Source organism: Strix uralensis, chromosome 7 (genome assembly GCF_047716275.1).
Source record: "Strix uralensis isolate ZFMK-TIS-50842 chromosome 7, bStrUra1, whole genome shotgun sequence".
NCBI lineage: Eukaryota > Metazoa > Chordata > Aves > Strigiformes > Strigidae > Strix > Strix uralensis.
This window is the reverse complement of record NC_133978.1, coordinates 9,721,788-9,865,966: the sequence shown is the minus strand read 5'-3', so window position 1 is coordinate 9,865,966 and position 144,179 is coordinate 9,721,788. Positions and strand designations below refer to the sequence as shown.

At 40.2% G+C, this 144,179-nt stretch overlaps 2 protein-coding genes across 12 annotated transcripts; one reads left to right on the top strand and one right to left on the bottom strand.

Annotated features, from left to right (window-relative positions):
- Nucleotides 1–25,266: 25,266 nt before the first annotated feature.
- PHYHIPL (phytanoyl-CoA 2-hydroxylase interacting protein like) lies at nucleotides 25,267–84,266 on the top strand. Of its 2 annotated transcripts, none has more exons than XM_074874398.1 (5): nucleotides 25,267–25,409; nucleotides 72,466–72,662; nucleotides 78,228–78,402; nucleotides 79,378–79,495; nucleotides 83,011–84,266. In XM_074874398.1, the coding sequence occupies exons 2-5, from the start codon at nucleotides 72,498–72,500 to the stop codon at nucleotides 83,543–83,545; spliced, it is 993 nt and encodes a 330-aa protein (XP_074730499.1). In that variant the 5' UTR covers nucleotides 25,267–25,409; nucleotides 72,466–72,497; the 3' UTR covers nucleotides 83,546–84,266. The 2 variants fall into 2 exon arrangements, with proteins under 2 accessions (XP_074730499.1, XP_074730498.1); XM_074874397.1 differs by lacking the exon at nucleotides 25,267–25,409 and adding an exon at nucleotides 47,390–47,670.
- On the bottom strand, nucleotides 84,062–141,497 carry FAM13C (family with sequence similarity 13 member C). 10 transcript variants are annotated; one of them, XM_074874394.1, is made up of 17 exons: nucleotides 141,361–141,497; nucleotides 140,522–140,560; nucleotides 135,582–135,638; nucleotides 133,651–133,849; nucleotides 125,944–126,065; nucleotides 117,569–117,632; nucleotides 110,102–110,252; nucleotides 109,664–109,729; nucleotides 104,185–104,395; nucleotides 103,091–103,229; nucleotides 101,490–101,571; nucleotides 98,916–99,127; nucleotides 93,237–93,320; nucleotides 89,914–90,009; nucleotides 88,470–88,669; nucleotides 86,838–86,939; nucleotides 84,062–86,040 (listed from the first exon to the last, which is right to left on the bottom strand). In XM_074874394.1, the coding sequence occupies exons 4-17, from the start codon at nucleotides 133,723–133,725 to the stop codon at nucleotides 85,917–85,919; spliced, it is 1,728 nt and encodes a 575-aa protein (XP_074730495.1). In that variant the 5' UTR covers nucleotides 133,726–133,849; nucleotides 135,582–135,638; nucleotides 140,522–140,560; nucleotides 141,361–141,497; the 3' UTR covers nucleotides 84,062–85,916. The 10 variants fall into 10 exon arrangements, with proteins under 10 accessions (XP_074730495.1, XP_074730496.1, XP_074730487.1 ...); XM_074874395.1 differs by lacking the exon at nucleotides 135,582–135,638; XM_074874386.1 differs by lacking the exon at nucleotides 141,361–141,497 and having other exon boundaries at nucleotides 140,522–140,643.
- Between the last annotated feature and the right edge of the window lie 2,682 nt (nucleotides 141,498–144,179).

The following is a 144,179-nucleotide window of genomic DNA, read 5'->3' as shown; positions in this document are numbered from 1 at the left end:
TGTCTCACGGACTTCTGCATCTCCTGCCTCCTATCTGAGGTGCAGCAGTACTCATTTTCTCTGAGGGCTGAGAGCTTCTGTCTCTCAGGCACACATACAAGAGGTAGCACAGTGAAGCTGAGTGACTTGCCCTGAGCAACACAGCTTATGACTCTCTCTGGTGACTGGACAAACCTCCTTTCCTTCTGCAGTGCTGCTGAGGAAAAGGACTTGTTATCCTCTTTATAACTTAACGTAGATATAGCTGCACAAGAACTAGTATGAATGTAAATCGGAGAACATTTACCTGCAGAGAGTTAAAATCTGCTCATCCCTTTCATTCATCTAAGCCTACATATAAATGTGTTTATTGAAGATAAATTAGCTATCATAGCTAATTTATTCTGCATACTTCTTATTAGCTATGTTAATTCCCTTAACTCACCCCACCACATTTCTCCTCTTTGCCTCAATTCTGTTTTGATCCTCTCAGCACTGTTTAGAATAAGTTTTACATCATGACTGCTGTGTTAAATTACTTTCCAGAAGCAGCCCTAAGCTTACTCTTGCTTCTGTACCATTTCTCTCTTACAGCATGGAAGCTGTTTTGTCTTTATTTTATGGGCCCTCCTGCAAACATAGTGGTTTTTGGTTTCGCCTTATTGCGTCGTATAATTTCTGGAAGCAGATGTATTTGCTTGCTTGTCACCTACTTGTATACAATAAAACTGCCCCTTGATTAAAGCTGACACTGAAGCACTGACCCCAGCCCCGTGTCTAGAGGGACTGTGCAGTCCTTTCTAGGATGCAGAATGAAGACCTGTGTCTTGCTGAATATTTATAAGGGAGGATGCCATTTCAAGTATAATAGAAGGCTATGTAATACAATGTTGAAGTTATTTAGTAAGAAGTACTGTGACAACACCCCACACCATGCAGCGCACTTAGGGAAATAGCATTCCTTTTCCTGCTTTGGAAGTTGTACACTGATTTTGCAAATGCATTTGTTGTTCAGCTTTTGAATTAATGCCTTGTGCAAGCAGATTTTCCCAGCAGATTTCTGAGGAACTATATGCTGCTCATTCATGTTTTGGTGCTCCTGCATCTCAGCTGTGGGATGCCACCCCAGGTTGTGTCCATGCATCGTTTACAGCATGACTCTGCACCTGGGAGCTCTGTCTGCCTTCCATGGGACTGAAAACTCCATTTTGACTGTGAGGCTGTTCCTTGCTTCCCATTTCTAAGGGAGCTTGCTAAAGACTTGCAGTATAGGGTTGTTGGCAAAGTGCTATTCTGTCAAAATCTAGTTGCTGTAACCAGTGAGAGCTAAACTGTGGCTCTCCCGGCAGATGACAGACTGCTGGGGAAGAGGTCACCCTGGCAACGCCGCTAGCAGGTACCTGCTGAGGATGGCTGATGAGAGCCCATCAGGGAGCTCTTGCAGAGTAGCAATGGGTTTTTGCAAAAGCAACTGTGGCTTTTGCTCTCTCAAGCTATTTCCAGCAGCTCAGTGAGAAACCCAGAGAGGCAAAGGAAATCCTGCTTTCCTTAAGACTGTCAGACCCTCAGGGACTAGGAAAGGAAAGGAAAGTTAGTGATAACTATTGCTTTTCTGGAGCGTGTTGTTTCTGTGATGACCTGTCACTTTACTCCTTCCAAAAAAGCTGTGGCATAATCAAAATGCCATGAAAAATATTTTAGTTCACAGGTATTATAAATTTTCTGCAGATTTAGCTGGAAACCAAAATCATCCTCCAGTGGGAAGAGGGTGTCAGAGCATAATGGGAGTCTGAGTCTCAGCTGGGACACAGCTGCCTGGAGATGCAGCAAGCCAGTACCTCATGATAGTTTGGTGAGTGACCACATGAAGCACTCAGCCAGTGCCACCACAGCAGCATGAGCGAGTCTCCTGGGCTTTCTGTTCAATACCTGGACAGTCTGAGCTTTTTGGTTTTGTTTTTCTGATTTTTTTTATAGCCACGTGGGTGTTTGTCTCACATTTTTGCAAGTAGCGCATGAGGTTTCTGATGCCCTCTGCATGGGAAAAAAGGATTATTTCGTAACCATGAACCATACAACACACTGTTTTCTAATCAGGTAAATTTTATCCTTTTGGTCAAAGTTTGACCCTTCTGTAGTGCAAAGCTGTTAACCATGATCATTCCCTCAAGGACATTAGACAGTCTTTCAGCCAAGATGATCTTTGAGCTATTTCTCTAGAAATAAACTAACGCAGACTCTCAGCATCAGAGTGGGGCATCTGCATAGCTGCTATTTCAAAAACACCTTCAGCTTCAGAGGAGAGACCACAGATGGCCCAGTGGGACACTTCAAGGAAAATCCACGCTCTGGAGCAGAGCCCTTCTCCTCCTTCAGATCTTCTTTGCCGAGAATCTGCCACTCCTTCAAGTCTGCTCTTACAATAAGTCTGCAATTACAAAAAGCTGGTTGGGGTGTCGATTCATATTGGCAAAATATTCTCATTGGAAAAAAAAAAAAAAAATCCAAGAAAACAAGTAAAAACCAGTCAGTCCTGTGCCTGCCAGGTGCCTGTCCCATCTGCTGCCTGAGTGAGCAGGTCAGGTGAGGAGAAGACAGGACTGGAGGTAAATTTTCACAGTGTCACCCATGCTTAGCTGGCAGATGCAGGTGGGCATCTCTTGACATTTGCCTGTTCTGAAAATGTCCCTCTGAGATCTAAAATCTCTTACTGTGTTTAATTTACAAAACTCTCTGTTAATATTACCCCCAAATGCTTCTAATGGAATTACTTAAGCTTCAGTTTCTCAGGTTGTTACCTGCCTGTAGAAGTGCAGCTTGAGAGATAATTTTCCAACACTTGAGACAAAACATACTGGCTTGATTCTAATACGTATTTCCAAGCAAAATGAGTGGAACTAACAGCTCTGATCTATCTAGTCCTTCATTTATACACCCTCAAACATGAACTTGGAAACAGATTATGAATGACAAGCGCCATATTTTAATGAGTTTGCAAGGTAGAACTAAGGAATGTTTGGGTAAACTGAAAGTTATTGCATGCATAAAAAGCATGAGCAGATGAATCCAACAGATTTTTTTTTAGTAAGATCAAAACTAATACATGCCAGAGGCTTTCTGACTTCACTGAGGAAATACATTTTCATCAAGTAGTGATTTGCCACATCTCTTCTTAAAAGGCTAAGCTTTTACTCTAATTTTAATCAGAGCTGCAGCAGCAAAATATTTGCCACATTGATGTTTGGAAAGGGTGTTGTCCAGTAGTTAAACACTACACAGGAACATAGTATTGATGATACCCTTATAATTATTCCTCAGAAAGTTTACAATAGCATAGCTTTCAGTAGTTGAATATTTATATAGGCAAGGGTACGCACAGACCCCAGCAGAATAAGTCTCTTCTGTCATGATAAAAAAGAAAATAAATCCATGATGTGCTTTGATTCATGGGCAGAATGGGAAAGTCCCAAGGCAGGCACAAAGCACTGCAACAATTTAAATTGAGAGCATTGCTTGGCAGGCTCCAGTTTTCACAAACACCACGAGCTAGTGAGCTAGAGCAATTAGTAGCTATACGAGGATGTCCTCATCTTTAATGACTCTCTGATAACTGCTGCTTCCCCACAAGACCTCATTAAAACCTTGCAGATTTGGAGCTAGGAAGAGATTGGCTTTTTGGATTGGAGTCTTTATGAGTGCTTGCCAGATAACCGGCTGGTCACACCCCACTAAAACAAGTTGTCTTCCCAGACAGAGTTAACAAAATGGAGCAGGGGGGTACCACCAATGCAGTGCAGAGAACTGCTGAAAGGGAACATAAGAGGACAGAAGAACAGGGATGTTTGGGGGCAAGGCATTTACCTAAACACTGTCAAGAGATGTGCAAAAAACATTTTCTTTCCCTTGTGGATGCAGTAAAAGTTTCTTTGTCTTACTAGCACAGCTTTGTTTTACTCTAGTGTAATAGGAGGCCTTTGCAGAAAGTACTTTCCTGCTGTCCATCAGGAACTAGCCCATGAGCAGGAATTTGTTCCTGTTCCTTGCAATCAGTGCTGGCTTGCTATGGCTGCAGCTTATGAAAGGAAATCAGCCTCTTTTGGTCATGGTAATTCTTCAGACAGCATGAGGGCTGGATGAGGTGGGGATTCAAGACACCCTGCCTAAAGTTCGTCATGTCAGTTGAAAATGTCCAGTTCAATTTGAAAAACCATGGGTGAAAAATTTCTGCAACAGCCAAAAGTAATAACAGGCCTTGAAAATAACCCATGTAGCTTGTTGTTTCAGGGAGTGACTGTAGGCCATTGAGGAGAGTGATATTTCAACTAGTCACTGACTTCAGAAAGGAAATATGCTCTGAGTAGTGCCAATTACAGCACAGAAATTTCATCTCAGGTTTTGATCAAAGCATGTATTAAAAGAAAGAAATAATACAGTATTTCAGCTTATGTCTTCTCTCTGGCTTTGGTTTGGGAAAACTGGGGGTTTAAAAATTGGATTAGATGTATGTCTGCTCCAGCACATGTATTTTGCTAAACGCTATTTCTCAGGCTTTCTGCTTTGTTACTTTGGCACGAGTGCTTCACATTTTTATTCTACCTTTCTGTTCTGAATTGTGGTTTCCTAGCTAAAATGCAGACAGCACAGCAGGGTGAAAAATACACGAGAACCTCTTTGCTGAAGCCTTCTGTGACATACATGAGTAGAAAACTTGATTTACTTGACCAGGCATGTGGTTGGTTGTCGATGTCCCTTCCTCATGATTCCTGGTGTAGGGCAAAGTGCTGATACAGTTTTTTCTGCCCCGATGTCTAGGATACTTCCTATGGTATTCCCATGGCTTCTTTATTCGCCAGTGTACTCTGTTTACCCACATTTTAAGTAATACCATTTTAATTCTTGCTTGCTTCCTTTGACAGTGTTTGCTTCAAACCTTCTCTTGCAGGCAGCATCATAAATCTTGCATAAGGTGCCTATACCTTTCTTGTCATGGCTTTCAATGAGTTCAGCAAGTTTGCAGTCACAGTCACTGGTCTTCTTGTGTTCACTCACTGCTTTTTCTGCTTCATTGCAGATGCTGGTTCCTATTCATTGTTAGCTACAACAAAATTTCTTTATTATCTGTCTGCCATAGTGTTTTTATTATGGGTGTTCCGCTCTTTCTTCATCTTTTTTTTCCATTTTATGCTGTCAATTTAACCACTGGTGATGATACCATGGCTCAGCTTGATGACATTCATCCTTGTCTGAAAGCCTGATGGGAGCTCTCTGATTATATCAGATGTTTTGAAATAATTTCCCAGTTGATGCAGTCTCAGGGAAAAACAAGCAATGCACGGCATGATTTTCATGTGCCCCTACCACCTGTGTCACCTGAAAAGGGGATCATTTTCAGGGCATGTTTTTTGCTCTTACGCACAAAGCTGCTTTCAAACACAAAAGCACCCCCAATGCTTCACTATACTCAGCAGGCAGCAGTGTATCGAAGCACACACCAATTTTTGCTAAATATCCTTCTTCTGTCATGTTCGGCGTGTTCCTGAGCTATTGGGCTAGCGTGCGTTTGCAGAAAAGCTGGACTTTTGACAATAATTAACTAGTCATTTTAGGCTGGCAATTGACAGTGTAAAGAAGCTGCAGGTGAAATACCTCTTAAATGCAAAACTGCTTTTTCCAGGCTGTGAGATGGTTTCCATTCTCCCATGTTGACCTTGGGAGTGCATGCAGGCTGTTCTGGCCTCTCGCTGAAGCAGGGGAGAAGCTGGTGCTCAAAGCAGAGTTAGGGAGCTGTGCGGTACCACACCGTTACGTGCTGATCAAAGTACCACACGTCAGCGGTGAGGCCCTGGCAACTGCCAGCACAGAATCAGGAAAAGTATCAGGAAGCTGTCAATTTTAATGATCGGCTGGGATTGCCAAGGCTACTGTTTTTAATAGGACTGTTTTATTTGTCAGGGCCTTGGCACTTAGGAAGGGAATACAAGATTTACCTAACCCTCTTCAACCTCATGTTTATCGGGTCTCTTCATACACTTAGTGTCACTTGACACTGAGAATGAAAGAAGGCAATTACTGGTAAAAATTACATAGCTAATAGATAGTAAATCATGTCTCCTGATCTCACCTTTGCACACTGATCTGAGTCTCCTTCTCCTCTTCATGTTAGCTCTTCTCTGCTGTCACTGTTTTCTTTGTTGAGCCTCCAGATTAACCTTCTTGAAAACTCAGTTTTCTTGTGTTGTAAGTAAAGCTGTAGCATCATATTTATATAATCTGTCAGTTGAAACAAGGAATAAAAATAGAAATAGTCACACAATGTATTAGTCATTCATAAAACAGACTATGCAGCTTTGCACCTAGGGACAGTACAGTAAGAGAAAAATTCCCTGGACTGTGGAGGGTTCTGGCTTAGCAGTTTTCCAGTTGCCCTTCCCTTGTGAAAAAAATCCCTGAGCACAGGCGGGTGGGAGAGCTGCAGAAGCACAGTGGGCTGCCGCGCTGCCAGGGAGGGCTGTGTGGGGGTTGCGGCAGCTACCCCCCCGGCTTCAGCCTGTGCAGTGAATTTTTTCTCTACCCCAACTACATAAATAACCAGGAGACCCAATTCTACCTGCTACGATTGACACACATGTGGATTTCCTCCAGAAAAACTGTTAAATTCTACTGTAATTTAATATGACTTTCAAACTATTGTAAGCAGCTTATTCTTTTTTTCTGTGACAGTGCTTCTAAATCATATGGATTTTACAGATAGGATTTTAAGCCATAAAGAATGGAGCAATCTGTACTAGGGTAACTGGAACCATTTAATTTGTCAAGTTTATCAAAAGCCTTTGGTCTGCACAGAATTCACATAATATTTAGGGAAAATTAGGAACGTGGAAGGGGATGGATCTGAATTTGTTTTCTGATGATGCATGTGTCTGTTAACGGGAATATTATAGAAACCTTTGCTTGTATTAAATTGGCAAATGAGAACAGAATAGTTCTGATTCAAATGCATTACTGCTGCAAAGCCCATCAGAAGATATTGGTGGGAGACCTTTTGTGGGTCATAAATAAAATGGGAGAACATGACACACAATTTCGTAAGTCCCTCTCTGAAATGTGGTGAAAAAACACCAGGGTTTATGGGAGAAGGTCAGTTTGAGCCTTAAGCTCATACGTTCGAGTTCTTAGGCACCCAAAGTAGAGCATTATTAAAGTTTTTAATCACAAAGCCAAATTTTCTATTTCAAAATTTCTTGCTCTTTATACACAATAGCTGCATTTTGAGCCTAATTTCTAAGGAGGGAGTCAGCTGCTGGGCCAAAAATCAGTGTTCACACAGAAGCTGATGATCGTGTCCTAATTACATCAGTGATGGCTAGAAAGACGATCAGTCCCAACCACTGTTGTCAATGGTGGCTGATTCCCAAGGTTGCTTTATCAGAGCTAAAGAACAGGACAAATATGACATGTGTGTGCATGTGTACACACACTCAGAAAAGCGTCAAAGGAATCTCAAAGATCTCTAAGATTTTTCTAGATGGCCAAAAAGCCAATATTCCTTGGCAATGTGAAAATACTGGTTTGGCTAAAAGCATATCCTACTTTAGGAGAAAACAAAGTAAGACATTAGAAATACAGAATGTAAAAAGTGGGGGAATATCAAACAACATACATTAAAAGTTTTGAAATGCAAGAGAGGAGCAGAAAAGATCAAGAATATCACCATCATTTTGCAAGGACGGGGGATCTGCTTAGTGACATTTCCAAAAAACAGAAAAATTCTCATTTTGTAGAGAAAGGCAAGAAAAATCTTATGCAAAAAATGCCTGACAGAGAGAACTGAAGAATGAGTGTAATTAATGTGGTCAGACAAACCCAATTTCAGCCTCTGAGGTAAATTTACTTTTTGACTGAGATGTATTTTTTTATCACTTAGTATTGTAACATGGAACATGTAAAGTGCACTTCAGTGAATGATGAACAGGCTAAATGGTAGGCGCAGTTTCTCAATAATCTGAGAGTAAGCATTAAAAATGGGATAACACCGTGATTGGTAGAATATTAATTAACAGGATGAGCAGGGTATCACAGATATCTGAGCCACTTACCAAACTGATTAACTGATTCATTGGAAGAATACATCTGTAGGAACAAGGATTACCAGCTACATGCATGGAAAGGGGCGCTGTGCCTAGTGCTGAATATGACAGGCAATTAAGATAGTATTCCATGTGCAAGTCCCAATATGTATTCAGCACTGGAAAAAAAATCCAGAGATGGCTAAAGGAGGCATAATAAATAGCAAAAATTGGGTGATACTGTTTTGTGTACCTTTGGCAAATTGGTATTGCGGAAGATGATCTGATCGTGGTTAAAAAAAAAAAGGAGAAAAGAAAAAAAAAAAAAAGCAGCAGCTAGGAAACAGCAGAGTGTGGTAAGAATTCCCAAACTGATTTGAGGACTAGAGATAATGCCTTCCATGGAGAGGGTTAAGGAGCTCAATTTATTTAGTTTATCAGGAAGAAGCTTGAGAGGCAACTTGATTAGAGCATATAAATACTTTAACGGGTTCTATGGGCTCTTGAATCTGGTGGAGAAAAGCATGAGGAGGATCACTGGCTGGAAGCTGAAGCCAGATGAGTGCATAATGGTAAGACACGAATATTTAATAGTATCAGTGATTTACAGTTGGAACAAGGCATCAAAATGATATTCTGCTGAAGTAGCCAGTTCCTTACTGACTGCCTTTCAGCATAACTTGCTTTAGTCTCACAAGAAGTCACTGGATTCCGTTCTAGAGCCTTTAGTAAGCAGGTCTGGCTACATGATCTGCTTGTTACCCTTCTGGCCCTCTGTTTATATCTTTCTAGAATAGATACACTTGTATATTGAGTTGGAACATTAGAAACATCACTATTTGGGTATAATGATGAACTCTAGCACATTCTGTTGCTGTATAAAAAGTTGAACTGGCTGAAACATTATTTTATTTTCTGGAAAAAGTTCTAAAGTTAGAAAAATTTCTGAGGCTTCCTTTAAATATGCTTTTGATAAATTCCTGCTCCCTTTCCTCAAAGCTCTGGTAAAAATGGGGTGCCTTTTGACAATGTATACTTAGATTTTTTTTAAAAAAGTATTTTCAGAGCAGACACCGGAGGGAATTTTGACTGATGCGCTAGAGAATCTCAGATAGCTCCTGATGCACGTGTGCCGTATAGCAAAAGATATTTGTAGTATATCAGTTCTCACATTTCAATTTTGGGATTTGTGTCTTCTGAAAGACCCTGCATTTTCAACCCCAAAGCCAGGTTACCAAAGCCATGCATGCTTTTGCAGAGCAGCTGCACTGAATTAGCAATACTGTAGGTTTTCCAGTGTTTCAGTCCTAACCACATTAAACCATCCATTGCACTGAGACTATTTTTGTAGCTCCAGAACTCTTCACTGACTACTGCAGAAACTGGCAAGGCAGGCAATAATTCATGATAATTGTGATAAATTTCTGTGTCAATGTTTTAAAATAAGTGGTCTCAAATAGTGTGCTACATCTTACATAAACCACACATGGTGCATGCAGATTGGGAGCTACACCTTGCTGCAGGCTTGGAGCTCTCTACTGTTGCTTGCTGTCCTTTCCCTTCCCTTGCCTTTGCCTAGCTCTCAGAAACATTACAGCACTGCAGTGTGTAGGCTTCACATCACAGTAAATGCTAACTTATGCTACATACGCTGTGAAAAGAGAATGCCTGCCACTATGAACACACTGAAAAATTATTCATCTGAACCAGCAATACAGAGTTAAAATGCTCCATATCATTGTCCTGAGTTAGTTTACTGCAAAATGCATTTGCCAAAGCACATGTGTGAATGTGGGGAGAGTCAGTCCCCAAGCTAAAGTTGATCCAAAAATGAATTTTGTTTTTGTTCAGAAAAAGGTGAACTCCATTTTTCTGAACCAGACATATATTAATTTGCCAGCCATTCATCTCACCCAAATTTGAAGCCAAAATCTGCCCCCAGACGTGAACGCGCAAACACTGTTCCTGGATAAATCAGTGTCAGAGATGCATGTGCTTAAAGGATCTTTTCCGAATGGGCTTGGGGTATGCTCCTAAAACTTGTTAGTCTTTCATTGCAAGGCTCACTTTGATAGATGTAGGTTAGCCTGTTTGTGGAGCACAGTACTGAATTTGCTAAGACCGATTGGGATATTTAAATAAACAAGAATGAGTGTACAACTTTATGGAGTTTGAACATTATGCAGAATCTTCCTGCTAATAAAATTAAGGGATAATAGTTAGCTTGTGCCCAAAAATATATGTTAAAGCAATTATAGGACAGCAAAGTAAATGTTTACAGAGGTTGCAGGAAAAATCTGGCAGTAATATCTTGCTCTGTAGAACAGAAATTCATGGCCAAACTGTAGCAAAGTGATCTATTTAATCTGATTTATGAGTACTTTTCTTCTTTAAAAAAGCAATAAGACAAACTCTATGAATATGATTAGAATCAAAATGAATGCTAAAAGGGCAAATATTTATATAGGCTTTATTTCAGAATTTTAGCTGTGATGAGGCCAAAATTCAAGAGCCAGAAATCTCTGATTGTATGTAGAACAATAGCTTTAAACAAAATAATCTGATCAATTTACTGTATAAAAACCCACAGATTATATCAGTGCCAGAATTTTATGCTTGAAGAGACAGCATGCTTTCAGAGTGCTAAATAGTGGGGGGAGTTTTTCAAAAACATCTTAACAGGGAAAATGAGGACACAGAACTGTCCCTTTGCAGGCAGAGGAAGGAACTCAGCAGTACTTAAGAGGAATTTACCACAGCTGAACTCTAGAAACAGAGCAGCTATAGCTGTGTTTGTGAGTGCAGAAAATGGCTGCCTGTGTGCATTAGGCACCTCTCGCATGCAATCAAGTCTTTAGATGAAAGATTCTGAGGATGAGGTAGAGTTCTTCAGTTCTTCCCATGCACAGTCTTTCTTTTTCTTGGAACACAACCATAGAGGGAGATGGCATGCTATGCAGACATGTAGCTGAGGTGCAACCGAAGAAGTACGAATACTCAAAATAAGAAAGCAGGGAAAACAGTGTTGTCAGCAAAGTAGCTAAACATTGGTTTGAACCTGACTGAACCTACAAAGCTTTCTGAATACACCCCATGACTTATGCTGAGTGGTGATTATTCTCCTTTTGATCTCCCTTAGGTTTTTATTGCTAAAATGAACAAAACACATCTTGGTAGAGCTAAATTTTCGGGTTAGGATGGTTAGAGGCTGTCAGTTCTGGGAGTTCCCCCAGCGCATAAGCCAAAGCTCCTGTCTTGGCGAAGGCGCAAGAGGAGATGTTGGGCTCTTTCACCTTCAAGTGCTGCCCTGACAGCCCTCACAGCTGTCCCCTGTCTCCCCAGCTGCAAAGTAGCTGCTCTGGCTGAGCTTCCGCAGCTTTAAACACATTTCTGATACGTGTTTGTTTAAGCTTCTCTTTAAACACTGCAGCAGTTATTTCCTGGGTAATTTCTCAAGGGCTTTGCTATCCTTACAGTTAGAAACATTTGTATTTTTTGTTTGTAAAGTGGGGGAAGAGGTTGAAAGTGAGTAAAGTGGCTAAAGGTACCTTCTGACATAATTTTCCTCTTAGTGTATTTGCCGCTTGTTTGATATGAGAACACAGAGTATTGTTGCAGGATTTGAGGACCATTTCTCAACAATCTCAGGTCAGCAAAAAAGGCAGTTTCAGAGCATAAATAAAGCCTGTCCTTGGCTCAGGTTTCCTGTCCTGTGTCTGAACAATTACAAATCAAAATTCACATGCTCCTGATGCACAGACATGTAATAAGCCACAAATAGCAACATGCAGGAGTTTTGTTACTGTCTGGGGAAAAAAAAAATGCCACAGTGCCCTCAGTGGTTTTGGATTTTTTTCTTAGTTCATGATAAAGGCCTCGTACATTAAAACTGACTGAGATACCTTTTCATCCACAGTTTTCTTCTTGTAGACTATGGCAGCATTTTCAGACTGAGCAGTGATTTCTTGCCAGAAAAGCAGCCAAAGGTAGACTTAAGCCTTCATGGCTTGTCTGTTCCTATTTTCCACCAGTTGCTTGAGACTGAAATAAAAATACTGACCACCCAACTTGAATATTTCTAGTACTAGTGTGCCTTTAAAAAATAACACTAGGAGCACTTTATGTAAACCACAGAGTTTAGTAAGTGCTTTTTCTTTTTTTTTTTCCCAACCACAATGCATAAAACATTTTGACCTCATGATATTCTCTACCAGCCTTTGGCTTCATCATTCAAATTATCTCATATTATGTTGAGGGGAAAAAAAAAAAAGAGGTCATAAACAGACATTTTAAGCACAGGGCTCAAAAGGCTGGGAGTGCCCTACAGGTAACTTCAGCTCTAAATCATTTCTTTGGGTCTGCTCAAGCTCAGCAGGCTGTGCAGCTTCTTTGGTAGTTTATGCACAGTGTGGTGCCCCAGGATGTACTGTTGCATGCAGTTCTTCTATAAACCATGTGCAGGGAGAGGTGCTTCAGAAAAGTCTCATGGTTAGCTGGGTTTCAGTGTACCTTTGAGTGGACAGATGGATTATATAGCACCAAGGACGTCATTGCCTGCCAGGCGATGCGGATTTGCGCCCTGCCCCCCCCCCCCCCTTTTCCCTTCCTGAGTGCCTCCAGGAGCTGCAGAGCATCGGGGCTGACATCTGCCACGCACATGCTTCTTCCCCCAAGCAGTGAGGTGTGTGCACAAGAAAGTGTGGAGGGTTTATATGTAAAATATCCTGCCAAGTAAAATCTAGATGGTGAAGTTGCTAAGGTGCTCTCTGAGAAGCCAATGCAAGTGCTGGGGGCAGAGCTGGCAGTGTGTGTGCAGGGAGGGCCCGGTGCAAGGCTCTTCACCTGCAGGAGTGGTGTGCCTGCGTCCTGTGAGCTCTCCTGTCCCACCACAGAAAAGCATTTCCAGGCAGAGGGTCCCACCACAGAAAAGCATTTCCAGGCAGAGGCGCTGGCTGTTGATGTGGCATGATAGAGAAGCTTGCATGTATTGGTAGCTGAATAGTCCTGTTAACACTGCAGAGCGTGTTAAATATCTTTCAAACCCTTCATGATAAGAGATGCCATTTAAATGTAGTAGAGTGGTGTGGAAAACTGCTTATCTGTGCTTACTGTAGAGGTCTAATTCTTCTCTGTTAGTGAGGTCTATGACTCCAGTAGGAGCAGGGCAAGACACTTCATTTTTGAGGACAGTATTTCTTTGTGATGTGTAGTGCTTGTGGAATAACACTGCTTTGACCTGCTCTTCTTGTGAAAAAGAATAATTGTATGTTTTACCTTTATTCATTTGCTCCGAAAATACTTTTGCTTGACCTTAGCGAGGCACAATAATTGAAACCTCACAAGTACTTCTGCCTTTGTACTAATTTTTGCCCTGGACATAGTCTTGGACATGGGTGATTCCTTTCAGACTCGCACATCGTGACTGTCCTTACGCAGCAGCTGGGATTTTTCATCTACCAGCTTTTCTTTCCCCTTTCTTAGCTATGGGCTTTGTGTATCCTTTTGTCTCTATCCTGTCACAACAACAACACAGAGCTGAGGTCAGACTTTACATCTGAATGCTTTCCTCAAACAACTGGGTACTGTTTTCCCTCCCCATTCCATGAATTGGTACAATAAACTTTATCAAGCACTATGTAACGATTTCCTTCTAAATAGCAAAATGTTTTTTCTGGCTCTTGTTTGTGTTACTCCTGGTGACTCAAAGGTCTGTAAAGTCGCTTCCCCTGCCAGGCTCGCTCTTGGTGGGACGCTTTAGCAGCCTGCGGTTTGGATGCATGTGAACAGACATGTGCTGTTTTCCAGAGGCAAGCACCCATTTGTTAGCGTGAGCTGCTCACGCTTTCCTCTCCATGGGAGCTCTTCCCCATTGAACTTTTGAACCACTGAAGCAAATCGAATCGTGTAGCTCTACAAAATGGAAACCGGCATTTGGGCTGTGTGGAGGAAGTGTTTCAGCTTCAGCACAGTTGCCCAGGGAAGCGAAGCCAACAGAGAAACACATTGTTCCGGATGACTAAAGAATAAGGGCCTGTTAAACTAGTTTCTTCTCTCAAGTTTGTAGTATCTTCCTTGTGTTGTCTCTTAGGCGAGAGTTGAGTATGTAAGATGATACATTTTTGCAAGATTTTTCCTGTTTGACTGTGATTGCTGAAATGTGTGCAGTACCTGCTAATACAGTTTCTAGGATTGGTGAGAGTGGGAAGCAGTGCCAGAAATAATAGCTCTAAGTTTATAGAGGCCATACGTACTTTCAGTCTTGTGACAAAGGAAGGTACTGGTTCTTACAAATGGGACTCCTCTAGACCCCTTCAGTTCGCGGGCTCCCTACACACCACCTTCCCCAAGGCACAGCATGTGTGCTGCCTGTGAGCCAGCGAGCTCCTCTACATGCATCAGGCTATATGTGGGGGCACGGCCAGTAGCTGCAAAGAGGAGAGGGGGATCTTGGAGCAAAGGGTCTGTCAGGCAGGGCATCCATGGGCTCCCAGGGTAGCTCCTCTCCTCCCCTAGCAGTCCAAGCTGCGGGTGCAGCTGAGCAGAGGAGGACAGGAGCAGTGGCAGTGCACTCAGCTGCCGACACGGCAAGTCCGACAGCCGTGCTGGGCAGAGGTGGTGAGGGGGGATTCATATGAGCACACTTTAGTCCTGACAGGTGAAGTTCAGTGAAAAATGGAAGCAGAAAAAAAAAAGGTTTCTCTTTAAACCTGCAAATAATAATTGAAGAAATTGATTGACCTGTTATTGTTGAAACAACTTCTTAAAAATATTGCCATGAAACTAGCTGCCCTTTAGTGTATGTTTCAGACCTATCACTTACCTAAAATGAATTTAGAATGACCACACCTGCCCTCAGGAATGCTGCATAACTGGAGTGAAGGTTCAAAAAGAAATCCTAACCGGAGGCATTTCCACAGCCAAGCTGAACTGTGTATTGGAGTAAAGAATACTTCTTAGCTGATCTTTGGTGGATTTCTTTTCTAGTAACATTAGCTCAAATCTTGTTGTATTTCAAGTCTGACTTCCTCAGTACAGTGTTCTCAAGCTTGAGAAGACAGCACTGAGTCAAGTGGGCTCATCTGAAATGCCTTCATCTTTCACGCAAAGATGCTTACAAGCTTACACAACAGCAGTGAGTCATTCACATAGGATCATGTTTTTTATTCACATAGCAGAAGTAAAATTGGTGTTCTCTGTCCCTAACTCCAGCATTGCTAATATGCAGGACACATATAATGGATGTGCTTTATGCCCTGGAAAAAACAAATTATTAGCGGGCAATGACACCTCCATAGTGGACAAGCAGACTGTCATTCATAAGTATGACCTTATGTTTTGTATTCCTTTTCCTTCTTTTCAAGTGAAAATAAATCTGAATAATATTTCTGCACTTCAACTGGGAATATGAAAGGTCAAAGGTGCTAAAAGACCCTCTCATACATTAGAGGCACTACAGCTATAGGTTTGCTCTTTATCCTTAATACTGTGTAGATTAATGCTGTCAAGGATGGCATATGATTTATACAAGCTTTAACAAGTGAACATTGGTCCGCCTTTCTGACTGAGGACATGATCCTGCAAGTCCCTTTTGTACTTGCGACTAAGAATGCACTAATCTCATGGAACATAGCTGTAATGCATCACTGAATAGAGGTATTGGGGCTGGGTCAAACCTGTGAAATTAAGAAAAGTTGATTTTAAGTAATATCAACAGCTTTCACTGCAATGGGGATTCGTATCTTTTGTATTTGGCTTTATAAATTTCAGGTATCTAGCCAAGGTCAGCCATGTAGGTGGAGCTGGTCATTGGAGAGGATCCCAAGATGAGGATGGGGTAAAGCGAGGTGCCTGTCCGATTGCATTAACTGTAGAGGCAGCCTAGATAGTTGTTAGGTTAAATCTCTAATGCATACCTGTCTATACATAGCCTGTGAGGTGAATCACACCTAACTCCTGACTCTAGTGATCAGCTCATGTCAGATGTATAATCAGACCACATTGTTAAAAAAAACCAAAAACCAAAAAAAAACGAAACCAGAAAAAAAAAGGCATATTAAGCAAAGGATATGGCAGCACTGTATGTGGCCTTTGTTTTTTAACCAGTTCTTTGTTGGTTTCAACTAATTATCAACACCACAAGATAAATTAACTTTTAATTTTAAATTCTTTTTAAATATCTAGAAATAGCACAACACATTTAAGTCCAGTAAGCAGCAATGTTATAAAACCCTTGAAAGCAAAGACGTTCAGATTTAATGATTTTTGCAGGGCACTAACTTATTTCAATTGTGTTCAAGTAGAGATCTCTACATACTGCAAACTTGAAGATAACATAAAATAATTGTGTCCTATACCAATATAGTTGCTTAATCATGTTACTGGTATTACTCTGTTTTTGTACTGAATGACATTTGGGTCTACTGATCCACTGTGCATTATAGCAGATTGACTGCAGACAAAACAGAAAATACGTATGCTAAAACTTGATACACAAATCAATAAATCATGTGTCCCTTTAAATATAATGAAAGTAAAGGCTCATATTGATCTACATCAACTCTGATTAGAGTTGCATGGTATTCTCTTTTGAAAAAAAAAAAAAAAGCAGAATAGCTGCTGCCGAGTGAATTGTAGGTATCAGGTATTACATAGCTAGCTCCCATTGCAGCCAGGCAGAGGAGCCAAAACAAGTAGGGAGCCATAGAACTTTACCAGCTTCTATAAAATGGTGTCAGTTTGAAAGCTGGGGTTTTACAGTGTATTTTCTACAGCTCAAGTAATCGTTGCACTTTTCACTGGTAAGAAAAAGAAAAAGAAAACATAGAAGGGAATCCCATCTCTGAGCTGAAGAAATATTGGCATACTTTGCAGTTTATTTTTACGCTTATTGTACGCTAAGTGTGTTGTACGCTAAGTACACAATAACAGGGCCTATGCTGCCAACATGTTCTGAGAGAAGTAAAACTCCAAGATAACATCTATCTTCACTTTTCAGTGACACTCAATTTTTAAAATAAAGTATCTAAATGCTTTGCACACTTATATGCTCTACTTTGCTGCAATGTGCTGTGCTTTTTGCCTGTGGATGCCAGCTGTACCTGCCCTCTGCAGCCTTCCATCAGCCTTCCCCGTGCAGGAGAGCCAGTGTAGGTGAGGCAGCCTCCTCCAGCTCAAAAGCTTGTCAGGTGCCAGGATATCCAGAAAGGCAGAAAGTCCAAAATCCTCTTTGGCTTCCATCGCAGCTTGTTAATTCATACTTCAATTTTATTTGTGACTTTGGCTGGAACATGATATATATCCAGATTGTTTCGTAACACTTTATCATCAAAACATGCTGTTGGCACAGTGTTATTTTACCCTTGACTGTAGGCTTCTGTTCAGTTGTCTTCCCAGGGTTTATGCAAGGTGGTGTTTTCTGAAGCGATGTTACAAAGAGGACTGTGGAATTAGAGGGAAGCCAGTTGTCAGACTTGTAGGGCATGTAACATACCGCCCTGTGTGAGAAGGGTCTCTGGAGCTGGGGATGCAGGGCAAAGTGCAAGCCCTCTCTGTGGGCTCAGAGTGCATGCATCCTAGGGAAATTCTGCAGTTTGCTGTATCCCAAAGAGTCTGCAAATGCCTACATGCATTTTTCTCCTCAAAATGGCTATCTCATACTTAAGGCAAGGATAAGGACCACTTTCAAAGCCTGGTGAGAAAAATGGCGAAGACAGTGGCTGAGCAGCATTTGTCTCCCTCTTCAGTTGCTCCTTCCTGTAAAGTAACAAACCTTAGGTATGGAAGTGAGTGCTGCTCTGTACTTCATAAATATGCTGAGGTATCAAGGTACAGCACTACATGCAGGACCATAACATAGATTCCAGGGGTGTCCCATCAACTATCTCACTATTGCCTGTTCTTGTGATTACCAGCATTCCTCAAAAATGGAAGACCGTGCCTCTTCCCCCTGACCAAACTTCTCCAAATTCCTTTTAAGACTTTATGCAAAGAACATGGAACAAGTATGTAAGATGAGACTTGGGTAGAAATCAGGTGAATAGCAAAGCAGATCTGGCTACAAGTTCAGAAACCCCCACACCCTTTCCTTTGGAAGAAAAAAGCTACCAGAACCAAGCATCTCTCTTGAGCATATTACCTGACCCTGAAGAAGATTTCAGTGCTGCTTTCCTCTAGCATTGGATAAAGTAAGTTGCTACAGTAGCTACATTAGCCTCTTCCTAATTCACCTGTGTGTTTTTCCTCAGGACTTTATCTCACGCCTTCTCCTGCTGTAAATTTAGAGAGACAAACAAATTACTACCACATGGAGTACCCTCACTGCTAGGGCTGTGCCAAGGGCCTCAGACTCTCTTAGCCCTGGTCTGTCAGATAAATTCTCTCTGCGTTAATCATTCGGCTGTACCATAGCTCAGCACAAAGTAAGTTCTGCTTTGGGTTATATGTGGTGCCACCGGTGCACCTTGCTCTTGTTGATTCCAGTGGAAGCTCTAATTTCATGTTACATGTTCCCAAAGGATATCAGGTCATCCTTTACACACAAGCTTTTCACAACTTAAATCTGTACATTCTTCAAAACAGGAGCAAAGGCTCATTTCCATGCCATGCCCCAACAAAACTGCTTTCCTGACATGGTGCAGGACTACTGATAAGCGTTTGTAAGTATGGAAACATACATTAGTATATGTTATTGGGTTATCTGGAGCTTGAAAAGGAGGAACATACATGGAAGTGGGACACCAGTGGCTAATGCTCCTGACTGACATTTACACAGAAAAACACTTTGGGATTTACTTTAAGAATGGAGTGTGTGGGTAGGTCTCTCCTCTGTCCCTGAGAGTAGGTGAGGAATGATGTACTGTTCATTCACCACATCTTCAGATTTTTCTCATAATCCTCTAAGAAATGTGGGCAAATCAATTAATAAAAGTTGCACTTTGGAAATAGTACTTCTTCTTTCCCTTAGCGAAGGGAATTTTGTGTCCCATACCTCCAAACGTACTAGAAAATCCATGCTTTTTTAATGTTGTCCATTCTTTGTGTTTATTATTGAATTATTTTTTACACTGATTAAGAAGTACTGACTACCCACAAAAGATTAAGAATCCCTATGGATCACTTATCCAAGCTCAAATCTTGTATACAATTAAAATCCTCCTGCAATTTTAGCTACACTTTGAAATTCAAATGGGTTAAAAGAAAAGCTCCTTAAGGAGATTTCAACTAGTTAGATATTTTATTGTATGTAAATTGTGCATACGTGCTTACAGACAGATATGCATAATGTGATAGTGTAGTTTGCTTTATTAGAGTCATAGGTGGATTTAGAAAAGTCCCCAGTTGCAAACTAGCGGAAAGTTACACGGGACCTCTCCCTCTGCTGCAGATAAGATCTGTATTTTGGCCTTGTTCTTGAAAAATCATAGGTACTTGGCATTAGTTGAAACTCATGTACAGAGGCTATGTTTCATGTCTAATAGCCTTCAGAGCAGCACGTTGGAATTAAGAGGTGGAATGCTACTGAAATTCAATAGGAACTGGGCAGCTAGCTCTTTCAGACCCCTTGGAAAATCCCTGTCCAAACGTGGAGGAATAAGACAGATGCAAAACAGATTAAAAACTTACTTGGAACAACTTTTATGAACATCTGAACGTGAAGTATGTTTAAGGCCCTTCCTGTCCCAACTCTCTCCTCTTGTTTAACACTAAATGCATCCTCAGCTCTGTGGAGCAAGATGCTGTGCTTTAAAAGCCATCACATTTTAATGTATAGAACAGTGTGTTTTTCTGGCCCAGGATTGAAACTAACTTCTCTTGGGCTTTGAGGCAGTGTTAGTTTTCAAGAAAAGGTCTATATTTTAATGTAGACAGCAGACAGGAAATGCCAGCTGTCTGAACCTGTTCAACAGTATAAAACTTCAGAATAAAACCCAAGACAGAATGGTTACTGGCCAGAGAGTAGAAAAGGTAATTAAAGGTGTTTAATAGGTGCATTTATCAAATAGTTCTGTGGTTTATCACATAGTTCTACAGTTTATCACAGGAATATCACTTCCAGGCATTCCTGTCTGTATGTAAAATATGCATGCTAGCCCTGGCTTTCTTCTGCTCAAATATAATGTTTCATGGGAACAGCAAAATCTGTGGAAGTCAGAGATCAAAACTGAATGTTACTTCCAAAATACGAATGATACACAGAATGCTGTCATGGAAACCTTTCTTACAGAGCCTTTAGCATAACCGGCAATCATCCCACACTATGCTGCAGAAGTATTCATCTGTCACCATACCCAACTATGTAGTCTGTAAATTGTAGTCACAATAAAAATACAGATTTTCATGGCATGATACTGCTTTTCGTGGACAAATGTTGCAGTCTGCTTTTTGTGCCTGAATGTATGTCTATACATCGCAAAGCTATGTGGGATCAGATGGACTTTGTTTCCTTAAGAAAAGTGGAATTTCCTCTTTCCTCTGAAACCCATGTTAATATCAAAAGTTACCATGGTTTCATGAACACTTTTTAGCTTGCTTCTGACTTGGGGTACAACTCCTACTTGATCACGTCCCATGAAAATTAACTTTGCATTGATACTCACAGTTTATCCTTCACAAAATCCTTGTGGTTATTAGTTACATTTCCTGAAGTCATTTATCTTTTTACAGACCATAGAGACACTGTACCAAATTTCTAAACAATAAGACAAGCAAAACTTTCTTGTCTTTATCAAGTGCAAAGTATAGGCAGATTAACTCATCGCAAAGATATAACAAGACAGTGATATTTAGAGTGAGTGTGAGAGGCAGAAGTAGCAGTTTTTATATTTATATGAAAGATGAGATGAAGTTTTGCAATTACATAACAAAGGGTTTTTACTGTGTCAGATTAATTTCCAAGCCACATGCCTCAGAGAAAATCCAAATTCTTGAATGAGAGACCACAAAGCTATTCAGATAGATAAGCTATGCAAATGCAGGTAACAGCTTCCTTTGGACTTGATATATTTAAGTGAAGTATGTTCAGGCACGTGCCACGGTATGGTTTAGTTGCATCTCCAATTTTCGGGTGGAATAGAAAGGCTGAATCAGGAAGGCTGAATCAAGGCATTTAGAATTTATTACAGGGATGAAAGAGGGAAATCATTGATCTTTTTTTGATTTGGGTTTAGATTGTTCCCAGTAGCTGATTCCTACAATATTTAAGTGACATTTTTTCTATGCCTTTCAGTGCAGGTGGTTCAGTGCCTAAAGGGCATCGATGAATATTTAAACAAATCTGCACTAACCAGAATGTATGTTAAAAGCAAATCCAAAAAAATCTCAAAATTTGCACATGAGCCTTAGTTATAAACGTGATAAAAGAAAAATAGAAAGATGTATGCTCCTCTGTGCCCGTATAGGCACTGCAGTTAATTTCTGTTCCCCTTATAGGAATTCTATCTTCTGAAACTGTTGCAGGAAATGCTACAAGTCATTCTAACCTAAAACCTTATTAAGATTCTCCACTATTGAGGGTCTGCCTCTAAATAAAAAGCTGAGAGAATGTCAAATATCTCCTTTCTCATGCTGCATGTTTACAATCAAGTGTTAGAAATTAAATCATATAAATTATACCATTTGGTGTAGGACCTTCCCTCAGTCCTACTGCACAGTAAATAAAATTACAATAAAATAATCATATGGGCTACACAAAAACGACGATCATATAAGATCCTACCACAAATAAGGACCTGCCAGAAATTAGTTCTCTGTGAGTTGGGCTCCACAGAATAAAGATCTAAGAGTAGCAGATAATGGGCTTGGGGAATCTCACAGAAGTTAATGGTGCTTGTAGTGCTGTGTGGTATCAACTTTGCTTTGTGGCCTCATAAAAAATTGTCACAATGCCACAGAAGGGACAGGGAGGGAGATGGCATCTGTGCGTTGTGGGGTAGTGGGGAACACAACAGTCTCCTTTTCACTTTGGTTTTTGGTCTGACATAGCATTTGTAACTCTGCCTCTTCCCCTGTCTACCAGATCTGTTTTTCAGGTGAGTGAATACTAAGTTTTATGCCAATGATGCCACGGTATAAGTTTCCCTTGTGTTTCTATACAAATTGGACTAAGTTAATCTTGAGAAAAAGAAAACTTAATTCACTTTTAGGCTGAATAGACATATCTGCTGTGTTCTTACTCCATGCTGTTCTGCTTACTCCCCAGCAAAAACCATTTTTGATTACTCAGCTTGAAAGATTTCTCTATACTGGCTGACCACTGACCCCAATTTTCAACTTCTGTTTTAGTTATGTTGTGATAGTTGCAACGAAATGAGATTTGAAAAAAAAATTGGAGTAAGTTGTATGAGTTTTCCCTGACAGATTTTGGGAGGCTTTCCTCATCATATCAGAGAGAATACTTATCTTACCTGACTTAAAGCTGTACATGGGTTGTATTGGGAAAGAAAGTCTCTTTCTCAGATCTTTGTTCCCCTAAAAAAGAGTTCCCAAATAAGAGTTTCTGACTTTCTATTCAATATTTAAATTGCTCAGAAGCTTCAGTAATTTTTGGAAGAAGTCTTCTGCCTTCTGCTTTCATTTCCTCCCTTTTAATAGGAAACTCTTTGTTCCTGCATCTGAAAGTGAAGAAAAGTACACTTCATTAAGCCTGCAATTGTTTAGAACTCAGAAGTGTAGATTGATTAGCAAATACTCTACAATAGCTCTTATAATGGAAAGCTTTAAATAAATGGGTTTTAAACTATTCTTACAGTTTCTAGTGCTTTTTATACAGTCTAAACATGCTGTGTACACTATTCTTTGACTCTGCTGTGTTCCTGGAGAGGAATGAATCAGAATATTCTGAATGCCTTATGTAACGTATTTAGAGAACTTTTTTGTTTGTATCTTTGTTTGAATTTCTTGGACGGAATTAATTAATGGCAAAGCATAAAGGCCAACTTTGAAATCCTAGCTGACTTATACACTAGAGCTCAATTTGTATTCTACATCAAGGAAATGTTTGGATTTGAAAGAAGGACACCATTATCAAAAAGATTTCTGTAGATGGCTCTGTTCTTCAGAGCACCATCTCTTTGCCAACAGAAGTGTGGTTTTAACATTTGGGTAATTCAAAAGGAAATTGATTTTTTGATCGGAGTACATATTTAATTCCTTATTAAACATTAAATGCAGAACAGGAAATAGTAAGTGATTTGGGATAGGAAAAGAATTATAAAGGTTCAATTTGTTTAAAACAATGTTAATTTCAGAGGAAGGGTAGATAGAATAAAGTCTGTAGCTTGTGCTTTTATGGTCCTGTAGAAATCTGATGGTGTAACAGCTTTTAGGAACGAGAAATATTCTTTTTCTTTTCATATCCATATCTGCATTGCAATTTTGTAACTATATTCCTTTGTACAGTGGTACACTACTGCAGTAACATGTAAGGATTAGTTTCTCAGTGGGTATAAATTTGTCTAGCTTCATTGAAGACAGTGGAATAAAGACAATTTACATCAGTTTCCAAAGAGTTTGATCAGCAGATCACTGCAGCAATGGGGAAGTCAGCAGGAGAATCCTGCCTTTTGTCTTTGCGGAAACGGGGTTATTCATGAAATGCCATGTTGTGTTTTACAGGCAACTAAAGCACTATCTTACAGAATGTCAGCATGTGTCCTTCACCCCTCTGCCTGCTCCATTGTGGGACAGGCAAAGGAGAGCAGATGGACGTGCTGCTGGCACACCTGCTCTTTCCTAGATTTCAGGTTCTACGTTCAGAAAGGGCTGTCCTTGGAGGCGAAGCAACTCTGCCTAAGTGATAACAGAGGAAGTGGAAAAAACTGTCTTTTGAGGTTATAACGCATATACCAGCTTCTGTTAAAGCTACTGGGATTTCCCCAGAATATGCTGTAGGAGCAACATTAGCTCTTGGTCTGTACATGGCAGGGCCTAAGGGAAGTTTGGCATCCGGAAGACTCGACCAGTACCTGTGTTACAGCTGTAGGAGGCAGAATGCTCAGCTAGGGACGCCAGAGGGTTTCAAGTCTGTGCATTAAGTTCAGGAAGTACAGGGGAATTTTTTCCAGTCTAGAGATCTCAAAGCTTGGATAGGGCCAACCTTGCTGATTTTTTTCCTGTTCTCTTTCTTGTGTTCTCAGGCCTTGAAGTTTGAGCGGTCACTCAAATCTGTGCAAAGTCAGCGTAACACTCTGGTAGCTCATATATAGTGCCTAGCAGTAGGGTATTAAGACTTCTAGGTAGATGAAAGATCTTGTCTTTATGTTTTCCAGCATTATCCTTCCTGTCAAAGAGAGATTAGACAGGAGAGAGCAGAGTGTTGATAACATCTTTTATGCTTTTGAATATTTGTAGGGTAGAGAGAGGATTGGAGAGATGGTCTTTTTTGGTTTTAAAATGATTTTCTTCTCACACTAGTAACTCTCTTTTTTTCTTCTCAAACATTATGTACCTTCTGCCTCATTTATTTATCTCCATGGCACCTTGGCGTGGTTCTGAAAAATGTTAAACACTGTCCAGTCTGTATCTTTAGAAAGACTGGAGCGTTAAAGACAATTTCGTAGCATCAAACTCTGAGAATATTTATTGCAGTCCCATCATATTCCTTTGTCCTATTTCTTTGATAGCGGCAAACTTCCATATTCCTACAAGAGACAGGGAAATGGGATACAGACAGTAGCTGGTGTACAGAAAGTAGCCCAGCTTCTCTGGCCTGTTTGACAGTGGGTGATCATGGATTTCCTCCAGAGCTGTCGAGAGCGCTGTGGACAAGCCTGTGTTTATACTCCTGCAGTACAATGTGAGCAGTGGCACAGAAAGGCTGCTGGGCTCCTGCCAAAGGGCCGCACAAAGGCAGCCAGATCGTCTCCCTGCAATGCAAATACGATGACAGTGGCAGCAGGGGAAGCCTGGTTGTGCAGCCACCTCCTCCTCTCCCCTGCTCACCCTCCCCAGTTCTGGTACCAGGAGGATATAGTACTGAGAAGGGAGGTCACCAGGAGCACTGACTGCAAAGCAATTTGGGGAGGCAAGCTGCCTTCAGAGCTCAGAGCTCACACCTGCCTTGACTTTGGGATGGGACTAGTAGCATCCCAGGTCCCTTACTGACCCTTCGCTTAAGGTGGTTTTGGTGTTTGGCTAGTGGCCAGAGTGGGCAGGACCATTCCCTGCATGAGGCCCCAACATAACTTTCAACAAACCCTCTCTTCTCTCTGCCTGAATGAGGGGACTGGCTGGAGCTGGAGGAGGAGCACCAGGAGGGCAGTGCGGAGCCCTCTGCGAGGGGAAGGGCCCCCGGAGAAGTGGCCATCTCCAGCGTGAGTGAGGGCGGCTCCTCGAGCAAGGACCCCAGCCAGTCACCCAGTGCACGAGGTACGACAGTCCTGGGGCAGAGGGAGACTGGAAAGAGGGAGGAAAGGGAACTGGAAAAGAACTGAGCAACTAGCAGACACAAGTGACAGAGAGCAGAGAAACAAGGATGGAGGGGCTTGGAAGAACATGACTCACTGCCTGCAGATAAGATATAATAAGATTCAATGAGAAGCTCAGATATGTGGAAAGTAGAGAATAGTGATGCTGTGGGGAGCAGAAGAAGAATTTATTGTAGAATTAATGGCTTGATGCAATCCTGAGTATGCAATGACTGAGGGATTTAAGTAGGAATACACATTATACAGGCAAATCTGATGTGCATTTTTCTTTAAATTTTTACTCTGCTTACATTAAGCATTTCTGTCTGGTTCCCACATGTCTCCAGTGTTTAACAACATAAAATTGTATTCTTCTACATCGTTGATCTTCTCCTAAGCCATGAAGTTGGAAAACAGCCTAAAAACAGCTTTCAAAACCAAAAGATTCCCTTCCTGAAAACAGCAAGTAAGGGATTCACTGCATCTCAGTCCATCAGGTTTCCCATCTGTTCAAAAGGTTATGGCTGCTTCCATGAAATGAATACATTGTTTATTTATTTATTTTTGGAGGAGGGGAGTACATGTACGTGATTCAGGAAGAAGATGTAAGAGATGGTGTCCTCTTCTGAAGAGATGGTTAGACCTGTTCTTTAGCATGTGACAAAGCTCAAATATGATTTGTTCTCTTGGATGTGAATGCCTTTGGATCCCAGATGCTGAAGGATAAAGGGTTTTTTATTTGTTGCTTGTTTTCTGAGTGGAGTTTTATTTATTTATATATGTGCAGAATGATCTATTCTACTGGGTGGGATGTCAGACTATTTATTTTGGCACCTAGTTTAAGAAATAGGTGCTTTTACTGTGCAGCTGAAGTGTTTTTGCTTCAAGTCCCCTTAGGATTTTAAAACCCACTGGAGTAGGGGTTCACTGCAAAATGAAGAGTGAATAGTACTTGGCTTTATAAATTTCTCAACACTTCCCACACTATGTCAAATTCGTGCATATAACCTTCCATTTTCATGAATCTCACATGAGTCAGCATGCTTCGATTTACTGATTTTTATTTTTTTCATTTAAATTCTTATTGGAAAGCTATTTATGTAGGGTATTAAGTTCCAGCTGTCCTTATACAAGATTGTTTACTGCTTGATTAAGAAAATTTGTCCAAAATAACACTGTATATGTCATGATAGAGTACCTTCTATATAAAATGTTATTTTACAGTATTGACGTTTTTCCTAAGACTTATTTGGTACTTGGAAGGCACGCTGGAGACAGCTGGCCAGTACAGCCATGGCTTAAGCCTTATCCTGTCACTATCAAACACACAAAGCATACAACACCATATACAAGATAGGATCTCTGTCCGTGGACTGGCTACAAGCCAGACTTAACTCACTAGATAGTATCTGCTCAGAAAGAGAAATCAGAGCTGGAAACAGCAGATACAGTGATGCATCTCAGCCATCTCTGAGCAATGTGTGAGTGTATGCATTCAGACTGATGGGGCTCTCCCATGTCCTTGGGACACTGGAAACACCCTGGGAGAGAACAAGTAGTAGATTCATCCCTCAACTTGTTTGCTGTCCAGCCAGACTGGTGATGGTTGCATGAGGCTCTTCTTTCACCTCTTCAGTAAATACAAATGAGGCAGCTTACAATACAGCCTTGGTCTCCAGCTGGAAGAGAAGTGGTGACTTTGCTCCTTGGGAAGGGGCTCCCCACCCCTCTGTCCTTCCTGGGGCTGGCCCGTCCCCTTGAGCTGTTCACTCCTCTCAGGCAGTGAGCTGACCCTATGCTGGCAGTAAAAAAGTAGACCTGCCTCTGCCATAGTCTTTCTTGGCTGCCTGTTGCTAAAACCAGTCTGCTGGTATCTCACTTTCTGGAGCAACATTTCAGGAACTTCATTTTCATTCAGAAGGTGCAATTTTGTGTTTTGGTTTTTGATGTGAGGGAATGTTGCAGTTTTGTATCTCTCTACAGATATAAATTTCAAGCTTTTAGGCTTAAGGGATAGGGTGGAGAAAGGATCTTCCTTTTTATGCTTACAACAATAACTGTGAATCCAAATAGCTACATTAATGAGACTTATTGAAAGATTTTATTAGGGAATGTGCAAGTCATTAACTTTTCAGTAAGAAAGTGTAAATGGCCCTTCTTATATTTGCATGTGAAACTATAAAACTTAATTTCCTATGCATATAAGAGCATTTTTGTCCATCATAGTAGCCGAAGCACTTTAATAAGTCATTTTAGTTTGAAATAGCGCTGTCATTTAGTACTGTCGTTTTTTCCTCCACCACCTTACATTCCCAAATTCTTTCATAAAATACAGCATATGATTTTGTGAACGTAAAAATAACAACATGGGTGAAATTTTGTGGGCAGAATCCATGTTTTGGAAGCTGGTTTGGAGAGTGGATAAGCACCATTACTACTGAATGGAAAACTTTATTCACCTGAGTAGCCAACTAGTTTTACTAGTAGCTTTTAGGACATTTTGTTGCATTTGTTTAAGAATTTCTCAGTGTTGGAAAGCATGCTTACTCTGTGGTTCATGTACATACTAGTAGCCAGATACTAGTGGACAATGTAGAAAGAAATTAAAATGAGAAATTGATTAACCTAGGGTATTTTCATAAGTCTTGAAAATAAATAACAATTTATAGCACCTTATTAAATTTAGTGTGTTCATTTTCAATGAAATGGACTAAAAGGTCAAGCCAGTGTTATAGCATGTATTTTTAGCTTGCTTCAGTTCTGTGTTTTTTGCTATTTGCATCTGTAAATCAGCCTATTGAAGCTTCACAGACAAAATTTCTTGAAAATCTCAGTGGTTTTGGCTGTTCAAAATGGTGACGTTTCAGTTGTTGATGTCATGTTAAATTTTGATGATAGAGAACTTTCTTCTAAGGGAATATATATGGCATAAGTAGAGAGCGCATTGGCCTCTAGAAATTATTCAAAATTAGTAGTTGTGTAGGGATGATATGCGGAAGAGTAGCAGTGGTAGACTGAGGCACAGAAAGAAGGCCCTTTGAAGAAAGTGGAGAAAGAAGGGTAGACACACTCGTCACAGAGAGAAATGTTACGGCAAAATGAAAACAGAACATGACTTGAAGACCTAACATTAGACAGGTTTTTTTCCTAACAGAAGAATGTAGTGAATCTTTGTGTAAAGGTTGTAAGAGATCCACAGAAGGAAACCTCATGGCAAGAAACAGTTGTAGAAACATACTCCACTGAGGTCTAGTGTCGTTTTTATCTACAATATTGCGTTTGTTGTTTAACTCCAGTAGTTATGAAATGTATCAAATTCATGTGAAACAGAAACTATTTTCTTGGTCCTAAACCAATAATTCTAACATCCTTTTCTAACAGAAAAAAAAAATGTTTGGAAATAACTTAAGTGCTTCTCTTTTATGGATGCACGTATGCAACACATAGAAACCAAGTCTCATAGTAACAAAAATTGTCATGTGCACTTGACAACGGCAGGCCTGTGTGTTTTTCCTTAAGGTTTGAGTTAGATGAGAAAAAGTGCCATGTGGAGCATTACACCGTTTTTCCCTAGTTAATTCAATGTGTGAATTATTTCACTATTATTTCATTGTTTCCTTACACACTAGATTTCAAGAAAGCAATTTTATGTATACAGTATTTAAGCACCCATGAAGGCCTGCTGATATTTGCTGGGATTACACATAAAATCCTGCTGCGGATGCAGAGAATACTCAGCTTCTTCCTCCAAAAGGCTAGTCATATCTTCACATATGATGAAATATTTATTGAGTACAATGTTAACAGCTACCATATTGCTGTACTCCCACATTGACGCAAATGTTGGCAAAAGCTACTGTGCCAGCTGCCCACTTACACACTCTAGTGGCACCTTTGCTATTCGGCAAATCCACAAATTACCATTCTCATCCAATTAATGCTCAAACACTGGTGGTTTTTTTCTGCCTCCCATATTTAGCAGATTTCTGTTAGAAAATAAAAGATGAAGATGGATATACAGGAGCCTGTCAAACCAGACCAAAACCAGCAAAGTTAAGATTTCTTCAATGCCAGAAAATACCCTGGAGTGGTCTGTGGGAATATAATGAAAGAGAACCAAGGATTAATGCAGAGATTGAGGAGATTAAACCTTAATTAAAATGAGCACTTGTATGCAGTACATATGGCAGACAACTATTCTTACAGCTGTAATGGAGCAGATGTCTTCCCGCAGTTACACAGGTCCTACCTCCCATCCTACCCAAGGAGTGGGTTTCTGCAGTGGCTGCTGGAGGACACATTGTTTAGGTCACTATAGAAACATGCAACTACAGAAGACTCCTCATGGCACGGTGCTTCTCTGTAACAAGATGAGGTGACTTCCATAATCAGCATTTGTATCTAAACTGCACACATGTTTTTTGCACTCCTGCTCATAGGCTGTGCTGTTCCAGCCCATGATGGTATGTTTGCATCAAGCCAAAGCATGGGAGCTGCATTGCCTACTTGAGCACACAGAAGTGGACGTGACAATAATTTCTGATAACTTTTCACCATTAGAAGTATTTATCTCAGACCTAAGATAGTGTCTGCCTGCTGACCTCCAAAATATGCTGAAGGGCATATTCAAGACTTGAACGTTTGTCCCTTTTTACTTCTAAGTATGTTTACCCAATTTTCTAATGGAGTTACATTTCTCATGTTTAAAAAAGAAAAAATTCAACTTAATTTGGTGCATGTCATTTCTATGGTTGTATAATAATTTTTCTCTGTCCATGAAGCTTTATTTTGATCAGGAGAGATTTTATACTCTATAGACTTGTGATGAACAAGAGGCATGTAACAGTCATACTCTGTTGTAACAGATACATCAAAATGTGAGGTGAAAAACCCACAACTTTTGATGTACGACCTTTCAGAACTCAATGGCCACTTCAGTGTTTTGAAATAGAAATACAGAATACCAAAATATATCTAAATGACATGTCAACATCTTTCGAAAATACCAGCAGTACCATTCTTGTCTGGAGTTTGTGTACTAAGTCAAGAGGAGTTCTTCTGGAGTGTCACTGTTTGAATGCTTCCAAAACTCCTGATGTTATAATCCATTGCCATCCAATATTTTATTATTCTCAGTAGGACTTTTATCGGAGAGATGAAACATGAGTACGCCATAATTAATCCTTTCAGCAGTTCTAGTTGTGTACTCACAGCTGCATGGAACTATTTACTCTTCAGTAGAAACCTGAAGGGTCTCTACATTGCAATGGTGTTTACCAGTATTCCCTTCTGACCTAGTCCATGTTTTGGTGTAATGTTATTTTTAGGAATATGTTTGATAGTTTAGAAGCAAAGTCTAGAAAGAGACATCCACACATACATCTCTTAAAGCAGCAGGGCTTCTGCAGCTCAGACACTCTGATAACTTCATTCTTTTGCTTTATTCAGGGATTGCTGCACATAAAGCATTCCTCCAGATTGTTGCCAAATTATTTGTTTATCATTTCAGGGTATAGAATGTTTAAATTACTTGAGATAGTGTCATAATGGGTATAAACTAATTATGCTAAGCAGTGTTGAAATACGGTGCCTTCAAGTTCCAGGTGTCATTTTAGAATGTCTCCCTGTGAAAATCCTTCTGTGTTATTACGCCGAGGCTAATTGGGCTGGATCCTTCTGTTTCAGCCCGTGTGTCAAAGCCAGTGAACTTCCTTCTTGCTATCACTCTGGGAAGAAAGAACATAATCTCTGTTTTAGGGGACTTTGTAAGAGGTATTTTATCCTTACACTTTTCTTTACACTCTATTCCTTACTTGACAAATATATAGCTGTTGTATAAATTAAAAAACATTTATATTGCATATGCTGTGTTATTAGGTGAATTAATTAAAAAGGCAACTTGACAAAAGAGGGCTGAGAGGGGGAGAAGGAAAACCATGACTTTAGTGGAGAAGAAAAAGCAAAAAGTTTGCAGAAGCAGAAAAAACCTGTTATTTCAGAATTCTAATAAGCAGTATTAGCGACTTTTAAAATAATAATGTCTGCTGGAGCACGTACAGAGGAGCACTAAGAAAGCTCAGCTATCTGGTAACTGCCAAATGATACTGCTCTGCAGCCACTGCCTCCAACACAAATAGCTCAGCTACATTTAAGTACCCTTACTGGAGGCGATCAATCACATATGGAACAGAGCAGTTATAAATAAGGTCTGCCGTTCATATACATTCAGTTATTTTTGCAACTAAGCTATATTTTTGTCCAAAAGAAATATTTGGACAACTGAATGTCTCCCTCCTAGAAGGAGTGGAGAAAAAAAGACTGCAAATTGTCAGCATAGGTCAAGAAATAATTGAAATTCAGAATTCAGTGCCTGGATGCATTTCATCTTCAGAACCAAAGCGTTGCCACCCTGTGCAACCTTTCGAAAGACATTGAGGCCTTAGGCTTAAGTACCTAACGTCACGGTGAATGAAAAGATCCAGACAGCCAACTCGCTGCTTATGATGGAAAACAACACAGCAAGTGGAATGAGGAGTAGCACTGTAAGAATATTGTAAAAATTGCAGAGATAGTTTAAAGAAAATCATTAATAGAAAAGATATCCTTGAGCAGAAAGTTAGCTTCTTGAAATTCCCCATATCTCTGTGTTTCTCAGTGTGACAATAGCAAAATGCTCTAAAAACTTTTTTTTTTTTTTTTTTGCTATAGACATCTGCCCCACAAAGAACACTTGTTTTAGAAATTTCAGTCAAGCATGTATCTGCACACTGTGGGTTACCAGCTCTCCAGAGCTGTCTCAAGGAGTCCGTCTAAAGTATGATGCACTCGGTTGCATATAGAGCACCAGTGAGACACACAAAGAGATTCACTTGCTGGGCATAGGACAGCAAAGCAGCAGACTCCCAGCGCTGGTGTGTGAGACAGTAGCACTGAGCAACAGAGACAGAGAGCTCAGTAGGGTTAACGTCATCAGCTGCTCTCGTAACAGGTCTACTCGCATTTGGTAATTCAGTAATAAACATGGGAAAGTCTCATTTTCTTAATTGACTGAATCTAGACAGGTGATCAATACATCATTATTGGTTTTCCCCCATGAAACAAGAACATGCATTTTATCTTCCCCTGGTTTTGGGTTTTTTTGTCTCCTTGCTTTCCCTCTTTTTGGACGTTCTCTCTACCTTGCATTTCAGAGCTATTCTGCAGGGCTTAAGAGAAGACAGGTGCAAGTACTGTGTTTGGATTTGTTTTGCCTGTGGTATTTCATTGTAAATGGAGTCACTGTTTCCTCGAGTTTGGCCTTGATCTTGCTGCCAAGGAAATGCACATCAATCCCTATTTTGCATTTTAAGGAAAAAATGCAAACAGAAAAAAAAAAGGACAAGTTTTTGCTAAAATATGCATGTGTAGGCTCTTTTCCATTTGAGAGGCTGATAAAGTCCAGCAAGAAAAACATTTTAATGTTAACTAGTTTCAGAATTACAGCTTCTTGAATAGGAAAAAAAAAAAAAAACCACAAAAACAAAACAGATATGAGCCCTTCTGTTTATAACTAGTGTAGCAGCCCAGCAAAGGTGAATTTCATTAGTTTCTTCTCTCTTTCAGAATCCAGTCTTTACCAATGCATTATTCCAAGTCCTTCACTGAATAATTTGCATATTGATTTCAATTTCTGTGAGTCTTATCACCAACAAATTCATTCATTAGAATGTATATGAAGGACAAATACAGAAGGAACTGAACACCATTGAACTCAATTAATAAAAAAGTTTGAGCAAATGCTGGTGGATTTTTTCCCAGTATTTTCTCAGCTCTCTTAAGAACCAATTCAAATCTCATCTAAAAGCAGTGAAAAGCCTCCATCACTTACTGATTTTTGTAAATCTGTGAGCCGTCTATCCTCATGCTCAGAAGTAAAGACAGGACAGACCATCTCCTGATTTTGACCTTTTTTCTGTAGGTATGAAACTTGTTGAGATATTCTCACATTACTGTAAACAGCCTCCACCCATGAACATTGTTAATCTCTCCGGTATGTTCAGGTTTGCATGTGTTGGCTTTTTTTCATTTTATCTGAGCACAATGTTCTTAAAGCTTGCGGTATGACACGTGATATGGCAAAGGAAGATAAAGAAAGGAACAGAGCAGACAGTAAGAAATATTAATGAAACGGACAAAAGAGCCTCTCCACATTTTCCATCCATTCTGCTACTCTTGCTGCTTTTCCCTTCTCTATTTCTGTTCTTTTACATTCTCCTCTCTCTGCCATCAAGATTTTAAACATTTTAAGTCATTTCCTCTCTCTACTACAATCATGACTTATGAGGAATGAGCAATAATGAATGAATGCACTCTTCCTTAGGAGCAACAAGCAATACACTTACAGCAGGAGCTACTGACACAGCACACAAGGAGACTGAGCAGAGTAGCACAGCACAGTTTCATAAATCAGCATGCAAAAAATGTCAGACAGCGTGTGTCACCATGTGGTAGCTGGTTAGGAAGAACAACGTGGTTTTCTCCAGTCTGAACCTACCCCAGGAACAACCCATTTGCAATCTCTAGGCTCCATATTTTCGAGCTTTTTGTTCAGTTTTGTTTTGCTTTTACTCAGGATTGAAACTTACTTGCTTAGTTACCTCCCATTTGATTTGCTGAATATCTGGTTAGCTAAATACCAGGTAATGGATGATCACACAGGATTCTGTGGTGAGATGCAACTCTTCTTTAAGTTTCTTGTGTATATTTAAAAGAGGGTGAATTTTATTTCTGTTGGCTTTTTATTAGCTTTGGATATTCAGAAAAGACTTTCAAGATGGCAACACCTGTGTTGAGCTCTAGATCCCCTGCCATTTTTCTGTTCAAATTCTGCTCTTCACATGTTTTCTTTCTCAGTCCTTACATAAGGAGATTACATAAGAGAAGACTGTAATCTCCAAAATCATTTACCATATTAAACAGCAACCACCATCAATGGATTTTTACCAGCTGCCTGGAGCAGAAAGGAGACACGTGTCTGTACATTTGGAAACCGGTTGTTTACAGTATTCATCCATGCTTGCTGCCAATCGTGGGCAGATGTTGTCAACAGTCATTATGCAGCTCTGAAAATAGAATCAAACTTGACCTGGGCAGGTCCTCAAACAATTGATAAACTGCCTTTGAATGATGGCAGTCTGTGGAGTCCGTTCTCTTCACCAGCCTCCTCCCACTCAGGGATCCTGCAGACCCAGAGCTAGGGTGGCGTGGAGAGGGGGTGCTCAGTTGCGGTGTACGTACCAGGTACTCAGTCATGATGTACATGTCAAGCTGAAGACTCCTCATCCCTAAGAGTTATGGTTTCTCTCTGTGTCCCTGATCTGTCCTCGTGGAGGGGAGCGTGACCAGCATGTGCCTGCTGATCCCTGCAGCAGTGCTGTGTCATCTCTGGAAATGGCAAGTTATATTTGCCCCTTGTTGTTCTTCCTTCTTCTCTTTTCCCCCAGCAACCACTGGTAAGCAAAGAGAGTGAGCAGGAGAAAGCACTTTGGGGAGGAGAAGGGCAAAGAGGTATTGAGAGCACCTCCCTCTGCTGTGTGTGTGCTTCTTTGGCTGTCCCAGCCACTGCGCTGTGCCCTGGGAAGGGAAGAAACCGCTTCAGAGTGAGGAGGGGGCTCCTCTGCCTCCATCTTGCCCACTTTCCCAAACCGTGTGAACTCAGCATCAAGAGCTGGCGTCGTGGCTGACAGCACTCCTGAAATTGCTGTGTTGTGTGGAAGGGGACAACCTGCCATGGTCTCATATTCATACTTTTTCCCAAATCTGGCTTCCTCTGCTTAGCTCCCATGAGAGGATAAAGAGTACAGAGAGCGGTTTCCTCTCCCCTTCCCTCCCCCGCCCTCACACAAGTCTTGAGAGGAACACTGCCTTCTCCTTTTCTTTGAGAAGTGCTGGCAAGCACAGGCTGTTACAGTCCACTGCATACAGTGCCTTGGCATCAGAAGCGGTCAGCTGCTCCCGTGCTCCTGATTGCTTGCTGGCGTGTGGCAGAGGGCATGAGAGAAAGAAAAGTAATGCTATACTTCTGAAATGCTGTGTGCCCGCAGCTCCAGCCCAGCCTCCCAGTGTTTGTCTGCTCTTTAGTTAGCAGGTAGAACCTTACAAGTGACTCGCATTTAGTTGCTCCCCTGTGCAAACCCCTCTGATCTCCAGCAGGCCTGGAAGACACGATTTAAGGCTGTAAGAAATGTGTTGCTTAGCCTTTTTGGAAGTGCACAGCTAGCATCTATGTGGTAACGTTATCTTTGAAATACGAGAGTGCTTTGTAAAGGCTACCAATGCTGCTAAACGTAATGACAGGAAAAAATAATTTTTAAGATACATTTCTGCCAGAACAATATTCTGTTTGTCAGAAATAGCCAACAGTCCTCCCACAATGGAAGAGGGCTGGATATCTCTTTGCTATTTGCTTCTCCTCCTTTACAGTCTCTAGAAGGGTGCATGCAGAGGGGCTTTCTATCTGTTCGTCTACTTTCCCAAAACAAGGAGGACACCACAGCAATAATCTTTTGGTGACAAAAATGTTGGACTGAATCAAAGTTTGCTATGAGCTATATAGCAGAACGTACTGTTATGCTTTATCTGTCATCTCTTTATTTAACAGCAGTTGCAGCAACAGAAATGTTTCTGACTACAGTTTTTGTTTTTATGCTTTTCCAAGCATTCTCCTTCTCCCTTTTGGTTGTTCTTGAAGTTGTGACATGAGATCAGGGAAGCTTAAGAGCTTAAGTGACTTCTTAGCGTACCATCATTTCAAGATGAATAAGAGTTCATGAAGACAGCCTGCGGGAAGGGAACTGATGTACTATTTGAATGGCCTGACTTTATAATTCATACAAAACTCTCTCGGCAGGAGTGTGCCCAGTGCTGAAAACTTTGCCTTAGGGTTCAGATGGATCAAGCAGTAATAAGACTCCATGGCTAGTTGAGGGGGAGGAATAGGAGAAAACAATTTAAAAGCAATGAAAGAAGATACTCATGATTATTGTTGTAGCAAAGCTTTTGCTCCCACAGCCTGTGGAACCACCACATAATAGGTTGGAGAACTGACCCTGCTCTCAGCTGCCTGCCTTGCAGCTGCATGCAGGATTGTAAACTCAGTTTGGGAATAACTGGCTGAAGGAGAGGCAGCTGGCTCCTCTGCTCAGCTATGGTTTTAGGTGAGCAATTTTTCTGTTGAGGTCAACAAGAGTTTGACAGTACAAGGAATTCAGACCATCATCCCTAGAGAGGGTGAAGAAATCCAAAATGAGAAAATAGGGATAAGACCATACGTTCTCTCTGAAACTGGTTGCATGATCTATTTCAATCTGAATATATCTGTCGATAAAGTGGTTCTCCCAACAAGATATGGGAAGGAGGTTTTACTCCAAGATGAATTCACAGTTTGCATAAATCTTGCATAATATTTCCATTTAGACGGTGCTGTCAGGCAGTCATTTTAATGCGTGCTGAAAACCCCAAACCACCTGTAGTCTAATCCCACTGCTTGCTTCTGTTTCTGTATTGACACTCCTGGCACCCCCCAGGTGCCTTCTGCAACCAAACAGCCGCACATTGGGAGTGAGCATCTTTGCCCAAACTGTCTGCTATTTAATAATGCTTGCTGATAACAACTGTCCTCATAACTTCTAGATGGCATGGTTTCAAATGCTGAAGCACTGTGCACCAAAATAAAACCAAGACCCAGATAGCTTGGTTTTCACCACATTAGACGTCGTATTCACTGCATATATTTTTTTTAGATCATTTTTTGAAAGTTTTAATTAAGAAGGTAGTTTTGAACCACCTGGTGAGAGGAGTGGGGGGACCAACCTTTGCCTTTACAACTGGGCTTCGCAATGTGTGTCTCATTTATCAGTAAGCATCTCTTCTCCCTCCTAAGCATAAGAATCAGCCCTGAAAACATCTTGGAGCACCTTCTCGTGTTTTCTCCATGAATTATTTGCTGTCACGTTTTTATCGGACATCACTGTTCCCGTGCTAGAAGCAGGAAGGTTTGCTTGCAATTCAGGTAGAGGCCAGTTGTGCATTTTTGGTGTTTGTGATGGCCCTGGTATTAACTTCTGAGGGCATAAGACTTAGTGGTCAGGCTATAGATAGCCTGTGGGTCTGACAGCTGCTAATCTCATTAACCCTCTGATTTAGCTTTATTTATACTTCATTTGTTTCTGCTAGTTTACAGTGATATATTACTCAACTTCAAGAAAGAACAAAACCACAGGGTAGATGATTTAAAAAGTGGTCATGAAGCATTTTTGCTCAGGCCTCAAACTCTCTGCAGAGAATGGAGGATTTGGATATAATTTAATGCCAGTGGCACTGATCTGTATTGCACTATTAAGCGAATGTGAATAGTCCTTGATCTGTGCTAAAGAATTTAAATTTTCCGTCTCTCCTTAGGCTCACTCTGTGCCATATCTGCTTTTTATGAATAAGTTTGCTTGAATAAATTTTATGAATGTAAACACCAACGCATTAATAAGTTTCTAGAGTTTTTACTATAAATGAACATTTGTCTCTGCTCCAAAAATACACACAGGTTTCAGTACTGTCTTAATACCAGGGCTAATACATTCCTGGCAGGAGCTCTTTAGTGGTACACAGAAATTAAGGGGGGGTTGTGTTCAGTTTTTGTATGACATTGGCTAGATTGCTGTAGATGTGTGTACAATTAGGCTGGTGCAATCTCTAAATTAATTTGATGGAGCTACAGCTATAAAATATGTTTAAAAGGGACTGTTCCAAAAATTTAAAGAAATAAACTGTAGCAGTCTAGCTATTGCCCACACAAAACAGTAGGACTAGGTGACTAGCATTTAGTACGAAACTCTGTATAGCTCCACCTTACACCGTTACTTTTGTTGCTCTGCTGGATCTGCTATTGTAAAACTTTTCTGTCACTTATATGCACAAATTCATATTTCCACCATAAAGACAGCTTTGTTGTCTAGTGGCAGCTACTGTAAATAGTTATGCTAAGGACAAGACACCAGAAAATGTAGTTTCACTAAATGAAAACAAACGCTTCAACACAGAAAGCAGTTTTTACTTTTTTGCTATTCTCTACCTCATTTCCCCTCCCTGCCCCAGAATGACCAAGTGGATGTCATGTGGTCAAACCTTAAAAAGTACTGTCAGTGGCTAAATTGGATTTATGCAGAGATATATTAATCAGAACCTGGCATTGAAACAGAGGGGAGTAGATGAGGTTAGGCTAAAAATGGAGAAAAGTAACAGAGAGAATTGAGAAGAAGAAAAATACTGGTATTTCAAGGAAAAAAAATAGAGAAATAACTTAGTAAATTTGGTAAAAAAAAGCTCATGTAAGATATCAGGTAAGCAGTTAGAATGGAAGAAAAAGAGAAAATTAGAGAAAAAAGAATTTACAGATGATGGGCTTTTGATGTGAGTTCATCAGGTCACAGATAAGCAGTGATCAGACAAGTCTGCAAACAGACCCGAGCTCCACCACACTGTCAGACCTCTGTCATTCGGCAACAGCTGTGCTGGGATAAATGACTACTTGTTCTGCTTTGCAGCCAGCACTGTCCCTGTGAGCATGTGTACATTAAGCCCCGTGAACTTTGGACAAGGAGGTGAAGGGCTAGTGTTAGCCAAGGAGAGAGAGTTTTGCCATATTTGTTTGCTGTTCTCGTTTCTCATTCCAGAATATACTGCAGATTATCAGAGATGGCTGTTGCAAACACATATAAGAATATTTTAGGGGGCATTCACAGAGACTAGATTTAGCCTCAGGATGCTCTTCTCCCCCAGCTTCCTGCAGAATGAAGAGAAAAAATTTCCTCTGGGGCAACTCAGAGCACCTACAATGAGCTCCCATTGAGACACTCTGATGAGGATTTTACCACTCCCCACTGGCTGTGGAAAGATCCTAAGGCAAATAAGCTCCTTAGGCTAAGGGGGATTTTGCAACTATCCTCTTGCACAGTCTGGTTTAAGAACCAGGAGCAGTGAATCAGTCACTACAGATTTTGGAACCAGTTCTATGATTTCCAAGGCTCATAGAATGCCACAATTCCTCCAGTGACTTTAAGTCCTGTGGAGCACTGTGTATGTAGAGGAACCAGAAATCTGTAAGGATTGCTATAATATCAATAAATAACATACTGCAGGGCTGCCGTATATTCAGAACACAAGTAATGGTGATAGGACATCATCCAGAGCAGAACATGGTTTAATTGAAATACTTGTGGATGTTACTAACAAAACAGTACTATAAACTAACGGTCACTTTATTGTCTCTTTGTATACTTTCTCTATCTAATCTGCCTGTATATGAGAGCTAAGTGGGCATACATTCCTAACAGAGCAAAACCATGTAAAACATAGATCTTAATTGGTGTTTCTAATGTATTTCCTTGTGAAATTCTAATTGTGGATCATAGATCTGAAAGACAATGTAAGATCTTGTAGTAAGTGATTATGAGTTGAGTGAAATTTAAGACTAGTCTCACTACACATCCAGGCTCTGAGCCAAGGAGAGGGAATGTCTGGGTGTTCCTCCTCTCATTCATTTAACATAATTTTCCTTCTGTTTCCTTAGCAGTTAATTAGCTGTGTTCATGGTAGCAGTGGGGGATAAGATAATGGTGTCTTTCCTGTCTTGTCATGTCACCTCAGTCATAGCAGATCTTGATGGTACAAAAGCTGACAGGCAGCAGCATTAATCTAGAACGACTGTCTGTGTTTATACAAAAAGCTTAAAGCTCTATAAGAAAACTAGATCAGTAGATGACATCGAGGAACTAGTCACTTAGACTTTATTAACTTCATATATTACTGAACTGTACCTCCTTCTGGGCTGTCTTTGAAGCGTTTTGACATCATCCAATGGAAGGATGTAGTCTTATGAGAAAAATCTAATTCACAGGATCGGTTGACAGAGTTTAAGAAAAGCCTTTGTGGAAAGGGGAAGGGCAGTAGGAAAGGCTTGAGAAGACACTGTAATGGAAAGCCAGCAGAAATGTGTCTTGTTCCAATGAAAATGGGAAACACTGAAGAGAGAATGGGTCACTGTGGGCTACTTAAGCAAGTGAAAGTAAAATATGAACTGCGCTGGAAACAGAAAACTGGAGGGTCACCAAAACAGGCTTTTATATTCCAAGTTTAGTGCACATGAGAAAAACAGGGACAGCGTGAGGATACACTGAAACTGTTGCCAAGAGGTTGAAGATAATACGAAGAGACTGTGTTACAAGTCCTGAAGGCACAATAACGCAAAATGACTTGACCAAGAAAATATTAATTGTAATTAATTTGTAATGAGATGAATTTTGAGACCAGTTCTTATTCCCACTAAAGCTAATTGGACTTTTACCATGAAGTTTATTGGGAAGGGGATTAAACTTTGAATAATGGCTTGGTTAAGAAATCATTGATGTAATTGTGAACTGCTGGGAAAAAGCAACTAAGAAACACATAACGAAATATCATCACTTGAACAAATGCATCTGAGGTGTCCCTTTGGGTATTTATAGAACTGATGGAACAACTAGTTGCTAAAAAAGCCCACAGAGAGTTGAGGAAGTATCAGGAGATTAATAAAGTGTCAGCATGTTACAAGTCTTTAAGAATTGAATTAAGAGTAACTATGGAAACTATTGTCTTGTGGGCATGGCTCCAAATTGAAATAAATACTATAAATATTAAAGCAGAAGGGGAAAATGTATTCATATGGAGGTGAACAGTGTAATGAGATCTAGATATGACACAGGTGTACTACAGTAAACTAAACCAGACAAATTAGAATGTTTATCCCTCCACTTCTTTTTGAGGTGAAGCCAGAAGATTAGTAGAGTACAGAATAGCATCAAGACTTTACAAAGGCATTTGACACTCTGCCACATAATATCTTAAGGGAATTACTGAAACAAGTCAGCTTGGGCTAAAATTCACTTAAAGGTATCACAGGCTGGCCACTGAACTGTAGACAGAAAGAAAATCTGAGTAGCAGTCAGCATTGTCAGGGATAAGCGGATGGTAGTATCCTTTAAAGATCAAGATACAGTTCACTATCTGGAGCATAAAGCACTAATTAATTGTGAAAATTATTACTAAAGTAGGAAGAATGATTAACAGCAGAGGAGAGAGGAAATACAGAAGGTCCTAGTTGTTCTTTAGGGATGCTATGGATCTAATAAAGTGAGGCTCAACTTAAAAGCAAATTAATAAATGATAATGCTAAGCATTAACAGTACTTTGTGCCCATCAGGCAACGAGTAAATTTTATGAAGCTACAAATACATTATTTTTGTCTGTGAAAGAATTTGTCTGTCTTAAATGCTTATTCAGGCTTTATAAAGCTGATCAGAAAACTGGAATTCAGAAAGCAGCAGCATAAGTAGCATTAATAAAAAGATAATTTGCTTGATATCTTTCTGTTTATCTGAGAGGAACATTTCCTTTTAATTGTTTACGTTGCTCAGAGTAGGTTGGGAGTTGCGCACCCAGATGATGCAGTTGGAAGGCTCCATACTCTGAAGTGTTCATCAGTGAGGACAGTGTGGTGGTGGGGGCGGTGGTAAGGAATGAAGGCTTAAATACCAGGGTATTTCCTTGATTGTGCTGGGTCAGACCAAAGACCTACCTAGACCAGTATATTAGTCTCTTTAGCAGTGGATGTAAATGGATGTTTACAGAAGATGAAGAGCAGGACAGGCACATATAACACTCTTCAGTAACTCTTCTCCAGACTCTAATAATTTTCAGCTTAGGGGCTCTGAATCACTTGTGGGTTTAGTAACTAAAGGATTTCTTTTCCATTAACTTTTCCAGGCTCTCCCTGAACCAATGAAAACTTTTGGCATTGACACTGACCTTTGGCCTTACAACTCAAACACAAATTGCACTAAGTACCACCTCCTTCTGTTTATTTTGAAGCTAGTTGCTATTAACTTCAATTGACACCCTCTAATTGTTGTACTGGGAGACTTGGCAAACTGTCAGACTTTGGCTTGCCTTGTTTGTGCTACTTGTGCTTTAGTGAATCTCTGTCACATATCCCCTTGGTTGCCTTTTTCCAGACTGATTGTCTTTTTATCCGAGTAGTAGACTAGCTTTTCCCCATACAGAAGCCATTTTCACATCATACTGTACAAAAAACTACAGATTCATGAGTAGGTCCCCTGGCACCAGAAGTCACAAGATTACCTCAGAATTGTATCTTTGACGTTTTAAAGTATGCTTTATGGCCTTGCAAGAAAAGCCTGAATGCATGAACTGAATGCAATTGCTGAAATGAAGTCTTCATAACCGGGAAGGGAGAGACATTTTGAGATGTATGAACTACTGCATGCATCTCACTGGAGAGTTCCCAGAAATAGCAAGGGCTTCCCAGCATTGTGAGCAACATCAAAGCAGAAGACAGCAGACAGACGCCTTTCCCAGACAGCTGCAGCCTCACTGCTGGACTTAGTGTCAGGGTGCCTGGCTGCCATTGTTACCTCTGCAGAGAGCGGGAGAAAGAGGGAGGGAGACTCACTCCAGAGCTAAGACTAAACACTGCTGCTCTGCAGATTTTCCCAGAGAAAAAAGGGGGACATGTGCCACCATCCTCCTCATTTGAACATTTGAGGAGGCTCTTGCTTTGCTATCTGAGAACAAAACAAAGAGGTACCCAGTGAGATACTGTGCCTAGTGCTGTAAATTGTCATACATCAATGTCTGTCTCCGTGTAGAAAAGGAAGCTGCGTCGCACTGCACATTAACTGTACATAGTCACGGCTTTCACTTAGGGTCTCAAATCTTTTTTTGTTTGTTTGTTTTTCTGCCAGCAGTGTGTGGATTTTATTTCAGTCCTATGGTATTTCAAGAGTATCTTGCACACAATCCTTTGCAAGTATGTGGCTTTGCATGCTTGAAACACTTGACATGTCCACTAAAGACAAAGAATGACTGCGAAATTGCAAAGCATTTTTTTCCATGAAATTTCAGGAGTTAGTTGCTAAGCTTAGTCAATGCTTCTTTTAGGACTGACCCAAATGCTAGATACTGGTTTTGACCCTTCTGTCCTTTAATATTTTGCTTTTCTCCTCAAAAGTGACATATTAATAGAAAAAAAAAAAAAAAAAAAAAAAAGGCTTTATTTCCTCCTTGTTTTTCTTTCCTGAAAAATGTCTGTAGCCTTTCTGCCTTCTGCTTGCACAGTCCACTGAGCAATAACACAAGTCTTTTTCATTCCCAAGTGGGAAGGAAGAGCTGGAACTCTGAGTCTTATTGAAGTCTGAGAAAGGAGGTTTCTTTTATAACTTGCAAATAGAAACCTGCTACTGTGAAATACAAAAGTGTTTTCGAATAGGAAGAATGGGCTTGCCTCACAGCTTAGTGCTGTACTCTGCTCTGCAGAGCAGTTTTCCCAAAATGGAGTGTGACATAGGTGGGACAGAACTTTGTAATGGGGTGTGGGTTGGTTGGTGGGGAGGAGAGGAGCACACAGCCCCTTTTCTTCTTGCTCTTATGGCTAGAATGAGGTTGTGGCTTTTAGGAAAGAAGCCACGCACCTCTCTGGATGGCTGCCAGCCTCTCTGCCTGTCTGCCATAGAGTGGTCTCCCTGCAGCAAGATCTTGGTGACCTACCTGAGGGGCTGTGAATGCCAGGCTAAGGCACGAGAGCCAAGATTGTTGAACCTAGACAGTCCAGAGGTGTGTGCCACAGCTCGTGTTACCTGTGTTGTGCTAGAAAATGCTGCTTCTCTTTCCTTAGGTGAGGTTGCAGTAATGACACATTTGTGTTGAACTACAGAAATTGGTACTACCCTATTTATCTAAATGTTGAAAGTGTGAAAGGTTGCTGTTGTGGCAAATTCTTCGCAAGCTTTTGCAGTTCTAAACATTTGACACTCTCTTGTCTCTAATGTTATGCTGCCATTGGCAGACTTCCCGTTACATAATGTTGACCCATATTTGTGATATGTGACATTTTTTGCTAAACACTGTCAGGGATAATCCATCACAGAACAAACTTTCAGATTGTACACTGAGATTCTGTCATCCTTTAGCACAAACGTAGCTTGTGCCTCAGACAACACTATTCCTTGTTAAGACAAGCAGAGTACAGTTCTTGCAGGTAAGAAAAACACCGAGAGAGTATTGTGTGCTTTGAGACTGAAATACCTAGGACTAAATTCAGTGCCAAGTGATTGCACGGAATCACATCTGGGAGTAATCTGAGCTTTAAAAACTGTTGAGCCCTAGCCCAGGTGATGGGAGTAGCGATTGGCAGAAGGAAGCATGAAGTCTGAAGTGTGACTCTGCAAAATGCTGTCTCAGGCAGGTCCGGCTTGTTTCATGCTTTAGAAGAGCTGATCTGTGGAAAAGGTTTCTCTACTCTTCCACTGAAGTCTGCCAGTATTTGTAGCCTTGACCAGCCTTTTCTTTAAAAAAAAATTGTAATAGTGTGGGGAGATGGATAGATATAACTCAGCAAGGAGTTATTGCTATAAGGCAGCTGAGAAATGGGAGGCCTTGGAGGAATGGGAACATCCCCAAAGCTGTCTGCTTTCAAAGAGCTATGCAAAATCCATCCGTTCTTAAAAACCTGGTTTCAGTTGCATAGAATAAAAAGTAGAGGAGAGGAAGGTGTAGAAAATAGAGGCAGAGACAATAAAATGGGAATCCTCTCAGTATTCAAGAACAGGGTCTGCTTCAAATGGACTTTATATAATGTTGTAGCAAAGAAGTAACAAGATTGTGTGAGCTGCTGAAGCGTCTGCCACACTGTGGAACAGAATGAATGTGGAACATAAGGCTGAGAGACTAAATACACCGTCTTCAGAGAAAGAAATTTTCCAGCCTCATGTAGGAGATGACTGTGTGCTAAGAGCAGTTGCAATATTGAGGAGAAAGATTTTGCTTCAGTGCGAGGAATGAATGCTTGTCAGAGCCAAAATTAAAACCTGATGAATGCAGTCTCACCCACTTTCATTTCTTTCCTCTCAGATTCTCCATTTGTCCTCATTCTGTCTGTGCATTCATTCATATATTCCTCTCCCTTCCCACCTCCCCACTGACTCACATTCTCCCTCCCTGTTTGTTATCGCTTCTTTTCATTTTCTCTTCCTTTAGGTTTCCTTCCCACTCATTCCATTTCTCCTCTGCCTGACCCCTCTGCACACATTTTCCTTCATGGTGAAAAAACATCAGAGACAAAGAGGAGAAAAAAATAGAAGGCGAACAAGGAAGGGAGGGGGCAAAGAGTAGACAGTGCAGGAAGGGTGCTCAGTGTTGCACTTTCTCCCCATGCTGCACTACAGATTTCTGAAGGTGTCATAGGAGTCATGTCATAGGAGTCAGGGCTCCTCAAACTTGTTCCTTTCTCCCAGGCAGCAGCACTTGGCAGTGGCATTGCGAAAGGTAACGCCAGAACTCATTTCCTCATATTAGTGTCCCTAGAAACCATCACAAAGAATAGAATAATTCCAAAGTCCAGTGGACAGCCACCTCTGAGTGACAAACATCTGGCTGCGCGTGGAGCTTGCTACTGCACTGGATCAGTGGAGACCGGGAGCAGTCTGGGTGGTCTTGGGGCTCCAAAATGGGAAATGGGAGCTTTAGGGACTCTTCGGACTGGCTGGCATGCAGTGCTGACCAAGAAACATTGCGGCCTCAAGCTTGTTGGGGGCCTGTGTGCAATGAACTTGTGTTTCTCAGAGCAGACGGTGCTGGTCTCTCAAAATCAATGGCCAAATGATGCCACTTTTGGTTTAGTGAAACAACATCGAGGTGCCAGGAATGGTTATTGTAATGTGTGGTAGGAAATGGACTGAAACCACTTTATCTGGAGACTGGTGATCCCATCCCAGCATGCTGAGTTTGATCCCAAAGTTCGTCTATAACCTGGAGAAAGCGCTGTGCTGTCGTAGTCCCTGAGGCTGCTCCTTTGTCCAGCCTGCAGCCCTGGAGCTGCTGAGGGAGCTGGGCTGTCTCAGCCACGGAAGGTGCAGTGCTGCACAAGTTTTAATTTACTCTCCTGTTACTCTTTACTTAAATTTTCCGGCCTTTTCCGGCCCCATTCTTGTTCCTGAAACTGTCGAGATGGAATTGTTTCTCCATGATTAAAAAAAAAAAAAAAAAAATGCTTTCACAAAGGCTCTGTAGAAATAGCACCGGTACACTGCGGGTTGTTTCTCCTTTCCACAAAAAGCTCAGGAGGGAAATGTGCAGGGCAGGCAGCCAGGAACGGCTCATTCCTGTGCCCTGTCCTGCCATCTATAACCTTCTGCCAGCTTTTATCAATTTAACAAGGGCTAATATTTCTTTCTTCAAATTCTTGCATAATTGAAGGATCAAAGCGAGTGCGCGCAGCCCTTGCAGTTCGGTGTGATTTATGTACAGCGGTTGTGGCGGTGTGTGCTCAGGGCAGGGAAAAGCGCTGACCGCCGCGGGTTGGGGTTTGGGGGGTCGATGCGACTCCCCTCGTGCCATGGAGCAACCTCCACACAAAGCGTCCTCGGGCGGGACAGGGGCGGGCGGCGGCGCCCGAAGCCGGCCAGGTGAAGCCCCGGCCGGCTGGTTGCCGGGACGGTACCGGCGCGGCAGGGCCGGGCCGCGGGGAGGCGGCAGGGCCGGGCCGGGCCGCCGCGCGCCCTCCGGGGCGCCTCCCGCCGGCCGCTACTAATGGTCGCCGCGCGCGCGAAGGCGGCCGGTGCGTGCCCGGGGCGGGTGCGGGCTGTGCGGGGCAGCGCGGCCGCGGCCGGGGCGGGTCCGGCAGGGCCGGGCGGGGGCCGCGGGCGGCGGGCGGGGGCTCGGCTCCTCGCCGCCGCCGTTACGTAAGGAGGTGGAGGGGTGGGGGAGGGGAGCGGTTTGGCGCGGCGGCCCCTTTAAACGCGGAGCCTGGGGCGCGAAGGGCGCGCGCCTCGCTGCTGCCTCCTCCCCGCCTGACTGCAGCGACAAATCCGCTCCCCGCCCGCCTCCGCCCGGCCCGGCCCGGCCCAGCCCAGCCCAGCCCAGCCGGGCGGCGCCGGGAAGCGCTGCCGCTCCGCTCTGCACCGCCCGCCGCGGAGCCGGCCAGCCCCAGCCCCAGCCCCCGGCGGCACGACAGCAGGGAGCGGCGAGGGGCGCGATGGAGGCTCCGCGCCTGGCGCACACCATGAGCAGCCCCACTAGCCCCTGCGAGGAGGTGATCAAGAACCTGAGCCTGGAGGCGATTCAGCTCTGCGATAGGGACGGTGAGTCCGGGCTCCGCACGGCTAATCCCTGCCGACGCAAGATGCTGCCGCTGCCCCTATGGATGCTAATGCAAATTAATCCCCGCGGCGTGTGGTCCTTTGTTATCCCCCATGTATTTGTAGGTGCAAGTGTTCCCCACCCCTCCCGCCGCCGCCGCCACCCTCCTGCCATCGAGAACAAAAGGAAAGAGAGAAGGTTGCACCTTGCTGGAGGGAAGGGAGGGAAACCCGCCGCTCCCTGAGCCATCCCTGCCGTTGCAGTGCGTTTGCCCCTGGGCGAGCCTGCTGCACAGCCCTGCCCCTGCCAGGGATGGACGCTGGGCTGTCTGCTGGGAGAGGCAACCGGGAGAGCTGGAGCGGGCGCTGCGGGGTCCGGATGGAGGGACGGGGTAGTGGCCCTGGTGGGTTTTTTGTTACCCGCGGTCTCCAAACTCCTTTGTATTGTAGGGCAGTTCTTGCGCTTAAAAATACCCGGACGAACCTGCAGGCTGGCGTGGGCTAACGGCGAAACTTGTTGCCGGTCGCTTGTGCGAGCGATAAGGCGGGGAGTGGAGCGGCCCTGGGGCTCGCAAGATGGGGCGCGGGAGGCGGCGGGGCCCCGCGGTTCAGCACCGCGGACAGCACCGCGCCGGCGGCGGGGCCGGGCCGGGCGGGCGGGCGGGCGCAGAGCCCGGGGAGAGCCCGCAGTGCCCCGAGACAGCGGCAGCCCTTCCCCCGGCAGGCACTGCTAGACCTCGGACAGATGAAGTTTGGGTTGAGAGTTGCAGGTGCGGATGGATGTTAGGGATGATCTGGGTCGAAGCAGCCAGATAACTGTAAGGCGGTGGTGAGGGACAGCCAAAACAAATCTACGTGCGTGAAACAACACCGAAAGCTGGCTGTGGTAGAAGAGCGTAATATCGCTTGTGCACAACCATGAGTGACAAAACTGAACAGGGAAACGGACAGTCAAACAATACAAACGTATTCTCTTGTAGAGTGGCATATAATTTGTGTTCATATACCACATTATTCTCATTTTCTCATCTGACACTGTATTATCAAAAATATATCAAAAACAATATCAAAAAACTTCTATTTTTTTGATGCAAAATGTACTTTAGGTGTGGAATATATGTTACCTGGTAAATATACCGAGGAATGGAGATACTGTGTCAGTGAATGGTACAGCTGAATTAAACTATTTCCTTCTTGTGAGTGTATTTTTGGAGCATAACTGTTATAGGCGATGGTTATAGAAAGAGTCAGTCCAGCTTTGTCAGTGATTTTTTTTTTGCAAATTAGTTGTGATTGTGATGAAATACTTCACTTTTTGACCTAGGCAGACTTAATATTTTAAATGCTGGATTTTTATAAGCTCTTATTTAGACTTAATATTTTAAATGCTGGATTTTTATAAGCTCTTATTTTTCTTGAAATATTCAAGAAATTGACGAGGCATTGAAAAGTCTTTTCAGTAATTATTTTTATGGCTGCATTGGAAACTCTTTGAATTTTTTTGATGTTTGGATTAAGATTTAATATGCACTTACATCCACTCATGCCTAACTCACTGTCTAGAGAAACCCAACTATGTTTATAGTAGTGGAGGCTAGACCATTCTTTTTTAAAACACTTTCACGTGTATTTTTTTTATTAAATCTAGAGATAAAATAGATAAATTTTGCAGTGCTTCATATTTGTCTACCCCAAGTAATTGTAGTGAAGTATTTCGTGTTAATCTATTTGGTTTTTCTATTTGGTTCAACATACTGTGGTTAAGGATTGCTTGATTTCTATGGAATAGTGTCGTACAAACAAACAAATGGAAAAATTAAGTATTTTTAATTTTAATTCCCTTTTGAATAAGCTTCACTGGAAAACAACAACTTCCCTGTAGATCTGGCTTTACAAACTAATCTTCATCAAGTAAGCCCCTATCATACAGGATCATTGCTTCCTACAATAAATGGTTGGATTTCTGAAGGAGACACCTATATTGGACATGTAAGATATGTAACTCGGTGCCTAATTTGGCACAAGACTGCACTTGAGCATACATCGGTATTTCCTACAGGTGGCACTTATGCATCAAAAAGCTTGGTTTAATGTGAACATAAAAACAAGCAGCAAAGGTTAAGGCATTAATCTTTCTAGGTAAGCGTTCAAATGTATATGCAACATGTTTAGATCCCTAATTGTGTACATGGCTTTAGTTAGTGCATTTATATTTTAAATACTTACAATTTATTTTAGGGTATCTTTGATGTAAAAGATGTAGTTCTTAAGGTGATGTGTTGGCATCACTGAGGTTAATCATAGTTTTGTGATATCAATATGTTACCCGTAGTGAATTAAAAATATGCTAGATTTTCGTATTTTGAAAATGTCCTTGACGCCTAAGCTGTAGTAACTGTAAAGGCAACCAGTGAAATGATAGCAGTACATATCCAACTATGACAAATTCTGCAGCACAGTTAGTTTGGAATTGCAGGCAATACTGCAGTATAAGCATAAGCAATAATGGAATATTTATACAGATAACAAAATATTTCTCTTGTTTTCTAAGACAAGGAAATCAATATTGAAACATTTTGTATTCAGAAAACTGGGTTATGCCTCCTATGGAGGTATATGCAGGAGCAGAAATCCAGTGAACAATTAATAATATCACAACAATTCATATCTTTTTAGATTTTTTTCCTGTTTCTTTCAGTGTTTTTTTGCAAGCACTGTCATCTTTCTTAATGAATCAAGACCATTTTCAACACTTACAAATGTCAAATAGAACAAATATATGCATTTTGGAGATTTTTTTTTTTTTTAAATCAAAACACCCGGTAATATTTGGTTTAAAGTGAATGCAACACTGTAAAGCCAATTATCATCTCGTATTTTCAGCATTCTCTGTTATTTATAAAGGCAACTTGCATTATTTTTTCTTATTATTTTAGGTGGGTCTACTAGCACAGCTTAGTATTAGTGTATTGCACAGTCTAACGTAGTTTGAACTCTGCTGAACTCACTTTGTGTATAGGAAAAAGGGTATCATTTGTTACTTTCCTTTGCTGTATTTGAACATTGCAGCCATATTTCTGTAAACTTAGCCCAGGAAAGACTGTTTAATCTGTGCTAAAAATTCTGGTGACCTTTTTATAAAATTTATATTAGCCCTACCTAGGGATTAAAACTTTAATAGGTGGATGTCCTTTGTGTCATGAGCAGGCCAATTCCATGAAAATATATCTTAACTACAGAAGATCATAAGCCTTTGAAAAAACTGTGCTTCCCACAGACTTGGTAGAACAGTCTTAGATTTTAGGAGCTGAATTTCCTGAAGCTCCCCATTGTGGTTGTGCAGCGCTCCCCCTACAGATACTGCACTTTGGCTGCTGGGGTCCTGCCAGAGTGAGAGCAGGGACGCTGTCACCTGCTTTCCCTGCTCTTACAGTTGGCACAGACATCTGGGAAGTGGAAGATACCTATCAAAACGCAGAAAGAAGAAAAGCAGAGCAGCAAACCTTCAACGAGGACATTGGAACTTGGGAGTCACAGACTGTGGAGAGGGGCAAAAAAACCTGTCCCAGAAGGCGCGAATAGAGGCTGAGGCTGTGGCTGGTCAAGGGTGGAGGAACAGGAGAGACTCAGAAGCTAGGGATGTTTGTGAAGATTAGATTAAATGGGAGGCAGAAGTGGACAAAATGACCCTGAATGGGAACAGGAGAAGAAGATGAAGGAGCATGGGAGGTAAACCCAAGTTCAGGCAGGGTGTCCAGGGAAGTAAAACTGGGAAAAAAAGATGAGGGGGCGTTCACCCAGATTAGATGAATGGGATAAATGGAGATGGAATGAGAATTGGGAACCTGTGAAGAGTAAACCTGGAAACCTGTCTGCAAAGAAGAGACAGAAAGTACAAGAATGTGGAGGGGGGAACTGATCAATTTAGACCACAGAGGTTAGGAGTAAAGGAATGGAATTAGGACATGCTGATCAAACCAACTGGGACTGAAAGGACAGCCTTAGGAATGCAGAACAGGACTTTCAAAGAGTGAGTGCGGAGTAGAAGGAGGTGTGGGACAAGTACAAGTTCAAGGAACAGGGAAGAAGTGGCCATGTTTTGGTGTGACAGCCGGCAAAAGGTCAGTGTGTATCAGCACATGCCATCTTCCAAAGCCACTCATGACCCCAGGATACCAAATTCTCCTTGTTCATTTGTCAGCAAAGAATGATACCATGGTATCAGGGCTGCAGGGGTACTGAGAGTCAACAGCTGCAGCTGACTTCAGTGAGAGTAGGACTTTGAAAATACAAAGCACAGTGCTAAATGCTTTGAGAAAACAGATGTTAACCACCTTAAATAGGCACTGAAAGCTAGCGACCATCTTTTAAGGTCTCTGTGCCTCAGTCTTCCATGTGTAAAATGGAAGCAGCATGATTGCCTCCCCTCACAGAGATGTTTTCAAAATAAACTAATGAATGTTTGTTAAGCAGCCAGGCACTGTAGTAGCCTGGAAAACCCATGAGATGCATGAAAAAAAACCCATGATGAAATTCATAATTTTGTCTTCAGAGCAGAATATGAATAATGTGTAGCAAATAAGTCCTGGGACTACACACTGAACAATAGCAAATAGCTGTTACAAGAAAAATAGTTCATTATGGACGCACTATTCATTATGGATGCTGAATGAGTCAGAATTTATGTGGAAAAAATAGTATGTAATCATGCAGTTAAAGACTATATCATAATCTGAACAAAAAAAGGGGCCAATTTAAGGTTATTCAAGTACGCTTCATTCTGATATTTTCTAACTATTGATAGCTTGAACTGTACAATCTCACTGAAGTGCTTTTAAAGTTTTTTTCTGTGTTCGCTTCATATATTTGATGTATTTGGGTATCAGGATCAGAACTGGAACGGCTGCCTTTGCCAGTTTCAGTTGCATAAATCAATTTCATCACCTTCCAAACACTTGACACCATCAAAATTGTTTAGTCTAACAAGCTTGTATAAAAGCATTACATCATACAAGCTAAGATGTCATTTCTGTCTTGTGTAAACAACTCGCATCTTTGGCTTTCCATGTAATTTGAGCATGCCTCGTGTTTTCTGACTTATTTCAAAAGTTTATTATTCTGCTGGACTTATTGGAGCATTCTGAAAGATACTTGTAAATGGGAGTTTTCACAGCCATATCGTACACATTTGCCTTTCAAACAGAAGGGATAACGTGGCGTCATCCAGTCTCTGGATGCGTTCTTCAAATCCCTTTTTTGGCATTAGAGAGCAGTATTGCTGCTATTTCTGAAATGTTATCCTGTAAGTCTCAGAGATGGGGAAAAATTGAATTTCTAGGTAGACTCCCACACAGAGGACAACGTGAGAGATCCAAATTTCATACTAATTCTTAGTGTCCTGAATGGTTGGACTTGCATAGTTGTTTGGGGTTTTTTTAACTATGAGAGTTCTCAGCACAGGAATAAACAATTCATATTTTTGTTTCCAGCATAATAGAGAGGTGCTTTTAACTGTGATATTTTGATAGCACACAAAATTCAGAGGCATGTTCGTTGTTTTTATACCTCTCCCAAACTGCAGGTTTGGAGATTTAAATTCACTCTCTTCAAAACGCAAACTATCACTTTTCTAGGGTTTGAATGGTGGAATGGCCAACTAAGAAATGTATTTCTTCCACAGAATTTCCTCTAACCTGGCTGAACTTAATTTTTTTTTTTTTTCTGTGGCAGGCAATAATACTGCTTTAGGTAGGAGCTAAAATCTAGTACATAGCTTCAAAAGCTCTCTTGTTGCAAAGAAAAGTACTTAATATGGTTTTAGATTTACATTCTTCCCAGAGACTAAGATTTTCGCATGTAGTATTCCTTACTGTTAGGACACAGAAAAATACTAAATGGAGCTGAGCAGCTATTTTGAAATCTTCATAAATGATCTTTAGAAAAGAAGAAAACCAATGATTTGCTTATGTCTTTCACTTCAGCTCACCATTGCGAGTACTTTATCCTGTCTTGTTTCATATCATAAGCAATGATGCCACTAATAACGGTGAGGCTTTGCTAGAAACTGACTGCAACATCCCTGTGTCAAGAAATGTACTCATCCCCATTCTTCCTTTATATTCTCTCATTTTTAGAGTTATGTTCCTCCCTGCTTATCTCCTTTTAGAGTTTTATGTCACTCAAATCTGTGTAGTTGATTATTAACTATTTTGACTGGCAGTGACCAAGTTATATATTATTAGCTATTTAAATCTTGCCTGGTATTCTATTTGTGCCCCTATTGATTCAATTATTCTTCACTGAAACTTTTCTAGATCCTTTCTAAAGCAGCTGAAATGCTTGATGGGTAATTATGCCAGATTCACATACGGAGGCACTGTTCTCTCCCAGTGCTATATGCTGATATTGCTAGGTTGAAATTCAAATGTGCAATGTGGGGTTTGTAGTTAATTTCTACTTATTGTTATAATCAAGGTTTTTTTAAACAGTACTGTCTCCCTTCTTCTTTGTGTTTGCTTCAGATTATAGTTCCCAGACACATTCTTTTGTTTACCCTGTAACAGAATCCATTTTATCATTTTCTACCTATGTTTCTAAGCTATCTTGTGCTTGCAGCTCCTTCTGTTTTAATGTCTGCAATATAGAAGTGTGATCTCTCTTTACACATCATTCATAAAGATGCTTATTTAGCCTGGAACTAGTCACAGGATCTGTGGTAGCCCAGTAAACACCTGAACTCCTTAGCTGTTTTGCCATGTATCAGTCTCATCCCTGCCAGCCAGTGTTCAGCCCTGCAGATCAGTAGTTCTTAATAAGTACAATGACAGAAGGAATCATTTAGGGAAGAGGAATTCTACTCCCTCCAGTATCTGAGAAGCCAGAATGCCAAGCCAACCCCTACTTAAAATTTCATATATCTTCTGCAAATCTCAAAACCTGTTTTTCTTGAGTAAGAGTTAAGCCATTAGTATCCTCTTCATCTGTTTCATCTTCCATCTTAAACTAGATGTAGCAATTTTCTTCTCAGCCTACTAATCTGATGGCTCTGCCGCCTCTGGTAAACTCTGTTCTGAACTCGCTTCTCTGAATTACCTATTTACCCTGGAGTTATGCCTGTATAACCTAGATCAGAGTCTGCCCTACAGGCCACTTCAGCTTTTACATCAGCTTTTCAGTGAGGTCCCTTCTCCCAGAGCCATAGGTTCTAGAACAAGCAGAATATCGCTTTTGTCACGTAAGGTGAAGGGAGGAGCGACTATATCGCCTTCTTATTCAGAGCTTTGTAGTACTTAATCATTCATTTTTTGAATGGGTTCCAGTCAGGCAGTGTTGTGTTCAGTTGTCTCCAAATGCTTGCTGAAGCTTGTCTTCCTGACCTTGGGTTTTCATTCTGGGTCTTCTCTGCCTCATTAACTTTCCATTTTTTTCCTCCAAAATCTAGAAGGATCCTTTACCCATTCCTTGTAATTTCCTCCAACTTTTATTATTCATGGTCTCTATATAGCAGGTTTGGAGGCCCCAGCTTTCCTGAATAAGGTAGTTTTCAGTTCCCTTTGTGCTGCTGAAGTAGTGCCAGCATCTTTAACCACAATTGAGGAGGTAATCTTTAAAAGTCCTTGCAGTCTGGGTTTGTTTTTCTTAGCCCACTTGGTACAGTAGGTATGTGTGCCATGTTGCCAGCACACATGGCCTTTTGTGCTTTGTGTGACCTGGAAGGCTATATTTAATTTAGGCTGAACACAGCCCAGAATCATCCACTCTGTCTTATTTTCTCTTTTGATAAAAGTTTTAAGCATTTTACTTGCAGCCTGCTTTCTTCAAAAACTTATGAACGTGCCTGAAAAAATAGTACTGACATTGCCCATATGTGATACATGTATAAAATATATCACTGCTATAGAAAAGTATGAATAAATACAGTGTTTATGATGTTGGAACTAAAGAAGGCTCTGCTCCAGGATCACTTCCTGTGGTTTCCACACTAGGTTCTGTTATACAGTGGGACATCCTTTATTTGACCTTGAAAATGTTTCCTTCAGCACAGAAGGTTTGGTTAGAACTCACTGTAGTGTTTGTAGCTGGATCAATTTTCACAGTGGTGTTTGTAGTTGAATCATTAATCAATTTTATTTTATTGTTTTCACAGAGTGTTCTTGTTTTATTTATGCTTGAATGAATAAGCTGTTTTGCATGGATGTTTTCAAAAACAATGATTAGCTATACTGTTTTTATAACCTAACAGCAGTTTCTCTGAGCCTTGACAGTTCTAGCTGCCGCCAAGACAGGGAAACCTTAAAACTAGTTTGGTGTTACTCTTTCATTCCTGCAGAACGACGAAAAGTATTATCAGAGTTGCACTCTTTCTTAGTTCCAAGTATGGAGTGGCATCTGGAGTTTATTTCTCCAATACTGTTAAGTCAGACACAGCTGGCACCTCTAGGAGAAGCATAGTTTGAGGCATTCCTGTGTTAAGCTTTGTATATCAGTGCACTCTCGTTAGGAGAATTCTGCAGTTTGCAATTGTCAGAAGCATCCCATAAATTTATTCCCTGAGTTATTCCACTGGCTTCAGACTTTGTGTAAAAACAAATCTGTGTTTGTAACGTGGCACGATTAAGATCTTACAGCTGCTGGTTTTTCCTAACTTTTGTTGTGTGTATTCTATCTTATTTCATACAGATAGGCATCTAATTTGGAATTTCTCTAAGTTGCAGTTTGTCTGTACTTCCTCTATCTTTAGTTTGGGGCTAGAAATAACATTTTTAAAAGATTCTGGGTTTTTTTGCAGTTCACTTCTATGTGTACTCATAGTTGAAGACATATGGACTTCAAACTCAGCAGGATAAAAAGATGTTAAAAGGCTCTTTCAATCTTGGCCAGCCATAAGTACTAGTATACCAGTATCAGTGGAGTGATTCATGCTGTGTCATTGGTCCTTTTAATCCAACTTATGTAAAGGGAAATTATACATGAGTTTATATAAACTAAGGGATAAAATTAAGAACAGAGTGTGCAGCAGATTGTATTTTAATGCTACTAAGGTGCATCTGATGACATAAAGTAAATATTATGCACTTACACTTTTATGAGGGAATTTATGCTGGTAATTTAATATAAATGCTCAGTAGTAAACATGTGGCTTTCAGAGCACTAATGTTTCTGATGAATTTCTAGCCTTTACACTTTCAATGTAATTTCAAGGCATATCTCTAATCACAGGAATTTAAAATCCCCAAGCCTATCTGCTCACTGAATCCATTACATCACAGAAAAGTTCTGTCCCTCTTGTGTGGAACATACTGGAATTTTAGCCCATGTTACCTGTGCCCTGACACAGCTACCACTTTACCCTTTGTAAAAGGACAGGTTTGAGCAGTAAGACTTCACACACCGTTTACTGGGATTGCCTCACCTCTGCCTATGTGCAGAGGTGACTTTCTCTTCGCCCCTAGATGGAGACACCTGAAACTCCAGGTACATTTCTTTGTTTCCTCCGGCTGTGAACTGCTTTGTACCATGCTTTGGAACCTTGACCCGTTGAATATGTTGCTTCTGTACCTCACTTTGTCACTTTGTTTAGGGAGCATGGAATTCTTAAATCATGTTTGATTGACAGGGATCTGAGTATAGGAGCCTTGCTAGAGTATGAAGAGTTTCATTTCCAGTTTTGTTACACATTAGGTAGCCAGGTGCCCCAGCATGACCTGTGTAGTAGAAACATGTCTGGTGCTTTCTCATAACTGTACAAGTGCAGGGAAGAGAGAATCAGGTCCTGTATGTGAAAAATTAAATACTGATTCTTTTCCTTCTAGTTTTGTATATTCTGTAATGCTCAGCTGGTTTCTGGGTTGTTTCCTTGGGCAAACCATCAGCAAGCCACTGAGGCTGTCAGCCCTAATGCAAGTGTGCGGTGCTTGATGATGGAAGCCATACAGTGAAACTAAATTCTTCAGTATATTTTAGTATACTTGTTATATTTAGCTCATATAGTAGGGAGTGTAAGTTGGAAAGCATTACTTGAGATGCTCTAAGTCCAAAAGATGAAAAACGAATCTAAGTATGAATTCTTTTAAAGTAACATACCCAAGGGGACTTGGTTGGCTTAGTGAATTTGTAGTAGGTTGTGCAGCTATTCCTCTATAGGTTAATAATTCAATTTTGTCTTACCATGACCATGATTGATCACTTGTTACAATCCAATGACTGTTTTGATAGCCTGAATGATAAGAGTACAGAAGACTTTTTGTGTCTTATTTCTGCATGCTTGCCTACCTTAATGAAACTGGCAGCAACCTAAGTTATCTGTGAGCTCTCTACTCTGGTCAGAGTTCATAAGTTAGTAACAGTCAACCAGTGGCAGACCTACATCCAAAGACCTTGACAATGCTTGATTGCCCTAGGAAACCAGCTAGAAATGAAACAAAACAGAACAACTGCAGCTCCTGCCAAAAAAGGCTCTCAAAACCCCTATATCCTTTATTTGTCAGGGCCTGACAAATAGAAAGTCTGAAACCTTCAAAAAATTAAATTAAGAAAAATAGTATGTTACAGAGTAGAATTTCCTGAACTATTGTGAATATGTAATACATTTCAAATCACAGTTAAAAAGCACAAACTGGTGTAAACCAGAGCCAAATCCTACTTCTTTCAAGAGATCTGTGTGAAAAGCACACAGCAGTTACCAGTGTGCTGAAGTAAAGAAACGCTCATTCATGCTGCAGACTGCCAGGGTGTCCAGTGGGTTACAAAAGCCCACTCATGCTGAGCACCCTACTTTCTCAAGAAAAATGCTTATTAAAATTGTGTTCCCCAGCCTTGAGATCTCTCTGCTGCCCTTCAAGTGATGAGTTTTGCCTTTCTCTCTGGGCTTCCCTTTGTTTGAAAGAAAAGTGGGTCTCAAATGAAAATCCTTGTGCCATCAAGGCAGTTGCAGTTTTCAGACAAGCTGGCAGGTCAAATTAAAGCCCGTGTGAATACAAGGCTGCCTTTCCTTACTGGATTTAAACTCACATGACTTAACTTGGAGCAGAGAATGCATTTGTGGTTTTGACTGAGACACAGCTGCAATAAATGGCACAAGTCGTTGCCAGCCAAGTAAGAATGAGGTAAACAAGTATGAGCGTGAGGTTCATAGTAATAAACTAAAATGAAAGTGTTTGTTTGTCTCTCACTTTTGTTTAGTGACATGTGAAAGCACAAATCATGAAAGGCCACTCATTTCTCTAATACACACTTAATATTAAAAGCAGTAGAAGATTAAGGCCAGTGCTTTGCCCTCAGTTACACTGTGTTAGATGAAGAGCATTGGAGCAATTAGGCCAGCGACCCAGAGCAGTGTAACTTGGATTAGAATCCAGCCCCAAGCAACTTGTCCAGGGTCATACAGTCAGTGCCTTCATCTACAAGATCTCTTTTCTTTCATTGTTAGTCTTGGAGACATAGGCAGTTCCACAGTCTCAGATGCAGCTGTACTTGTTTATTCATCAGAAGAGAAAAACCTCGTGCCATAAGAAGCTCCAGATCCCTTCCTGCTCCAAAATCTGCCCCTTTAATAATCAACAGGGTGGCAGTCTGCTGAAAAGTGTCACTCCCCGTTTTCCAGCAAAATGGAACGGAGATAGCATCCTTTTGAAACTACACCGCAAAATGGGTCTGAGTGTAGTCTGAAGTATGGTCAGAATTACATAAGGATGCATAGATAACTGACAGTGTGGGCTTCTGCTAAATGAATATAGTACATGTGATAAATTGATCTGCTTTCACAGTAGTGTTTCTGATGTAGTTACTTGCTTTCAAAATCTGGAATTCCATGTAATGGAAGGTATGCATTATACACAAATTCTAGTACATGCAAGTGGCTGTAAAGTTCATTTTAATTTTTAAATTATATTTAAATTAAGCTAGAAGATGGTTTAGAGCTTTTTACAACCCTTATTACCTTCTTTCCCTTTCAGCAGCTGAGAAATGCTCATTTTAATTAAAATTTGGTTTTAAAATGCATCTTGCAGTCAACACATGCTGAGAAGAGCCAGTTACCGCCCATGCACTGTACACTTGCTGTGCTGAACAAAATGGGAGCATTACTTTAATTAGTAGTAAATACTGTGGTGGCTTAGTGTTTGCGGTCTACTATAATGTCCCATTTGATTTCAAGAAGGTAGAATTGCCCTAGCCTAGCTCTGACGGTCGGAGGCATGAAAGCCAGTGGTGTGCCAGAAGGAGTTGTAGTGCAGCTGTAGCTATTTTTGCCACACTCTGATTCTCATTCCATAGAAGGTTGCAGAGAAGCTTATTTAACTTCAACATGACAAGGTACAGTAAAAAATAAAACCACATCTTTAGTATAAGCAGTCTAAGAGAGCTTTAGTGTACAGTGTATCTGTATAAATCTTTTTGCATATATAAGTCGCTCAGCAGATAGGATGAGGAGCAAGATGCTGATGTTTGGTGTGGTGGTGTTTGCACTCAGTCTCAGCTTGTCTGGCCAATTCAATTTACTTGTTTTTGATAGTCGTGAGTCATAAAAGGAGATCCCACCACTTCTCCTCAGCTCTCTACCACAAAGATTTGGTCACTCCTTAGAGCATGGTAGGATCAGTAGATCTGCGTCTCTTAGATAGGGGGAAAAGCAGGCATCATGGCTTGTCAGTTTAATCTTCTGGGCTAGGTTTTTTTTTTAGTGTCATACATTTTTCCCGGTCCTTAGTGAAGAAACATGTACCTACACGATTATTCACAACCTTCCAGTTGCATATTTTTATCTGATAATGAAATTCCTCCTTTTTCGTAGTTTCCCCATATATTTTTTAACACAGTGAAGATTAAATTTTGTGTGCACATGTGCGTGTTTAGCTTAGCATTTTACTGAGTTAACACCTGTCAACTTATGTGTTATAAGAATGTGAAAAGGAAAGAGGAAAAATTGGGTAATAGTGGCCCAGCCTTGTGGATCAAGTACTTTATAGAAGCATAGAGGCATCCAGTTTTCATAAATTTTTTTTTTAAAAAAATATCAGTAAGAAGTAAGGGAAACTATAAAAAGGTGTAATTGTATCAACAGGAACTTGCATCTATTTCCATTTTAGTACTCAGTCTGTTAGAAAATCTAGGGTTTTAGCTGCAATTGACATTCTGAAAATGTGGTTTAGTTTTGAATGTGTAAAGTACAAATACAGAATACTTCCAAGACATCAGGATACCCAATAAGAATTTAATCTTAGTGAAGGAATAAGATCAGCTTTGCCATATTTGCCATTGATCAGATTTTCAGCCAGATTTTGTCTTATGCTTTGAATTTGTGAAACTCATGTGTGCCTCCACAATTCGCTTTCAACTATAATTATGAATTGTTAGATATTTGCAGTCAAATTTTCAGAAGCTCTCAAGTAATTCAGCTTATATTCCATTGATTTCAGTGAGACTTTTCTAAATCATTTAGGTTCTTCTGAAGATGTTACCAAATGTTACTTAAATTTTTACTTCAAGTAAGGATGGGTCAAAAATCAAAGGAAGAACTGCCACTGAATTGGAACAGTTGGCTGATAACAACAGAGGACAACTCACAGTGATATATCTGAATTTTCTTTATGGTAATAACAAAAGAGGAAACAATTATTTTGAGAAGTTAGTTTAATGATGCAATTGAATGCATTATTCTTAATTAAAAATAATTAAATTACTGTTATTAAATAATTTAGCTATAATTGCAGTTAGCAAGATACAAATTCATCCACATTCAAGCTTAAATGGTCCTGAGATGCCTGGTCCTATTAGTGCTTTCAGGAAAAATATTGCAGGGATAAGTGAAAAACTCACATATTTGTCACAGAAATTCAGGTAAATTATTCTTGAAAAGTTTATCCATTTTAAAGTATCAGTCCAGAGGATATTTCTGAGTCAGTGAGATGAAGATTCCTTTGCTATGGGAGTTCAGAAATTTCCTGCAGCATAATAGTTACTTTTTTTCCCCATGTTCTTTTTCTTGTTTCTCTCTGGTGGGAATCTTGCAAATTATCAGAGGCTGTTGTTACATCATGAGAACTGATGAATGTAGTTTAGGAAATAATTACAAATGGTAACTTCAGCTAGCTCTTAACTTCTGTGACCTCCCTCTCTAGTCTCTGAAAAGAATTAGAGTCCTCCAGGGCAAAGTTAAATGTGAGCGCTAACTGTAGGTGCTCAGATTATCCAATTTAGGAAACTGCCTTTCTTCACTGAAAGTGAGCCCAAGGAGACTCACCGCCCAAGGCTGATGTTGGTCTTTGTTAGTATTTTCTTCTTTCGGTAGTGGTTTCCACAGTAGTACATCATAACAGTATTGCACGTGAACATAGTTGCAAGTCATATGTATAAAATCTTTTGAACAGTAGCCTTTACTTTTGAATTAGAGGATGCATTTTTTGGATAAAATTTATTCCGGGTGTAATTACACAGACCTCTGTGGTCTTATCGCAGGAGTGAATGTTGTTCCTGATTTTTCCTTATTACTGTATCTAGTGACAATTTTTAAGAAGCAATGAAATGTTTGGGGTTTATTAGCTTTAACTTTGAAGGAGTACATGTGGCCCAACAAATCCACTCTTTTGTATCTAAGCCAAAATTTATATTCCACAGAAATGTTATGATGGGACTATATGATTTCTGCTACTAATTATAGTAACCTCTGTTCAGATACACTTGATTTCCTGTTGAAACTAATGTGTCTACTGAAAGAATTCTTGAGCTGTAAACCAGAGCCCTGCAGTTCTGATGACATAATCACATTCCAAAATATACCAGTGTAACACATTTTTTGTTACCGCTAGCTGTCCGGTTTGACACACTTGCATTGTGTATTCCCATTGGTGTTAGTGGAAAGCATACATACGCATTTGAGGAAACTAAGCCCCTGAAGTCCCGTCTGCGCAAGATCTCAAAATACATGATAGTCAAGCGCTTTGGCTAAGGGCAAACGAGCATCTCAGTTGAGTTAGTATTCAAGCAAATGGCAAAACTTCAAGACTCTGCTGAATGCTTTTCTTTCATTATGCACTGTCCTCCTTCAGTTGTTGTACTACACCTCCTGTCAGGTAGCAGCTGAGTCTCTGAGCCGTCTTTGTGAAACGAGAGGCTGCCTGCAGAACAAGGTTTCAGCCCTGTAGTTGACAGCAGGCAGTGAGAAACGAGGCTTGGGAGCGAGCGGGGCGCTGCTCGGTGGGAACTAAGAGCCGGCACGTTTGTTGCTGTCAGTGGCAGGATTGAGATATTGGGCTGCTCCTGATTTGAATCATGGAACCACTGCAGAGTACATTTGTTCTCCATGTGAGACAGAGGAAGAATTGAGTCCTTTGTAAGAGGCTGAGAGAAACTCTTTAAGACAGAAACTAGACAATCCGGAGATTGCTCGGTGCTTTATGTAGGCACAGTTTTGGGGAACCCTCAGAGAACCCTCTCTGCTCAAGAAGGTGCTGTACTAAAGGCACAGTTGTGCTCACAGAATCTAGTTGTGTTCTCTTTGTTTTGCAATGTGGAGTATTATTGCTGAAGTCAACAGTGTAGATTAGTAGGAAACAGCTAAGTTAAGCCTTGAATTAAAAGCAAGTAACAAGAGAATCTGAATGTACGTGAACATTTAAAAAACACTCAGTAAATACAGATATACTTATTATGGTAATAAACAAGCAATGCTTTATTTTCAAAACTATTTTTTTTAAATTTGGACAGAGTACACATTATCTTACTAGAAAATGCGCAACAGTAGTATCAGACATGGGAGGAAATGAGAAGGTTTAGAGGGGTTTATCCCTCTAACAGGATTTATAGAGCCAGGCATTCTCTCTTTATCTAATGTAGGAATTGGTTTTACAAGGATACTTATTTAGAAAATATTCTTAAATATGCTTATATAAAAATCTGTATTGGGAGTTAGTTTATCAGGATTATGGGGGAGATAAGAGAGTCATTTAAGAGTCTGACACTATTCACTCAATTTTTGTACATGAAAAGAAGCACAAATAAAGCATAAATGCTACTTACGTGGTTATGGATAGCAACTTGAACTTGGAAATAGAATAGTTGTGCTGGAGAAGTGCCTCTTACATGGCCTAACAAATAACAGCCTTGATTTGATAATTCTGTAAATGTTGTTGTATTTGTATTTCCTCTGTGCGATTTCATTGTCTGTCTTGAACAAGGTGTTGCAGTGGACATTGAAATTCTTGATATTCAGGTTAATTATTTGCTTGGTAGGGACATAGTGTACTGGTCCTGTAAAACAATTTTATATAGCTAACAGTTGGACAGGGTCCATTCATTCCAGAGCTCAGGAGAAAAAATACGATATTGTATTTTTACTTAGTTAAATTTTAAATATGCAGCTAATACATAATTTCCTGGCACTTTCCTGTCACTTTGGATGGTTGCACAGAAAGAAGAATTGTTGAGGAAATAAAATACCTCCACAGTAAGTTGGAGAATTCAGTCTGAATTATAGCACTCAAATATTGTCAGTCTGTATCAGTTTTCTAGAATTACAAACTTAGTATTTTACCTTTATAGAGCTGATATATAACCAATCAGCTGAATTACCAAGACAAGGAAACGTGGGAATTTTTCTGTTTCAGAAGGTGTAAAGATGTTTCTCTGTTCATTTTATGGGAGTTACTGTTTCTAAATGAGTTGTTTTCACTTGCTGGTATCTAGTAAGAGGGTTTCTTATGTCATGGTACCTAGGTGCTCTTTATGAAGTTGATCTCCTCACCAAACATTTTTACTTCAAAAGGTCATAGCCAATGTCTCTCATTGTATTGGAATTGTTAACTTGAGAAAAATGTTTCCTGTTTTCCCCAATGGATATATTTTAAGATCTGAAGAAAGTGACATTTTAAAAAAACGTGATTTGTATTATAAGATTTTTTTTTTTTTTTTTGGATTTTGGTATGTTTATTACATGTGCTATTGGTATCTGTGTATAATGTAAACCTGATCTTTTGGGGTCTCAAAAATTGCTTCACGTTCTAGTTTATTCCTCTGTGCCTCATCCTCATCTACATACCTCTTCATTTTCAGATCTCTTCCCAGAATGTATTAAGGATCCAGCGTTCGCTTTTAATTTTGTGCTGTGTGGGTACAGTCTCACCTGGATTATTTTCTGGCTCACAAACCTTAGTCATATTTCCCTTATCAAATTCCTAGGTTTTCATGGAGCTGACACTTCACAGAAGTAACTGCGGGGTTAATATCTTGTGTGTCTTTCTAAGGACAGTACAGTGTAGCACTTAGTGCAGGATGTTCTGCATGACAGCAGCCCAGATAAACCCCAAACTACGTGAACTAGATGAGTGAAATTGCATCAGTGCAGGAGAATATTGCGATGACATAGAAGTGACCTGATGACCGTTCCGCTGGCTTTCCTCCCAGTTGCTGGTTGTGGGGTATCACTGGGGCTTCCTTGTACTTTTGGCATTCCTGGTTAGTTCAGTAGCTTCTGGGTGTCTTACCTGCCATAAAAAATTGCAGCAACCTAGAGGCTGCTCTGAGTTGCTTTAGTGCAGACAGCCACAGTTTGGATGAATGGAACAATTACCGCTGAACCTAGGCTTTTTTTGTAGCAAACTTTCTATCCTGGGCCACAGGTCAGCGTTAGAGGTGGAGGTTCTTCAGGAGCTTGGCATGTTACATAGGCTTAGTTTTCTGTATTGTCTGTATAGTCCCCCTAAAATATGTGTTTTGTGTCACCTCATTTTCCATCATCTTTTTTTTTCCCCATCACAAAACCATTTTTCATCATATAAATGTCAAAAGATCTCATTTTTTGAAAGTGTCTTGAACTGTTTTCTTCTTTCTTGCTGCTAGAGCTAAATTCAGAGAACATCCAGTCTTCAGAGAGAATTTGAGTAGGACCTGTTATTTACTTTGCTGTTTGTTTTTTAATTGAGCCTTAAATGAGTGCCTTGACTTTAAGAAGTAGTGACATTCCGTATTTTCAGTTAAATTCTTTGTGCATTATTGGATTCCATGATTTTTAACACTGTGTTTATTTGAAATCTCTAAATATATGCATGTCTTCTGGAAAATTAAACTGAGGGTTTGAACAGATGTTTTTTGCAAATAATTGTGAAATCAAAGTTTAAGAAACTGCAGTCCTCAAGTACTTAGCTGTCACCACCTCCACTGAGAATGTGGTAGCTAGACTAGTGAGCTCTTAGGATATTTCAGTGTAATTTACAGCTGGAAAAGACAGGGTTGTAACTGGAAATAGCCATCACTAACAAGCATTCTGCTGTTTGTTCTGTGTTGTGTTTTGTTTTAAACCTAGGCCATAATAAATGCAGAGAGTTTCATCCTCAGATAAAGAAACTTGTTAATAGCAACCATTTCAGATGCAAGGACAAGCATGAGATTTACAAAATACTAATTGACAGCCCAAAATTCCTTAATGTTTTTATGAAGCCTTTGGGAACATGTTTTCAAAGATCCATGGCAATGGTGTTGGCGGCTTAGGAGAAACATAATAGTTTTTTTCTGAATGTCTGCTCCAGAAGCATCAGAAGTCCATGTTTCCCACAACATGACTCTAAAGACGCTGAAGATTTATCCCTGAGTACAAAGAAACTTAGAACCAGATGATTTGTCTTTGTCTGTACAACTGGAGATTTTCCAGTGTGATGCCAAAAGAGGCAAATCTGTTTATACGTGTTGAGGGGGGTTCTTAATGGGTTTAAATGAAAATGTAAGTTGCACTTCATTAAGCTGATGTAATTTGCATCTTGAGGGACAGAAGGACAAAGATTTAGCAGGAAACACAGTTGACAAGACATTTTAAAGTAATGCAAGGAAAAGCCATTTTATTCCTGTCAGTTGTTCTCCTGGCATGGTTGGGCTCTGATATAAAGTGCATTTATGTCACTTCAGGGATGTGTAGCTTTCCACCACTACGTAGGACAGCTCTGAATTGGTTGAGTGATGGTTCAAACAGACCCCCCCTTTATTCCAAATTCTGTTTAGATATTTAAATGTTTTCCACATATAAAATGAATAAATATTTTTTGTCCAGATATCAAACAAATACGTGAATTGGTTGGATCCCCTGAAGGGGAAATAGCAATCTGAAAGGCCATCTTATATTACTTTGATGGTCATTCCCCCTCGTATCCAAGTCAAAATTGCAGATAAATAATAATATTTTACAGCTACATTTCGTCATCCATGATTACTGAAGGGATACTTTAATGGCTTCAGCAGAGAAAAAGATTTCACCCAGCCTTGCCTTCTTTTAATTTCTCCACATTTAATGGACATCATTGCAGTTGAATGAATATTTCACGAATTCAGTTCACACTGAGTACAAGCAATCACACTCATTACGGCTGTAATATTTGTAGTTTTTTTCCCTGTTGATGGATAGCTGTTATGTCATTGTGTTCAGTCATTTGCAGGTTCTGTTTTCTGTGAATTTGTTTCTTGACTGCTGGATAATTTTTTATGCTTGCATAGTGCAGCAAGCTACATAGTTAATGCTGTGAAAGGTGGCATATTAGTGTTACGGATGGAGTTACAGGAAGGGGGGTGTGATTTGATTGCTGAATACAAACTGCATGAGTTCTGAATACTTTGGAGTTCTGCTGCAGTGTGTCTGGTATACAACCTTTGAGCATGAGCCCACCTTTTAATGTTGCCAAATGATGAATTGCATTCAAACGATGGGAAATACAGATCTATGTATGGGGATTCTATATCTTCATTACATGTATATCATACTGCTTCAGTTAATTTTTTTCCATTGTTAATGCTTAATAGCAGGAATGTATTTGCCAAGATAATACCAGAGTCAAATCTTCTATAAGCAAGGTCACAGGAACCCAGAAATATATTATTTTATTGGTCTAGTTTTATAACACTCGCTTCTGTGAGCTGGAAGTATGTTTAGAGGGTGGGTTACAAATTAGCCCTTTCATGATTTCTTTTGTGGATAACATAAATAGTTGGTCTGTGAAATGAAAAATCAGTAGGCACATACTCCCTTGCCCTGCTATGAAGTTCTGCATTTTTAGAACTAAAAAAAAAAAAAGATCAAGTATCGTAAACTTACAAAAATTCAGTGATTGTGAATGCTTAGTAACTACCAGTCAAAGGTTGTGCTAAGGTTCTTTTCCACCATCCTTCCACTGCTGCAGATCTGATGGTTCAGCTTGTTTTGAGTGATGAGGCAAATTTAAAAAAAAAAATCCTTTTCCAAATCTTTTCAGTGTGATCTTATCAATTTCCAAGTCTTAACATTTGTCTCCAGTAGTGACAGATGAAAGCCATGAATGTTCAATGGGGATTTTCTGCCTTTTTTTTCCCATTCAGAGATAATTTATGTAAGTAGAAGATATAATGAGAGTACTAAATTAAGTGTGTCTGTGTATATAAATAAAATTGTTTTGTTACCAATTTTGCCAACATTTTGGCTCAGCTGCAGCAGTGAGTATCATAACTGCTTTAAAATTGATTAGACAATTTAACTTGAAATTTAACTCCCGATATGGCAGAGAGAGATAAGCCTGTGAATAAGAGCATAAAGCATTAATCTTGCAGTTCTCCAGCTGATCTCAGTAAAGCTGGCATATTGTATTTATTCCTTGGCTTTGGAGAAATTTAAAGTCTTATGCTTCCAATGTGACCTATGCACACACGAGTGGTCTTGGACTTCTTATTATACAGGTCAAGAATCCCTGGGCCCTTTTGTGTGTCCTAAATGTGACCTGGTTTTTGTTAAAACAGAGGTGTTTCAGCAGCACACAGGGATGACACGCCTAGTTTCTTTGGCAGAGGAGACGAGGTTTGTTTGACTACTAGCTCTTCGATAAGTTTCTGCTCAAAAGAGACCTGAAAGCAGTGTTACTATCCAGTCCCACAGTGGCTTCCAGTGTTGAAGCAACACGAATGTGCAAAATGAAGTAGCCATTTTGATGGGACGCTGATCTGTTTTCATTTGATAGGAAGTTGGTGAGAGCAACATTTCCTATGACACTTTCATTTTCAATTTTTGTCTGTGTTGTGATACTTCATCAAAGAAAGATCAGTTTAGCCTCAGTGAAGTGGCAAAGCGACTAACATGAAAGCAGCCAATTCTAAGGCCTTCTCCACGTATTTTCACATCCATAACAGTAGTAACTTTCTTTCGGGTGGAGTTTTGGTGTGCTTTAGGGCAACTATGTGCTGGTTTTGAGTAAGTTCAGCTGCTATTTGTGCTTTTAGTAGACATCATATTTCCTCTTGATTTACTCTTTAAATTGACCCTGGTATAAAGAAGTGGCTTGACGTGGACACGCTTTCCAGTATGAAAACCAATTCAAAATGTTCACCAAAGCAGAAGTGAAAAAAAGGCAAATGTGTTACCTTTTTAGTCAGTTATATCTGTCCGTTTTTGATCTCCATGACACCTGTATTTCACTTACCACACACCTGAAGTTGCCAGTTTTATCTAAGCAGCCTTTTGTAGCAGCCCGTATTTCTAAGTGCTTTGGTTGCCAATATTACAGACCCCCACTTTAACAGCAGATAGTAGTAGTTTCTTAAACACCTGACTTCCAAGTTTAGCTCAGTTACCCTTCCGCAGTTGAAAATTCTGTTCATTCTTACTACTTTGTTTTATAATTATATAACTATATTTTATAGTAATTGTAATAATTTTATAATATTGATAAACTCTAATGGAAACATTCCACATTATGTAGTTGTTATAAGGAATGTACATACATTACCAGGCTGGACAGGATATTCTTACTCTGCTTCTGTGCTATCCTGTCACCTTCATGTCTTTCTAGTTAATTACAGTGCAGTGATGTCAAGCACTGTATCTCACGTTATTATCTCCTATTCCAGTACATCTCAGGACAGAATGCTGTTCCTAACATTGAAAAGCACTAGTTTTTGCAGGGGACAGATTCTGAGTTAAATCTTACGCTTTAGAAGAGAACGCTTCTTCAGAATTTCTTGGTGGTCTGGGTGCTAGGGTGTGTACTGTGTGGGCAGAGCTGGCCACCTGCATGTTTGGTTCCTAGGATCAGTCAAATCTAAGAGAGCAAGAGCATGCTTTTTGTGCTCTGTCCTTCTTTTTCCTTGTTCCCATGCAACGGTACACTGATTGCTATTCAAAAGTCACCATTTATCAATACTCACTGAATCATCGTCATCCTTGTCAATACTATGTATCATTATCAGGTTCCTATTACTGCCTGTCAACTCAATGGATTTTGACATTCAGGGCTACACAAATATGTATCAAAATATAAGTATGCATTACAAATATCACCAATACTTCATATTCTAAATAGAAAATAAACTGGAGTATTGCTTGCTGGTGATGATTGTGAGATATTTTACTTTCTTATTTCATATTCTGTTCGTATTCTGTTTCTATTTCAAAATCTGTAAAATGATTTTTTTTCCACTTCCAAAGAGCTTTAAAGATTTCAGCTTTAAGATTTTGGACTTTGTTCTGTCACAAAAAGAGGATAGCTTAGCACTTAGTAATACAAGTAGTTTCTTTTTCTCAGACATATTAAAATGTTGCAAAAAATTACCTGGAGATTTTCTGCTAGACATTTACTTAAACTATTTGTTCACTTCTTAAGCAAAGAAATTAAGAGGATCAGGAGTGCAGACATCTAATGATGTATGCCAGACATTAATTCTAAGAATTGTACAGAAAACAATACCCATTTACAGAAGCACTTTTGCTCTTTGACTGTCATCGGTGTGCTCCAAAATCTTTCTTCGTCTCTGTTACCTTTTGTCATTATTGCACATGTGTCCTGAAGATTAAACTACCCTGACTGTTTGTAACACGGCTAAGGCCCATAGGTGTGGAGTACGGAAGCTCACTTTTGAAGCAAAGAAGTTACAGGTTAACATATTGTGGATATATATGGCTTGGATTTCCTGACTGCATGTGTGTTCAGGTCTTTATTCAGTTATTTGGTGTGCTGGGATCCGAGTCTGTCCAGCTCTCCAGCAAGTCTCAGAACCTCAGCAGCATCACTCCATCTTCTGCTTAAACACAGAGTCTCGCTCCTGGAAGAGCGATCATATGTAGCCTTTTCAGTGTACCTGGTAGAGCTGTCAGTCATTTGTCAAATACAGAACGCTTACAAAAGAGAGCAATGCCATTTTCTCCCTGCTGACTTTCTGAAATCTCATGTTGGGAAAAGCACTTAACCGTGTGTTTCATACGAACAGAAAGCTTTCAGTAATGACTGGTATTTCTGCAGCCAGTGCAGCTGTTGAAAATGTCATTGTGGATGGCACAAATAGGGTGGGATTTTGAGCAAGACCATGCACCATCTGACTTTGATATTTAATTGAAAAAGGAAAAAAAAAAAAAGCAATAGGATGTTTGAAGAATAGACAACCTGTTGGATGTAAATGCATGAAATGGAACAAAAATAGAAAAGTGTTATTATTGGTTATTGAAATCATCGGTAAAATTACTTTATTCAGAATACTAGCTGGAAATCTGTGGATTTCACAGACTCTGTTACTGAATTTCAGATGTCCATGAAAAGAATTTAGAACGAGGCCAACCTTAATATTCTTGCATTGAGATGCTGCTAGTGCCGATACAATTCTTTGACAATGTATTCTTAGAGGTTGAAATGTCCCTAATGTTTTCCGAGTCAAATTTTTGTTACTATTACTGACTAGACTCACCTTCTCTGCCCAGCTTTTTATCAGTTATGATGGAAGTATGAAGACTTTTTCTATGATTAGATGTGACTAAAAATAATTCTGACAATGTGTTGCCTCACATCTCTACATGGGCTTCCTATTTTCCTCATCTGGACAGAATTTGGGCACTTTCTTCTCTTTCTTACACAGATAACAGACTTGTTTTTCTCCTTTGTTTCTTTCCAACCTCTGATTTTTATTTCTTTATGCTCTGTTTCTTTACTCCTTCTCTTGCATCATCATCTCCTCTATTCTTTCCTTTCTACCCACTCATTTTTCTCTTCTTTCTGCCTTTTTTTATTGCTTGTTCTTTTGACTTGTGTCTTGTGTAGTGCAAGATCTCCTAAAGTTTCTGAATTTCAGTGTTCATGGAATGCTCTACTACAAGGTTGCCTTGGGAACTAAGGGAAGACCTCACTTTAGAACCTGTGATGCTTTTTGGGGTCGATGGTCAATTGTTCATCTACCATATGCACTTAGAGAAATTAGAAAAAACTTCCCAAGAAAACTGCAGGGTCTCAACTGGGCAAACAGAACAGAGAGTAGAGACCAGAAAACTAAATTGGTGTTGCGCCCTTTTACCGTGTCTCAACAAAGTGATCACTGTTAATTGTTTCATTGTGAAGGAGACAGTATTTTATATATGTGTATACATACCGCATGTATAAACCTTGAAGAGTTTGTTTTTACTTTGTGTTTGAAAAATAGGATTAATTTATTATAAATTTAGGATTAATGTGATTTCTATTTGTATTTATTTCACTGATAGGTATGGACAGGGCCATTATGTTAACTTTGGACGTTGCTGGCATCTTAACTAAACATTGTAGTGCCAGATGATGCTCTGATGATGATCTGATGTTTCTTATTCACAAACAGCTGTGATACTGGACAGTCTGTGCAGTCTCCTTACATGTTATTAGTGCTTATTCACATGAGGAATTTCATCCCTTTCCAATATTTCCCATCAGTAACATTGAGACTTGCATATTTGTACCTCATAGTGACTTTGTGAAAGGCTTTTCGGAGATGTGATTGTATTGAAGCACAGAAAACAGATATCTAATAGGTCTTTAACTGAATGAATCATGCTTATTTTTTATGCAGGGAATAAATCACAAGATAGTGGGATAGCAGAGATGGAGGAACTTCCAGTCCCACATAACATCAAAATAAGTAACATCACATGTGATTCCTTCAAGATTTCTTGGGACATGGATTCCAAATCCAAGGACCGCATTACTCATTACTTCATCGATCTCAACAAGAAAGAAAACAAGAATTCCAACAAATTTAAACACAAGGTAATTTTAATTTAAAAATCAAGGTGGAAATACTTTACATAGATGAATCTCAGTGTTTAATTAACCTTTTGAAGCCAGACCATGGGAAACAGGTGTTGGACATCCAGCAAGGGTGGGTTTTGATTAATCTGATTGACTTTATTTTTTCATTCAGCATACCTTCTCCATCTCTAGCCTATGTGCGTGTACACACAAATACGTTTGTTTTATAGAGAACTGAACGTTACCTTTTCTATTTCATTTGAAAACAGTTTTGGAACCTGTACAATGTATTGCAAGACAGACATTTTTATTCCTGACTAGTTCTTAATCATTATTTAAACAATTTATGTATTCTGTGCCTGTCCTTGTTCAGTGACAGACTCATGAGAGCAACACATGTCATTTCAACAGAAGAGTCACAAATTCTAATGCACTTCCAGGAAGGCTTCCAGCAATTTTAGTTTGCAGCATTCAGCACTGTGACCTGAATATTCATCTGGCCTCTTTCCTCAAGCCACTGATGCAGGGACATATCGAATGCAATGCAGAATCTGTACTTATCAAATCCAGCAAAATTTGCTTTGACCTCAGAATAGTTGAAATACTGAGATGTCTAGAGAAACGTGGAATGAGACGGAAGATTAAACAACACAATCATCTGCAAATTTAAAAACAATGTTGGCAGTATCTCTAAAAGATACAGTTAGCCAAGGCACAAATAACCATCCGGACAAATACAAGAGCTCTAGTTCTATCAGGACCTAAATTACTGTTGGTTTATAAGCTAGTGGGATAACCAGGAAATATTTCCACCAGTTTCTCTGAGTCTTTTTATCGTGAGAGTATTTTTTTCTGTGACTTTGTTAATAGCAGGTGTATAATTTTCACGTTTACTTATTTGACTTTTTTAATGTGGTTGGAAGTAACATATGCATTAAGTGTAATAAAAACCCACTTACTACTGCTTGAAATTGAGAATTTTACGTGTTTGGCCAAGACGATGTAGTTGCTAGGAACCAGTGTGCAAAGCACTACCGAATTTAATGTTATAATAGGCATTTATATGACCCATTTCTAATAGTAATAACAAATAAAGTATGGTATATTTGTTTTTTCTTAATGTTATTACTTTTGGACTGACAGTCTTTGAATTTGAATTCCCATTTTATATTGCAGAAATAAATATACCTTCTCATATAAATGCTTACTGGGATGGATTCTTTTACATTTCTTTCATTAATCTACATGGTTTTTTATTCATGTGCAAACTGGTATAAAGTTGTAAAATTTGTTTTTGTAAAAGGTAGAGCCACCCTAGCAGATCAAACATTATATACAGTTCAAAATCTATATCACAGTGATGAGACTAGTGTTAAAACAGAAAGGAAAAAAAAAAAAGAGGATATTGGTAGTGTAATAAAGATAAGCCACTAGATTTATTTTGTTTTTCTCAGCAATTCCCTATCTTTTTACTGTGATGAAGTGTTTAGTCAAAGGAGAGAGGTAATTGGTTTTGTAAGAAGAGGAGACTAAAGTCTATCAATTAAAATGATTAATAAGTTGGGTGTCTTGTCAGAATTAACTTAAAATTTCTTGTTACTAATCGTGGTAGTGACTTGGTAAAGCTTTTTTTGTATTTTTGGGGTTTTTCCCCCTGGCCAGAATGATGGAAATGCAGACAGCAGACATGGTGGGCAAGAGAACTGCACAGACTGAACAACTATCTGTGCCAGAGCACATATGTGTTTGCTTTCATGCATCTTCAGTACTAAGTCATTTTTAACACACTTTCTAGAATGAGCTTTTGTTGAGAAACTAAACATTGCTCAGATTCAAAATTTGTCCTAACCCTAGTATGGTTAGAGACAAGCATCCTTCCTCCCTATCACATTAGATATATGGGTTTCACAGCTGAAGCTCAGTGGCAGAGCTGCTGGGGAGGGAGCCGATACCCTGGCAGCTCTAGCACCAGGCACTGAATCCTCCCAGAATCTGGCTGATTTCCTCAGTCAGCCCCCACCCATCCATTGCCTTCATAACAAAGCTGTTGTATAAAGGTGAAGGATATCACAGCCCCTTCTCCTAGCAAAGCTTTTAGGGAAAAGAAAAAAAAAAAAAAAAGGAGTGAGCCCTACCACTTAGTTATATAAAAGAGCATTGGGACTTACTTTCAGGAGTCATCCAGCAGTCAGGCTGTGGAAGAAGATGGGCATCCTCAGGGGAGAAAAATCATCCTTACTTAGCTTACGGCTAGGGCAAATCACTGTGGGCAGGTGCCTGTCTCTCTCACAGGTGCTAAACCCAGATGACCAGCTTAAACTCTTTTCTAACTTGTAGAGAGTTAGTGTATATGTCTCAGTTTGCTCCCATGGCTGTGAGCAAGGGACTTGGGATGTAGACTTAACCTGCTAGGTAGATGCTGTACCTCATGAAAGGGGCTGTTTGTTTCCTTGTGTACCCAGGAGAGCATACCTGAATGATTCATCCTTTCAACACTTTTTCTGTTGGCAAATATATAAAATATATTTAGGGTGCATATAGTTTGCTTATTTATTGTCATCATATCTGTGAAGTAGGAGGCTTGTATTGGTGGTAGTATGTAAAGACTAGAATTCTAATAAGACTTTGTCTTGTTCTCAATGCAATTTGCATACCTCCCCTCTTTTTTAAGATATGGAAGTATGATTATTCCCATGTAATAACAAGGCTCAGATATTTAGCAAAACTAGGACTAGAACCTGGGTGTGCTGAGTTCCCACGATGTGTCCTACGAGCAGACCTGGCAAAGGGAAGGAAGATGAAAATTGAAAGCTGCTGCTTTGGCAATGAAAAGGGACTGCAAAGCAGACATCGTTTCCCAAAAAGGAGAGAGGTAGTGTGACTTCTATACCTTGCTGCTTAGTTATTTGGTGCTTCCAGGTTGTTCTTGGAAATTATTGGCGTCTAGATACATTTAGAGTTGTCTGGTGGGTGCTGGTGGTGGAGCAGCCATCTGCTCCTCCAGCATCCTGGCTGTCCTTGAGCTGGCATATAACCTCCTTTGCACTTCTTTGGGGGCTCGGCCAGGAATGAGAGCTAAAGCAGAAAAGAGATGAAAGGAAGAAATGGAGAATCCCCAGAGAAATTTCAACATGGAGATTTGAACCTTGGTCAGTATAGCAACCTCAAAAAAAAAAAAAAAAAAAAAAAGAAAAAAAGAGTGTTTGCTTAGATTACAGTCATAAAAAGCATCATATCTGCCCCTCTTCCCCAGCTGTGCAAGAGATAAAACCCTCTATTTAATGTGGTTTTAGGTAGTCTGCCCCTGTTTTGGTACAGTTAGAACAGTTTCCTGCTATACAGCTGGAAGGTAAGGCTTTGACACATGGGGACAATGAGGCTTTTAATGTTACATGAAAACTGACAAAATTAATGGGGGCAAAAACCACCACTGGGTTGTGGGCACAGAGACCTGACCCAGGTGGAGGCAGTTTTTACTACAGCCGAAGAAAAGATGACAGGAAGACTAATGATTGTAACGGTAGCAGCTGCTGACTGCATTAGCAGTAGCAGATCCAGTCCAGTGGGATGCCTTTGCAATATAGTTCCAGGGTGGTAGCTTTAAATGTCATTTCGGGTTTCTTTTTTTTTTTCCTTGTAATTTTTCTCTATCTTTTTGTCTCGGTTTCAGCTGGGATAGAGTTAATTTTCTTCCTAGTAGCTGGTACAGTGCTGTGGTTTGGATTTAGTGTGAGAATAATGGTGATAACACACCGATGTTTTAGTTGTTGCTAAGCAGCGTTTATCCTAAGTTAAGGACTTTTCAGTTTCCCATGTTCTGCCAGTGAGCAGGTGCACAAGAAGCTGGGAGGGAGCGTGGCCAGGACAGCTGACCCCAACTAGCCAAAGGGATATGCCATTCCACAGAACGTCACGCTCAGCAAAGGAACCGGGGGGAGTTGGCTGGGAGGGGCAGGTCGCTGCCCAGGCAGGTCAGCGGGTGGTGAGCAGTTGATTGTGCATCACTTGTCTCTTCTTGGGTTTTATTTCTCTCTCATTTTTTTTATGTTCCTTTTCATTATCATTATTGTTATTAATATATTTTATTATTGTTGTTTTTTATTTTAGTTATTAAACCATTTTTATCTCAACCCACGAGTTTTACTTTTTTTTTTATCCTGCCCATCCCCCTGGGAGGGGGGAAGAGTGAGCAGGCAGCTGCATGGTGCTTAGCTGCTGGCTGAGGTTATTTACTTTTATTTATTTCAGAGTGCACAACTGAATCTTTTACAGAGAAAGTTTTCTCCCAACTGTTATTTGATTTAAATGAGAATTAGTAAAGAAGAAATCATGACAACAAAATCTTATCCTTGATTATCAGTCAATCACATTTCAGTTTTGTAATATCACAAGCTGCTAATTTCACAGTTTCTTAATAGAGAAACTGAAGAATATTTTTTTGCTGACAGAGAAGCAATAAAAGAAACATATTTTTCCATAATGGAGGACAAGCAAAACAAAAAGAATCTTTCAGGTCTTGCTTACAGATCATGAACAGAAAATGTCTCTTTTCTATTTCTTTTTTCCTTAAGGGGCTACTGTGCTAGTATTTATAGGTGGATGACTACGGACTGGTATTTCTAGGTGGACAGCTATGGATGTTATCTAAAATGCCCACTTTTCACATGACAGCCATTTTACTCTTCTGTGATTACTGATAAATATTCAAGAGTAAATATCTCTCTCACTCTATCACAGCTCCTGGGGTACACCGTGCAGAGAATCATTCAACTCCACTGTGAGTCCTTTCACCCACTGTTCTAGCATAAACTGTTCAGTTCTTCAAGTTTTTCTTCCCCTTGGTGGTCTGTGCTGCAGTCTTTGGTACTGTAGAAATTAGGTATTTCAACAACAAGAAGCTGCTATTCTTCTTTGTTTCACTATGATGGGTTACACTGGAAGAGCAAACCGGAGTATCTGAAATGGTGGCAGGGTAGGAAGCAAGACAGGCACAAACATCTAGATGTGTGTTTGGCTTGTTGTGGATCTTCCTGTACGTAAGGGTATTTTGATACATGTAAAATACACAAAGTTACTCTGCAACACATTTAATTTTCTCTGTTGAAGTTTGCTGGGGAAGATACCAACAGCAATGTATGTGAACTGATTGATGGCAGAAGGAACTCTGTTGAGTTACACTGACTGAAAGAAAACAATGGTAACGAGAGCACAAGAAGCTCTTAAATTAAGATAACCTTGTGCTCAGTGGTGTGTCTTTCTCTGTTTGCATACTAAAGCACAAATGGCCCTAGTCTGAATTATGTGTTTGGGCTACTTAAAATATTATCAGTCTATAGTCACTTGTGACCAATAATAAACTCATGCATGAAAGTTATCACGGTAGCTCTTAGAGCAGACCTTACACCATTGTCCTCGGCCATCCTGTTAACTTTGCTGCACCAACGGACTGTGAGCAGTAACTAAGGTTTACACAGAAGAGCCAGGGTTGGGGATTACATTATAAAAAAAACGAAGGAAGGGATGGTGGATTGGTCTGGCTGCATTGCTGACTTGTGTGGTGTTTTGTCTTTTTGTTTCCACTAGGACGTACCCACTAAACTGGTGGCCAAAGCTGTTCCTTTGCCTATGACAGTCCGTGGGCACTGGTTCTTGAGCCCAAGAACAGAATACACGGTAGCAGTGCAGACCGCATCGAAGCAGGTTGATGGCGATTATGTTGTTTCTGAGTGGAGTGAAATCATCGAGTTTTGCACGGCAGGTAATACCACTGTGGAAACATGCACCACAGGGCGCGTGCAATTAATGCCAGCTTCGCTGCCTGACGGGGTTAGCCACCTACCAGTGCTAGCTGGGCAGTGCCAGTCACACCTGGAAACTGGAATTCCACCTTTAGGCTTTGTATGTGCTCAGGTTTGGCACGTTAATGAGAGGCAGCTGGACTGCCCCTTTATTCAGCAATATTTAGCTGCCCTGGAGGGCTGTGCCTGGCACCACTGCTTGTCCCAGGCTAGGAAAGGAGACTGGAGAGCCCCAGTGGAGCAGGGCCACTTGTGTGCCTGTTGTTGCCTACTAGCACCTGTGGAGAAAAGCCAGAGTGGCAGCTCCCTAACAGACAGCTTGCTTAAGACATTCTGCTGCTCTCCCTTCTCTGCGTGCTGCAAAGCCTAAGCACCACCAGCACCCTGTCTCAAGGGTCAGTTGACTTGTAAGTCTCTTCCTTTGGATGTTCATCACCCAGTGCCAGTGTGCTTGCCTGTGTGAAAGCTGAGTGCTGAAGCGAGCTCTCTATGAATCCCATGTTGGTTGAGACGCCCTTTAGGCTGAGCCCTAAGCAAGCTTTTTTTAGTTGCGTGACTTGAACCGGGTTATGTTGTAGCAAACAACATGAAATGACATATGCCAGAGAGGGCAGTTCTGAGCTCCTCTGCAGTCCCAAACACAAGCAAACCAGATCTAACACAGGAAAACCTGGGCTGAAAGTTGCTGTGGACTTGCAGATTATTCATGGGGAAAGGAGTGGGGGGCATCAAACATGCACGTTCCTGCCATTCGTCACTTGCCACTGTTGGAAACTGGTGCTGGGCTATATGGTTTCTGGACAGCTGCTGCATGATGTGAGGCATGTTACTGTGAGGCCCTGTTCCCAATTTTAAGTCTGCATGTCTGGGTAGATTTTGGAGAGTACTGTGGGTTTTCCTGCCCCCCATACTAGCAGAATGTCTTTTCTTTCCAGATTATTCAAAAGTTCACCTAACACAGCTATTGGAAAAAGCTGAAGTGATTGCAGGCCGTATGCTTAAACTGTCTGTTTTTTATCGGAATCAGCACAAAGAATACTTTGATTATAGCAGGTAAGAAAGTAAACATATGCAAAATTGTTTGGCAAATTAAGGGAGTAATGAAAATAAATAAATGGAGGCAGCTGTGCTAAAGCTAGAGCAGAATGTCTGGATAGTTTTTTGCCAGTTCAGAAGGGAAAAAAAAATATATAACTCATTTCTTCCACCTTGCTTAACTCAGCGCTTCCATTAGGTAATACAAGTTTGCATTTTGAAGCAGAAACTGAAGTACTGACAGGGTCTCCAGCCTGATTACACAGTGTCTGTTATCATAACGGAGTGTTTAGTAGCCAGATACTTCTATTGTACTAAGAAATTCAGAGTGAGATGTCTAATAGTAAGAGTGCACAACTGCGTGCATAGGCATTTGCCTGCATACAAGGCAGATACATATAAGTATTTGCTCTCCAAGTACAACCACCACATTTCTGTGCCCAAATGTAGTAACTGGGGCTCTGCAATCTGATTGTTAATTTACAGATCATGTGGGGAGGGAGAGGGGATGATGTTTAGACAATTTGACAACACTGTGCTTCAGCTGGAATGAATAAACGGGATAGCTGGAGGTAGGTTCCTTATTCCTGTGGGAGACCCAGTGTGCCTTCACGCACACAACCAGAAGCGTCATTACAATAGAAAAGAAGACTTTTCAGTAGAAGGAGTGAAAGCTCACGTACTGACTGGGCAGGAGCAGCCACCACGCAGAGGTAACCTTCCATCGTTAGAAGAGCACGGATGAGAGGTAAGCGGAGCGTCGACATCAGCTTCAGCACGGCCAGAAGGGTGGCAGCATTGACTGCGCTGCTTTAATGTGCAGTGAGAGGTGCACAGGGCTGCTGCTGCACCACGTAATTCCAGATTTATGTGGGTGTCACACTAGTACCTGTCTAGAACTGAAAGCTTTTTAAAACTGGTGAAGAAAAAAAAAATACTCAAGAGAGTTGAACTCCAGTGAACAGACTCCACCACCCTTGGTTCCCACTTTGTAGTCATGAATATCTGCTTGATTTCAGGAGTGGTTTGTATATTCCAGAGTATGGGGTTTGCTCTTTCTCCTCTGTGTTTTGGAAGAATTATTTTATTGCACATAGTGACAAAGCTGCAAACCTCAATGGAGGTAGAGAATGAATTGCAGTTGTTGAGGCTCTTTGAGGACCTCGTAAATCTCTGCAGCCATCCCAGACTAGATACCACAGAAGGGAGATGCCTGTGGTGGTTCTGATTCTCATCGAGCTTGGTTTTGAGCTATGTAATCATAGTGCACCTGCCTTTGTGTTTATAGAGCTTTGAAAAGTGCTGCTGAGGTGCATTTTATAGCTGTGGTTTTGGCCTTGTTCTGCCAAATGTGACTCTAATGGATTGCACTGTATCCTTTCCCCTCCCTCCTGTTACATTCTTCCTTGGTGTGATACAAATGGAGATAAGTTTGTTTTCCCTTCTGTTAGTGAGTTAGAGACAAAAATCTGGGTTTTACCAGGTCAGTATGAAGCTACACTACCTGTAACCGTCTGCTGGTTACCTTTTCTGATCAGAAATGTACTAATATGGTCACAAGGGCTAGTCCTTCCACTATACACCCTTCAGAATGTTATGCTAAAAACCCTAACCACATGCTTCCTTTTAGGAAGAATTCCTTATCATACCATGCCTGCCAATGGCCTCAGCGGTGTCATAACTAGTAAACAAGCTTGGAAAAGCATATAGAGTAGCTCTAGTAGCGTTGGCAAACAAGCAACTGGCACGGTGCTAAGGCAGCAACCCCTAAATGTAGGGTTTGAAGTGGGAGCTTGTAAGTGGTGTTCATGTCACCGCTGCTTACCTTGGCTGGGAGGGCCATGAAGCAGCTCGGATCCCCGGGAAGAGTTGACCTATAATTAGCCTAATTGGCCACTGGATGTCACTATCTTGCCACAGAAATGGGACTGCAAGAAGCCTGGCTTTTCAGGTTGCAGAGACGGTGGTTATTCAAGCTGATTTTATTTCTCCCTAGTAATCGCTTCAGTCAAAAAATACCAATTGTACACCCCTCCCATCAATGCCTTGTGACATAGGGCTTGAGCCAATAACTATGTAGTATTTGAATGGCCCAGAAAAGTTTTGAAATTTATCTTGGAGTCAAGTTAAGATATGCTGCTGAGGAGATTATAAATAATGAAAAAAACCCCCACAGTTGGAGACATTAGTAGGTTTATTTAGAGCTGTTTTGTATGCATAAACTGAAGTTGTTTGCTTTGACTGCTACCTCCTGCTTTAATCAAGTAGAACCTTCTCCCACATAGCACCATTTTACCTGGAGCTGTTAAAAGCAGAGAGAGAACAGTCTGTCTTGGCTAGTTTCCCCTTCCCTCAAAAAAAAAAAAAAAAAAAAAAAAAAAAAAGAGCGGAAAGAAGAAAAAAAAAGAATAAAAGCTAAAGAAAGAGGGGGAGGTAAGACTGTCCAGCCCCATAGCCTCATGCGTTTTTAATCTGTCAGTGTGTCTACAGACATTGTCTAAGGGTGCCTAGTAAATCTGGTGTTTTGCAGGACTTAAAAAAGGCAATGTTTCCTTTTCTAGTATCCCATGGTTGCAGGCGCAGAGAGCACCAGAGCAGTCACTACAGCACTTCCAGAGAGGTGTGGGGCACAAGTGCTGGGGACCATCCTGCTATACATAAAATCTCAGGTGCTAAGGAGGATTAGATGGGGTGTTTTCAGCTGTTCTCCTAAATTTCGCAGCCTAATGCTGCTGAGGGCAATTTGGGATTTAGGGTTTTAAAAATTCACTTGTTACATTGAATGTTTCTTTTCACTGGAACCAAATTGAGCTCAGCTTGCAAGAAAATAAAAAAGTTAGTCTCGTACATTTTTTTCCCCCTAGGACTAGTGACTGCAGAAGCTGGATACCAACCAAAGTGGAAACTAACTGAGTTGCCCAGCTCAGCTCTGATTGAAGTCAGCAGTAGACAAATTAGACCTGAAATTATCATTTGGGGGGAAAAGAACTATGGCAGACAGTACATTCCTTCCTCTAGGCTCTCTGAAAAATATCATTCAGAAATAACTTTCACTGGCAGTTTTCTACATGAAATATATCCTGCCTATGCTAACAATAGGCATTAACAAACAGTATATTCAGCATATTGAGACTGACTTGCAATTTTCAACGTGTGATTAAACTAAAATGTGTTTATTGTTAGAATGGTAGTGGAAGGCTGAACAAATCAGCTAATTAAAGATATTGGTGGTTTGGGGGCTTTTTTGTTTGTGCTATTCTTTGCCTGCATATAATACCCACACAGCTCGCAGCTGACAGAGAAGCCAGACTGGAAAAGCAGATTTTCCCCTTGAGCAGGAGTTATTCTAGCTCTTTCTGAGTCTGGCATCAATGGTTTTCTTGGTCTTGCAATCGTGATGCTGACCACAGTTTTCAGTTTAACAGTTTTCCTTTGTGTCCCTTCAGTACTGTTACCAAACAGCATGACATCCTAACTTTCCACTTTTTCTTTAACGTGTTACAAAATAAACAATACCAGTCATTCATTTGTAGAGAGCATCATGGGAATGCTATGCAGCCCTCTGTTAAGGATAACAGTGGCAGCCATGGCTCTCCGATCAGTGGGAAGCTGGAAGGCATCTTCTTTAGCTGCAACACTGAGTTTAACACTGGGAAGCCACCCCAAGATTCACCGTATGGAAGATACAGGTTTGAGATTGCAGCTGAAAAACTCTTCAACCCAAACACTAACTTGTACTTTGGAGACTTCTACTGCATGTACACAGCCTACCACTACGTCATTCTCGTTATCGCCCCTGTTGGATCACCGGGAGACGAATTCTGTAAGCAGCGCCTTCCTCAGCTAAATATAAAAGATAATAAATTTCTGACCTGCGATGAAGAAGACGGTGTCATGGTTTACCATCACGCCCAGGATGTTATTTTGGAAGTAATTTACACTGATCCTGTGGATCTCTCCCTCGGCACAGTTGCGGAAATTACTGGTCACCAACTAATGAGCTTGTCTACTGCAAATGCAAAGAAAGATCCCAGCTGCAAGACCTGCAATATCAGTGTTGGACGTTAAAACTTCCCTCGTTACTTAGGAGCCTTCAAACCTCTGTTGCCCATTTCCATAGTCAGACGTTTTTGTCAGAAGCATGCACATGCCGCTGTCACCAAAAGCAAACACGAGTCTTCAAAATCTCCAATAGCGTTTTTAGTATTTCTTCTCTCCCTCTTTCCCTTCTGTCCCCTCGATGCTTTAAATGATTAGAAGTCCTGGATTTCTTTCTGGCAACCATTTATACCTAGATGCTGCAAAAATTGTTTTCTGTTTCTTGCCAAACATAACAAAATCCCTATATAAACTGCTTTAGCAAAATAAAAATAACGGCTTATAAATGGTGTTTAAATATGCATTCATTTTAACTACTGAACAAATACTGGGATAACTCCAAACAGCATGAAAGGTTGTAATTGCAGCATGATTTAAATTTCAGAGCCTAGAAATGTCAGCACTTCCAACGTGTTGTTTGACAGTGTTATTTATGTTATTTATATTAGCTAACTGAAAACAGAAACTGTGTCTTGACATAATAAATATAATAGAAAAATATTTTATTTGTACTGTTGTATAAAATATTATACAATCATATAGAATATATAGATTACATTTTAATATCAATTGTATACATATGTCATGAAATCATTTTCCCTTATCAAAGATGTAGTTTGTAAACTTCAAATAGCTCTGTATCTGTTCCTGTTGCTCTAGATGACTTTAATTAAAACAGATTTACGAAGGAGACCATTTCTGATTCATAAAAGTTAAGTTATAAATTATTAAGTCAGTACACTGAAACAACAAACCTCTGAGAAATAAAAAAATTCCTTTTTCAGTGTTCATACTTTTTCCTCCAAACTACTTGAAAATGTGTACGTCTTCAAAATCATGCCAAGCCATTACATACAATATAAATACAAACATGGCAGGTACATAATAGGCTTTATAAAATGAAAATCTTCTTACCAAGATAGAAAACAGGTTGCTTATACTACGTGGTCAATACAAAATGACAGTTAAAGTAAAACACTAAACGTGATTCAACTTAGTCAAGTCCCTTTTTTTTTAATTCTTCCTTCCTTTATGTCTTGGCTAGGTATTTCCCAGAGTCCCTGCTTTTCATTTCTAATACAAAACCCACTGATAATCCTTCTGTTAACAGTCCACTTCTCACACAAATGGTCTATCACAAATAGTGAAAAAAAATCTCCTTAATATTACAAAGTGTGGTGCTCTGAAAGTTAAGAAAGATGCATAATTCCAATGGAAAAATAACTTTTTATAATCTTATTTTTAGTAAACAATTAGTCTAGCGTTCCTCATCAGATAACTGTGACACTCAATTATATACCAGGTACTTTATCTATCCAAAATATCTTAGCATAATGCAATAATCTAGTCTTGTTTTAATATATATATGTGGAAATTTATAACACAAGAAATACTTCGACATTTTACAAAGTGCATGCGTCTAAACGAGCTTTGGTAGTTAGAAAAGCAAATGTTATAGCATCAGGCAAAATAAAGTGCAAAGTTGAATACAGAAATTAAAATTAGCATGTAATCGATCTATTTACTGAATTTTTAAGTACCGTGTGCCAGGTCCTGTGAACCATAGTGAAAAGGACAGCAGCCAGTGTATTTATTTTATCTTTTCCCAGTAAACTATCCATTTCACTTTGCCAAACATTTTCTCTTCTAAAAAAAACAGTAGTTCCATTTGGCAGTCATGTTCTGTCCTTCTTTTTTTTGCATAGGCAGCATCACTTTGCTCTACTCTCAGAATTTTAGATCAAATCCTGGCACTGGTTCTTTGTATGCACCTTTCTTTGAAGCTACTGGAATTGAATGGCAACTCTGTCTTGAAAGATAGAGTATGTCCATGAGTTTTTCCTCCGTTTGTTTTAAGTTCATGGGGTTTTTTAATCTAGTGAATCAGCACATTGAGAACTGACATTAATAGTTAATTGTAGTGCATGTTAATTCTGGAAAGAAATGTCTGGTACGTTGTATCATGTACAAAGATGTACTGAAAACCTGGAGAGAATTTCCTCAGACTTTTTAAAACTAAGAGCAGGTCAAACTGAGCATCTACAATACTTCAGTGTCCTTTTAATTCTCAATATTCTCACAGTGCACTTACTTCAAGGCTTTTTCAAAAGGAAAAAAATATATACTGTAGTCCACTCACCCATGCTTAATATGCTTTCATATTGCTGTCCTCTCTCATCCCAGCTAGTATAATTGGTAAAGTGCATCAAAAATCTCAGTGTGTCAAATAATTGTGCAGCAGACCAAGATCTGTAAAACTACTTCCTCTTTATCATTACTTGTTTGTTTGCTTGTTTTTTTGTTTTTTGCTAGAGAACAATATCATGGCATTCCATTCACTTCAGATGGTTTTGGAAATGTCATGCTTACTGATGAGAATCTCCAAGAGCCTGATTTTGGCTTTGGTGTGCTTGTATTCAGAGTATTCCTCAGCCATTGGCACCCGATCTTCTTTTTGAGGACTCCTATGAAAAGCAAATAAAAGCGCCATCACTTTTATAAGTAAGAGGAAAAGCAGTCTTTAAAATTAATTCTGCAACAACCAATGAAGGTTGGTTTGGATTAATTTTTTTTTTTCCTAACTGTAGGTGACTAAAGATAATTTGACAGGACCAAAAAGCTCTAATGGACAGAAATGAGATAAGAGTATTTAAATGACTGAATTTTCATATACCAAGCAATTTTCTTTCTTGTCAGCTATGCAGGCATAACTACTTCATTCTCAAATGTGCAGAGAAGTTACTACATAGTGCTTTGAAAACTGTTACCAGAATACTGCATGCCCATATCCCCCATGGTTTTCAGCAAACAAATCTGCTAATCTGCTAAATGAAGGGAGGAGGATAAACAAAGCGTGAAAACTTGGCAGTATTTATCTATGGGTGAAAGAAGTGGTAGCTTCTGGTTTTAAATCCCTTTAAAAATGGCCTAACTGCCAGGTGTAATCCCTGCAGGTCAACATCCTCAGAAAGACTCTTTAGGAGCCTCCCTTCAAGCTCAGGAAAGTCCCTGTGCTGAGGCAGGGTTTATCCCATTGCAGGCATGTCCTGGAAGATCCCCAGATCCAGACCCATCCCTGAGGAACTAAGCAGGGAGAGGGACATCTCCACAGGCACCAGACACCTCCATGGTAGCTACCAGTCCCTAGCTGCAGCTTCTTTGGCCTGCTCACCTAGGAGTACCCTCCCTCGCAGAAACAAGCACGCCTGCGTAGGAGCCCAAAGGGGAGAAGGAGAGGGCTTATGGTGAGCTGGTTATTTACCTTCCCGTCTGTTTATAGAATTGTTCCTCAAACTCTCTCAGAGCTTTGCGAAGCCTTTTCTTATCTGCTCTTGTTTCTCTGAGATGTTCAAGCAGAACAGGCCTGTAAAACACAGACAAGAACATGAAACCCTCATGTGCTTGGAAGTATTATAAAGGCTGTGGCTTTGGGTAATAAGCAGCCTGCTGCTGTGGGCCACGGCAGGCACTGTCTCAGTGCCCCAAGACATTCCACCACATCCCTCCAGCTATGGATATAACTGGCTGCACCATCACACGCAATGAACAGTTGTGCTCCTTCCCTTTTACTAGTATTCTCACCCTGCTAATAAAGTGAAGGCAGAGACTCTGTGGGCCACATGGGAGGAAAAGCTTTCAGGATTGAGTCTTGCTAGTGGTCTTAATTCTATGTGGAATTAATGGAGTTGGCAGGGCTCCACATCTCACAGGAAATGCTTTGCATCTCCTTGGCTGAATAAATAAAGTCAACATCCAAGCCCTACTCCTAAAGGCAGCTGTTACCAACCATTACTGTGATGCAGTGGAAATGCTAGTGGTACCCAGAATCAGCATTTTTAGAGGCCATGTTTTAGCTGGTATTTGGAGAATAAGGTTTTTAAGCAGAGAAAGAATTCCATTATGACATATGTAGACAGTACTTTTTTTTCCATAATAACAAAAATGCACAGAAATATCTTCACAGCATTTGTGACCAAATTATTGCATACATCATTGAGTAACATAGAAAGCCAAGACATTTTTTTTGAGTCTCAGTTTTGGTAGACCTAGTCCATTTCAGTTATGCATCTTTAATGCTCCCAGTCGGTCAAACCACAGGAAAAAACTACCATCCCATAAGCTATGAGAACACATCTGTTCCTGGAAGGCATTCTCTTCGCAAGGTTTCAGGGTTGAGTGATGACAGCCCATGTGCATCTTGAGATTTGTTGTCTCATGCAGCCTGAAATTCTTAACTACAAATGAGGAGGGCGACTTTATTTTGGTTTTATAACAGAGTGTAGGAGGGGGGTGGCTAAGTTCTCTGGGCATCCAGGCACTAATGAGTATTCCTATGCAAGCAAGAAATTGAGTATACAGGCATTCAGCGGCCTCCCATGTATTGTGTGCTCCTTCACTCAGTCACCTGGTGCTGTTCATATGCCTCATGTGTCTGGCAGTTTTACATCACTCACAGTCACTCCCAGCATGCACACACAGAGGAGCAGACTACCCTGCTTGGCCGAACTCTGCTTTGTTTTATGACTGCTTTGTAAGAATGTAAGTAGTTAGGTATCTAAAAATTTTGCAGAAATTATAGGTAGGTCCATGTACCTTTGCTATGTCATTACATCGTATCTACCACTCTGTATATGTAGTTATTTCTCCTGTCTGCTTACATTCCCCCACCTTTCTCTTCATGGCCTTGGCACAAAGTTGTTTGAATCAATAGCTCGAACCACAGGTATGCTGCCCGAGCAACAACTATCCTCTGCCTCTTTTCTCCCAAAAGAAAACATTGAATCACTCCTTTGGCAAAGAATATTCCTATGCAGTAAGTATGGGTCATGCTTCATTTACAAAGTCTACATGAAATATTTTAAAACATTCAAGAATAAAAAAAGACAGAACTTACATTGTTGCCTCATGTAAATTGGACATTGACAAGGCTGTTTGCCTGAAAACTTTTTTTTCATCCAGAGGTGAAACATATGCAGGCTCACTCTCCGCCTGAGAGTAACACAGGTGCTCATCAACAGGGAGGCAAGATATTGGGCCAGATGATAACTCATGGCTGCTTTGAGAATGGTCTTCATCTGAGTCTTCCTCCTCCTGCTTGTAAAATGTAAAGCGTTATTAAATGAGTTGTTCACATTACAATACTAACAATTAATGGGATGACAAACCTAAAGAATTAGAATCTAACTTCCTGGATGTATTCATTGAAATAGATTACACATATTGAAAGCTTTACCCAGGTTTACGTGAGATTGTTCATGAGACCTCTCGTGGGGCTCACTGAGTTCCTGTGTACTGTCCACCGTGACCGAAGAGGACAGAAGCTGGCCCTGCTTCTGAGTATCTCCAGCCAGCAATTTCCTTCTGTTTACTCAAAAGCCTTTATAAGTAGCAAAGATGTAAAGAACATTCTGCATTTGTGTAAGCAGCGCAGTCTTCCTGGAACTTGTACTCCTCTTATGTACCATCTATTTGTATTATGTCCAGAAGTTCTGACTGTAACAAGAATTGGAGGTAGCAATTCCACCGTTTTATAGCTACAAATGTTAACTACCAACATAGAGGGATGTCGTTCTGTTCCTCATGTTCCTTCACCCTCATGAAAAGTTGAACTTTTGAAACTAAGGTTTAACCATAAAAACTCCTAAGAAGTAATAAGGGAACTTCAGTTAAATTTTTAAATAAAATATCCATGTCCATGTGTACAAAGATTTACACTAGGATTTTTCAAAGAAATCTAAAGCTCCACTGTCATCTAACAAGGCAATATTACATAGTTTTTAAAATCAACCCATCCCCAATTACTATTAGATTAGTATTTTTGATAGAGACAGGTTAATTAACTTCCAGATAGCCAGATTCCACTACCTCTACTCACAGTGAGACCAGTAATTGATATACAGTAAGCGAGACTATTACGTTGATATATTATTAAAGTACTAGAAACTATATTTATGTGCTACATGATTGATAAAAGCACTGTCAATAAAATATAGAAGACACATACAGTGACAACATAGTGCTTCATGGAGAGAGAGAGAAGGCTCGTTCTGTGTTACGTGTGTTAGCCATAATAGAGAACTAATGCCAGCCTTTGATCTCTTACCCGGTCATTTGAAGTGATTGCCTCAGAAACTGCTGCCATACATTGCAACCTCTGCGACACTTAGGATTTTAGGGAGCATTTGCTCCATTTGAAATATCAGCATCCTGTATTAACCACTGAGCAGATTCTTCAAATAGCAGTGGTTCTGTTGCTGTCAAACTGACGTACCAGTCCAAATCAAACACAACATTTAGTATATTTTCTTGACAATGGATACGAATTCTTTCCAACTTACAATTGTTGTGATCAGAGATGGAGTTGCAAGAAGTTTCTTGAGAATTCTGTATCTGTCGTAAAGAGGTTTCATGAGACTCTTTTCTTGCTTAGTTACCTAAAGAGAAATCATAACAAAATATACTCCTCCAAAATTAAAAACTAAAAAAAATAAAGTTCTCATTTGCTCCTGTAAAGCTGAGAAACCTATTAGAAGAATATGACCTCATGTGTATTTTGCTTCCATGGATATTCCATGGGAACTGTAGTTGAATCCATACAATAAGGAAATGGCAATCTAGTTTCTAATGGAAAATAACCAGTGAGGATTCCTCACCTCCTTGAGCCACATCTGAAGATGCCAGTAGAGTTGTAAGAGTTAATGGAAGGTATGCTGCTACTGTGCATCGCATTGATATCTCACTTAACTGTAATAATGGCAACAGGCACCTACAATAATGCGACGGTCTGCCTGGGACAATATCCTCAGTGGCCCAGAGGGGTGGAGAGCGCTGAGAATACAGCTTTGGAGCCTCAGTGAGTGAGCTGGCTCCATGCAGACCTGCTGCACGCATCCCCCGCTGGAACTGCCTTCCATCACTGGGATTAACCGTCTGTTCATTTAGTTTGCTCTTGCTCTTTTATGAGCACTAGGAGCATTGATTTGGAGGAGAATATTATTTTAGATCAGGTATTAAGAGCCTGATCCAGCCACAGATATTTGTAAATACAAAAATAAACCTTATGGAAACTAGCTGTGCAGTAGACTGCCTTACTGTACTCAGGGAAAAAAGAGCAGATCCCACAAGAAAAAAAAAAAAAAAAAAAAAAAACACAAAAGAGAAAACATGTTCCTCAGTGATTAAATGTCAAAACAGAGTCATTTGAAAACCAGTCCACCATCAGCCTCTGCTCCTCCACTCCCATGCCTGGCAGCATCCCCCAGGTACCATGTCACTGTCCTTTGGCACTGCAGCTGCGCTACTGTGTTGAAGCCCAGCTACACACGCTGGGGCGTGAAGAGACACAGACTGGCTGATGGTGTGGACAGTACTCCAGAGTTGCTCAGAAACGGGCAAATACCTGGTCAGCAGGAGTCAGGGTGACAGTAGACAGATGCAGGTTGATGGTACCACATGTGTCTGCTGACTGAGTAGTTGGGGACTGTTTCCAGAGGCATGCCTCACGGCAGAATGCCAGGGCTTGCCTGTCCCACCTACTCCTCTTCCCCAGTCTTCCTGTTCCATTTGACTGTAACACATTGGAGCCCCAGGAAATGCCAACAGGCCAGAATAGATAATTTTTTTGTTTTAAACCTAGTCTGTGCCCTCTCTGTCTGACTTTGCTCAGGTGAGTCTGGGTAAAGCTGGCGCTCATCCATACTGTACATCAGCCTGGCAAACATCGTCACCAGCACTCTCCGCTGGGTGTCAAGGCTGCTGTAGTCATAATACTCTGAATATGCAGCAATTTAATAATTTTTTCTGATGGTTTCTCTCTTTGTACTCCCAAAGGAGATTTCTACAACAACTGTGACATTGTCTAGGACTGAATTTTGCTATTTGCTTTAAAAAAAACCACCAAAAAACCCACAACACAACAAACCACCAATGTTTTTTCATAATAGGCTAAATTCCTGATTATTTTCTTGGAATCTCAGTACACTTCATTCAGCTTAACCTTTTGAAAATGCTATGGTGTGATATTTGTTAAATGACAGGGCATGTCATGGGTTGCTCAGTTCAAACATCAAAAGTAGGGAATCTTGAGGCTTCAGCAATCAACATTCAAGTGTTCTGAAAATCCATTTTCTGCACTGGAACACCTCTTTGACAGCAGAGAGGCACCTGTTTTGTTAGCTAATGTCTCCAGTGTGCTTCTGCCTGCGCGGTCACTGATTTGCCTTCTCCAAGCCATCACCCCCCGGCTTTTACAAACTGCGTGAGCTTCCCCAGAGGATCTCTCTTCCCAGGGCCCCTCCAGCCCTGAAGTGGGCACAGGGCCTGTGCTTGCCACTGAGCTTGGGCCTCACTGGCCTCGCTCTCCAGCTGTTCTTGGTGCCCAGGGTGCATGCAGATTCTGCACCCCTTTCCCTCAGGAAAATACATAGATATAGATACAAAGATTAAAATTTGCTTCTCTAAGAGACATGATTATTTAAGTATGCAAAGACTGCGTGGAATGTCTCCAGACTGCTTGTTTATTTTCAACAACAAAAGATTATGTAAAAATCTTGCCTAACTTCCATTTCCGTGCTTTAAATTCTTGACTGTCCCTGAGCTTTCTGTGACCTTAAGTCAGAGCTGTTTGTCAGACCTAGGATTCCCTCGTGGCAGCTTAGTATCACTGATCACCTCTTTCCTTATGCAGTTAGCATCTTCTTGCTTAGCTGGTTATAGTGCTGCTTCAACCTTAGAAGAAACACCCTCTCTGAACCCCATGCTACAAAGCATACCCTATTATTCTCTTTTCTATCTTTGAATCTTCAAGTCTCTTTTCCCTCTGTATAGCACTAATAACTTTTGTTCTTTTCTTTAGGAAATATAATTTCTTCATACCCTTCCTATATATTCTCTCCATCCCTCAGCTCTCATTCCAAGCCCAAAGAAGATGGACAAAAATGATTTTATCCAAGATGCAGAGAGATCAGATTGAGATCACAATGATTTTAACAGCTGGCATATTTTTGGACACATGCTGGTGCCACTCCCCTTTTCCTCCACAACAATTACTAGTCAGAAAGAGTTGGTCACAAGGATACACACATAGACATCCAACAGGAATTCCTCAGCTGTGTATAGACAAATTCTCTAATCATCATCTCACCAATGGTGGCAATTTTTTGTTTTGTACCTACATTCAGCAATGAAGTCCCTTGAAAGGATTTTAATTAATAGTTTTAAGTCCTGCTGTGAGATAAAAGAAAACACAGGTGACAGGTCATGTCATCTTTGTAGTCCATATCTCAGATAATGCCCTATAAACCTTTCTCAGCTGCTAAGCATTCTAACCTTTCATACGTCATAGCAGAGCTACAGTATGCATGAGCCAAGTCTGCTGTGGAGATATAATCCTCCACCTTTAGCATCAAAACCTGCAGCTTCCAATCACGAAGAGAGATACAGGGCCACTAGAAATTTGCGTGGGGTTTTTTTTTTTAAATAGAAACCAAATTCATCAGTATCAGGCACTAACATTTATACCTGAAGATTAGTTTGAAATAACTAAAATTACATTAATCATGTAAAATTCATCTAAATGTATTTAATATATGAGTCCAAAAATATTTGTTAGAGAAGTTAGATGACAATTTTTAATTTACCTATCTTTCCATGGTATACTTACAGGTTGTCCATGAATACTCTCAAAATATAGTAGACATTTCTGAAGATTGATTTTTTCCAAAGCCATTTGCTTTTTTGTCATATCCTATTTAAAAAAGTTATTTATAAGATTATGAGTCAGGATTTCATGACAAGGGTACAGGTACATATCTGTTTAATAATCTATTCTCCTCAGATAAACATTAATAATGAATTCTGTTTCTGTCCACACTGAGGTCAATGGGGACTTGGCATTAACTTAGCAAGAACAGAGTCCAAATCTACATGACTGAAGTTTTAAATGAATCAAAGTACATCTTAACCTCTCAAGGCCTAATGCAAAGCTGATGAGAGCTACGGAGACACTTCTACTGATTAGAGTAGGCTCTAGGTTAGGCCTTTACCTGTGGAAAATACCCTGTATTTACTTTGTCTGGCCAAAGTGGAGTCTTTGGGGCCTGAACTTGTGCTCCTTCTTCTGGAGAAAGATGCATGAATTAAAATGTACTGAAAGGCTGGAATCTTATTTTTCTTAACTGTCATTATGTAAACATCTAATACTTTATTGCCTTGGTTTCTTTCAAAATTATTATTCTACAAAAGCAATTTAACAAGCTTAAAGTAGGAAGTGGTATCAGGCTATTGACAGAACACCGCATCCTTATCTGGAAAGTTTCCAAGGGTACAACCTATGGTCTTGGTCAATAAGGCAAGAATCTTCATGTGTTGCTCGATCAGAGCCTGCACCTGAAAAATTTTTCTGGGAATACCGGTCGACAGAAAGTCTAAACAAGCAGGGGTTTTTGCTTGAATATCTCTGGCAAACTGCAGGCACATGAGATATATCTCATCGGTTGGGTTTTGGCAAGGTGGGCTCACAAAAGACAACTGCAGCATATGAGTCGAAGGTCTTGGCCTTGAGGTCCCACAGATATCAGTGCAGTACTTTCTCAGAACATTTTGGAATATTTAGGTAACATTTATGAATAATTGTTGTAACAAATATTTTTCTCATCCGTGCTAGGAGAAGATTAAGGAGATCTATTAACTTCTATTTGCCAGATCAGTTCATAAATTACAGCTAGCATTCTCCATTATATATTATGATTCAGCTGTGACAAATGAAAACAACCACCATTCTAGACAAAATACTCAGAAACTTGCAAAAATGCAGAGATGACATTCTTCAACTTTTTAATTATTCATCAAGAAAATGAAATAGATTTTCCTTGGCTGGTAAGGGATGAAGAACAGAAAGCTTCAGCTATGCAAACACAACCCATTTATGGAATGGAATGATAGCTTCACAATGAAATTGCTAAATATCCAATCATGGTGATACTATGGTGAACACCTCATAAATGCTGAGCATACTAGAAAAAGGTGCGGTCTCTAAAATGAAATGGAAAAATAATCTGATCAGCGAGCAGGAAGTTACGGCTGGACAGTATGCATCTGTAGAACTGCTGTGGGGAAGCTGCAGAAAGTGAAGGCCCTTCAGTGACGATGGGCATGGAGGTGGGCTTTCTTCCTCAGTCACACAGTCCTTGCTCTTCTGGGCTGAACACCTGACACTAGCAGTTTATTTCTGTTCAGAAATCACCATGTGACTCACTGCTACCAGAAATAAGAATGTTGATTTTTCAACAATGCGATTTGTCAGTCTTGGTGATGTACCAGTATATGTATAGGTGTCTGCTGCAGGGAGCGCACAATTTAACGGGTATTTCTCTCTTCCTCTCACCCTCTTCCCAAGAAGATCTGCTCCTGACACTTGCATATTTTCATCTGGGTGGGAATAGCAAGGAGCATGTGAAGCTACCGCCATTTTCCTCAGTCTCTGCCAGATCACGACAGATCTGTATGAATTAGGGCCAAGCATTCGGCGGTTTGGAGGAGAGCTCATCCCACACAATGAAGTAATGTGAAGAACGATGGAGTTGGGGGGCAGAGGGCCGGGGTGCCTTTCTGCAGAAAGTCAATGACTAGGTTTTTTTATTTGCAACTTGGAGAAGTATTTTTAATAATTAGCCTCTACTTTTTAAAAATATATCAAGCCCTGAAGAAGTATTGGTCTTCTAATATCAGAGTGCCTTGCTATTCAGCAGGAGCAAAACCGTTTTTGTTTGCTGCCCAAATGCAAAAACAGTGCAGAACCACTAATCACGCCTTAAAGGTCTGCCCGAGTTAATCACTCCAAAATTATCTATCATTCACATTAAGAGAAAAGCTGCTAACTAGAATGCAGAGGTATTATAAAGAAGCTAATTTGTTTATTTATTGCTAGTTCTACAATTAATACAAGGTTAATTCTTTCAAAAACTATTAAGCCTGGAGCAGCTGAATGGTTAGGAGGAAACAGAGGGTGATCATTAATATTGATTTTACACACGAGAAACGATCTCAAGAGGGTTTAACATTTGGGCCTATTTCATTAGCTCATTTTATTAGCAGTCTCGAGACAGGTTTGCATTCAGCTAAGTTTGAAGTGGGTGATAATTTCAAAATCAGAGAAGGCACGTGGAATCACAAACTACAGAATTGTCTGAGACATCTTAGGACTGTAGGCTGCATACGGGAGCATGAAATTCAATGCTAATTAAATAAAAACTCTGCTTCATTGCCAAGGAAAAGATGAACTGAAGCATGTCAATAATGAGAGGACAGATACACACAAAGGGAACCAGTCTGAGAAAAGCCTTGGGGGACAGACTGCAAATGTTCAAACATTTGCATAAGCATAAGGCAAAAGTTGTATTTTGCATATAAAGAAAGAAAAAGGAGACTACACGGAAAGCTAAGGTAGCAATTTGGTTTGCATAACTTGGGACAAAGGCACACAGAATATTGTAATACAGATGTCTTCCTCACTAGTCAGTTCCTTGAATGCTTATCTCTTTTAAGCTCGCTGTTGCTTTTCCAGGCAGAAAATACAAATTCTGAGGAGAGACAGTATGATAGTGAGGACTGGGCCTGGCGGAGGCCTCTCACTCTCAGAGGCAGCACTTTGTGTCCATGCGGGCACTGAGTCTGGGTTCCCAGTCTAAGTCTGCCACGTGGGCATGTGCGGTGGCGTATTACAAAGCAGCATTTAACACAAAAATCGTAAGAAAAAAATTAAAGGCAGCAAGTGACGACACATCCATAGAACAATGCCAGTTTACTTCAGCTGGAGGTCAGGCCAAGTCTGACTGCAGCCCCGCAGCGTTGGCGAACCACAGCTGAAGGCCCCAGGGCTGCTGCTCCTCCTCCACGTGGCTGAGGCAGCAACTACATCCCCGGACATTAAACATTCAGATTGGCTTAAAAGTCAGGAGTTGGGTTTTGGATTTGCATTTTTGGGATTTGGGAGTTTTTTTGAGTGATATGATTAAAATTATGTCTACTTGCCTTTTGGCTCCTGAACTCCTACTTTCATGATCTTAATCTTTTTTTTCTGAAGCCTTTTACTAAAAATTAGGTGAACTGTTAAATAAATCACCAGCTCCCAGCACAAGGAGCTAGTGACACAAAGAGTAACAGGTGGCCATCCCTTTTTGGGTTACTGATTCATTCACAAGCCAATCCCAATTTTCTCTACATCTTCTTATTCAATAACTTTACACACAGGTGTTTTTGCAGGAGGGGTGTTTTGTCCTGCTGTTTCATATTCAGATCTTGTGGTTTGTCCTCTTTAGACATACTGGGTGGTTCAGGATTTTACTCTACACCTCTGTTAAGGACACACATTCTCTTATTTGTTTATCAACAGGGCCTTAGAGACTTTCCACAGTTGAACTTCAGGTGAGAACTGAGCAGGCTTTTATGGAAACGTTGCCCAAAATAACTACATCTTGAAAAAAGAAACATTTAGCTGCTATCAGTTTGCTATTAATCTAGTTCAGATTCTAGTACAGGATCTAAATGTTATATACAAAATAAAACATTGCACATAAAAAATATCTACAGTAACACCAAAGTTGCATGTAGCTGAAAGGAAGCCTCTGATCTTTCCTGTAACCAGAAGACATCCTTGATTCACTTCACATCATCAGTGCTATAAACCTCATTCTCCCCCAAATGTCCAGGATGACTCATAATCAAAACCCAATCATTTTCAGTGTTATACTTAAGGGCCCACTAAAATATGTAATTTTGAAATAGATCAATTTGACTTCATATTATTCCTTTTCAAGCCTCTGTTCCATAGCAGTTTCATGTAACTATTATCAAACAGCTTTGCTAACAGATAGTTCTCTCAACACAAGTTCTCACAAGAATACTAGAAGAAAATAAATAAGATTTTTTTAAAAAACTTTGAAAATATTAACTTCTGCAAACATTTAATTTACATTATAGAGTTCTGTCTGAGAATATTTCAAACCAGCACTGCCATTGCACAGATTCAGGAGGGTCTCTTGGAAAATCAGAAGAAGTCAAATTAATCAAAAAATGAGTGGGGCAGAGACACATACCCAATTTACTCTTATAAGAGAGTTTTTCTGGACAGGATTTCCTCACTGACATCTGTTTTGGTGTCATCTGATCTCACTCCTTGCATAATAAAAAACATTTAACAACTGAAAATATTATCATACGGTCTGCACTGTTGGGATTTTAGGATTATATACAGAACAGCATGGTTTTGTTGTCATCTTTTGTTTTCTCACAAAGGAGTTATGGTTATGAAACACTTTTTCCATTTCATGTTTTGAAAAAGTAGTTTATAAAAAGAAACAATTAAAAAATCAGTCATGTATGCAGAGCTCAAGATCTCAGAAGCATGGAATCATTATGCACAGTTCTGGTTTTTATACAGTAACTAGTTGTTTAAGAAACAAGAATAGAAGCAAAGCAAAACAAAAAAAAATAAAAATTATCTCTGCTGGATACTTTCTGCCATTGAAATCCACCCAGAATCATTTCTCAGTTCTTGCACAGTTTAGAATTTAGTTCTCACTCCTCCTTGTCTCCCTCACCCCCTTCCCTTTTTCATTCATCAGCCACAGTCTAAATGTTACTGTTAGGTACCTTTGAGGACAGAATTTATTGTCTTGCTTGGCTGTATAGCATCAGGAATAGCAATCACTTGACAGCAAAAATAGCCAAAAACCCCCATATTTTTATGGGCAACATGTATTGCAGAACAGCTCTAGACAGACCCTATAATGTGTCAGTAGTGTGAAGGTACAGCAGAATTTTAAAATATGTACTAGTTTAAAAACAAAAATAGATTGCCCAGCCAAGCAAGCATGTTTCATGGAATATTGCTCCTACATTTAGAAGAGTAATTGAGAACGTGGAAGTGCAGAGGCAGTATCAGGACAAGTAAACGTACAAGATCAGAAGGACAAAGCAGTCTGGATGGTTGTGCTGTCTGTGTGATCTTAGTGAAGTGCTATCGACTGGGCAGAGGCTTTTGGCATTTCTCAGGTGAGAGGGGACCTTCATTGTCAAAATAACTTCAGGGACGTTTTAAGTGACACAGTTTCTGTGGACTCAAGATAGGATTGCTTTTGCTGTCACCATCTTCAATACACTGGAATACGCACTTGCTGTCGATACCACCTCACAGCTCCCATCTTTTTAGAGAGAAAATGCACTGCAGTGCCAGAAGACACAGGATGCACACACACCAGCATACCCTGAGACAGCTGCACGCTAATTAATATCTGCCTCAGATGATAAAGTTCTGAAAGAAACAGCCATACTAGTTAAATACCTTAATAGTCTCAGGAAGGTTAAAGTGTTGTCTTTTCTCCTTTAATCGTCTCAATACACTATCCATGGTTTCTTCTACTGAGGGTGCTGGTTCCATGCTTGTGGCCTCCTGTGTCCCAGCCTCTTTAGAGGTCCCAGTGCTTTCGCAATGATCATTTCTTTGGGGTGCTCTAGAGGTACAGTTTTGCTCTTCCGACATTCTGAGTTTCAGCTCTGAAAGGCAAATTACTTGATAACTAAAAAGATTAGAAATATTTACAAAGAAGTTTCCTCTGACGCTACAAGAGAAAAAAATCATCCCTATGTCTTGCATACAATTATTATCATACCACAGTTGTGTAGGAAAGTAACCCTGCTTCACTTCAACATGTAACATCTTTTACCTGGTTAAAGGGAAATCCAAGGGGATGAGATGTGTCCAAGCCAGTGGAACTTATAGTACATAGGTACTTCTCTTTTTCCTCCAAGGCCATCTTTGACACAAAAGGTGAGGACTGAAGAGGCACTGGGTTTAAAGAGTCGCGTCTGGGTAGTGCAGAATTTCAGTGGGAGTGATCTTAGGAAAGGGGCTTAAAATGACAAACAGCACTTGAGAATATTTGTGGGAGGTTGCGGGGGAGGGGGGAGGATATGGAAGCAGAGCTCCCTCTCTCCCCCTTCTCTCACTAAACCCATGCACTCTCAATTGATTTGATGTCTGGTCAAGTAAGAACATGCCCAAGCCTGCTGTGAGGATTGCTCTCTAAGGATGCACTCCTTCACAGATACCTTCCTGGACGAGAGGCAGTGTCTCTTCAGCCACCTGCCCCACTCTCACCCCAGCCGTGCTCACCTGCCCTCCTGTGCTGCTGCGCAGGTGGGGAGGAGAGCGAAGGCCCTCCCCTGAGAAGGGCTGGGGAGGCTAAGCTGTGCTCCAGAGCCTGCCATGCCAGGTGCCAGGCTGCTGGAGCCACGTACTCGAGGTCTGCATAACCAACCCTGCTCTTCTCTAGTGCAATTTAAAGCATAACCCTCCCTTCCAGAGGCTGCATTGCCATCCCAACCAGGCTCCTCACAAGGAGGATCAGCCACTTCCCTCAGCAGAAGACATATGGGTTAGAGTGTGTCCTAGCTTCCCCTCAGCAGCCTGCCTGGATGCACTAAAGTATGTAAGTATATTAGCTTGACACTAAGCCAAAGACCCTGGAGCTCTAGGAACCAGCACAGAGCAACAAGGAAATTGAATTAAGGTCTGAACGAGCTCCCATAAAACCAGGCTATGTTCCTAGCATAGCCCTGTCTGGTGAAGGACCCTGGGCAAGATAAGAGATTGATGGCTCCAAATGTGTTAAATTTATTGAAATCCATGCAGAAACAGTAACATTTTTTTTAGCTGTGACAGTCTGAGGATACAGGCCAGGTTTGTAGGGAAAAATAGTAATTTTTAGTAAACTCATAGAGCTAGGAAGGATGGACGAGCCTTACAAACTTGAAGGACCTACAAGCGTTTGAGTGTTTTTCCATTTCTATCGCACCTGTCTCATGAGCCTCATGAATCTTGCTTCACTTAAAAGCAGTGTCATTATTCAGGATAATAAAATCAAGAGTGTTCACAGGATCAAGGCATTTTGGATGTGAAGGTGAGGCTGATCTATGAAAGCTAGATGCCCTGGCTAGCTGAAGAAATGGCTGAATCCAATGGTTGAGAGAGATAATTTTCAGAAAATTAACTATGTAGTTTGGCCATTTCCTCTCATTTGCCCTTCCTGGATTTGTAACACAAAGTTCAAGGGAAAAAAAAAAAAAAATCTAGTAATCATGCAGCACAGTATTTAAGGAAGAACTTTCCAGAAGAAATTTACTGAAAGATGAGTTTCTAGTTCTTTATTTACCACAATCACACCCTCTATATCTACATTCTTAACTATATCCAAAACAGAGATGAAAGATAATACTACAATTTAATTAGTATTGAGAATACATTTATAAAGGGGGAAAAGAAGATTTAGATAAATTATAAATAGCCTTTAAAAAAAAAAATCAATCAGTCTTGGCTACATTCTCCCTGAGGGCAAACATGTGATATATCCACAGATGTTAATGGAGTGGTATGCAGACAGTCAAGGGCAAAACTTGACCCTCAAGACCAAATCTAGTATCAAGGAAAGATCAAAAAAATAAAAGCATTAGAGTTGTGTAACCTCAGTCCTAAAGAAACATTTTGCACCTATATCTGTACTATTACAAAGACACTTTTAACTCTGCAATTCTGTATTTCAGACACTCATAAAAATATTCAGAATGACATTGCCTTTTGCATGAAGGTTTTTAGTGATGAGGGAGAGACAATTTCTTTTTCCCCTTCCCCTTTTTGGTCTTGTTATGAGGATTGAACTGGCTTACCTTAATCCCTGCTTTCAGGAATCAAGGTAAGTCATATCACCTAATACCTTTATTGTCATTGGGAGATTTACTACCATGCACTGTGAAAAATAAGCAGAGCACTGAGGTTATAAAACTAACTCTAAAATATTCCAGGTACACTCGTACTTCCAAAAGCTTCAGCAATAACTTGAAATGACATGCTATTATGTACCTTTGAGCTGCTTACGACCTTTGGCCAAATCATTCATCCATTTCAGAACTTCAGGATTGGAAGTCTTGTCACCATGTGAAGGCTGAATGTAAAGAAAAAAGGAAGAATAAACCAGAAGGAATTGATGGTTATACAATCAAACATATAAAAACCTATCCACGCACGGTGTGCTAAAAATGTCCATAGTTCCAACTGCACTATATCATAGTGTCATGCAGAGCATTTGGCTTGATCATGGTACTAATTTATCATAACTTACCTCTCCCCATTGTGGCACAGTGCTACATGGATCTGAGTATTTTGGCTCGGATCCTAAAAAAACATTTAAGTCCCTGACTAATTAGATAAGTAATCTCAGTGACTTCAAAAGGACTGATCAAATACCTAATGCTAGTCAAGTTCCTAAGTGATTTCCAGGATGGTAACCGAAGTACTCTGCCCCTTGCAGAGATAAGCCCTTACTGCTCTCAGACAGGGACTTTCTTGGGAAATAGCACTTTAAAAATTTCAACTGAACTGCTTAATTAATCAACTGAAAAAAACCCTGTGAACAGAGTGATTTCAAAAGCAACAAACAACAAAAGCTTTGTATATGGGTTCTTTCTTTGCATTTAGAAATTGCCTCCAATTTAAAATCAAGTTACACTGGATCTTCAAAACTCAGATATTTAAAATGGCAAAACAGTTCTGCAAAACTAAACCTCTGAAATAATTTCTTTTCTCATCCCAGTGTGATGACTGTTTAGGTATGAAATTTTACTCCTAAAATCATATAATGACCATAGGGCACTACAATTCACAAATGTATGTATGTTTGCAGCCATTGATGAGATTAAAAGGGAATACACAATTTGCTTAATTTTCATTTTAATGTAATCATAAAACATCACAAATTTCCCTGTTTCGTATTGTACACATCCTTAGCATCACAGATGTTTTGACATGTTTGTACTGCACAATTCACACGACACAAACTAGCTTGATGGGAGCAATGATCTTGCATACACTGCACAGAGCACACCATTGACCTCAATCAACGCCCCACCAGCAATACATCCCAATCTCCATTCCTCTAATTTCTGCCATCAGCTTCTACTGAGCCCCATGCTTTGGAGGTTTACAGGAGTCTGCCTCAATGAAGGAATCTGCACAGCAGAGCAACCTTTTCCAAGCAAATGACTTCTACCAAGTAAATAAGTAGCTTTTCATCTTTTGAATCATTCTGGTTCACAGGCCTGTCAGCTATGTTTCACTGATTCACACTCCTCACACACAAATATGGATATTTTGCACAAATATGGATATTTCACACTTCTCACACACAAATATGGATATTTTGCACAAACATGGATATTCCACACTTCTCACACACAGGTATGGATATTTTGCAACAAAGGTAATCCAAAGAAAATGTAAATTAGAGTCTCAGAACTACTGCATACACGGAGAGATGATAAAAAGATATTCCCTCACTGATGATTTGTCTATATCATTTTACCAAAAATACCCTTTCTCCTATTGTTTTGCATAAGTTTAAACACACTGGGATTCTTGCCTGCGTCTTGTAGCATTTCCCTTTATCTTTTCAATTATTATCTTACCAGGTATTTTTTTTCTTGCTCAAACTTCTCTTCATACTTCCTAATTTTTCTCTTAAGACTCTGAAGATGCTTGGTAAGTTGTGCTACTGTTTGTGGTTCTTTGCACTCTTCACAGTTACATCTAGAAGAACTTCTTGGCCTGCAAAAGCCGAAAGGATAGTAGCTGGATCAAAGAACTGGCTATAATGGACCGTGCCTTGTTTCAGGCACACTTAATACTTTCCTAGCACTTCAGAATTTGCAGCTAGGTTCTTTCACAGGATATAGACGGTTTAGTTTTACAAAAGAAGCATAAAATAATTGCTTTTGCTTGAAGCTACCCCTAGGGTTTGCTAATGGCTTCACCATCTGTCTTTCACTCTCTCTCTTTTTTTTTTAAATTGAGGGATTTCTGAATATTTTCCAAAAGTTTAATCTAGTAGGTCACAACCTGATTCAGTATTTACATTTAACACCCCCATCTTACTTCACAAATCTTCCAACTGTAATGGGAGACTGTAATGACATGATTTATAAAAGTAAGCTCAGGGAGCTTTTTTTTATTACTGGGAATAAACATTATCATTTTGAAGGCAGTTTAGTTTCTGATCTTTTGCAATTGCAGATCAATAGATCTGATTATTATTCATATGCAGCTGACAGCTTTGTATATAATCTTTTAAGAAAGTTTGGTTTCTGTCTAAAACTCACAGCTTGGTTTCTAGAGATAACATATATGGACTGTTCATATGTTCTGTGACACTCATATCTAGTGAATACTCAAACTATAGTTGTATTACAGCTGAAATTTTTAGTATTATACCTTGATAGCCCTCTCTATCTTATGTTTATTCATCAGCCTAATTACTAACATTTAAAACTGTCCTTGCTAACTATAATTAACAAAGACTTCAAATAATATTGTACTGTGTTATGACTGAAAAAATGCTAGATACTATTTCTGGTATTGCAAATTAACCATGTCAAAATACGTTACAATATGAAAACTTCTTGCTTATGGCATAACAGTAACTGAAAAAAACATAAAAAGTCAAAGATTGTGGATTGTACAAAAATTATTTAAAATATATAAGAATTAAAATATATTTTCTTACATCATGAAGGGTTGAGCACTTGGTGGAGAAGGGGCAGACTCTGTGTCTAAATTAAATCTCTGGCTTTGGCTAAAGATAGAGCAGCGTGGTGACAAAAGAGGATTGTCTCCGTCCGTAATGTGATACAGCAGTCGACTGGTCCCTAGGGAGTGATGTTCTTGTGGGCTGCTGTCCGTGTCATTCTGCCAGTCTCTGTGGGCTGGCACAGGCTCTAGAAAGACAGAATAAACCAATATGGCCTGAGGGTCACTGACAAGATATTTAGCTACCTAGATAAATACAGGTCTATACTTAGAGAAATATTCAAGGCATACGTATGCAAAGTAAACAGCAAATAGTTCAGCAAAGTATCACATGCAGGATGAACATACTACTGAGGATGAGACAATAGAAAGGACAGTTACTGGCTTAACATAGAGCATTTCTGAGTTCCACAGGAGAAGGTGGATGCATGTGTTTGTAAACTATGAACTATAATATAAAGACGAAGAGTTTCCCAGAATAGTAACATTAATTATATTTTCATAGATCTATTTGCTTTTGAAAGCCGCATTCCTGAAGAAGATGATGGATGTACAAAACAAGTTTAATTTTGTGATTTAGGATTTAGTCCTTTGGTCAAGAGAAAGGCAGATCAAAACTATAATATGTCCTGATGCTAAGAACCTCCAGTGTTGCTTGCAGTATCCTGCAGAATTTTGTTAAGGTTTGAAGTAACATACCCATGGGTCTAAAGAACACAAGATATGAAAATAACAACAACCAAAAACATTCAAGGTAGTTATTCAAGGTGGTGTGCAGTGACGGCTACCTGGAGGAGTCATGCTCATCATACTGGGTTAATATTGTCTTGGACTATAAATGGAAACCTCACCTCAGGTGCCTCAAAAGGTAAAATTTGTTTTATAGAGATGGTCAAGCTAGAAGTCAGAACGATTTATACTGGACTGAAAAAGTAGGAATTGGTGAACCTCATCACACTGACTCTGTTTATGGGTAACACAGAAAATAACAGGCACATTACTGAGCCTACTTCTAGGGAATACCAAGAGTTCATCATCCCTTTGCTGTACCCAGATACATTAGTGGGAAGAACCATTGAGTCTTCTTCCTTACCCTCAGTGTGTAAAGTGGATGAGGGTGATCTAGCCTAGTCAGTATTTCTGCTATGAGATGATTGTGCTTTAAAGCAGATTATACTTTTAGGGAGAAACTCCATGCTCTTGTAAAAGCTCTTCCCCCAAAAATGGTTAATATATGTTAAAGCAAAGAATGTGCTCTTCTGTCTCAGGTTCCCCTACATCAGTTTCCATAGTACATAATATTTCACACCAGATACCTTATTTATTTCTTCTAAACCCATGTATATATACAGCCTTTGAATTCATATCTATTATTTTGTATTTCCAGGCAGCGTGCATGTTATTTCTAATCAGTATTACACTTGCAATATAACATGCATTCTAATACATTTCACAGAATCTTTTTAATCAATGGAAGCCTAAAACTGCACAGAAGAAGAACTATACATGGATTTACTCACAAAAGAGCAGGCAGGTTTAGAAAAGTTCTTTCACCTTCACTTTCTTTCCATTTTCTCCTTTGTACACGGGACACAACATTCCCGTGGTAAGCAGGTATTTCTTTCAGGATTTTAATGGAACCTTTACAGTACATTTTATTTGACCTCTGCCCAACAGATACTGAAGCTACAAATCCCTTTTACTGCACTGGGACAGTGGGGACAAACCAGCTCTGAATGGCGCCCTTCAAAGAAAGCAACTATTGATTTCAAAAAAAATACTTATAATGGCCTAAAATATCATTTTATCAAGCACTATTCAACTGTTTATGCTTTACAGACAATAAAAAAATCCAATTGTATATTGTACAACTACAGTTTAGTCTGTCATGGAAAAAGATACACATGACTTTTGTATCTCTAAGTTCATCTACTCTAACAGCACCACCAATTATAATTACGTTAAGCATTTTCACAATGAGGCAATGTCGTTGATTATTAATTCTAACCTAGCACCTTCCTGTAAGTACTTCATACTCTGTAGGTCAAATTCAACACTTCAAGATACCAGAGCAACACTCAAAACTTTTAAATTGTGTATAAGATTCAAATCCTCCCATAGAGAGATTCAGAAAGGCATCTGGGAGAAGCAAGGGTAGAACACTGCACCAGTAATGATAACGGCTGGAATAAATGTTGTTCTGCCAACAGAAGTGTTGTCTCTTTCTGGCAAGTAATCTTTCCTTATTCTGTAAGACTTTTAAAAAATTAAGCTTTGGTTGGGTTTTGTTTTGGTGGTGGTGGTGGTTTTTTTTTATTTCTGAAAAAGAATATTGTCAATGAGAAAAAACTGGCTTCCTTCCTTTTATTTCATCTTCTTTGAACTTCAAGAAACATATCACCACTGTGAAGCAGGTTGACTAAGAATAGTTTCACTATTTCTCATGCTCTGTTATTAAAAGGAAGAAATTCTTTTATAGTCATATTAAGTAGCACTCTCCTCACTGTGAAAGGAAAATGATGTTATAAAAAAATCAGCCCATCTGTGCATGATAGGTACAGGAAAGAAGTTTCCAACATTTGAACTCTGATTTTCTGTGGACCTAGAAGTACTCCTCTTTCAGGAGGCAGCCCATACTGCTGATAAACTATCCGGTCACAGACATTTGCTCCTTTTCACATTTACAACCTGGCAATTTTACTAGGCCCAACCCAGTCTCAGAAATGAAAGAAAAGTACACATTCAAGACTAAACACTCCAGGTAGGACAGGTAGTGGCTGGAGCATCTCCAGTGTAAAATGAAACACACAGAGCTGCAGAGAATTCAGGGAGAGTGTTTTATTCAGCTAGCAAATGAAAGGGAGACAACCTGCATGCCAGGTGAATTTGGGAATATTTCCCAAACGGTAGGCCTATTCCATTTCCTTGGCACCAGGGCTTCCTGACAGCGTTGTTCCACTAAAGCTTGCAAACTGGTGCGACTTTGGTATGACCCCATGAAAGGTTTTAGTCCCAACCCCACTACAGACGCATTAAATTGCTACCTACTGTCCAGAAGTGGTCAGCAAGTCATTCAAACTAATTCATTTATGAGGCCAAATTACTGTAATAGCGGAACATCTCAGGCTGATGATAAGTTATAACCACCGCCATTTTTAATTAAAACTTAGGGCCATCATCCTGATTCCAGTTCTGCATAGATCCTAAACAAGACACTAAGCATTATCCTGAGAGTAGCCCATGAACTGACCAAACATCTACCTGTGTTCTTGTGTCTGATCTAATTTAACCACTATTTTTGCCAAAGCTGGGAACTAAAGCCACGTCTAGCCGGTAAGTTGCCCCTTGGCCTGCATCTACTCCTTCTCATCTACTCAGTCCAGCTTAGCACTGACAAGAGCTCACCACAGGACTTAAAGCCAAGATCTAATATAATATGTGGTATGCTTCATAACGTGGACTTCAATGATATGACAAGAAGTCATATGGTACAAGTCTGTATTTCTGTATATGATATTCTTTAAGTAAAACAATAATACACTGAAATCTGTTGTATATAAAAAGAATATGCAGCTGTAATGTGTTCATCCCTCAACATGTTACATCTGTGAATGCCAGTATCAGGATCTTTAATTTAAAAAACATTTAGAACATCTTGTAGTTAAGTTCAGCTGCTCACTGCTCAAGTCACGTATTTGATATATACTCATATCCAAAAGCTGTGGAAATTACTCACACTCTGCTTTTCTTTGGTTCCCTTAAAAAAACTCGCTTAATACCCATTGCAATTCTTTATCATCTCACTTTGCCAGCTCTAATTCAAGTTTTTACATATTCAGAAGTAAACTGAAAATTGCTGATTTTGCTCGGTGATAAGAGTTACAGCTCACCCCTTAAAATTTGAATCCTGAAATACCCTGCCATTTTACTACACTGTTTTAGCTTTGTTCACCATACATATAATGTATTTTTTTTCTAATTTTTGTTGACTGGGATGTGAAACAAAAGAAATTAAATAGACTTCATAATCATGTTTATTTTAAAGATAATACAATTGTACATGGGTAATATTAAATTTTTTTATTGCCTGATTCAGTGAGCAAAGGCTAATAACTAGAGACATACTGTATGGCACATTCTCTATAAACTCTGTTCCTAGCCTGGTACAAATCTCTAGACTTCCATCCAAGTTTGAGCTGAAATAGCCAACAGTCCCATGTGACAACTCAGTGTATCAGAAGATTTCAGCAGTAATTTAAGAGACAGAATTAGGACTAGCTCTATCTATGCAAATTGTCAAGTTATTAAAAAAACCACAAACCAGATGTTAGCACGAATGAGCATACATTAAAATCCATTAAATAGGTAAGCTTTAACTAAAGCACAAGTTTGAATGGCTGGAGTGACAGAGCCTACTCTGAACTGTGTGAGGGAAATGCTACAGCATCGTATTTGCCTGTGTAGCTGGAGACAGGCAAATAGGACCTAGAGAGGGTATTGGAATTAGGGGTCACTAGCAGTATGAATTAAAAGAAAATTCAATCAAAATGGCAAAAATAAGCAAAGGAAACAATTATGAACCATCCTAACAATGACTTATGAAACTACCAGATCAAAATAATTCAGTAAGCTATCGGAAAAGGAGGAGAAACCCACCCTGCCTTAAAGGAAAAGAGTCAGTGCAGATTTTGCATGGGCTGCAAAATGTCTCTGCCTGTGAGGCACAGATACCAGATCTGTCTTTGCCTCAGATCCACACCAAGGGACTAGCACCAGTGCAAGTTCTATACCTGTATCCAAAAGCTATTAAGATATTTGTCTAGCTGGGCCAAAGCATCCTTTTTTTTTTTTTTTTTAAACCTAAAATCTAGGATATTTAGTATTTTTTACATTCCTTCATCTTTCTAATAATTTGGATTCTACATACCATTTTCCCTAATTGTGCAATGCAAACCTCATACTTTAGAATTTCTTAAGTAGAATACTATCATTTCTGATTTTTTTTTTCCTAGGTAAATAGCTTACTGTTATTTCTTCCTGAAAATTCTGAGCAAACAGCTTCTGAAATAAGTTCCTGTGAACCCAGCCCTAATCCTGACACAAAGCATCAATTGCAAAGGGATTACTGACCAATCTGCCTTAATTTGGACCATACATGGTAAACGATTTAAGTATTTGTGTATTCATGTCACTTGTCTGAGAGATGTATTAGTCATATTGCCTTTGACCTATTTTTCACCAACAGTGATTCCTCTTCTACTGAGCATCACGACTCTGCCAGCCCTGTGACTACAAGCTATGAATTGACAAAAATAGTGCTGAGCCTTAGGGCTATTTATTTGCTAGGACTGGTTTCCATATTGAGAAAAGAGGGAGAAAGAACACACCACAGTTTGCCCAGGTGGATAATAATACAGGTTCATGAATGATTAAAATCCACATGCTGTAAAACTCACCTTCACTATCTCTCTGCTGATGCATTAAATTAAAATCAATAATAGCAGAAATGAAGTGATATTGCTCTGACAAAAAGAATGACAAAAATAGAATTACATGATATGGCAGGTGATCTCACACAATACAGACAGAGGAAGTAAAGAGCATGAATTTACTTGAACAAAAAAAACAGATTAAAACTGAAAATAAACAGGGTTCTTAAAACCTGTCTGGAAAGCAAAACTCCTTCTCAGAAAAACAGAAGGTTATAGCCATTAATTTCCATTCTTTTAACAGGCATCACCCCTTTTTACATTACTCAGCATTTGCCTCAGGAAATGGTGCTTTGCATTAGCTCTGCACTGTTTCCTAGAAGACTGCAAATCTGATATTAAACTGCAAGTCACAAGGCTTTTTTATAATTGCAAATGAGAACACATCATGACATGATCGCTTACCTCCACAACTGGCCCCATCAGCTTGCACGCTGGCTTGGACTGATGAAGGGGCTGGATCCTTGGGTGCCGACAGCTGAGGAGTTTCTTCCTGGGTTGGCAGAAACGCAGAGCACAGATCGGTTTCAAGGGCTTGTAGCTTCAACAAAGAATTCTGCAGACAAAAGCAGAACATTGGGCTAGATAGAGAGCAACAGAATACAGCGATAGCTCTTCAACTCACTGAGCCCATTAGCAGCGCCTGCAAAGGGGTGTTCCACTAGCAGCTCTGAGAGGATGTGCAAGAGAACAAATGTGCCCTATTCCACGAGTTTCCTGATTTCTGGTTATTTAAGTCCCAATTTACATGGATTATTCATGACACGTGGGAAAGATGACTTCGTCAGCAAAAGACGATTTATTCTAGGAAGCCAAACTGAGATGGTGTCCCTTTTCTTGGTGTTGAAGCAATACATTAAGCAAGTATTTCATTCATTGGGCTGACATCACGATCTGATGACATTATGTCCCTCCCCATTTACCATTCATAAAAAAACAAATCTCCCTCTCCAGCCAGTGAGTGCAGTACTCAGCAGTGAACAAAGAGTTACTGAGAACACGCTCTCTCATGACATTCTTGGAAGAGAGATTTTTTAATTGACTTTTTTAGAGATACTTCTTTATGTAGACATAGCTTTTATATAGGATGCTGCTGCTTCTACAGGGCAAGCAGATCATTTCCTATGCGCTGCAAAGGTAAAATTAACAGATCATTGTCACTTGCTGCAGACAAATCAATGAGGACAAGGCTCGTTATCTATAGCATCACTTCCAGCTACTGTGTCATGCTTGGTCCATTTCTTATTTTAATCTTTAGTGCTGCATGCAATATTCAGCTGTACAATCTGACACAAGCATCTTGCTGTGATGTAAATGCTGTGAAAGCCCTAATCACCATCTGACTGGGCAAAATGAGTCACTACCGATACCCCACGCATTCAGCTCCCCTCTCTCAAGGGAGATACAGCTTGCAACATAAAACAAAATCACACAAGGCTGTCTTAATAATCACACAGCTGGCACACGCCAAATATACATAAAATGTTGTCACTCAAATGGTACATATTTGTGAATAGCATTTTCTGAGAAAAAATCTGAATTGCAACAGAAAAAAAATTCAAGTTTATACCCTGAAAAGCTCCTTTCCCCACTCTGTCAAAAACCTGAAACCAACTTATTGATTCATTTAATGAAATAATGAATTTATTTACTGAAATAATTTCCTTTGTGTAACAATATGTCACCTATATAGTGAGTAGTTTAATATCTTTGCATTATTTTTACTGTAATACAGCCCTTTTATACACCCAAGGATGCCAGTGTTTTTAGGTTAAAAAAAAATAAACTAATTTGGCTGAGAACAGCAGGGAAGACTTTCAGCCTTGATCCTTTCATTCCTTTTATAGAATTCAGGCAGTGAAAAGGGAGCAGAAAGTAGTTCTTTCTAGGAGATACCTCAAAATAGGGAAGTTTCAAAAAAGCACAAGATCACCATAACTAGATCTTGCCGCCCTCTATGTGCTGCCAGGAGTGCTTCAAAATCTGTATCCCGTTCCACAAAACAGGTTAGGTTACAATCAAACACTTGGACTTTGACCTCAGCTTAGGTCAAAAAGGAAACACAGGAACACCTTCCTTCTCCTGGTCCCAGAGTGAACAGGAGCTCTGGCCATTCCTATCAGAAGCAGCTTAATATTAACGACATGTGAGCAAATAAATGGCTCGTTATAGGTTTATTTTAGAATTAAGTTCCTCTCATCTGTTGTCAAGATACATTTTGACATCTCATCTTACAGTACCGAGAAAGAAGTGACTGCAAGATCAAGCAGTGATTCATAACTAAATGCCTAAATGAGATACTATTCTTTAAAAATATGGCATGATAGAGAGGCAGAAGATAATTTTACTATTCCCAGGTACAGGTTGCATTAACAGCCTACCATCCTCTGGCCCAGCTGCCATTTGAAAGGATAATTTACTCATCTTGACCAGCAGTGCTTCACCTTCACACCTGTTTCTCCAGGACTATTGAATGACTGGCATCTTTTCCTTGTCACTTACTGACACCGTTTGGTCCAATATTTTACATATATTACTTCAAACTGATCTGACTCCTCTGACCTGTCTGCTACAAAGAATATACCAGGTGTGCAAATGTCCCCAGTGTGGGCTTTGTCAGTGAACACCAATATAATGAATTCACTCAGCTTCTCTGCTTACAGCCATATCACCTTAGTGCCCATTTTACGTGACAGCCAGCCAGCAGCCCCAGCAGTACCTTACTTGGCTTTCTGCTTTTGATGTATTTAGTAGAATTCTTACCATCAATTTGAGCATCTTTTATGAGGTACTTTCAAAGTCTTCTTTAATTCTCTACAGGGCTTTCTTCAGTATACAAACAGAATGATGGAAACTATCTCACCTTCAACAGTTTCCAAGAGGCAGTGAATTTTCCTCGTCAAGGGAAGGGTGCTGACTTGAACCATACCCATGGCACTGTTTTGGGAAGGGTTTTCATGACGTGACAGGCCTCATTTTCCACTGCCTCTCATCCCAGCTAGACCCAAATGAAGTGGCTATGGAATTATCACAACAGACGGGCAGTGTTTTACAGTCATTAATGTCATCTAGCAAAAGATGACCATACCAGTTACAAACTGGTGAGGACTCTGATCCCAGCCCAGACCTTATCATGAGAACTGCTGATGGCAAGTAAGGAGAACATAGGTGTAAATACCAGAAGAACATACCAATAAGGAGAACATAGGCAAATAACTGACAAAAATACCTAACCTTCACGAACTGTTACTTCAAGCATTTGACAAAAAAAAATCCCATACCAAGAAAATACATTCACTTTGTATCACTATGATACATTAATATTTATGGCAAGTTCACTATAAAAAAGAATTCCACAGACTGCATTGTTAAACATTGTATTTTGGCAATGTTTATGCTGTAATTCACCAGCTGGTTTATATTCAGTTGCTCTAAGTGATATTTTTCACCCATCTGTGGAAGGTGGGTGTATGGCAAATTTCCAGTCACTGCCAAATACTAAAAAAATTCATATAATAATAATAATAGATATACCTTATATATTTTCATGAATGTGCCCCTGACAGGGACTTGATATAGGGAGAAAAAGAGAAAGTAGTTTTGATCATTTTGATGTTACCAGCGAGACGATCAATCTGGAGTATGCCATCAACCTCATCTTACTCCTAAAACACAGCTGAGTACTATGGCACTGCCACGGTGCACTTACTATCCGTGAAAAGACACCACATATTTATGGGAACACATGTAAGGAGACAGCTTTAAGCAAAGGCCCAGCACAAAGCTGCCCAGGGTCACCAACTCATGGGCAACGGGACCATCCTAGTAAATGGTAGGGATGACCCTGCTGCCTGTCCTCTCCTGCCACTCTCAGAGGGCTGCTTGAAGTACTGGCAACACCAGAGCAGCAGGGCTGGATCCTGTCAGCCTTGGACCTCTGTGGCAGGAGCAGTGCAGGCCCCTGTTTCTGCAACTGCAGCCCAAGCAAAGCAGGAAGGTGCTCTGGGAGGGGACACGGCCATATATCAGCAACTGACAGCAGGTCCTCTATCCTTGGGCTCACTGGTGGCAGGCCAACATGCTACCAACTGCCAGCAAAAGGAAAGCAAAAAGAGAGGAAAATAAAGGAGCCCTGTCTTCCTCTTCTCAAACCTCCCAAGTTCATTTGAAATCTTACTAACCCCTTCCAACTTCCCCATAATCCTCCAATACTTTCCAGTACCTGTACAGCCCTGATGTGACTGCAGGCATCCTGCCACACTGGTGGGGATCTGCACTCTTCTGTGCTGCACACACTCAGCAACACATCTCATCTGGAGATGAACCAGCCTGTGGACATGCTATACTTAAAACTCTCTCACAGTCCAGACCTGCCCCTGGGGCCCAACTGGGCAATTTAAAAGAAGTTGCAAAACATGTTAGAAGCAAATACAAACAGCTAAAATACATAGAGAGGGAAATGTTAGGTCATGACAGGTACCATCATAAATTTTAGTAAGCTCTTACATGGAAAACCAGTATCACTGAAGTAATTTAAGCTATGGCATATTATATCAGCTAATTATCTCAGTTCAAATACTTCAGATTTGATGCTTATTCCAGCTTTACTCTGGTGCCTAACATTAGGGTTTCTGATGCAGTAATTCCTGATCCATGCTAATGCAAATGAAAGGACATATTAATATTTAAAATGGATCCTTAAATTTCTTCGAAAAAATAACCATATTGTTGCCTCTTAAGAATAGTATTTTGAAAGTTTGAAAAAGAAGGAATTGTCTTGGACAAAGGTTTCTTATCTCTTCTTATATCCTCTTAAAGTAACTGACAATTCAAAGAACTTGAGCTATGCCAATTCCACTAGAAGAAAGAACATCCTGCATTATTCCAGATCAAAGATAATGGAAAAATAAAGACATTTACAGAAAGTCCGAGGAAAATGGAAAGAGAGACAGTGTGATATTGGTCTCCTATTTGATATTTTTGCTAATGCTTTAAGAAAACACAGTCATTAAAGTATCATACTCTTGCCTGCTGGAGAAAACACAGTACAAAAGGATTGCCATTTTCAGAGGAAGCTCAGCCCGTAGTAAAGAAACCATCTTTACAAAGAAGTAAGCCTGTAGACTGTACCCCACTGACCATCTCTCTTTCCATCCAGTGATTATTGAAATCAAGAGTTGAGGCCTTAGGACAAAGAATTATTGAGATGATAGGTAACCTCTTACATCTAGAGATAAATACCATACACCTACACCTACACTCACACTGCTAAATCCCTCTGGAGAACAGGATACTGAATGAATAAATTCTCCCAATTTATCACCAAAATGTTGTGGCAATGAGTGGGAGTCCCCTGAAATAGCTTACAAACTTTCTCTCGGTAGGTGCCATCAGTAACTCCCTCTCCAGCCAGAGGTGCCCACATGGGGCCTACAGGATCAGCACCACGTGACGTCTTGGTCAGCACGTCCAGGGGGCCACAGCCTGATGGGAGGCAACGTGCCAAATGAAGCCTCACAGCCCTGCACTCTCCTTCACTGCGCCAAAAGCTACAGCACTGCCAAACCTGCTAATCAATCGGTGCTCGCTGCATATCCACAGAGAGAGCAGATAGCTGGCAACGGCTAAAAGAGAGCCACTGCTGTTAGAAATTATTTATTTCCCTGATAAAGCATTATTATTATCAGCATCCTTTGCTGGAGATCCTTGTGGACATCCTAAGGTCTAGTAAATTTAAGAACTGAGGGAAGATGGAAAGTGAATAGGCCTGCCCCACCCATGGACCCTGCCTGGTCTCAGCCTGGAGGCTGACGGGGAGAAGGGAGGAGAAATAAAGCCTATACTAGGTGCTTTCTGCATAAACTGAAACCACCCTGCCCCACACACGGTGTTTCTGATGCTGCACCTTGCCTCTGGGCCTGCTCCTGCCTCTCCAAGACAGGAAGGCAGCTATTCTAGTATATCCAGTTTATTGATGGATTTACTGGATTTATGAAATCAGATGGGGCAGAGAAGGAGAATAATCCAAGCTTTCAACATTTAGTGGCCTTTGAAGTGATTCATATAGAGAAGAAACTGAGCAAATATCAACCTGTTCAATTTCTTCACTCTAAGGAAATTAATGCTTTTATATGTCACATTAGAACAGCGATGTATAAAAGCATCTCCCTTGCTTTTTAATCTGAGACTTCAGGTTAAAATAAGATAGGCATATTTTATGTGAACGTAAATAAATCTGCAGTATCTGTTATGCCAATATTTGTGTCTTGAGGCGTATGACATTTTCAATTCAAAACTTCCTTTATGGGGAACAAACAAGCAACAATAAGATAGAACAAGATATGCCCTGGGTCTGTATAACGCCATGGGTGAGCAGTGAAGAGAGACGCCACTTTCTCTAATACCAGAAGGGAATATATTTTCTTATGACACATGTCTGTTTGGGTTTGCAGTAGACCTGAGATACAATCTAAGATTTTGCAGAAGAAAGCACCAGAATGTAACCCTTACTCATTCCCCATAAATTATTAGCAATTTATTTTAATTTCTGATCTAATTATCTGTTTTAATATCATACACTGGTTTTATTTATAATATTTTACCTTAACGTTTAAGGAATCCTTTACAAGAATTTTAAATGGAAGCTTTTAAGTGGAAGCTTTGGTGATTATTTGCAATGGGGCTTCTCAAAAGAAACAATAACTTAATGATTTCTCCCAGGGCCTTAACTGGCTAGACAGAAGCTGAGTATACTCCCTTATACCAGTCATGGAATGTGCCTTACTTGTTAGTATTGAGATTTTCAATAGTGAGCTGCACAACAATGACACAAATGCACAGGAAATAATTCATTGTAATGAGAAGATTAAGTCTGAATTCCTTTAAAAGGACACATTGTGGTTTTCCCTAATGAAAGTCAGGCATCTATTAATAGACATAGATGTTCTCTAGCTCACGATGGAAACAAAGCTGTCTTTTCCACGGTTTGACAGAAATGGGCTTCCCTTCCCCCCTTTTTTCCCCTTCTTTTTTTCCACTGCTTCTGCTGTTCTGTTGTCTTAGTCTACACTTAAAAATATTGTCTGCTCCTTATTTAAGTCCAGTATTGTTCATTGCCCTTGCAGTGTCTAAGCATACTCTATGCTAGTATGTGGATACCCTTGTTTGTGGGACATGCTTTATAAGGTTTCCCACCTTGAATAATGGCAAAGCTTGCTTTTGGCCTCCAGTATATTGCTGATTGTGAGAATCTAGCCCAGGCTCATCCGTTGCTTGATCACACAAACCGCTTCTTTGTGCTCTACTCTCACACCATCCTTCTGGCATAAGCCCTGTGAAAACAGCTTTTGTTTCAAGTGTCACAGGTGGTGTTTGGCTTTCCTTGCTTCCTCTCTTCACTCCAACTCTCCCCTCTTCCCAGCTTACAACAAGAGTACCTTCTAGACTACATTGTACTGTTCATAGTTTATTTATGCAGGATGTAGCAACCTTGAGAAGTCCTTATTTTTAAACAAAACGTATTTGATAGCTGAACACTTTGAGCTGTAATATGAGGAAAAAATCAAATGTTCTTGAAAGATGGCATTTCACTCAGTCAATATTGAATGTTTAATTCTTTTCTGAGCACAAACAGAAAGTAGCGTAAAGTTGGCTTTAAATATTTTAAAAATCTCTTGCTTTTGGCTTTTAAACTATTATAGCAGTCACGTATCATATTTTTAAGCTTTTCTCCAAAAACATGACTAAAATGATTCATTAAAAAGCTAACCTAAGATTCTCAAGTGATTACATTATTCCAAGACCTTAGAACTAACAAAAACCAAACATCTAATTAAAAATTTGTAACATATTTCAACTTTTGGTTAAGCTTACCTCATTTAAGCTGTTAAATTGCTCAGTTGCTTCTTTTGGTGAAATGCACGTGTTTTCATCTATTCTACAAAACAAAACAAGAATTTTCACTCAATAGATTGCTTATCTGTGCTGCAAATATTTCAAACTTTTCGTCACATCTGTACATAAATTACAAGTTATGGGATAAAGTTGTTTTATTAAAAAAATAACATTTCTATGAAAGCTACATCTGTATTTTATACTTCATTCAAAACAACAGTGATTTTACTAGAATGCTAAATAATATATTTAAACTGTGAATGAGGTTCTGGAAACTATGATACTAAAATCCAGGCTCACTGTGCACACAGAAAAAGTTCTACAGAAGCATGATCAGCTCTCAGTATCTTGGTGAGCTAATAGGGTTAAAGCCAAGAAAAAGCTCAAACATATGTTTAAATCTAAGCATGATTTGTCCCACATGCTTTAAGTCAGGAACAAGAGTTTTCCTGTATCAGAGCCATAAAGAATAAATCTTTCCATATTTAAATTTGATGGTATTTCAGGCTCCCAATCTTCAACTTTCTGCTTAAATTCTGTTTTGCAATTTTGACATGGGTGTATCACACGTTGACTTGCAACTCAGCTGAAGCAAGAAAACTATTGCTGTCTCAGAGAATGAGATTTCTCATTGCTGAAAAGATGGCAACGTTTGCTGGCCCCTGTGAGACTCACTCACAGACATGATCAAAACTAACGCAAAACCCAGATTCCTTTGGACAAAATAATTCATATTTTTCAACCCATTGTGCTCAGTCCCAGCAAAACCAAGTAGTTTTAAAAGTCTCTAGAGACCTCAAAAACAGTACAGACAGATGCGCAGGCCTTTGTTGTAGTTCTTCAGAGATTTATGAGACATTTAAAGACTGAAATGATGGATATGCCACTTTCCTTATGAAAATAGACACATTAAATAGCTACACAAGGGTGAACAACCACTTGCCTCCAAACAGGATCCAAGGTGTGCAATTCACATAGGAACAAAAATGAGTCCTTTTGGTGGTGGTACATCTAGCACCAGAACGGGAGGTCTCACAGGCCAGCCAGCCTGCACCTCCCTCAAGATACACATGTACATGATCAGAAGCGAGTGATTTCTGGAGATACTTGAGCAGAAAGGTGCCTTGGCTGACTGCTGTACAAGCACCTCTCTACATCTCTATGTAGCTCTCCACATACATCTTATTTTTGCCATCTCACCTGAAAATTAATAGCAAATGTCTCCATAATGTGAAGAGAGCAGAGGAAAATGGAATTACAGAAGCGAAAAGGTTAATGCCTCACAACCTATCTCTAGCTTTTAGGCAGCAGAGAGGACAGTATGAGGCAGCAGAAGAGAGTTAAAGAAAACTGAGAAAAAGCATGGGGAGAGACAAAGGACTAATGTAATAAGAAAGAGTGAAATATTTATAGTTTGGTTTAATAACACGTAACAGAGGATCTGCAAGGCTACCAACAGCTGAAGAATTTATTCACTAATGAAGAAAAAAACATTTAGAGTGATTTAGTGCATCAAACTAGAGCGAAACATAAAGGAAAGGAAGAAAAGAACAAGCATCAGATTTATACACTTCTAGTGTTCATTTGGATTAATCCTTTCAGGGTGTGTAATGCACAGAAAATGTGAACTCTCCTTAAAAAAATAAAACAAAAAACTAAACACTAGCAGCGGTTCTTACAGGTGCTATACAAAGTTCTACATAATTCACAGCTGTATCACTCATTAACGAAGCTGGTGAAGGGTCTGGAGCACATGTCATACGAGGAGCAGCTGAGGGAACTGGGGTTGTTTAGTTTGGAGAAGAGGAGGCTGAGGGGAGACCTCATCGCCCTCTACAACTGCCTGAAAGGAGGTTGCAGAGAGCTGGGGATGAGCCTCTTGAATCAAGTAATAAGTGATAGGACAAGAGGGAATGGCCTCAAGTTGCGCCAGGGAAGGTTTAGACTGGATATTAGGAAGCATTTCTTTACAGAATGGGTTGTTAGGCGTTGGAATGGGCTGCCCAGGGAGGTGGTGGAGTCCCCATCCCTGGAGGTGTTTAAGAGTAGAGTCGACATAGCGCTGAGGGATCTGGTGTAGTTGGGAACTGTTAATGTTGGGTTGATGGTTGGACTGGATGATCTTCAAGGTCTTTTCCAACCTAGACAATTCTGTGATTTTATGATTCTATGAGTCTTGCACTCTGGAGAGTAAAAACTTTACAGCATCCCTGAAGGATATCTCTCATTCAGGCTGATGTTCTTGTCTGCTGTTTCAGGGATGCAGAAGTCCGGCATTTTACTGTTTCTTTCTTCACTAAAAATACTAGATGTTCTTAGTTTTGCATTCTTTGGATTCTGAAGATACTGAAATCATTAAGGTGAGTAACCATTTTTGTGTGAAGACCATTTACATTAACAGTCATATAGGTATGCTGAGCTGATCTGACTTTAGAGAGTTTTGGCGTGTGCTTTTTTGTTTTCACCAAGATTAACTGCTCTTCTAGGCAAATGCAGGTTATCTGACTGTCATCAGGCAACAAAGGGCTTACTATTTAATACCTACGCGTTGCATCCTACTCATTAAAAGTCAATCAGAAAATATCCATTAACTTCAAAAGCAGCAGGAACAAACCCTAATTTTCCATCTGTTCTGAGTACATTAAAATTATTTTAAGCCTTAGCTGAAATTCTGAATAATTGCAGGCAATCCTTATTTTGTATAATTTACATCATGTAAAATAATGAAAATGGAATTCTCTCTGTGGCTACTACTCAAATATATGTTATATCATTCTTTATAAAATATGAAAGGCCCTCCCTATAGACTCTGGCTTTGGCAGAATTATCCTGTTCTGCATGGCACAAATGACAAAGATGCAACCCAGTAACACATACATTTGGAGTTTGTGGACATAAAAAAAATAATCTAAATACTAATTATCATAACAGAGCTCCTACTAGACTTCAAGGGGAAGATCAATTTGCATGAGCAGTGTGCTGTTTAAAAAGCAGACCAGAACATGTGAATTATTGAATTATGCATGATATTACTTCCAAACTTGCATAAAATTCAAATAAAACCACATCATTTAAAAACTAGGAAAAATGTTTGAAGATAACCTAAGCAAATTTACTTCTTATTTCCCAGACAGAACCCAGAAAGGAGCATTACATTCTGTAATTTGCAAGCCTCAATCCAATCCAACCCTGGATTACACTAACCCCATCCTCAGGAGATTTATGTGTTTATGCACCACAATGCCACACATGCTTGGTGTCTTGGGCCAATTAGTGTTTTAGTGATGTCAGGATAAATCCTGGCAAGCAAACCACACGCTGTGCTGTGGGATGAACCCCCTTTTCCAGATTCACTTTCAGCCTATCCTGGCCCAATACTCCTTCCCTGTCCCCAGCCCAGCAATCGGCTTCATCCTTCCCACTGTGAGGGTGTCCTACCAGGTTAAGAGCTCAGAAAGGGTGGTCTTAGTATGGCATCAGAGCACTGATTCATCCTATCGAGAGGTTACATCACACGTTTTTACAGAGGCAGACCCCACAACCAACACACTTCAATGCCAGGAAAACAAAAAGGTCCTTTCTGAGATCTCCACAAATGGCAAAAAGAATTATGAAATTCAAACATAGTCACCACCTTAACACAGGGCTGCAGGTGAATGCTTTAAAAGTATACCTATGACTCCTTACAAAGCAATACAGAACTGCAACAGGCTTTTGGATGAACATAAAGTACACTTTTGCAATGAAAGAAACACCACCAATAAGGGCCGAAGGCTGTTTGGATACACCCTGGGCTACTCCTTGGGCAGTCTCCAAATGCTGGAACAAGCAGCCAGACAGAGAGTCAGTGTAGCAGTGCCTGTCTCATCAATCACAGCAGTTACGTAAAGGCTGGCTGTGGATGGCCACAATTGTTTTTCTTATTATGAGTGCTTCTTGTACTCACCAGGCACAGTCCTTACTTGGGCTACAGTAAGAAGCTTTTTTTTTTGCCCCTCTGTCCTTTCTCAATCCCCCCCTTTTTCTTTCTTCCTTTTTTTTTTTCTTTTTTTTTTTTTTTTTTCTTGAAGTGTATTGCAACCCAAGAACTTGCTCAGGGATTTTCCATGCCTTGATACAAGATGTATCACTGGAACCATAAATGCCAATATTTTAATATCAAAATTCCTGAAGAAAGTGTTCTTAGGAACAGCTCAGTTGTTTCCCAGCAAAGCAATGTTTCATCAGCAAATCCTGATTTACTGACAGAGAGCTACTCACAGACACATACTTGTCGTGATGAATTTTTGCCAGGTCTTAGGCAGGACTCGGCGGGAATCTGGCCAAGTTTTCTCCCTGTTCACCTGGCCACCTGCGCAGGAACACAACCTGACAAGCTCTGCCTCACCCGTGTGCGTCCGCCATATGGCGCGGGGACATTGGCACTTCTGCAGCTTCCCTGCTCCCTCCCACGTGTCCCTGAGTTGTAGCTGTTCAGCAGAAAGCATGGAAACTACGAGAGCCCCCACCTGAACTGCACTCTCAAAAGCTACTTGCCTTGAAAACTTAAATACTGAAAGCCTCGCTAGAGCTTGGGCTCCCTCAGGGGAGCACAGAAACAGGGAGACTGTCTGAGCCCAAAATCCAGGGCAGCCCAGGGCTCCCAGCATTTCCAGGTTTCCTGGACAACAGTCATAGCCCTGACAGCAATCGCCACCCTCCAGCCTCTGCAGAAATTAGGGACCAACCCAGGGACCATCCTATTAAATGAAACCACTCCACTCCAATTTTATTTGGGGAATGGGGAAGAGGGGGAGCTTTCAGGAATTTTTCTTTGGCAGAAAACAACCCCAAAGTGTAGTTCCCACACTGACTTGGAATGCAGCCTTCTCAGAAACTCTGCCATTCCTACCGCCCAGGATTCCCATGTTTCAACCCCCTCTCTGTGTCACAGGCATCTGAAGAAAGCACCATCCTCTATTCAGGTAACTGTGTACACAGCTCTGCAATCCACATCAGTTTTGCTGATTGCCCTTGGGAAGGCAATCAGTATGAGCAGCTTTTTGTAATCATACATATTGTTCCATATTGGCTTTCCTATTCTCTGTTAAAAAAAGGCAATTCTCTTTATTGTAACATTTGTTCCTGAGGCCTGCATATAACTTCTATCTCTCAAAGGTGCAGATTATATTACTCTTATCCAAATCCAACTACACACAATGACTAGAGCAGTATTCAATGTAATCACAAGCAATAGCATTAGAAATTCATGTTCTTGTGATAAAATATAAAGGTTTCCTTCCATGCAGATGGCATTTTATATTCTAAATTGATGCTGATGTTCATAAATCATGCATGATAAACACCTCTTGAAATTAAAATCCTTGATTCACAGGTCAGGGATAGTTTAGCCAGGAACAAGACAGTATTCCCTTATTCTTCTGACTGTAAACCTCTTCACCAAGTCTATTTCCTTCCAATCCCACTAGATCTTTTCCTTCACTGTTTAAGTGGTTATCACAAAATTAAAGTAGCCCCCTCAAAAAAAAAAAATCAACACATATACTTATTAGTCATATTTCTGTAGATTTTTTTTCTTTTATATTTCCTGTTCTGTTCTTCTCTGTCACGTATCTGTTTATGAACATCCCTTGTATTTAGATTGCTCTGCCTAACAGGGACTGTACTGAAAAGTTATTCATAACTCAGTATTTTTTAAACCATATTTAAACAAATTAAAACTATCCTGTTTTTAGCTGCCCCACACTCACTGGAACAGATTTTTTAAAAAACTGTACAGTCCAGAGGCATTTAGACCTTTAAACTCCAATGAGACTAATGACAGAGCTTGTAGCAGTCTGCAGAAACTAAATTAAAGCAGAAGTAACAACAAGCCACACTAGAAATAATCAACCTTGCTTCTTAGTATGAGACAGAAATAAATCCTTCTTCTATTCTCCCCACACACATCTGATAGACAGAGGAGCCTGCCCAGCAGCACCCCTGCAGCAGTATAGCCATCTCCTCTTCTGAAAAGATCGGAAAGCTTTTGGTCTATGAGTTAGGGATCCTAGGCAGATGTAGTGTTTCAAAGCATTTCTAATTTTAACAGTAACCTAGCAAAACCAGGGTGGAAGATAGCGAAACTCAAGTTTTGTGGGGCTAGCAGATGTGTTCTGTCAAAATCTAGCTATGATTGTTGCCTGCTGCCAAGACTGAATACTTAACCTTTGCCATGTCCCAGAGCAGAGAAGGCACAAAACAAGGCAAGACGTCATACACCCTGGCAGCTGTGTTTCACAGCCTGTTGCACGAGCCAGTTCTGTGACCCTGATGCAGCAGCCAGCGATCTGCATGAGCTGAGACATGGGCATGTAATTGCTCTGGCCCTATCAAAGCTGACTGACAGCAGAGGGATGGGGCAAGCTGCTGGTCACCCTTAAGAGGTGTCACCAGACACAGTGACCCTCAAACTGAAAGTGGTAACTTCAGCATATGTAATTCAAACTCCCATGCCCCAGCTGGGTGGTGGCAGTGTTTTTTCCAAAGACAGTTAAGACAGTTAAAGTAAATAAAGTGTGTGTGTGGCCAGCAACCATGCATTAATGCTTGTTTACTCCATGTTTTAAGTTCCTGGTTTGAGAGTAAAGTCACCTCCATTTTGTTGTAATATAATCAAACTGACATGGCGAGATTTGAGATTTGATCACTATGCTTTCACAGCCCTTAGCCTGGTAAATCCAGGTACCATTATTTAACAGACTTAGCACTTGTGGATAGCAGGCTTCCTAGAGGAGCTACCCCGGTGTTAAGCAGGAATAAATAGCATAGAGAACAATGGTTTAATGTCAGGCAAACTAAACTAAAAAGGCCAAACTGTTGAAGTGGACAGGGGGATTTTGCTGTAGTTGCTGTTTATTCATGCACACTCTACTCTGGTTCTTATCTTTAAAGTCTATGTTTCTTTCATCATGTTCCTTTCATCAATCAAAACTAACCAATGTTATTTCATTATCTACCCCTCTACAGACCTCCTACCAGCAGAGCCACTAGGTAGGTCTAACTCTCTGATACCAAACTCAATATGCTCCTCTTTACAAGAAATCCATGTGATTTTTTTCCTAGCATAAAAAATGTCAGAAAAAGAGAAGGCAGGCTTCCTAGGCTGGGGCTAATTAGAAACACTGAGATGCAGTGTCTCAATTGCACATACAAGCATTGGAGGGTGAAAGCAGTTCTTTGTGAAAGCTAATTAAATGCTTGGTCATTCTGCTAAAGCTTCCTTTGAGAGCACAAATTAATATCATTTACAGTGTTGCCTACTAAAAGCTGTGGTGAAGGCAACCAGTTCATTTCACATAAGCACCAAACTGCTGTTGGATGGAAACAGTCACTACTAACCTAGTCCTGATGTGAAACAGACCTTGGAGGCAATGAGCTCTGTATGTCAACTAGCTGTACCCTGACCCTCTGAGCATCCCTGGGACCTGCTGCCCCAGTCCCTCCAAAGAGAGCCTCTGCCACACAGCACCAAGGCTGTCATGCACCTCGAGACAGAGAACAAAGAGCAGAGTCCTGGCTCACCTGCCTGAGACTGTATGTGCACAGCAGAGCAGGGCCAAACCAGCACCCGAGCATGGGAAATTTGTAAAGTAGTGCCCCAAAAACTGATGGCTGAGAAGAACATGATCTTATTTACACAGTCCAAGCCTGCCAGTAAAAGTGAAATCTTATCCTTAGGACACACCTTTGCTGGTAGATTGGGCCAGCTGGACGAGTTGAAACCCCATTTTTAGCCTTTTGCACAGCCACGAAGGATCAGAGGAGGAATTGTGACTTCCAACAGTTACCAGAGCTGAGTTACTTCATCTTCAGCTGAGTTATCTGCCATGAAGACTCAGCTAGTGCCTGACCTGAACACCCTGTACCCTTCACAGCATTGGAACAAGCACAGTTGCCACTGCATCCAGAGTCTAAACCATACATAAATGCATACCCATGCTAAAATCAGGTGTGCGGGTTCGCATTCCCATTTCTCAGTGAGAATACGGCTCTGAGAAAGAGTGAGGCACGTCAGCACTAGAGGAAAGAGAAGAAGTGCCAAGATATTTTTGAAACTTGGCACAGAGGAATTGAAGTTTCTGATCTGAGGATGTTCTTCCTGCTTGAAAAGTAAGGGGTTTAAAGAATGATGAAATTTGCATTCTTATCTTCATCCCTTTCACTTTCTCCAAGCAGTTCTAGCCATATAAATGCAGAACACAACTGCCAATGAGAGCCAGGAGTCTGAATATTTTACACAAAAGGCAGCAAATGAATTAGCCTTTCCTACAGTTAATCAAAACTGAAATGCGCTGTCTCATCCTAAGGCTTACCTTGGTTGAAATCTCACGACTGCTTCCTGGCATCTTAAAGCCATGTTCTGTGCATAGTCATTAGCTGAGGATCCAGCCTTCCCCTGCCACTCTGAGAGGCCTGGCAATGCACTTTCCAGCTCCTACACAAAGCAAAAAAAGAAAGTTGATTGCCCTGTTACTACCAATCAGTCTTAACTGAATATTTTGCTTTAAGAAAAAAAGAGCTCCACGAAATGGAATGCTGATTGTGGCTTGTTATTTTTTAGTAATAATCTGGAAACAACTGGAAAACACAGACTAGAAAAGGTTCTAAACAAAGTAGTATCTTCTTTCTCTGTAAAATTTTTGGAAACCAAAGCAGACTGTAATCCATTTCCTGTTTATTAGTTAGATAATAGATGTCAGCATCTGAGCTAGGAGGTGCTATACACAGAGTTCAGTATTTTTTTGGATATGTATACATTCACATTTCATTTGAAATTATTTACTCACAAGTCAGTAATATTTTATTACTTGGGCATTATCAGAAAAATTTTGCCTGACAAAAGCAAATGCAGTTCACTTAAACAAGCTTTGTAAGGTTTAACCAGTTTCCTTTTCCTTTTGCTCTTTCCTTTCCCTAGCATATGCACAGCTTTATGAATAGAGTATTACTGCAGGAGTAAAAGGCAGTGAGGAAAAAAAAAAGTCACATCAGCCAACCTGCCACACAGAAAATAAAAAAGCCAGTTTAGTCCAACAAATTGAGGGAGTAGGAATTAGAAAAGTATGTATTTTACTCCAAGCTTTTGAAAGCCAGTTGTAGGGCTGTGACAAGATGTGTTCAGCACATCTTAATTTCCTTACCTATAAAATGGGTTATAATATTTCCCTTGCATTTCAAAGGGGTAACTTAATGAAGTTCTTTGAAAATGTAATCATCAAAGTGGGACTCTTTCCTACTTCTTTATTAGCCTTTATCATCCAATATTTTATTCTAATAGTTTACAAAATTAAAATACAATGAGTTTTGCAAAACAATAATGTTCACTTCCACTGGCAAAGCAATGAGTCTGATTTTGCTCCAGTTTCAAAGCTTAGTTAGAAGCCTGGAAGTCGGAAGTTTGGATAGGACTGTTTGGATGGGAACTTGGAGGGCTGAGGTCATTCTACATCTACAAAAACAGTGGCTGCCTTTACTTCATTCTCAGTCTGCTCTATCTTTACAGATTACGAGTGAAGCTTGTTTAGAGATAAACTGTATTTAAACAAAACTGAATTATACTTTTATAAAATTGTCAACTTTATAAAAAGTTTTAAATTTAAGAAAGTTGCCCAAATGGTCTCCTCAGGAGAAATATTCAATGCCTACTGCTCAGAATTAATGATGAAGGACTAAAGGACTAAAAAAACCCAAACAACTGGTAAAAATAAATAAAAAGTCTCATCACTGGCATTTTACTTCCTCTCCATGATGACATTTTAACTATAGGATATTTGTTGCATAAGTGAACGTTAATTCCTCCTACTTAGTCTATGAGATGAGCATAAAAAGAGTGCTGAAATCTATCTCTATAAAGAAGCAGCTGTCACCATCGTGATGAAGCTGCTCAGGAAGAAGCAGCCATGTGCTAACTCTAACACACACACCCATCCGTGGGGTATGTCCTCACTGCATTTATGAAGTGCAGACCTGCCCTGGGGCTGAAAGTACCTTCCCTGCCAGTTGAAGAGACCTGTGCTAACATTAAATTAGTTTGCTTTGTATCAGCCACTGCAGTAGAACTGACCCAGCAGAGGTTAATCAAGCTTTCCAACCATACTGACTACCCACAAGGGGCACATTTCCAAAACAGACTTCCAAACCAGAGACTGGATGTTACAAAGCGCTGGTGATGTCAGGGCAAATGAATGAAAGCCTCACTCAGCTAATTAGCATTACTTTCCTTTGTTGCCCTTTCTCTCCTTCAGAGCCTTCTAGGACAGGTGTCTCCCCCCCTCGTCATGTCTATCTAATGTAGTTTAACATTGAATGAATGATATTTTATCCAAAAATGGTGATAATGATTTGGGTTACAAATGGACAGCAGTTTTTTGCAGCTGTTCTAGTTTTTCCATTACTATCTTAACATTATTTTCCCTTAGTTATATAAAAATTATCATATGCTCTTGGGGACTAAACAGGTCAACACACAGTTTTTATTAAAGTTCAAGGTGGAAGTGGATTGAACCAGTTCAGCTTATTTTATTTGCCCAGAAATCTTCAGTGGTTTGTTGGTCTCCAGATAGAAACAGGCATTTTCTACATTCGTGCTTAGAATCTCTTGTAAGGACTGGGTTACATTTTGCTAGGTATTGGACCTGACAGAAAATAGAAAGAATAACACTATATTCTCTAAACAGTGTAACTTCTATATGGGCAACAGCAAAGCTAGAAGAAAGAATTCTGCATCATCACGGTGATGCATACTGAAAATATTCTTTCTCAAAGAGATTTAATAACAGAGACACGTAGGAGGACTACAAGTGAGATCTCAGAAAAACCTCTGGAACTGAAACTGGGAATTTGTATTATTTGTCAATCTGAGGGATGCAGACTAGGGGGAGAGAGGGAAGAGGTCAGGACACCGTAGTTCAGGAGATGACTTTCTTATGACTGTAGTAGCATTAGTGGCTATTTCTTGTCAGGACTTGAATCCCAGCTTTTTATGCCATCATATGACAATATGGGGTTTCAGGATACAGTAAGATACCAAAAGAGTCAACAGCCATTGACTTATAGCAGTCCAAGGCCTTGTCTAGAGTTCTTGCAATAGCCTCAACACTTAGACATAGATGTGCTTAGCTTCAGAAGCTGACTGCAAAAGCTCTTAATACACATAAAAAGAAAATTTTGGGTGCTATGTAAATGAGTGAAACAAGCATTTCAAGTTAAGCAAGTGTACCTTATGGATTAAGCCCTCTCAGTGTTGTACTATTTAAGTTAATCAAAGAAAGTCAGTCCAGTTAAGTTGCAAAACCAAACCTGCATTCAAGTGGTAAATTTGCTTCAGCAGAAACCTCTTCCACAACACTCCTCTCCAGTATCAGCACAGAGGACATGGCAATTCAAGATGCTTTCTGCTAGATGAAAGGGAAAGCTGAGGACAAGAATATATGTTGGTAATAAGTGCTCACTTGCAGGCATGATGTTTGAGGACTTGGGGGGGTTTTGGTTGTTCTTTTCTAAGTTTTTTTCTTTGTTGTTGTTCATAAGTTATGTCATTGGAGCGTTAAAGAGTAACCTTAGGGAAACACCCTTGATGGAACTTCTATTTCTAAGAGCAATGAAATCCATTCCTGATGTGTCAAAGGCATCTAACAGTATAGTGCTGTCTTCTATTGTATTTTTGTTTCTTCTTCACTGCAGAGAGTGAAGCTTCTATAATGAGGCTGTATCTGGTAAGCAGTCTGTGAAGAGGGAAATCTTCAGGCATTGCTGAGAAGTCTCAGTGCTGCATGATATCGACTTCGTACACAAAAAAATACGTGGGTTTGGAAGCAACCAAAAATTACCATCATGGATACGCTTGTTCAAATAACTAAGCTTCTGTTTCACAAGCTAAATTTTTTTTAAAACCTATTTCCCCCCAAAAAATCACAGCATGTCATAACCCATCTATGTCAGAGCATCCGAATTACAGTACAGGCATAGAAACCTTTGCTGTGTTTACGCAGCAGCTTAGTCTGCTCTTGAACTCCAGAAAGTGCCTTGCATCCTTCATATGCTTTATCCAACACACAAACACTTCCATCTCTCTTCAAATGCAAGCACCATGCAAATATTGTACCAGCATTTAGGACCACAGCTCTGGCATACCTCATGGTGCTGTGTCAATACAGAAAATAGCCAGGACTGAGTCCTGAGCAGAAGGGCCTCCTACCCCTCCTGAAATTGCCAGTCCATACAGGAAAATAAGTACATATAACGGACAGTGAATTGAACAGATTTAACCCACGATGTGAGGTATGGCTTAAACATAAACAGTTTCCCAAAAAACTGAACTTGCAGACTGCTTGACATGTTCGTGTGTTTCTGTAGCTAATGTGTTAACATCAAATCTGTTTTTCTGATGCCTGTGCATTTAAAACCACAATTTTAATGTAAATTTACTGGAAGTTCTTTGAAATCCATGCAATTTTCCCACTTAATTTATACTCAAAATACAAAATTTCACACAGCAGTTTTCAGCATTCCCACCTCTAGGGCATTGATTCTCAAGCCACCATTTCATTTTTATAGTCATTTACCTTGATTATATGACTTTAAAACTAAACTTTCACTGTCTCTACCTATTAGGTAGCACGTTTAGTGTCACTTTATAAGTATTTCTCAGTATCAATAAGGAATTTGAGGATGACTCATTTAATAATCTATATTCATGACTGTGCATCAAAGGTGACAGGAGAAAGGATTAGGCAAGGAAAGCAGACTTTCCATTCCTCACCATCTGTTCTCACACTGACACCCCTGAGTATGTTCTGAGCATATGCTTCCTCACCTCTTGAAGTCAAATAAATCCCAATTAATTTGTTTTTCTGTAGATTAACATTGCAGAATTACTAAAGAAGCTCATGAAACCATAGGAAAGATGAAACCAAGTAACTGGAGTACAGCAGTGTAATCGCATTCCAGCAGCCTGCCTCTCTTTCCGTCATCCCCAAGTTGGCCACCTTTGCTCTACTTGAACACAGTGGTCTGTTCCCTCTCAGTGACCTTTCTACAATGGAAATCCCCTGGATTCGCACTAGTAGAAATGCACACAAAATTGGTTCCCATCCAAACAGACTTTAAAGCTTCCAACACATGTGACAACCTTATTTATCCCCCAATAGCCTATTCTGATTTTAAAGGGACAATTTTCTGAGAAAGCAGCTCACGGGCTTATAACACATAGGAGCAAGTAGCAAACATTTCCTTGGCCTATCAGAGCAACACCTTTAAAAGAGATACCATCACTGCAATATTGTCACCGTTTCTTTCTGATGCCACATAGAGTCAGGTAGGGAAACGAGGAGACTGTTGAAAAAGCACTCTGTCCATAAACTCAGGAAAACAAGGATGAACAGTTTAATCACCATGTGCAGTGCATCATGCTTTTCTTTCATAAATGCATGTGCTCAGATATTGCTGTTTGTCAGCTCAAAACCAGCTGCTTGTAAGTACATTGTTTATCTCATAGAGTGGCTTGGTGCCAAGGTGTTTCACAAAAGGAAGGTATATGCACAGTGTTTCAAAGCATCAGTCTGGTCCACTTTTCCAGATAACAACCACCTGCCATATACATATAAAAAACAGCTACTAGAAACAGCACAGCAGCAGTTTGCTTTCAGCTTCAAAATGGAGAGAAGCAATTGCTACCAGTTCACAACTAGGACTGCTAACCCAGACAGCTGCAATAGGGCTTGGGAGGTCATAACCCACCAAGGATCCCAGTGAGAACCCCCACCCAGAAACAAACCCTTTGCAGAGCTCTTCTGCAAGCAGAGCCTTGTTTTTCATAGGCACCATTAACAAATCCAGTAGCCAGATGCTTGCTTCTTTAAGAACAAAAGCCCTTGAGGCAGCTGAAGATGCAGCAAGGCAAGCACTAGTGGCCAAGAAGCATGCACATCCTTACTGAGAACGAAAGCTACATGAAATGTAGGGCTTGGTAGATGCTTTATCCAAAACAGCTTCCTTCTGCAAACTGTTCCAAGAGGCAAATGTTTTCCTCTACAGCAAGCACCACAGAACTCAGTGTAGATATAAGATATCCATCAAAAAGTCTTTCTCAGTACTAGGATACAATTCCATCTATGAATGAGTGGAGTTTCTGTTATGGAGGAATGTTTGCTTTGTGTTTATGTTGTATATTACACTTTATTACACTTAAAGCTCTACACTAGCTTTCATCCCTCAAGTGTTCCCATCAAATCAAAGGTGAGATAAAATGGTGCCTACACATCTTACCTCTTCCAGTATGCCAGAGATGGGAGCAATGGGTAGTGTGGGGGCCCAGGACCACTTTTGTCTTTCCTAATTCAAGCCCTTGAGTCACGTGAAAATTATCTGCCTGACACTGCTTTTCCTTCCAGAGGCTGCATATCTAAGCTGCACTGGCATTTTTTGGCAGTCTAATTATATGCTCAAAAAATTTCCCATGAACATATATCAACATTTTCAGTTAACCACTTCAGGCCACGTAAAATACCATAAAGCAGCAAATGTGTGCTGTGTTAGCTCTCATTGGGTGAGAGATGCAGGCATGGCATACACAGGGAGCGGGCAGACGGGAGACTTGGAAGTAGTTGAAAATGCAGCTATGAGACAGATCTTGCCCTGTTTATGACTTCTTCATGTCTCCTTTTCCTGATACACTCCCTTGTGTATCAGGACTTATCCTCTTATCCTTTTCCTGATAACACCTCCACTTGTTTTTCATAGAGAAATATTTCCTATTATTTTTCTTATCTGCTGATAACATGCACACCTCATCTCCCTGCAGCCTAAATAATATTACCTAGTAACACAATACGGTTGCAAAAAATCAGCAATTATTAATTCATCTCAGGGATGAACTCCAGAAAAACATGCAAAAAGATTAGGGCAAAAGTTGACATTGATATTCTGAAAGAGACTGTGCTAATACCATTGGGATGCCATATGCTTTTGCTTTTTCTTCTGGGATTCAAAATTATATTCCTCACTTAGAAGGTAAGTCATGCCATCCAAGGTGATGAATTCCCATTCTAAACTTGAAAAAATGAAGCAAAAGAATTCCTGGTCTGTGATGGGTTCAAAGCACTTCAGAAAGTGCTCTGCAAATTTCTATCCACAAACGGGAAGGGAGGAGAGACAGAATATAGCCAAATACATTATACATCAAAAAAAAGATGTAAATACAGACATCTGTATTTACAGATGTCAGGCCTTGTGCCTACTGCAGGCTGACAATCTACCAACGTTAACATCAACTATCTTGGTTATGAGAATATTTCTAGCTGAGGGGACCTGCACCAGAGCTCCACCCCTTACACTGCACATGAGTGCACATGGGAAGCACCGGGGGAGAACAGGCACTTCCAGCAGCTGCTGGGAGGTGGTAACTCTGGAGTCTACATAGCATTGTACCTCCACAGACACCAGCAGAAGCTTCTTCATTTCTAATCTTCTTTGATAGCCTTTAGAAAAGTTACAGTTCTGTTCCCCTCAGTTCAACCTGGGAAGCCTGTGGGCAAGAGCACTGGTAACAGAATCTGCACTGGAGTAGATTTATTATTTAAAGATGAGAAAAAAGAGAAAGTGAGATAAAAAGAAAGTACGAAATCTCTCCATTGGCAGCCAAAATACCAGTGCAAGATATCCTCAGTCAAATAAACAAAACAGAAAGAGTCCAATCAAGTACAGCAACTACCAAGATTTTTATATTTGGTGCAAGGAGTCACAGGAAATCTGAAGAGATATATTTGCACATCTTCAGCTATGCACTCCACTTGCTTCTGACAGCAGTTGCAACACACCCCTCTCTGCAATTCCCTGTCTGAAAGAAACTGTCTGTTGTTACAGGAGGGTTCCAGGACTCCAGGTCCCTGAAAATTGGGGTAGATTTTTGTGGGCTCTCAGTCACATCCTGGATTACCAGGGAGTCCCACTTTGCATTTCAAAAGGTATGTTTGCTCAGACACTGTGCCATAAACCTACCCTCAGTAAATTTAGCTCTTTACCTGACTTTCCTCATGGCTTTTTCCATTTTCTAGCTTTGCAATGGGCTTAGGTTTTCTTAGCTTTAAGTTGCCCATTTCAGGCTTTAGAGCATAGTCGATTACAGCTTGCTGCTTGTGCTGCTGAGCGTCTTGCAAAGGCAGCTGCCTTTCCTCTAAGACAGCAGCGTTGTCCGGATAATTTTCTTTGTTATCGTCATCTCTGTAAGAAAATAAAATTGAAATGCATCAGGCAGGACTGCAGACACCTGTCAAAACATTATGAAGGAAGAACAGCAACAAGTTCTTAGCTATTCATGGCATTTTAATTTTACCAAGTTGAGTAGTCTACACATCAAACACTGCATATGTTAGTAACGTGAGTCTGAGAGGATACTGTTTATTGTGAAATCACAAGCTAAACTACTCTTCGTATTATTACACATTCAACCGTGGAGCCATTTAAATAAGACTAGTTTTAGAGGCACTCTTTGGCTTCAGCCCTATAGTTCATATTCCCCAAATAAAATCTGAAACTGTCTTTTTCATGCAGAAGACCTTTCCCCGTTCAATGATTCACACTAGGTTGTACTCTCACAAAAATGTTGTCACACAGAATAATGCCTCCTTATAGTCACACTTCCCTTCTGACAGTCTCTGGTTTTGAGGGTTTTTGGACAGAGTGAGGGAGGTAGGCATACAAAGTAGGGTTTGAACAGTCAGAGATGTGTTTGGGTGGAAGGGACAAGTATCATGTGCTCCCAGTTTGGAGAAAAGGTCATCCTGTATAACAGCACATCTGGTGGTTTAAACAGAAACTTGCTCATGGATGCTCAGGTAAGTACTGAATCTGAGACAGATATTTTCAATCTCCACCTAGCCTACAGAGTGCAACCCATCCTAAGAAGACCTTGCTAGCCTTATCCTCACCCAGTCAATCCAACCTTAGACTGGGCTAATGCCTTCCACTGGGAGCGTCTCCCTGGCACCATTAAGAAAGCTACCACAATGCAGAATGAGAGGCTGCCTGCTTAGTTGGCAGGATAAGCAGCTCAGCATTACTGCTCCGAAATCCCTGGCTGTTGCTTAGTTTGCAGGTGAAATTTCAGATGTTAGCTTCAGCTGGTAAAATCCTAATGGTTAGCTGAGAGACGACCACTCTCCTGATGTGAAACTTCCACAACTGAGGGAGTCAAGCACTATTGAATTAAACCCCCCTGAGATTTTTTTTTAGAAAGTATAATTTCCTAACTCAACATTTTCTCCTAAGGATCCTGAGCTGCCAAACTCACTTTCCATCTGTGGCCCATCAGCATCCAGATGGATGCTCGCAGGGTGCCTATGGAGCTAAACACCATTGCTGCCCATGCCATCCGCAAGTGTGCGCCAAGGCAGTTGTTATAGTTACAGGGTAGGGTGCTTTATATCTTACGGGCATTTCATCAATGTGCAGAAGTGTTGCTAATTTTAAGGTAACATCTGATTTAAAAATCTTTCCGAAAGGTTAAGTTGCATCGTCTAGCAATCAACGTATACTAACACAGCCATGAGAGACACATGCCTCAAGAATACTTCAGTTAAATTACAATTTGAAGGATTTTTTTCACAGCCACTCATCAATGAGCATATCCTTGCACAGTTGCAAAACTCCTCTTACTACCACTTTGTACCAGCTGCTGTACTGTAAAATTCAATGTATTAGCATCAGACCTGCATCTAAATGAAATGTGAAGACCATATTTACTCATATAATAACAAGAGTACTTAATACTGTTTACACAAAAGTATACAAGACAAATATGCATTTCCTATAACTACTAATACCTTAGCAGGTAATACCCTAGAAATTCTGCATTTCCTTGAGAAGAAAAGCTTTTTTCTAATGGTTTAACAGAAGCACTCTGACAGCTTTATTTGTTGCCAATGGATTTCAGACAAAATTTGCAGTAGAATACCTGGGGCTGGAACTGCCTGCTTGATCTTCATGTACAGAGTCTGAATCCCCGTCACACCTTGAAAATGGATACAAAATAATTGCTGATTTTCTGCCAGCTGCAGAAATTTATCTTTTAGTAACATGACAGTGCAGCTCAAAGTATAAACGCATTTCTCTTTCTCACACCTCAGTTGGGGTCATTTAATGCCATAGCTGCTCCATGGTAGTCCAAATCTCAGAGGAAGAAGAAAATTTGAGATGTTAAGTGCACAAATTTGGTATATCATTTTCAGCCAGAGGGAAATAATGATGACAAGGAATTCAGATATTACAATAAAAATTACAGGAAGATTACAAGAAATTCTGTATTTTAATTGCTTATAGTATACTTCACATTTAAAACAAGAATTAGAAACAATTAGCTAAGGGTGTTTTTCTCCTAGACTCACAAAAATATTAACTATAGTAGAGCAGTCATTCTTTGTACAGCAGGAAAAAGAATCCCCAAATAAGTTATAAAGTGATCATTAGTCTTAAAAAGTAAACTAGCAGACTGTTTTAAGATGCCTAAAATCAATTACATCCCTTAAGTTACAAACAACAGAATTGTCATAACGCTGCCTAATCAAAAGAGAAGTCTGGATAAATATGCTAACCACTCAGTGTTGAACACTATATTGTGCAGCACGGCTGAACTTTGCGTAATGATATAACTGCAAAGCCTATGAGCAGTCTTTCTTCAAATAAACATACATATATATGCATACACTCCTAACAAATATGCAAACATCCCTTCTAGGTATTATTTCTGGAGAAAAGTCGGGGCCCTCTCCTCAACCTCTGTTCATACTCACAGGGCACAGACACTAAGCAGGCCTGGATCACTTGAAGTTTGCTGGCAGAGGAATCTCTTCATTATGAGGGAAACAGCCTGTACTTCCGCTGACTTGTTAAATTTTCAGAAGAATTGCCCCTCTTAGGACAGAGCACGTTAAGTGATTAATTCACAGCTCTGCATTGCACTTTGATGGCAAGGTTTTTAATACATTCCTCTTTCCCACCAGTCTTCTGCTAGTATCTTTATCAAAAGCCAGACTGCAGCAGAAAATATTTAAAGGGACACTCAAGTGTTTACACTTCCTGAATACATCAGCATATGAATAAAAGCATTTGGTGCTTGCAACTGGAATGTATGACTACAGTTGCAGATCTCCCCTAATCACATAGCATTCCTGCAATGGATGCAGTTCTCCCCACAAGGCACAGTGGGATCACAGATAGAAGACAGGGGTTGATGTACAAAATTGATAAATTCACTGTAGAAATCTAGTTGCCCTTGCCTCTTGATGCCAGTCACACCTTCCCCTCTGGTCTATCACTAATCACCTCATCAAGGTGTCTGACACCAGCAAGGTGTGAGGATAGGACATACTGGGAAGGAGGAAGCCCAGTATGAAAGGAACCTGGAACCTAGATGGAAAACATGATGAAAAATTTCAGGGGGAGAAAAACATAGCAAGGAAATACACTGTGAGGAGACTGTGCCAAGGTCAGAGTTGGATGGACAGAGCTCCCAGCACAGACACAAGAGCAGGGTAAGATGCCACCAGGCATGCTGTGCACCATGGGCCAAGCCACAGTCAATAAAGGCCAGGGACCCTCTAAAGGGACAAATTCTCCCTCCTGCATGTGCCACAGGAAGAGGGGAGAGGAGGAAGCAGTTCTGCTACCAGCTTCACTCAGCCCCTCCTCTCACCAGTCACCACACTTGGCAACCTTCAGTCCTGAAAGACCATTTTGGTAACTGGGAACACTCTGGAGGGATGATGGATGACTGAGCACAGGTCCATCAGCCAAGTCTATGTGTGCATACTCCTTAACTTGAGGAAGTGCCCTGGCAGCTGCTTTGCCTGAGCTGGCTCTAATAAGGTGATCCTGAGAAGTAGAGATCCTAACTTAGCACCCAGCAACTGATAAAAGTCATAAAACAAGACAGAACTTAAAAACAACATAAGTTAGCATGACAAAATGTATTTGAATAACCGGATAGCAGTAGGTAGGAAAGATAAGCAATAATGAATCAAAGACGACTATGTCCATCATGTAATAAAAAGATTGTGATGAAGTTCAGAAGCAACACGCTCTGAAATTAATAGAAATGTTTCTCTTTGTAAGAACAAATATTAATGAAGAAAGCTCACTCACACAAGACAGTGCTTGAGGCCAAGACCATAGCAGGACTTCTAAGAAGATAAATTCATGATATAATGCAAATATCCATCATTAAAGCACAGAGTGTTTTTACCTTGGCTTCTTTAAGAAATGCATCTCATGCCACCTGTCTGCACAGGTCAACACAGACATGCACACACTCTTCCCTTCTCACCAGTAACTTGTAAATCTTGTTGTCCAACTTTAGCTATAGGTAACAGATAGAGGGATATTCAAGAGTTTGGTGAGTTTTGTGATAGCTTGTGGCCACACAGTAGAAAGAGTTCCCACCAACCCAAAAGCTGCAGCAGCATCTCACTCATTCCTAAAACATCAGAGAATGTGCCAGAACAGCTTCAAGTCATAAATTAATATGGGTTGAAGCTTACTTTGGGCAGAAATTATGTCTTTTGAGCAAACCAGTGATGTGAATCCTTTGCTTTCAGTGCCCAATCTAACTACTGACTGATGGATATGTCTCTTAAAAGTAAGTACCTCCATTACTGAACTTACGGCATGGGCCACAGTCAGGTCAGAGTACTGCCTCTTTATTTTTCTTCCAAGGATCTCTGGTTAAATGGGATTAGCTTTTTTAACTTTCTTCCATTTTCACCTTTCCATAGGAGCCATTTCAGTACAACTTGCAAACTGCTCCTTTTTGCTGACTTGACCTTTAAGATGTTCACATGACCAAATTCTAAACTAGGCTGCACGCATGGCTTGCTGAAAGCTTAGCAACCCCAGGCACTTGTCTTGTCTGGAGAAATGTTCCTGAAATTATTGTATCACTGATTTTGTATCATTCCGGAAACCCTGATTTTGCCTTTGCTGCAAATAAAGACAGAAATTGTCAGATGAGGATGTCTAAAGTTGCATGGCAAGCTCTCTCTTTATTCTGCTAAATAAAAGTAACCTATTTTCAGATATGGCCAGCACAAACTACTAGTGCTGAAATCAGTAAGAATTGTGTATCCTCAGCAGTTCTCAAAAAAGGCTTTGGGGGGAAGCTCTAAACAGGATTTAGGGAAGTCAACTCTGGAAACCAAGGTTGTTCATTTGGACAATGCTTTTCAGATGTCATTGTTCACTTGCTTTGTTTTGTACAAGCATGTTTTTACTTCTATGTTTGGAAAGGTAAGATTAAAACTTAAAGCCCCTGAAACAGAACCAACAACAGCTTAAATGAGGGAGATTCACCCTTCAGGCAATGCCTGGCCCAGCCCCAGCTCTGCCATGCCATGCCTCTCAGCTGGGCACAGCACAGCACCGCCTTCACCCCTCTCCCTGTCCCCAGGGGCAGCACTGGCACCACGCAGTCAGCCTTTGTGCCATCCTGGCCTTTGTCTTACTGGTCACATGAAGCACCACAGAGAAAGTCATCACCTTCAGGTCCCAAGAAACCTTAAGGGTAAGGCAGGGAGAGGGGCTGCTCCAGGGGAATCTCTACTGGAAACTATGGATGTATTTGGGGACAGAGAAGAGAGAAGAAAAAAATATGAAAAATGTACTATCTAATCTGGTTATTCTTCTGTGAAGGGGGAGCATTCCAGAATTTTACAGACCACAATTTCTCACTTAACTAATAGGAACACAGGAAAGTAATAAAAAAATACTTAATGATTTTTATTACTTTCTATTAAATCTTGCCATATCTGCCACAATCACACAAAAAGCATGACTAAGATAAAATGTTAAATAAAAATTAAATAAAGCAAGGCAATGTAAGCAAATAAAGCAAAGCAATATAAGAGAGGGAAATTATTTGGATCCCTATGAAATGTTACTTTTCCTGTAGTGACTCTGACAACACTTATGGATGGCTCAGCCAATTACAGCTTGGCCTGCTTTCATAATGTATCCTGTCCCCACAACACTTAGGCAAACAGCTCACTGTCCAGCTAGGGCTTTTTAAATTATGAGCGTATTAGCAGTGTAAAACTCACCTAATACACAAACAAATCTATAAATAATTTCCTTCCTGAGAAACTGCTGGGCACATTACTGCTGAAGAATCTTCCCTAGAAGCTTTTCGAAACAATCAAAAGCATGCAAAATAATAGAGAACACCAAAATTTCGGTGATTTAGACTGAAATAAAACAAAGACCATTTCAATTGTAATAGTTCCTAAAGCCTTTGCCTTTCTAACTTTCTAATGTTCTCCCTTATGCTGTTCTGTTGTCTCTGTAAAACAACAGCAAAAGTCAACATATATATATATCTCCTTATGATCATGATATATATGAAAAGCCTTCTAATGAGTTTATGGAATTGATTACAAAGAAATGACATATTTGGTACTTGGCTTGTCTAAATAATGTATAGTTATTTTTTCCAAAATATTTGCAAATTATTTTTTTTTCTAATAATACTTGCAGGAAGTACAGACCATGTGTTCTTAGAAAACTGACATGCTTGTGTTTGTCCAGATCATCAGTACCAGAAATGAGCAATATTTTCACAGGAGATTTATCCTACACTGAAAAATCATATATTTAAACATGTGTGATGTGCATCAAGCATATATTCTCCCAGAAAGGTAAATGCTAAATGGTCAGAGAACATGTGAAGGCAGCTGTTTCATGCAATCCTTCCCATACAGTCAATAATACTTAGATTACAGAAAACTGAATCAAAATATATGACAGATAGCCTGGGACTTCATACATACTATTTACAATTATTTGCTACAGTAACTAAACTCATCATTCTTATTTAAAAATAAGGACATCTTTAAAGTGTTCACTTACTCTGCTAAAGCTGTCGTGTTGAAGGAATTATCCTGAATGCTGAAACAGAAACAAGAAAACATCAGATAAGTCAGCAAGGCAGGCAGGCTCCCTGTCTCCTTCTCAGTTGTAGGAACACATGCACAAACATGGCATTGCAAAGCAAGTCTCTGTGTGTTAGCTCTACATGTACGACTGTACCTTCGGCTGCTCTGCACATGCTCATAATCAAGGAACCATAGGGATTAGTCCTACAACACACAAAGCCCATCCAGCAGCGCTTTGAATTAATATAGGGATGCAGGTAGTCTGTGAGGCTCAGAAAGGGATCATAATTCTTTTATAACTCTAACAGTGCTGCTAATAAAGGCTTAGGTTTACAAACAAGCATTTGGCATTCTGTCCTTTAAAAGGTTGCTCTATGTAATTGGCTCATCAAACACAGTTGTTTTTATTACTTAAATAGGGTTGCTCAGCTAAGATCTCTAGAGGATTTTTCTTCTTGTTTAGTGGTCTCTTACACACCCAGCTCATGGCCAAACTCCAGGGGAATCTATGAAAAAATAATGTTGCAGAAAGGACAGTTCAAGTAGCAAAAGGTTATTAAGACAACAGCAAGCAATAGATTAAACCGTTCCTGTGAAAGGAATAGGCTGCTGTGCTCCTGCAACAAAAGGTTTCAGATCTGATGTAATATATTCAGTAAGGGTCAACTCAGGATACAGTAAACTGCTGGTTTTGAGGCAGCAATGGAATTCCCCCTCAAACAACACCTCTCAAACCTAGTAAATACACTGTTGGATCATCCTGAAATCTTACAGCAGCGGGGAAAAAAAAAAAAAAATCTCACTGCTACATACCAAAGAGGGGATTTTTTTTCTGTTTGGGTGGGGGAGGAGAAGGCAGTGCAGACACCAGCATCTTATGAGCCCTCCTGTTTGTGACAATGGCACCTCGCAGATGACAGCACCAAGCAGAGCAGAGACGTGCAGCGTCCTCCTCCCTGCAGCAGCTTGTGCCGCTGCTCGGTGTTGACACACATTTCCCAGGCAGCAGCAGCAGCCAGGAGTCACAGCCGTGACAATTTCCCTTCTTCCACCAACAGCGCTGTGTATCTTATCTTCACCTTTTCCTAGCCTTCCTACCTGCTTGCACACACTATTTTGTTCTTTTCTTTCCCATATTTGTGTGTGTATATATATATGTCCGTTTATATAATGGCACAAATTACCTGGGGACCAAAATATCACAGCCAGTCTATAGGGACTTCTGCCCTACAGAGTAGCAGGTTTTGTGAGAGAAGGGTGAACAGAAAAGCTAAATTTAATGGTTAGCATTTAAATCTTGCCTTAGACCTAAAATTTCAAATTTTTTCTCCTCCTGTTTCCAGTTTCTTGGGTTTGACCATACAAATACAAATTTCTTCATTGTTTTTCTATTTGCAGGAGAGCACCTGAACAAAAGACACACTTCTAGCTGTTGTGGCAATCAAAAACTCAATTTACATGTTCAAAGAGTAGAGGGGGTCATTAAAAAATGTGATATTAATTTTAATAAATACCTTCCAGAATGCTTAAGTGCTTGACTCTTCATTTTTAATGGTTAGGCTAGGTTTACAGTCAGCATTTCAAGTGTGGAATGGAGGAATCACAACTTTTTATGACAAAATCATATTCATAAGTATCACAGCTTGATTAAAGTAGAGATTAAAGAGAGACTGGCTATTTATCCCCACTTGCCTATGCACACCCACAGAAGAAGGAGAGCGAACACAAAACGGTCTTGTAAACATGATTTCTCCATTTCTACACGCAAAAGTTAAGGTCAAACTCTCTGCTAGTTCATGCCCTCTGTAAACATACTGCAGGGCTTTGTTGTTATTACCAGTAACAGAATATGGTTGAAGATCAGTCTGTAAAACAGAGATGCTTTGGACTGGGTCCAAGTTTAAAACGTCATCACTTTTCCATTGTTTGTCTGAACTTCAGTGCTATACAGCTGTTGCTAAATCTCTTCTAGGCAAGCACTGTACGTTTATTTCAGGTCACTCCCAAACTTCTATTTGTTTAAAGAAGGTGCTTAACTAGTGTTACTGGATAGTTTCTTCCCATTTCATGGGAAAGAGAATAGTATTAAAAAATGCATTAGAGCAAAGACCAACTAAACCCAGGACCCAGTTTCAGAGTTAATCTCCCAATCAGATAGATGAAGCCAGCCTGCTCCTGGGGATGCAGGACCCAGGAGAGGACCTACAGTAGACTCACAATAACTTTACTTTTCTTTTTCTCCCAGAAGGAAGTAATTTCTCTTTAGGGACAAAGGCTTATTTCACCAAGAACGTTGGCTTGGGCCTATCATCTGACCCCACTCCCCTCCATCTGCTTCCTATCCACGTGCTCTGGGTGAGTCTGGAGCAGACAAAGAACCCCTGGCCTTACCCCACCTTACAAGGTAGAGTCAAAGATGCTCGAACCTGCATCTCTGTTTCCCTCTAAGTCCCAAGCACAGGGGCTTAATACTGCATAATACTGCTGTTACCTCCTTATTTTCAATAGACATTAAAGTCAGTTAGGCCTATAACGCTATAAAACATCACTCTTCAACATACCGAAATTCTCAGTGCCAGATATACTTCATCAACACATTCAGAGGAAGTGTCAGGTCTGTCATCATCCTAAAGTCCCGATGAAAATAATGGTATGCCTGTGTGTGAAGTAAGCTTTGGATTTCACCACTGAGCAGCAGATATACTTTTAAGGACTTTATATTTTGAAGTCATTAAAATACATCTTTCTGAAATTCTGAAAATAAAGGCTTTTAAATCTGTTTTTCCTTTCCTATGCTGAACAATTTAAGTGATTCATATTTTTGCAATACCACACATATGGAAAGACACTTTCTCTGTTAAAAAGCTTCCCATTTTCTAGCCTGTTTTGTTCTTACCCTCTTTTGCCAAATGTTGATCAAGCCAACATAAATATCACATGCCTGCTCTCAGCTGACAACAAAAATGTTGAACTCCAAAGCAAACATCTACATATATTATGGAGATACCAGGATTCAGAACTATGTTGCTGTTCACTTTTGAAAATTTGACTAATATATTGCCTATTTATGGCTGACAGACAAACTGGCACAGAAATTCCATTCTTTATTTGGTTTGTATCATCAAGAGAATTACTGCTAGGTCAGGAGGAAGATTGAAATGAATCACTTAGCTTCCAGTGAGGAGAGGGAGAGGGAGAGGGAGAGGGAGAGGGAGAGGGAGAGGGAGAGGGAGAGGGAGAGGGAGAGGGAGAGGGAGAGGGAGAGGGAGAGGGAGAGGGAGAGGGAGAGGGAGAGGGAACAACAATCAAGATAAAAAGGCCAGAAAAAAAGGAGGAATAATGAAGCTTGCCAAGCTACAGTTGTCTAAATGGTCACAAACACACACGCTCCTGCAGATTTTGTGGCAGAACAGAACCTTTGCCTCAATTGAGAGAATTTGCTCGTCTCAGTAAAGGATTGTGTTCTCTTAAGGGCATTTCTGACTCAGGTAGATGATGAGGCCTTTCAGTCTTAATTACAGAATAATGAAGAATTTGTATTGGGAAATAAACTGTATGTTTAGAGGGAGAATTACATATTTACAAAGAACTCTAAACTCTCTAAGGTTCTGGGAAAGTTAGTATTTCTGCAT

Coding starts and splice junctions, on each gene's coding strand:
- FAM13C (XM_074874386.1), bottom strand. CDS start 140,583: ATGTTTTCTTGTTTCTGTTTCAGCATTCAGGATAATTCCTTCAACACG. Junction 133,850..135,581: donor GCAGGCAGTTCCAGCCCCAG/GTATTCTACTGC, acceptor ATTTTCTTACAG/AGATGACGATAACAAAGAAA. Junction 117,633..125,943: donor GTCGTGAGATTTCAACCAAG/GTAAGCCTTAGG, acceptor TTTGTTTTGTAG/AATAGATGAAAACACGTGCA.
- PHYHIPL (XM_074874397.1), top strand. CDS start 47,565: ATGGAGGCTCCGCGCCTGGCGCACACCATGAGCAGCCCCACTAGCCCC. Junction 78,403..79,377: donor CATCGAGTTTTGCACGGCAG/GTAATACCACTG, acceptor TTTTCTTTCCAG/ATTATTCAAAAGTTCACCTA. Junction 79,496..83,010: donor GAATACTTTGATTATAGCAG/GTAAGAAAGTAA, acceptor ATTCATTTGTAG/AGAGCATCATGGGAATGCTA.